Source organism: Hevea brasiliensis, chromosome 8 (assembly GCF_030052815.1).
Source record: "Hevea brasiliensis isolate MT/VB/25A 57/8 chromosome 8, ASM3005281v1, whole genome shotgun sequence".
Classification (NCBI taxonomy): domain Eukaryota; kingdom Viridiplantae; phylum Streptophyta; class Magnoliopsida; order Malpighiales; family Euphorbiaceae; genus Hevea; species Hevea brasiliensis.
Genome location: NC_079500.1, coordinates 4,683,688 through 4,827,866, shown reverse-complemented (window position 1 = coordinate 4,827,866; position 144,179 = coordinate 4,683,688). Strand labels below are relative to the sequence as shown.

Genomic DNA, 144,179 nt, shown 5'->3' with positions numbered 1-144,179 from the left:
ATATGAGTAAAGACTTTTATTATATGACCTATTTAAATATTTTAATATGAGTAAAGACTTTTATTTCTATTTGAATATAAGTCTCAATTTAATATCTATTTACTAGAAAATAAGAACGAATTACTTATTCTCTTGGTAGGTATTAAGAGCCTATTTATAAAGTGAGGAGCAGCAGATTAATGTGATCCTTAGAATTCTGCAAATTAGCTCTTGGGGTGAGTAAATTTTGGTCTGAACCAAAAAACTGAATCGAACTTAGTTAATTCGGTTCAATTGATTCAATTTTAAAATTTAATCGATTTAGTTTGGTTTAGTTTATAAATTTTGATAATTTCGATTAATCGGTTCGGTTTGGTTATTTTCATAAAAAATTAAAAAAAAAGGAATCGAACCAAAATTACTAATATATATATATATATATATATATAAAAGAAACCCTAAGATTTTTTATTTCTGATTTCTAAGTTTTTTTTTATGTTTTTGTTATTGAGATTTAATATTGAAAATATGAAATCTTACAAAATTCGGTTTGATCGGTTTAAAATCGAACCAAATCAATATTTATCTGTTTGGTTCCGTTCGATGTCTCTTAGTGATCGGTTTGGTTTGGTTTTCAAAATTTTTTATTTTTTATTTTTAGTTTTATCGGTTCTGTTCGATTTGGAACCAAATCGACTGTTTGCACACCCCTAATTAGTTCCTAGCTGTACATCTTCATATGTTACTGAAATGTATCTATCAATGATATTCCTAGCAGTAATCTCTCCTACTTTAACAGCTTTTGTCTAATTTCGGTGCTCCTAAACTCAATACCGTTTACCTGAATTCTATTCGAATTAGATCCTCAAAATGTCTATTCTAGCCTCCTTGTGTTTGGTCCTATAAACATGAGACTACCTTCAAACTATTTGATTGATAAATCTAAATTTTTCACGATCTGATCAGATCTGAAAGATCTGACCTTTTAAAGATTGGTTAAAATTTTGGGTATGCTATATATCAATATTATTCAAATCAATTCACATATTGAAACCCCTAGATGTAAACATTTTTTTAAAAAATTCAGTAGGTGCTGGTAGTTTTGAAACAAGAACAAAAGGACAAAACTTGCCTCAGCTTTCTAAGCATTCAATGGAGTGCAAGAAAGTATTTAAAACGTCCACTTGTTAATATATATATATATTCCATGCGCAAAGTCTTAGCTTAATTTAAATATAATCCCCACAATAACGTCACTTCTTTGTATCGTTTAATAAGTGAATCTCTGAACACAGTCAGTCATTAAAATTATTGAGTAAATTATCATGTAATATTTAAATATTAGTTTATTTATCATTTTATTATTAAATTAAATAATAATTTGCTCAGTAATTTCAATGAATGAACACGTTAATAAATTCACTTGTTAAATGGATACAAAGAAGAAAGCATAATGATAACCATTAAACGTTTAATATAAAATAATTTTTTATTGAATTATAAAAATTGAAAAAAATAAATAATAATTAGGATTATTTTCATTTATTATGAATTATTATTTAAATTTTCAAATATTTATAAATTTTTATCAAAATATAAGTGTTAAATCTATTAACTCCTACTTTAATATGTAATTTCTTTTGATTATAATGTATTTTTTTTTCTTTTATTTTGTATTCAAGAGTTTTTCTCTTTTGTTGAGATTTAGATTTCCTCTCTAGAGTTTTATTATTATTATTAAATAATTTATTTTAATGTATAAATATTATAATTTTAACAAAAAAATGTATATTATTAAGATTATATTTAAAACTAATAATTCTAATAACTTATACTTGATTTGTTAATAAATAAATTTATATTATATAATAATAATTAAAAATTAAAAAATAAAAAGGAAAAAAAAGAAAAAATTAATGCGGAAAACTCACCTTGCCTCACTTCCCGGAGAGAAAGTACCCGCCCCGAATTTGATCTCATGTGATGTGGGGCAAAGGAAAGAAAAGCGATTCCTATCCTAATCTGCTCCATTGCCTTTCTTATTTGAAGATAATTAATTATTGATGTAAAAAAATTGGTTTGGTAATCTTTTTTTTTTTTAAAGGAATTCTCTTTTAAATTTTTAGTGATAAATTATTATGGTCTTGATAATTTCTATTTTTTAAAATTTTATTAGTTTTTGTTTTATAGAATACATGCAATAAAAAAAATTATTAAAGCCAAATTCATAGATTATATGGATTATTAGGATATGGGTTTGCATGTGTTTTGTAATTTCAATATAAAATTGATAATATATATGTATATATTTTATATCCTTCATTAATTTAGAGGTATCTTATTTTTTATATAATATATTAATTCTTAAAAAAAATAAAGAACTAAATTCTCATAAATATGTAAAATTTGCATATAAAATAAATGAATTTCATACTCATAATTATGTAAACTTGATCTTGACTAGAAAATTATCCAACTTAATTTATAATTTCATATGCATTAGGTATATACTTAACCAGAAGATACCGATAGGTATGAAATCCGAAAAAACGAAAAGAAAAACCAGGTAAATGGAAGTAGGGCTGCAAACCAACAACCTAATCAAAATACTAGCTTTTAATATTTGAATAATTAATTCCAATTTAAACTATTTGTGAAATGAGAGAAGTAAGATTCAACTTAAATTATATATTTTAATATTTGATGCTATCCGTAGGTCTCCAGTTGGCAAAATGATATAATTAATGTTAAATAATCTCTGCGACTTAAGAAAAATATAAAGTTGGTGACCTAAAAATAGCTATTCTAACACTCAAGTTAAAGAGTGTTTTGACATAAGAGAATGATAAAATAGAGCAATAGCTAATAGAAAATAAAAATGAATTACTTATTATCGTGGTAGGTATTAGGAGCCTATTTATAAGGTGAAGAGCAGCGTATTAGTCTGATTCTCATAATTCTGCTGATTAGCTCCTAGCTATATATCTCCATATGTTATGGAAACGTACCCTATCAACGATATTCTCGGTGGTAATCTCTCCCACTTTGATGGCTTTTGTCCGATTTTCATGCTCTCAAACTCAATCCCATTCACTTGAATTCTATTCAAACCAGATCCTCAAAATGTCTATTCTAATCTCCTTGTACTTGGTCTTGTAAACATTAGACTGCCTTCGAACTATTTGATTAATAAATCTCAATTTTTTATGATTGGATCAGATCTGAAAGATCTGACCCTTTAAAGACCGGTTCAAATTTTGGGTATGCTATATCAATATTATTCAAATCAATTCATATATTGAAACCCCTAGATGTAAACATTTTTTTAAAAAAATTCAGAAGGTGCTGCTAGTTTTGAAACAAGAACAAAAGGGACAAAACCTGCTTCAGCTTTCTAAGTATTGAATGGGGTGCAAGAAAATATTTAAAACGTCCACTTGTTTTAAAAATAAAAAAAAAAAAATTCCATGCACAAAGTCCTAACTTAATTTAAATTTAATCCCTGCAAAAACGCCACCTTTTTGTATCCATTTAACCAGTGAATCTCTTAATATGGCCATTCATTAAAATTATTGAGTAAATAATTAACGCCACTTCTTGAATCTCTCAACGTGCTCTTTCATTAAAATTACTGAGCAAATTATTATCTAATTTATTAATGAATGACCACGTTGAGAGATTCACTTGTTAAATGGATACAAAGAAGTGGCATTTTTATAGGGATTAAATTTAAATTAAGCTAGGACTTTGCACGTGGATTTTTTTTTTTTTTTAACAAGTGGACGTTTTAAATACTTTCTTGCACTCCATTTACCTAGAAAAGTAAAGCAGGTTTTGGCCCTTTTGTTCTTGTTTCTAAACTGCCAGCACCTTCTGAATTTAAAAAAAAAAAATGTTTACATATGAATTGATTTGAATAATACTAAAATGGCAAAATGTCCAATAACTATAGGAATCTTTGAAAAGAATATATTCGTAGTTATAAAACAATTATCGAAAAGGACAAATTCTGGTTAGGTATACCTAACACATATGAAATTATGAATTAAGTTGCATAATTTGAAAAATTCTAGTCAAGATCAAGTTTACATAATTATGAGTATAAAATTCATTTATTTTATATGAAAATTCTACATATTTATTAGAATTTTTTTTTATTTTTTTAAGAATTAATATATTATATAAAAAAAATTAAGATACCTCTAAATATATAAAGGGTATAAAATATACACATATATATATTATCAATTTTGCATTGAGACTACAAAATATATACAAACTCATATCCTAATAATATATATAATCTATGAATCTAACTTTTTTTTTATGCCTATATTTTATATAATAAAAATCAATAAAAATTGAAATAGTAGAAATTATCAAGGTCATAATTTATCATTAAAAATTTGAAAAAAATAACTTTTTAAAAAATAAATTATCAAATCAATTTCTCTATATCGATAAAGCATTAGTTATTTTTAAATTAAATAATCTGTAATTCCAATGAATGAACATTTTAAGAGATTCATTGTTAAATGGATACAAAGTGGGGTTTTTGTAGGGATTAAGTTTAAAGTAAGCTAGGACTTTTGTGCATGGAATCTATTTATTGGACTTGATTTGGTGGACAAAAATCTGTGTATAAAAATGTTTAAATTAGGGTAACCGTAAATTTCAATGACTTTTTATATGTGCAATATCTATTTAGAACTTTATTAAATTTTCATATTTGAATTTCAAAATTTACAATCTCTCTCTCTTTTATTATTTGCTATCTAATTAAATATCACTAACTCTCTAACCTATTATTTTTTATCAATTATTCAACCAATTAGAGGTCATCCCACCCTCCATTAAATCTATCAGAGCGCACCATCCCTTTAACTTATCAGAGCCCGCCGTTACTCAAACCAATAATGACCCATCTCAATCTCTAACTCTATAACCCTTCTCAAGTAACAGACTCCATAACTCAACTCAAACATCTTCTTCATGTATCCATTCCCCCCTTTTTTTAAAATCAAATTCATATTTTCAATCTCATATGCCCTTCAAACTCTACAACAATGGGAGGCGATTCGATTTCCACAAGAGGGAAGAAAAAAAAATATTAAGTTGTTCCAAAATTGAATGAATAAGCTGAAGAATTCAAAAGTCAAAATTAAACCGAACCAAATTTCAATGAAAATTGAAGCAATTAAATCGATTCGATGGATTATTTTGGTCTGAACCTAATAACGCTCACCCTTATCTAATCGATTAATTAATTATGATACAATTGATCATAGTTACTTGATTTATGATCTAATTAATTATGATCTACTTGATTAATTAATAAAATATATGATAGTACTTGATTATAATGTAATTGATTATGATTACTTGATTTATGATCTAATTGACTAATTGATAAAATACTCGATAGTACTTGATTATGATGTAATTGACTATAGTTACTTGATTTATGATCTATTTGATTAATTAATAAAATACCCAATAGTACTTTATTACACTCATTTCATATATGCATTTTAGGATAGTTTTGCATCTATTTTGCTCTTATATTTTAATATATTTTATGTTTTAACTTTATTTTAGATTATTTGTTAACTTTAGTTACTTTATATTTGAATTTTATAATTTTGTTATTTTTAATTGATTTTTGTAGCAAATTGAAGATCAATGAATGCATTAGGAAGTGATTTGAAGAAATTTGGAGCCTCTTAAGTATAGAGGAAAGTTGAAGAAATCAAACCTTGAAAGATTAAGTTGGCCAAAATTTGCTTGAGATTTTTGCTTATGATGTTGCTCAGGGTATGTCATATTGCTTAACCTTAAGCCTGGGGTAAGCCGCAAGTCAAGCACAGCTTAAATCCAACATATTCAAGTTTTCATCCATAAACTTGCCGAGATTTGCTTAGGGTCCTGCTTGAAATCCTACTTAGGGTAAGCGGCAGTGCTTAAGGTGCAACTCAGGTCAAGCTAGAAGTCAAACATGAGCAGAAAAACTCATTTTATCCCAAACCTACCGAGATTTGCTGAGGGTCTACTTAATCTTAAGCAGACAGTGCATGCAGAGGCAAAAAATTAATGAAGATGTTGCTTAGGGTAAGCAATACTCTAAGCAGACTGCCCAGAATGTGAAAAGTTTTGCTGACCTGAATATTTTTGTACCTCATTTTCTATCCACTCATTGGCTCTTATCCATTTTTAGGGCAACTTTTGGGATCATATAAAAGCATTATTTTCTAGTTTTTGCCACAAAAAGTAACAACAAGAAAGAGAAGGAAAAAAATTACAAAAAGAAAAGGGAGGAGGACGTTATCAATTCTGAAGAAAAAGAGCTGCTGCAGCCATTTCTAGAAGCTCCAGGACTTAGAGTTTTGGATTCTTCTACCTAGATTTTTCTATTTTTAGTCCCCTTAACATATTTTTCTTTACTTTTCTTTCAATTTCTCTTGTAAACATCAATATGAGTGAGTAGAATCTTTGAATTTCATAGTTGGAAAACATGTTTTAGATTAATTTATGGATTTGGACTGGTTATTTTCATATTTTATATAAATATGAGTTTTGATTCTTTCCTTGTGTGCCCAATTTACTTGTCTAATATTGGTACCCATTAGGTATTGTGTTAATCTTTAATTGAATGACTGAAAGGTGACGATCATGGATAGATAATCAATGATTAGAACTTAAAATCATCTTGATTTAGAAATAAACTAGGTTTTTAAGAGGATTTAATGATTGGTTACAAAACTTAATGGATTTTAAGTTAATCAAATATCTTACGAAAGTAGGTTTGGTTATCTTAAAACATACTTTGATTTGCTTAAAAAAGATATCAAAGGAATTTAGAATCAATCACCTTCAAACTCTATTTTCCCTTAAAATTGGAATAACCAAGACAAATCCCAATTAATTTATGCATGAACCCCCAACTCTGGAATCATTTTTATCATAATTAAACTTTGATTTAAATTACCCGTTATTAATTTAATTCAATTGCATTTAGATTTAGAATTTATTTTCTTGCTCTTTACCCATTTTAGTTAAATTTATCAATTTTACTTTGCTCATTTATATTTACTATTTATTCATCAATCATTAGCCTAAATAATCGCTTCATTCATAGTTTGATAATCAAACGGCAAATCCTCATGGGAACGATATTTGACTTATTATTTTATTACTTGATACGACCCGTATATTGGTGGACTCATGCATTATACTTAATTATGATATAATTAATCATAATTACTTAATTTATGATCTAATTAATTATTATTTACTTGATTAACTGATAGAATACCTGATAGTAATTGATTTAATTTAATTAATCATACTTACTTGATTTAATATCTAGTTGATTAATAGTTACTTGATTAATTGATCTAATTGATTATAATGTAATTTATAGTTACTTGATTTATTATCTTATTGACTAATATTACTTGATTAATTAATCTAATTGTTAATAGTTACTTGGTTAATTGATCTAATTGATTATGAACTAATTTATCTTAGTTACATGATTTATGATCTAATTGATTAAGTGGTCTTATTTTCACAAGAGGGAGGAAAAAAGAAAAAATATTAAGTTATCTCCAAAACCAAACCAAATAAACCAAAAAAAATTCAAAACTAAACATTGAATTTCTAAATTAATTCGATTCGATCAGTCAGTTATTTCAATATGAACTAAATGATACTCATCCCTATTTAATTGATTAATTGATTAAGATGTAATTGATCATAATTACTTGATTTATGATGTAATTGATCATATCAGTCAGTTATTTCAATATGAACTAAATGATACTCATCCATATTTAATTTAATTGATTAAGATGTAATTGATCATAATTACTTGATTTATGATCTAATTGATTATGATCTACTTGATTAATTGATAAAATACCTAATAGTGCTTGATTATGATCTAATTGCTAATAGTTATTTGATTAATCCATCTAATTGATTGTGATGTATTTGATTAATTGAAAAAATACTCAATAGTAGTTAATTAAAATAGTTGATAGTATTTAATTATGATATAAGTAATCATAATTACTTGATTTATAATCTAATTAATTAATAGTTACTTGATTAATTGATCTAATTTAACATAGTTACTTGAATTATGATCTAATTGACTAATTATTACTTGATTAGTTTATCTGATTGCTAATAATTACTTGATTAGTTTATCTAATTGTTAATAATTACTTGAGTGATTGATCTAATTGATTATTAACTAAATAATCATAGTTATATGATTTATGATCAATTGATTAGGCGATTCAATTTTCACAAGAGGGAAGAAAAGACAAAAAAAATATTATGTTGTCTCCAAAATCAAACCAAATAAACTAAAAAATTCAAAAGTAAAAATTAAACCAAACTGAATTTCCACAGAAATTGAACTGAATTTTTGAATTAATTCAATTTGGTAAGTTACTTCGATCTAAAATGAATAATGCTCACCCCTATCTTGTTGATTATGATGTAATTGATAATAATTACTTAATTTATAACCTAACTGATTATTATCTACTTAATTAAATGATAATATAACCCGATTGTACTTGATTATGGTGTAATTAATCATTGTTACTCGATTACGATATAATTAATTATAGTTACTTGATTTATTATTTAATTAATTGTGATCTTTAATTGATAAAATGCTCAATAATATATGATTATGATCTAATTTATTATAGTTACTTGATTAATTGATCTAATTAATTATAATATACTCGATCATAGTTACTTGATTAATTAATCTAATTTTTATTATCTAATTGATCATATTTATTTGATTTATAATCTAATTGGTTCATCAGTTACTCGGTCAGTTTAGACGAGTCAACTATGGTTTGTTGAATAAAGGGTTTGAAGTTTGAATCGAACCAGCCAACTGAACCAATCATTGTTCTGGTTATCAATTAAACCGGTTTGATTAGTCTGGTCTGATTCGATTCTAATAATATTGTATAAAATTAATTGTGATTGGTTGGATTGTTGGTGCGGTTAGATATGATTGATTGAATTTTTGGTGGGCTATGATTGGATAAGAGATTAGTAAGATATATTAATTGGTTGGTGATTGGTGATATGTGATTAGTTAAGAGATTGATGAGAACTGATTGATTAGAGATTTGGTGATATGTAATTAGTTAAGAGATTTATTATAGCTTATTGGTAAAAAAAAGGAGGGTAATGATTACTTGAATTTTGGAGGGAAATAACTGGTTGGATTTTTGAGGGAAATGGTTTAGAGAGAAAACAAATCAATTTAAAATCTGAATGGTATGAAGACCAAGAAGACATTTCACCTATTTGTAAATTTTTTGTAAACATTTTTTTTTTTAACACAATCCTTTTTCCCTATTTATTGATTTTAACAAGAGGACTTTTTAAACATTTTCTTGCTCTCCATTCTATACTTAGAAAGTTGAAGCAGGTTTTGTCCCTTTTGTTCTTATTTCAAAACTACCAATACGTTCAGATTAAGATTTATAAAAAAAACAAAAACCTTACAGAACATTTTAAACTTTTAAAACGTCTCATAATACACTTCAACTTTTCTGAAGTGAAATTAAAATATCTTTAAGATTCTAAAATTAAAGAGTGTGAACTCCATCCACGTTGATATATGACGATATGCTGATTAGAATCTAAATGATATCTTGATTTCACCCTACAAGAGTTGAGATGTATCATAAAATGTCTCTAGGAGTTGAGATATGTCATGGAACGTTTAAAAAATTAAGAGTATCACAAAATATTTTTAATAAATTCGAGGATAAATTTATGTTGTTAAAAAAATAAATAATTAATGCAATATAATATTAAGTCTCAACTCACATGCTTCCACACTTAACCAACTCCACTCACATGATTCACTATCCAAACCTTTGCAGTGCTTCACAGTGAATATACACAGTAAAGAAAGAAATATATTTTCCATTTGAATGGAATTTCAAATGAAATTAGGATAGAAGAAATTAACGAAATAAATAGAAATATTATTTTACAGTATATTATTTACCTTTAACCTGGAGAAGGGGAATACAGTTCAAAAGGAATTGACTGTTATTCATTACATCCCACCATAATTTTAGCTAAAATGTCATTTGTTAATCCGCTTACAGGGAAGAGTTACTTTTTTTATATGGCATGTTTTTGTTGGCCACCTATATATATATATATATATATATATATGAATTAATAATAAAAATGAACTACTAGGTTCAAATAGTTTACTAAACACGTTGTCCAGTTTTGCAATATATACATAAAATATTTTATCTATACATAAAATATATGAAAAAGATACGTTGTCTATTATTGGTACGTTAAAAAATTTAAAAGAAAAGGCAAAATATTTAAAAATAAAAAATACGATTTTTTTAGAAATGTTAAATGGGAGAAATTAGGGATGAGCATTCGGTTCAAATTGAATTGAATCGAATCGAATTAAATTATAAAAATTAAATTATATATTTTAAAAATTGAACCGAATTTAAATGAATAAAAAATTGAATCGAATCAAATTGCTCTATTTCGGTTAGGTTTGATTCAAGTTTATCGGTTTTGACTTTTGATTATTTGTTAATCTAAACTTGATTTTCAAGTTATTTGGTCTAATTTTGATTTTGGTTTGAACTTAATAACCATTAATCAATGAAATTAAACAATTTATATATATAATTAAATATAATTCATAAATTCCCTATAAAAATGATTCAATTTAAAAATTGATTCGATTCGATTTGATTCAATTTGAATATATAAAATTACTATTTGATTTTGATTTAACCGATTTTTTTCTCTTCAAAACCGAATCTAACCGAAATAATCAAAATTTTTATAATATAAAATCGAATAGAACAAATTGAATTTTAAAATCAAACCGATTGAATTGAATTGATTCGATTCGGTTCAATTTTCGGTTTGAACCGAAATCTGCTCACCCTGGGAGAAACAGCTGAAGTCGGTGTAATTCTCTCTCAAATTTCAACTAGGAGCCTCGGAGGCACAAGAAGAACTAGCACAATCCACTTTTTCACTTGCCAAAATTTTCCTTAGTTAATCCTTCATTTGCGAAAAGATAGAGTCAAGACTCAAGACACCATGCCGCTCTTGGAAACGCTAGGAGGTGCAGCTTTTGGGGCTGTTCTTACAATACTATTAGAGAAGATGGCTTCTCAGAAGTTCCTGGACTTGTTCAAGAAGTGGAAATTCAATGCTGCTCTGCTTCCAAAGCTAAAGTTTGTGCTGCTGACAGTCAGGGTAGTGCTGAGTGATGCAGAGGAGAAGCAATTTACAAATCCTTTCGTGAAGGAGTGGTTAGATGAGCTCAAAGATTCTGTTTATGAAGCAGAGGATGTACTGGATGAGATTGCCACGGAGGCCTTGCAAGGCAATTCAGAAACCACTTCCTACAAGGAGAGCATAGAATTCAAGGTTGAAGAAATTATTAAGCGCCTGGAATCTATAGCTCAACAAAAGGACGTTCTTGGTTTGACAGAGCGTCTGGGAGGGAGACCACCATTACGGTCTCCATCCACTTCCTTGGTTGATGAATCTGAAATATTTGGGAGGGAGAATGATAAAAAAGCTATCCTTGATTTTTTACTGCCAACTTTTGGGAATGCAAATGACATGCCATCAAATCAAGTCCCAGCTAGGAACGGAGTTACTGTGGTCAATGCGAATGAAGCCCTGAAGTCACAAGAGACTAAAGTCAAAGGGAATGGAGCCCTGCGCCTGCCAGCAAATGAAAATGGAGTGCCTGCGAATGAGAATGGGATCGTGGCAAAAAAGAATGCAGCCCTACAGGCACAAGTGAATGATTTCATTGCAGCGAATCAAGATGGAGTTCCAACAGTGACCGAGGATGTAGTCTTCCCAGCAAATGAAAACAGAGTCCCAGTTATGAGGGACGAGAAAGTCAGTGAAAGGGATTTCGCAGCAGTTGGAGTTGAAATCCCTGTGGTTGCTGTTGTCGGTATGCCTGGTGTTGGCAAAACAACCCTCGCTCAGCTTTTGTTCAATGATAGTGGAGTCAAGAAAAGTTTCGACAAAAGAAGAGTATGGGTTCACGTTTCAGAGGAATTTGATATTCTGAAAATAACCAAAACAATTTATCAATGTGTCACGTCTTCTTTTGAATGTCCTGCAGACTTGAATTCACTTCAGGTCAAACTACAAGAAAACCTGGAGAAAAAGAACTTCCTATTCGTTCTGGATGACATCTGGAACGAGAATTTTGTTGACTGGGATGTCCTGCAGAGACCCTTCAAAGCTGCAGATAGTCAGAGCAGAATTATTGTTACAACTCGTAGTCGTAATGTTGCATTGATTATGCGTGCTGCTTACACATATCATCTGAAAACTTTATCTGATGACGATTGTTGGTCCTTGTTTGCTAAACATGCATTCGGGCCTGGAATACCCAAAAAACATGCAGAGAAGAAAGAAATCGGCGAAGAAATAGCGAAGAGGTGTAATGGCCTGCCTTTAGCTGCAAAAACACTTGGAGCACTCTTGTACGCTAAAGCAGAAATTGATGAATGGGTTGGCGTGCTGAATAGCGAAGTATGGGATCTTCCAAGTGACAAGAGCAACATACTTCCGGCTTTAAGATTGAGTTATTCTCATCTCCCTTCTCATCTTAAACGTTGCTTTGCTTATTGCTCCGTACTTCCAAAGAGCAAGCTATTTGAGAAGGCGCATTTGATTATGTTATGGAGGGCGGAAGGACTGTTGCCTAGAAGAAAGAAACGATTGGAAGATGTAGGCGATGAGTACTTTCGTGAGCTACTATCAAGGTCATTTTTTCACGACTGTGATAAAAAATATTTCAAAATGCACGATCTTTTCATTGATTTAGCTAAAACTGTAGCCGCCGGGGAATTTTTTTTCAAGTCTGAGGATGGCATTCTACATGAAGTGCCTGAAACGGTTCGCTATTTTTCATTCACAGCTGGCAAAGTCGACGATTCTGAACAGTTTGATGCCTTTCAGGGTGCCAATCACCTGCGAACTTTTCTGCTGCTAAAGCATCCTTCTTCCTTAGGGGCTCACCGGTTGAGTACTTCTGCTTTTGCAAATCTGATGCAAGCGCTAAAGTTCAGTCACTTGCGTGTGCTTTCCTTGCGCGATTATCATATCGGAAATTTGCATGATTCCATTGGCAACTTAAAATATCTACGTTATTTGGATATTTCTGGCACTGGAATTCAAGAATTAGGAGAAAGTGTTTGTTCTTTGTATAATTTGGAGACACTACTACTGTCGAGATGTACAGAGCTCAAAAAGCTGCCTAACAACATGCACAATCTTATTAATTTACAACATCTCGACGTCAGTAGAACTAAAGTCGAAGAATTACCAGAAACTGTTTGTTCTTTGTATAATTTGGAGACACTACTATTGTCGGGATGTACAATGTTGAGCAAGCTGCCTAACGACATGCAGAATCTTACTAATTTACAACATCTCGACATCAGTAGAACTACAGTAATGGAGATGCCACCACAATTCGGTAGATTGAAGAGACTGCATGTGTTAACGGCTTTCGTTGTGGGGGATGGACACTCAAGCATTAGTGAATTGAAAGAGCTTTCTAATCTTCGAACACTTTCTATATTGAGGCTGGAAAAAGTCCATGATGGAGATGCCATGGCAGCCAATTTGATGGAGAAAAAGTATCTCAGTGAATTGGTTCTTCAATGGACGCCGAGAACTACTGCCCAAGGAAATACCAATCCAATACTTAATCAGTTACAGCCTCATAAGAATTTGAAGAAGCTCACCATCGAAAACTTTGGTGGTACAACATTTCCAAATTGGTTGGGTAATGCTTCATTATCCAAATTGGTGTCTCTGCATATCATTGGTTGTGGAAACTGCTCATCAATCTTGCTTCCACTTGGACAACTATCCTCTCTCAAAGAACTCTGTCTTGCCAGAATGGAAAATTTAACAACAATGGATTTTGGATTCTGTAGCAGTTCCTCCTCTTCAATTGAGCCAACGGTGGATTCTGTTGCCAACTTGAAATTACTGTCGGTCTCAGAGTGCAATAATCTCCAATCGATGCCCCAGCAGATGCACAGGCTTACTTCCCTTCGGACATTAACAATTGCTGAATGCGCGGCTCTTGCATCATTTCCAGATGGTGGCCTTCCAGTCAATCTAGAATTACTTTCGGTCTCAAAATGCAATCGTCTCCGATCGATGCCAGAGCAGATGCAAAGCCTCACTTCCCTTAAAATATTAACAATTTCTGAATGCGCTGCTCTTTTATCATTTCCTGATGGTGGTCTTCCAGCCAATCTACAATCACTCTCGGTCTCAATTTGCAGTAGTCTCAGATCAATGCCAGAGCAGATGCAGAGCCTCACTTCCCTTCATGAATTAAAAATTTCTGAATGCCGGAATCTTGAATCATTTCCTGATGGTCTCCCATCCAATCTAAAATCACTTTCTATCGCCGAATGCAATAACCAGCTCATCCCCCAACGTGGATGGTGTTTACATAATATGGCTTCACTGACTTCTTTTGATATTCAAGGTGGATGTAGTGGGGTGGAGTCTTTCCCTGATGAGGGATTGTTGCCTGCCGCTCTTACTGTTGTCCATGTCAGTGGGTTTCAGGATCTCAAATCCCTTAACCTCAAGGGGTTTCGGAACCTCAACTTTCTTAAAACGTTGAATATCTGTGATTGCAACAACCTCAATTGCATGTCAGACGGGCAACTTCCTCTATCCCTTGATCTTTTGAATATTATTGGAAGTCCTTTGTTGAAAGAACGGTGCGAAGTAGGAGGCGAATATTGGAACAAGATTTCTCATATCTCCGAAATATTCATTGAATAAGAGCTGGAAAGGACCCTGATGCAACATAATAAGTGAGGTATACCTGTTCTGCAATCAGCTGATGCATCGATTACTTGTTAAATTTATTGTAGTTTCTTTAATTATTCACGCATCTCTCAGCTAATTTTGTGTTCTTGCAATTTTTATATGCAGTAAACTTCTTGCTGCAGCGGAACAGCTTCCCACGTCCCTATTCAAGTTCCTAGAAAGTGTTGGAATTGATGAGAGTTTACGAGAAGTGGTTTTATGTGTTTATTAAAAAGCAATGGTTATCATTGTTTCAAGGAACCCAATTTTGTTGTTGAAGCCCACATCTTTCTCTTTCAACAGCACTAATTCGGAAGGTCATATGTGTCTTATTTTTATTGCCCAAAATCATTAAAGGAGAGGAGAAAAATAGAACAAGAAGAGAGTGCAAGTAGTGCAGAATTTCTGCAGTTTTTCAAGTGAACAGCTTACTCTCTAAAGTTTTAGAGTTTGTTTATCATTGAATCGAGCTCAAATTTGGTTTGCAAGATCCTAGCACCTGATTCTTCATTGTGAACAGTGGAGATCTTGTTTGGAGCTTGATTTCTTTAAGTCTTTGGTTAGGTGACTTCCAGCGTAGACCAGTTTCATCATTGTCAGCAATTGAAAGACCATATGTAGTCCGATTGAGCTGATTTTTGGTGGACACAGTGGGGACATTGTTCTTTAATCTAAACGGTGGAAATCGTGTTTTGACAATCAGAAGGTGGTCAATTTGCGTGGATAACTGTTGCATTTTGGTGAATTCTCTCCATAATCTTGTTATCTCTTATTGATTTATTTGAATTGTTTTGAGTTTTTTGATTGAGAATTGTTTATGGTGGTTTGTAATTGCTATAAACTTTTGTTGTTATAGTGGAGCTATTTTATTTGGACCAAGAGAGGTCTCGTGATTTTATCCTTCACTTTGAAAGAGTTTTCCCCGTTAAAGTTGTCGGGTTCTTATGTGATTGAATTATGCACTTTTTGGTAGGAAGGATTTATTGATTTGAATTATTGTCCAATTTATCTCTCATCACTTGTATTTGTATTGCTTTTATTCATGTAAAGAAATTTGTGTTTTCTCTCCGTCTTCAATATCTACTTTATTTGTTATTGTTTGAAGCTTTTGCTTTGTCTTGTTGAAAACCATTTCCAGCCTCCCCATTCTGTTTTTCCAACAAAAAAGAGTAATCTTTTCTTTTTTTCCTCTCTGTTAGAGAATTTATATATTGGTCTTCAAACATTCTCTTCAGCTCATAGAATAAATAGCAAGAGTTTCCCTGCATGGCTAAACCTGCTTCCATAAATAATGTCAAATGCATTGCTGTGATTCTCAAGCTAAGTTAGCAATAGCACCTGTGGTTGGTATTCAAGCTTCATCGCTTGCTAACAAAGTTAAACCTATTCCCAGAAAAGAGGATTCTAGCTTTGGATTATATCATATAATGTTGAAATAATACACAATTAATAATTTCTTTTTATATATATTTAATTGGTTCTGATTAAAATTCATACTCCAAACCTTGTAACTTCGGAGACGGCAAAAATATGACTGAATTAAAACTCATTGGTATAATTAATAGAATATTAGTGCTTCATTTTAGAATTTAAAGTATTAGATATTCTTTTATAATAATTTTTCCTTTATAAAACTCACAAAATAAAATTGGTAGCAGGACGAGGATGATATTTATATATTTAAATTGTAAATTTCACTATTTATTTTGTATTTTTAATGAATAATAAATTAAGTTTAGATAAGAAAAATCTCTCGCCATCTCATGTATTGACGGTGACTTGATTAACTTAAACAAAAAGACCCATTAGTGCATGACCCATAAAATTATCATTGAAACAAGGTCGTGATAAAATTCTAGATTTGTAATCAAGTAATTGCAGGATTGTTGAACTTCCTAAATTTATAGATGAATTTCCTAGAAGCTCATGTTTGGTTGAATAGCTAAATTCAATAGATTTTAAAATTAAATTCTAAATTTACCCTTAATTTTCAAATTATAATGCACGTTGGTCCATTTATGCCACATAATGTTCTTTTAATGAAGTTTATTACTACTTTGAAATTAAAAAAAAAATTGATTATGATTGAAAATTAAATAATTTTAATGAAATGAAAATAATCTGATGAATAGTAAAATTAATGTTTCATAAAATAATAATTTACAATTAAATATTTAATAAATAAGGTTGTCCAAACATCTCCATTTTAAATATTTATATTTTTATTAATTATATGAATACTAATATATAGTATTTTATAATTTGTAATTAATTAAGGAAGAAGGCAATTTTGAAATATATAATTGAAAATTAAATAATTAAAAAGCATTTTTGAAATAAAATTTAATTTATTTTTTCAAAATTTTAAAATTTAAATATTAAACTAGATTATATTATATAGAAAAATGATATGATATTTTACGTTTAAAAACTAAATTTAGTTTAAAAATAATTAATTTTGTTTTACTTAAAAAGAAAAATAAATTGTAAAAGTATATTAAAAAATAATAATTAATGATTCATTGAGTTAATGATTAATGATGAGGTGATTTCGAAAGGGATTTCATATTTGAGATTAAGAACTGTAATTATACCATTTAATATGTAATTTTATAATTTATTATTAAATTTAATATAAGCTAAATGGATTTAATAATTATTAATTTTTTTTAAATATATATAAAATTAATTAAAAAATATATATAAAACGAAAATTTTAATTTAAGGATGATAAATGGCTGCAACCTAAAATGAAATTGACCAACAGAAAATAAACAGAAACCAACTTACAAAAGTGGAGAAAATGACAGAAACTCAACCAAGAAACTGAACGGAATTGCAAAGGGTAGCAAGCTGCAGCCTTTTTCTCCTTTTCTTTTTTATTCATCTGATATTCTCCTTAATTTCTTCAATGTTTTCTGAAATAAACCAAATATATACAAATTCTCTCTCAAATTATGAGGCTGCTCTCAAAGACGTTCCGATCCATAAAGCCTTTGAGCTCGAAAAAATCAAAATCCTCACCGTCCTCGTCTGACCCATCAACACCATCATCGTCACCCATATCGAGAATATCAAAAGCGAAAACGAGCTTAAATTCAAGATCAAGATCTTGGTGTGTGTATCTTATCCTTTCCACCAACGCCCCCATCAAAACATATGTTGGTGTCACCAACAATTTCTCTCGCCGGTGGGTTTTACTTCTTTGATTCAGTTCTCATTTCTTTAAATTCAATGAAAATGCTGAAATGGGTTATATTTCATATGATTTTATAGCTCTTATAAATGGTTTAATTGTCTTCATGCCTTGAATGTTGTGGAAATGATATTGTAGTCCTGTCTAGTATTGGAAATTTAAGAACTTGATGATATATTTATCTGTTTTTATGGATCAATGAATCCGCCAATAGAATGTGCATTACCCCTGTTCAATTTGTGTGATAGAAATGCAAATTTTCTGTATACTTTTGGGAGAATGGAAAGAGGACTGCTTGAATGACTTGTTTTGTTATTTGATTTTCTCTTGCCAATTTAGTGATCTAGAACAAACTCAGTTTATGGACACAAAATTAAGGATCATAAATTATATGGCTTGGATTAAAAAAAAAAAATCAGAAGTTAATGAAGAGGGGTCTAAAATGATCAGTGAAATTTTAAGTATGGCTATGATATTCTAACATTCTATGGATGTTGTGAAAGAGGAGAGGTTGCTTTGCCTAGTTACTTTGAATCTTTTTAGGGATTGGAGGCAATATTAACATGGTCATCATTAACAAAGGTCATGGGAGAATTCCTAGGCTGGCAACCAAGAGATTTAGGATTATGACTTTACTTGAGAGCAGTTCAATCATGTAAAAAGGGCAGTTAGAATTCCCAGCACCCAAATTTGATGGGATTATAACTAGGTAATGGCCCACGCACCATTTTTTAGTGGAATGGCTGGAGTCTTGGTTTGTTATCAACAGGTTACAAGGCCTAATAATTGTTGCTTCATGTGAAAAATACTGCCTCCAACTGCACAACACCATACTGATAGAATCAGGAAATAGAATTTATAGAAATGAGAAGAAACAAGAAGTGATAAGAAACCAGAGAGAGAAGAGAAAAAAAAAGAGAGAATTACAGAAGAAATGAGAAGGATAAATCTTATTCATCAATCATCAAGAATCTAGAATGAATTAAAATGCTGAGATTACAGCTATTGTAGTTCCTGAACTAACTATACATGCGTACAGTTCTGACTAGCTCGCTTTCTCTATTCCCATGCCTGCTATAACAAACTCCAACAGTTCAACGGTCTGGTCACAATAATTACTTCTTGGCATGCTTGACACACTCGAGATAACACGCACCACTTCATTTATTGATACTCTTGCCTTATTCATTCTTATGACATTGTATCGCATACTTCTGAAACTTTTTGATTACTAGGTTGTGGTTTTTATTCCTAGGTCAGGAGAACCTTGGTATCCTTCATAAGTCAGCTGGTAGCACAAATTATGGAAATAATTGTATTCTTATTGAAACTGGCACTTCTCTTGCAGTTTAAAACAACATAATGGCGAACTTAAAGGTGGTGCAAAAGCATCTCGTGCAGGAAGGCCATGGATTTGTGCATGTATAATTCGAGGTTTTAATGACCAAAGTGAAGGTAAACCTCAAAAAAAAAAAAAAAAAAAAAAAAAACAACTATTATTGGCTAAATCTATCGCATCCACTGTCTTGTGTATTATTTATGAAAGAATTTGACCACCATATTTTACATTTTTCTTTTTTTTTTTTTCATATTTGTCTGCATCTTACATCACCTCATTCATTAGGTTGAGCCAACTTTAGCAAGTATGCAATGTTGTTGTCCTCTATTATGCATTCAGATGATAACTTTTCATCTACATAAAATCATATTTTGTCTTTCTTGCTTTTCCATCCTTCCCAATGTTGGTGAAATCATTTTTAGAAATCATCCATTTTTCATTACGGTCTTGAGGCTTATATTATGAACAGCATGCCATCTAGAAAGTAAAAGAAGTCTTTGTTTCTGTTAATATTGTTCTTGGACTCCCATCACATATTGTAGCTGTAAGTCCCACGCATTTTAATTTGACCTCATCCATTTATCTTAGCATACAAGGGTGCATTGGAAGTTCCATTTGGATGTAACAGATGACTACAGATTTCACTTTCCATAAAATTCCTAGACAAGATGATCATGAAACTTGATCTAATGCTTCAGATTGACCAAGTTGCATGCTATATAAGTAATTGATGATATCTCAATTCTTCTCTGAATTTTACAATTTTGCTGTAAATGAACATTTTTAATGTCTTTATCATTTTGTAATTTTCTTACTCAGAATTGGGAAATTTTAGTATTCATGCCTTTGGCTTCATATTTTTGTTATGATATTTCAATGTTTTCCTGCCATGCCTTAATTGTAGCTTGTGAGTTCGAATCAAAATGGAAAAGTCTGTCAAGAAAAATGCCTCGGAAAGGAAAGAGCGATGACACTGTGAAGCAGAGTGTTGATGGGTCGCATGCACTATTGCAACACAGGCAGACAGCTCTAGGTAGAGTTAAAGGCTCATTTGATTGCAATCACTTAGAGATTGATTGGAAATTGAATCCTTTCTAGTTTGAAATGTATAATGGTGCTGGCCATATTTTTTCAAACTGTAGCTTATAGTCTATTCAATATTTATGGTAGCCAAAATATTGTGTAAGGTGTGAATAATGTGATTTTTCACTTATAACCAAATCAGAGATGATTGTTATATTAGTTAAAAAACAAAAACAGAAAAAAGAATTATTGTCCGCTTGCAAATTGTAGTGTTGGATAGCAAAGGGCTTATGCATATGTGAGGGCCGGTGAAATGTACTATTTCTGTTGTCTTAATGAATGAGAAGTGTGTATATTTGGAATGCATGATAACTCTTCCTTCGTTTGTGTTCACTTTCTCATTTGTTATTTTTTCATGTTCACTCTTAGCTTTAATATATATGAGAATTACATCAGTGATATGTTCTAGTAGATTGTAACAAGTTACAGTTAGCCAATGTCTAATGCTCTTCTTATCTGCAAATCAAGTATTTCCAGGGGTGGAAGTACAAAATTATAACACTCCAGTGTTTTGAACAGAAAGAACAGAAACATTACACTTTGCAAGAGCGTAGCTGAGGATGCATTACTGATCTTTTGAGATTAGAAGCTCATAATCAGCTCATGAAACACAGATAGGATCATTGGAACAAATTCGTTGCTTGATTTTCAAGATGGCTAGGCCTGAATCTATTTAAATCAACTCTTCAAATGTCCCCTTGATAATGCGATGGAAGTGCAAGTATTTTCCCTTTGTCATCATCTTCTTCAGTGAATCCCACCCAAATCTGCAGAAGTCTTGAGCTCACTTTCTACCATTTCTGTGATGACATACTGAAATCAGAAACAGAATTAGCACAGCATACTGGACAACCCATTAAATTCCCTTTTATTGCATTTCACTGAAAGAGCAAGCAAGTTGCAGTTTTCAAAACCTGAAAGAAGCTATATAAGAAATTATTATTCAGAAGGAAGGTAATGTGATTCTTCCAGAATTCCATTTGTTAAGCCAATTCCAAAATCAGAATCAGAATACTTTTCTGACAAGAAACAGGACATTGACTCGAGAATCATTCAAATGAGCCTGCAATACGAAATTTCAAAAGAAGTTGTATAATTTGCAATACAGATTTCTTTCTGTGAAGATTATTAGGTATCACAGAAATAATACCTGATTGTTAGAATGATGCAGATGTCTTATTTCAGGAGAGAAGGGAAATGATAGGCCAATAATCTCCTTTACCTCATCTGAGAAGGACTGGAATTCCAGGCACCACAATATGCAAGATTTGAAGAGAGCTGACGTTTTGGATACCCTGAATATGGATTTCAGATTCTTGAACTTGAATTCAGAGATGCAAACGTGGGATACAAATCTATGCCCAATTTCTAAGAATGTCAAGTTCCCACTCTGGCATTGGCTGTGTCAGATTCACTTACATACCAAATGAATGCTCACTTAGGTTTGGAGGTAAACAGCCTTCCGGAAATGACACCATTCCTCCACAATTTGATATCTCTGCTCTTTCTACTCTAGAGATAAAATGCGTGGAGATGAAAAGAGTTGATAATATTGCTGCTTCCTTCAAAGAATTTGAAGTTAACGATATTGGTGAACGCATACAACGTTCATCTTCTGGTTTATGCTTTAGTATTGAGATCAAGGATGCATATATTCCATCTTGGATTATTTGTCGTGTATGTGCGCTAATGGGATATGAAGAGAAGAGCTTTGAGGCAAGCTTTATAATAAAGCGAACCTCCATTGGCTTGAATATTGCTCGTGAGTCAATGTGTAAGAAAACTGATTCTGATATTGTGGCAAGCAAAGACTTGCAAGATAGCAATCACTCTATTAGCATTCCAAAAGCTACAATTTCACCTAGCATGGGTTCAAGCTATATAAATGGCCTGAAGTACAGCGATGGTTCTTATACAGTTTCTCTTTCTTCTATATGACATGTTGCCATTGTGATACCGGTAGAAATGCAACATTGAGATATTGTGTTGCTACTTAACACAACTTGATGATCTCTCTATGACATATTTTGCCTTTTTGTTCATTGGAATAGTGCAATGGTTCTTCAAAGCGAAACAAATTTGATATTTGTGTTTTTTGTTTTTAAGATTTCATTTTATATAAATAAAATATTACATGCAGTTTTAGTCTATATTTAACGTTATTTTCTATGTGGCTTTAATTTGTCAATACTTAACATAAAAATGCAAATAAAATTATTATATATCTATATTTATGAATTATAATTAAAAAAAAAACAACTTAAATTTGAAATCAATAAGTATAAATAGTTGAAAATACAATCAAATAATTAAGAGATTGTTCATAATTTTAATGCATCTTATTCTATATTTTTTTAGCTATATTTTTATCATTAATTGATAATAACTAATTAATATGTATATATTAAGTAAAATTTATTGGTTTTATTAGATTTAAGATCATATTATTATTACTAATCACTAATTAGTGACTTGTAGATTACCTAATTCTCAACATAACATCAATATCTATATAAATATTATACAATTGAGTTATGAAATAAGGCCACAAAATAAAATTGCCTCATCAAATAAAGCTCAATTATGGATAATAGAAAGATGAATAGGGTGATAACAAGTAAAACGAAAAAAATTAATGAATAAAATAGTGGCATATAAAAAGTCATAATCACAAATATATAATAATGAATGAATGCCAAGTAAAATTACTATTGAAAAAATAACTCTAGAACTTTAATGGACAAAGAAGCCTATATAAATCTAAAATCATTAAATGCATGCTTCTTGAAAATTATAATAAAAAATTATTCAGAGATGATGAACAAAATTTTTCAACAAATATCCACAATGTATATTCTCAAAATTTAACATTTTCTTTTACATTTTTAATTTTTTTTTCTAATTTTTACCTACTATATCTCATTATTTATTCTATTAATAATTTAAAAATTCAAAATATTTGCGCAACATGTAGCTAAATACCTAGCTTATATACTATCATAGTTTTTGAAGAAAAATGGGTATTTGCAATTGGCGGCTAATAAGCTCTAATGGTATCCTTCAAGTAAGTTTCCTTTATTTTTGTGAAGAGGAGTTGCAATAATGTAGCTCATTCTCTAGCCTCCAGAGTTTTACAAAGCTCATCCCTTATTAACAGTTTTATATGTTGAGCATTGAGCAAATTTTCTTTGTTTTCGCCCTTTTGCCAGTGTAGTATTGCACTCTTTATTGTTATATTTTATTTTTTTTTTTAAAGAAAAAACAGTAATTCGATAGAGATGGCAAATTTCCTTAGAAATAATGCAAAAAAGATATTTGTGACATTTGAAAATACAGTAGGTGGATTCCTTTTTTTTTTTTCAAGTGAATATAATTATTGGATGCTTTTAATGAGCTAAAATATAGTGTATTATATATGTCTGTGCGTGTATGAATCACCATTTGAATTGGGAGATTCTACGTTTGAGTGAATGAAATAGGATAATAATGAAAATATGAGTAATAATTTCCTACAAGTGGACAATTAGATTAGATTTCGACAAGCTGATAAATAAATTACAATTTTTTTTTTTTAAGAAAATTTTCAAGTTTATATATTAACTGAGGTTAGGAACAAATCATGAGGTTTTCTTAACATACTAGTTGTTGGATTATGGAGAATGAGAAAGCTTGATTTTAATTTTTCAAAACAAGCCAAAAGTTATAAGAAAAAATAGAGTAAAGAAAGTTTTAAAATGGAGAAAAAAAAATGTAAATGTTAATATATATTGATAGTCTTGAGATTCGAGGGTAGTTTATTGGATTCCACGTGCGAAAGAAGGTTTAGTATGTGGTTGTAAAATATGAGCTAAGCAACATACGAGCAATATAAGCTACTGGACGATTAGTCCGGACTCTTTAGTGGGCTTGGGTATCTGCAAAAGAAACAAGGTTAGAAGGCCTAGTGGGACTCTGCTACTTGGCATTATGATGGTTAGGTCAATAGTGATCTATGAGGAGTAGAGAGAAAGTGAGTGAATTGATGGGTTATTTGAATGAGGAATGTTCTATACTTTGTATTGAAGAGATTATGTACTCTGGAAAATCTGATGGGTCACCCCACATGAAGTGTCAATGCAAGTTGGACAATAATGTATGATGGTTTTTTTGTTGGATGTCATGTCATTTCTACTTGTTTAACTAAGTTAGATTGATTTGACTAAGTAACTATCTTGGGATAATCCATTTGACGTAGCTAGGTCAGAACGAGTTATTTATAGACCCATAGTATGGCCAGTTCATTTAATGAAACTAACAGAGTTTAATCAAACTCAAAAGGATGAGTACATCGGAATATGCATTTAATAGCCTTTAAAGCACTCATTAAATAGGCTTGCAGGTCATAGAAAAATTTAATAGGTTTGATAACATGCCAGAAGAGGGCTACAAGGTTTTACCTCTGCACGACTACCTTTTCTACCCTTGAGACCATAGTGACTTGGATTCCTTGTGGGACCTTTAATCCGAGCTTAGACAACAAGGGTGTCATATACATATGGAAAGTAGATATCAAAAGGGACATGTAATGTAGTCGATAGTGTTATTTTGTGTCACATATAATTAACAATTAAGCATAAAACAAATACGTTTTCTTTCCCTTTTTCTTTGTTCATTTTCTTGTCAACTTGTTCTCAACTATTCTCTTTTCACTTTCACTATTTTCTCTATGCACAAACGCAGAAGCAACTCTTCTTTTTTATATAGAGATAGATTGCTTTCTTTTGTTAACAAATGTCATAATTGCACCATGCTTAAATGTGATTTTTTTCCACTTTCACTCTTTCCTTTCAGCACAAACGCAGAAGCAACTCTTCCTTTTTATATAGAGATAGATTGCTTTTTTTTGTTAACAAATGTCATACTTGCACCATGCTTAAATGTGATTTTTTTCCTTATACAAATATATTATCACTCCCAAAATGTCGTCAACTCCAACACCAGTGAATTCAACCCAATGATGCAATTAAGCAGTTTCTTCTCTCAAAATGATTAGTTTGGCTCAATTAATATTTTCTTAGAAAATATTTTTCACATTTTCTAGCGTTTGGTGTATTCAGAAAATGTATTAATGGAAAATATTTTCCCAATCAAATGGTTAGGTTATTTTTACGAAAATTGACTTCTTTATTTAAAAAGAAAAGTTATTTTCAGAATTTTGATAATTTTATTAAAATATAAAAGCACTTATATATCATGGTATAAACACATACTATTAATCTGACATTGCAACTAAATAATGGAAAATAGTTTTATGGAGAACATTTTCTTGAAAAATAATTTTCATAAAAAATATTTTTTATGTATAAATTATTTTCCATGAAACAAATTGAGCTTTTATTTTGTTTCTTCAAGATTCTGGTAGGAGTGTACTTAATGTAAAATCAGGGAGGTGATGAACATCCTATTTGATTAATTATTCTTTTATGATGTGTGTCCAACACATATTATCTAAATCAGGGGCGGAGTCAAAAAATTAAGTTAGTGTAATAAAAATTTTTTTGTTTTGTTCAATTAAGAGAAAATGAAAGTATTTTATATAATAATAAATTATTTAAAAAAATAATAATGCATGTAAATTTTAATATATAGCAACAACTGGGTATAAAAATAATAAATTCTTGATATAATTTAACTTTACAATTGTGAGTTTTTCATTTTTGGAAATATTACTTGATCACTTTATTATTAATGCTATTAAAAATATCTTTCAATAAATATAATCAAAGAATCATTTAACAATTAATCTCTCATTCGATTTCGCAGGAAAAACACTTTCAATACTTAATAGTTGCAAAAGATAATATTAACGCCAATTTCACCAATAAACTAATTAATAGCTAAACTCAATTTTTCATATATTACATATGAATTGTCAAAATAATAACTACAATAATTATCAATCTAAATGTCAATTATTATACCATAGTTTTCAAATAAGTCCAAATTTATAAAATAAAATGTTGTGAAAAACCACACTTATACAAAATAAAGAACATAAAATTTAATAAGGTTTGGCATAAGCCTACTCCACCAACAAATTCACTATCAAGGAAAAAATAATTACAATCACTAATTATTTTTCTCACTCTCAAAATCGCTCAAACAAAAACTCATTGATTTCAATAAATCCCTCCACTATGTGAGCTCTTTATAATACATTCCATAAAATAGCTAACTAACTACACATATATATAGGTCACTAAAAAATTAATTATACTTTCTAATTCTAATTGGATTTGGATTCTAACATATAATAATATTTTAAAAATTTTAATGGAGTAAAAAACTGTTTTAATAAGGTTATATAAAAAAATTAGATATAATGTATATATGAAATTAAAAAAAAAAAATACCCCAGTTATCATAGGGTAGATCCGCCCTTGATGTAAATTTATTCCAAGGAAATGTAACTATCAGAAAAAGAAAATGACAAAAAAAAACCCACAAGGCACTAATGTTATTTTTCTATTTTTTCTTCTTTTTATTTATGATAATGAATTGATTGTCAGGATTTTCCTTTTTAAAGGCTATTGGATTTCATTTGAAATCTGCTAGTCATAGGCCATAGCAATTCTTGGTTGTATGATATCTTTCCATTTTAGATGGTTATTTATTAAATAATTTTTCTTTTTTTTTTCTTTTTAATAGACCAATTAGAAAAGACTCACCATTTTGTCAATTGTCACCTTCCAAAATATATACAAACTGCAATTGTTCTTTGGTGTCAACATTTCACCTTTACCAAAATAAAAACCTACTGCGTCTTCATCTTCTTCTTCACCACCAACAGATCCTTCAAAATCATGGACAATAATAACCGTGACATGTTCTTGACACTCGAAACCTCTCTTCTCGTGCTTATCGTTAGTTATTTGCCTTTCAAAGAAGCAGTAAGGACAAGCATCCTTTCTAAACAATGGCGCAATGTTTGGTGTGAGACGACAAACTTAGAGTTTCATGAGAAATTCTTTGTTAATCTTGAAAAAACTGATAAGAACCAGAGGATTCAAAGGAGTTCCTTCTTTGATTTTGTTAGGAAGTTCCTTGCATGCTACCCAGGCTATTCAAAATTTTGCAATGTCTTGCTCAAAACCAAATGGTTTCCTTATAGATGTGCAAAACTTTGTCATTTTTGCCATCTCAAGAAATGTGAGGGAGTTGGAACTTCTCTGATCCTACATGGAGAGAAGAAGATGATCCTGAGAAACATCCAGCAGTTGTTGAATTGCCTTTCCAGGTTTATCAACATGTGGGTCTTGAGTCATTGAAGTTGTTTTCATGCAATTTTGATGTGTCTAGGTTCAAAAATTTTACAGTCCTAAAGGGGGTTTCTTTAGGTTGGATAGAGATAAATTTGGCTTCTATCAAGACTTTGTTGTTGAGTTGTCCTTTGCTAAAGAGTTTGGGTTTAAAAAAGTGTTGGAACATCGATCACTTGGAGATTTGTTTGCCAAACTGGAGGCTGAAGAATCTATACATTGATAAGTGCAATTTCATTCAAGATTTCTTCTGGATTGAGGGACCAAACTTACAATTCTTGAAGTACTCAGGCAAAGTTGGCCGCTTTCACATGTATAATCAGCGTGAAATTGTGGAGGCTAATCTTAACTTTGGAATGGAGCCTGAATTTGGTGAAATTGGTTTACTTCTTTATGATTTCTTGCAAGAGTTTCTTGCTGTTAAAGTTTTAACTGTGTGTAGTGTTCTCCTTCAGGTATTTTTTTTTTCTCATGAAATAACTTGTGTGCATCTCTACTGCTCATGTTGAGACAGCTTAATTTATATATAATAATATTTTATTATTATTTGTCTTTCAATCCCTAATTGCTTCCTTCTCTTTATGTAGATCTTATTTACTCACACATCATATCGTTCATTCGTAGATTTAATAATGTAGATCAATCACTCACTTAAGATTGTTCATTACACGAGTATTATGATTATTTATTGTATATACATTTCGATTATAATTTATATTTGAAAAGCATTATATTCGAATCTTAGTTGTATTCATTCATGTATTATATCTATTATATCGTAAATTTAGAAAATAAAATGAATCTCCTTTTATTATCTAATACTTCATTTAATTGTATTTATATTTATCTAATTACAATTATATTAGCGCAGCCTCGATTACTTATTTATATTGAAAAATTGCAAAGCTCTGATTATTCTTTTCATAACTTTATTAAATATTGATAAGAAAATTTGAGATTTCAAAGTTTAATAGATTGGTATTTGTAGAAAGAGATGATTCTCATTGATTTCAATTAATCTGTACATGGGTATATATATACAATTGATTCCTATAATTGTGTTCTACTAATTAGGAAGAAATCCTAAATAAGAAATCCTAAATAGGAATACAGAATACAAAATATACAGAGAAATAATATAGTGATTGACTTTCCATAACACTCCCCCTCAAGTTGAAGCATAGATGTTAATCATGCCCAACTTGTTATAAATGTAGTCAATTCTAGCTCCATTCAGAGCTTTTGTGAAAATATCTCCTAACTGCTCTCCAGTTTTGATGTGTCCTGTTAAGATGATCTGTTGTTGAATCTTTTCACGAATAAAGTGACAATCAATCTCAATATATTTGGTCCGCTCATGAAACACTAGATTAGAAGCAATATGAAGAGCAGCTTGATTATCACACCACAATTTCGCAGGCAGGGAGGTCTTAAAACCTGTCTCATCTAGTAATTGAAGTATCCACATTACCTCACATACTGATTGTGCCATGGCTCTGTATTCGGATTCAGCACTAGATCGAGAAACTACACTCTGCTTCTTGCTTTTCCAAGACACCAAATTTCCTCTAATAAAAACACAATATCCAGTAGTTGACCTCCTGTCAACCTTAGATCCAGCCCAGTCGGCATCTGAAAAACATTCAACATTCAAATGCCCATAATTACCATATAGCAAACCTCTTCCTGGAGTGCCCTTCAGATAACACAAGATTTGTTCCAAGGCTTCCCAATGAGCAACAGTTGGGGAAGACATAAACTGACTTACCACACTAACAGCATAAGCAATGTCAGGACGAGTGACTGTAAGGTAGTTCAATTTTCCTACCAATCTCCTGTATCTCTCTGGATCTTCAAACAACTCACTATCCCCTGCTAACAATTGTAAAGTTGGAGTCATTGGTGCGCTACAAGGCTTAGCACCTAATTTTCCTGTCTCTGTCAATAGATCGAGGACATATTTTCTTTGAGACAAGAAAATACCCTTCTTACTTCTCATAACTTCGATACCCAAGAAATACTTTAACAATCCCAAGTCTTTGGTCTGAAATTGAGTTTGGAGGAAGGTTTTAAGAGATGAAATACCTGCAGAGTCACTCCCAGTGATGACAATGTCATCCACATAGACTACTAAGAGAATTAGACCAGCCTCAGATTGCCTATAAAATACTAAGTGATCACACTTACTCTTTTGCATACCAAATTCCTGTACTGCTTCACTGAATCTCCCAAACCATACCCTAGGACTTTGTTTCAAGCCATAAAGAGACTTTCGAAGCCTACAAACTTTACCCAACTCCCCCTAAGCAACCACCTGGGTTTGTTGCTCAGGAGAAAAAGTATCAGAGTAATCAACCCCATATGTCTGAGCATATCCTTTTGCTACAAGGCGTGCTTTTAACCTAGCCACAGAACCATCAGGATTTACCTTTACTGTATATACCCATTTGCAACCAATAGCTTTCTTACCAGTGGGCAAAGGCAATAGTTCCCATGTACCATTAGCATCTAAAGCCTCCATTTCCTCTTTCATAGCATCACACCAGCCAGGATGAGACAGTGCCTCATCAACAGTATTAGGGATAGGAACAGAGTCTAAAGAAGTAACAAAACACCGAGAACAAGAAGACAATTGATTATAAGAAACAAAAGAAGAGATAGGGTAAGTACATGAACGTTTACCTTTACGAAGAGCAATGGGTAAGTCTAGATCAGAATCATGATCAGTATGAGGTACAGGATCTCCCAACGAAGTAGCTGGTGGAGGATCTGAGTCAGGAATCTCCAATCTCCTGGAATAAACATGAACAACGGGAGGTCGAGTAGGTCTAGAGACAGAAGGAACAGGCTGTGGGAGAGGACTAGACATTGGTTGGACAGTATATATTAAGAGATCATCCTCCTCCCCCTGACTCTCATACACAGATGATGGAGGAAAAAATGGAGTGGACTCAAAAAATGTGACATCTGCAGAAACAAGATAACGATTAAGAGTAGGAGAGAAACAACGGTACCCTTTTTGGAGCCGGGAGTACCCAAGGAAGACACATTTGAGAGATTTTGGATCCAATTTAGTAACCTGTGGACGAACATCACGCACAAAATAGGTACAACCAAAAATACGGGGTTCAATAGGGAACAAAGATTTTGTAGGAAACAAAGTAGTATAAGGAATATCCCCATTAAGAACAGAAGACGGCATACGATTGATCAAAAAACATGCCGTAGAAACTGCATCCGCCCAAAAGTGTTTAGGTACTTTCATCTGAAAAAGAAGAGCATGAGTTACCTCAAGAAGATGACAATTTTTTCTTTCGGCCACGCCATTTTGGGATGGGGTATCCACACAGGAAGACTGATGAAGAATGCCATTTTGTGTCATATAAGGCTGAAATTGTGCTGAAAAGTATTCTTTGGCATTGTCACTTCTTAATATGCGCACAGAAATATTAAATTGAGTTTTGATTTCATTACAAAAAGCACAAAAGATAGAAAACAACTCAGAACGATTCTTCATTAAATATAACCAGGTAACACGAGAGTAATCATCAACAAAAGTAACAAAATAACGAAATCCAGTTTTAGATGTAATAGAACAAGGACCCCAAACATCATAATGAACTAACTCAAAAGGAGATGAAGCCTGTTTATTGACTCTAGACACGTAAGGCAAACGATGATGTTTTACAACCGACACGACTCACATTCTAAATCGATAAAGAAATTAAGGACACGGCTTCTTCATGTTATACAAATAAGTATGACCCAATATACAATTAGATTAAAAAGTTGTTAAGTTATTGTAGAAAACAAGCGACCGCGGTACATGATTTTCCAGAATGTAAAGACCACCTGACTCGCGTCCTCTACCAATAATCTGCTTCGTCGTAAGATCCTGAAACAAACACTGATCAGGAAAAAAGGAAACAGAACAATTTAAGGTACGAGTAAGTTTACTAACAGAAAGTAGATTAAAAGAGAATTTTGGTAGACACAAAACAGAAGACAAAGAAATTGACGAAGTCGGGTTCGCAGCCTGCAACCCATGACACAAGAAGTAGAACCATCTAAAGTAACATGAGAGGAAGTGAGATTAGAAGCGGATAGAAGACTAGAATTACTGTCATGTGATGCGTCGCACTGGAATCAATAACCCATTTGGATGAAGAAGACACAAGGAATGTAGTGGATTTACCTGACTCAGCGATCACAGTGACAGGGGAACTGGTAGGCTTTAGAGATGCCTGATACTGGGAAAATTGTGCAAAATCCTCTGCAGATACCAAAATAGTTTTCTCTGAGGAAGATATCGCAGAATTCTCACGCCATATTTGCCATCTGTGATCGCTGATTTTTTTCAAGTTGCGGACAATTATATTTTGTATGGCGCTCATGGCAATAATAACAAATGACTCCTCTTGAGTCTGATTAGAACTAGCCTCTCCATTACTGATTATACATTTGCTGTAATTCCTCCTCTACTTCCTCTTCTATTACTCGTTGTCCATTTGGATTACGCTAATAAGAGCACTCTTGGCGGTGTGAAGATTGAGTACTCTGCACGAAGGACCCGTGTGAACGTTTCATGCAAAGAGGAAATCTCGAATCGAGAGGATCTGAGATTTAGCAGTCTCATACTCTGAAGGAAGGCCTACAAGAAAACTCATAACAGCCAATTGCTCCCGTTGGGCCTGCTGAACTTTCACATCAGGACTAATAAGCAACAATACATTAAGTTCCTCATATACCGGTTTAAAATCTATAAAATAAGCCGTGAGAGACTTATCCTCTTTCTCAGCACGGTAGAATGCCTTACAAACATCATAAATACGGGAGATATTCCCTTTACCAGAATACAGAAAATCTAAGTAATCCATCAATTCCTTAACAAATTCACAGTGATTAATTAAACTAATTACCTCACTATGAATCGAGTTCCGAAGCTGCAAAAACAACCGAGCATCCTCCCTTAGTCAAGTTTGTCGTGTATCATCAGTGGGTGGATCTTTAGTAAGGTGATCATCCTTGTCAATGCTACGCAAATAGACCCTAACAGTCATCACCGGAATCACATCAGAAATAACATTCTTATTGTCTGCCATTTGTTGAGACAAAGAAAACTAACCGAAACGCTAATCCAAAGTGCTTATAGCAGCAAAATAATCCAAAATCACAAATCAAGCAAATATCAAAATAGGATCTGAGAACCAAACCTCAGAAGTCCTTTAATGGTTATACTGGATCAGGCAACAGCACACAGTGGTGGAATGAGGGGGTTGAGACAACGCCGGCGATGTTGATCGGGGTTGAAACGGCCGGTCGGCGGCCAAGGTCTCTCCTGAGCTGGGTAGTGAGAACAAATAGGCACCCTAGATTGATGACCTGCTCTGATACCATGTAGAAAGAGATTATTCTCATTGATTTCAATTAATCTATACATGGGTATATATATACAATTGATTCCTATAATTGTGTTCTACTAATTAGGAAGAAATCCTAAATAAAAAATCCTAAATAGGAATACAGAATACAAAATATACAGAGAAATAATATAGTGATTGACTTTCCATAACATAGTGATTGACTTTCCATAACAGTATTACAGTTTAGATTGAGAAAATGTTATCATACTAGAATCATAAAAAAAATTTTATTCATGTGTTATGTTCATTTTAAAATAAATTTAGAAGGTGAATTGTGTTATACCATCTAATAGTTCAGTTAATAATATTTGAACATTGCACACACCATTTGAATTGGAAATTGGAATTGTGTCATAGTTTTTGGAACTCAAAATTTTTTGCGGTGGTGCTGATGGTTCCCCTAGGAGAAGAACCATTTAATTTGCAAGCTTCACTTAATGTCCGTCATCTGATTCTTAAAACTGCAATGCACGCCTATGAATTTTATGGGATCAGGTTCATGTTCAGGAGTTGTCCAAAACTTGAGATCCTTACTTTTGACATAGGCCCTGCAAAAATTTTCCCTGTGAGTACTTACAAATTTGTCTTCTCTTGCAAAAGGTGATGATTGCTAGATAAATATATGCAGTTGGGTTGGGTTAGTTCTTGACCTTGATTAATGCCCAGCTTTGTTTGCCCCTTATATATTGTTAAGGTTAGCATCTCCTATCTATTATGGACATCAAGTGATGGTCTTTGAGAGCTTCTCATATAGAATTCGTATGTGTTCATTGGTCCTCTTAGAGATAGCGAGTATCATTTGAAAATTATCATGTAAAATGTGCTTATGTGATTGTTGAATATGCTATGAGTTAAGAGAGTCTATTTATTTGTTTTTTATTTAATGAAAATATAATGGGTTAAGTAATAATTAGAATACCATACAATAAGAGTTAATGTGCTTGTTCTCTTATAAATAATGAATAATATATAAAAATATAATTATCTATACAATAAGAGTTAAGAAATCTTGCTTGCTTGCATTTTTTTGTTTAATAGACTCAATGCATGAGTAACAACTAGTGTATCGTACAATGGGAGAGTCTGGAAGGTAACACTTTTCTCTTTCTCATTATAAAGATGATAAGAAACCTCATTCTGCACAAAAATATAAAGAGATATAGCAAAATGTAATAATTAATGCTAAATATTTAATATATTTAGAGTGTTGTATCATCTTGTGTTTTTGGTTTGTTGATTGCAGGATTATGAACCTCCCTTTGAATTAAATCCTCATGAATTTTGGTCAAGGAACGCAAAAATTGATCATTGTATCCATAGAAGCCTGAAGGTGGTGAACGTCAAGGGATTTAAAGGCACAATGAATGAACTGTATGTCCTGAGATACATAATCAACTGCGGTCGCAAACTAAGGAAACTGAATCTCTTTATCGCCAACAAAGAAGATGACAATGGACAAAACAGGAAGAGTTATATGGCAAAAGCTCGCCTTGTTAAGAAGTTTCAAAGCTCCTCAAGGAAACTGCAGCTATTGGTCTTCTAAATTAGTCTGTTTCTATATATGATGATTCTATTATGAGTTTGGTAAAAATTATTATGTGAAACTATTCAGCAGTGATGAACTATATATGTGTTAGAACTAAAAACCATTTCTCTCAAGTTAAGAGGGATTATCTCATCTACCCATCAGAGAATTTATCCTTCAGGTAACTATTCTCTACCGTTTCAGCTTTAGGTTTCAAGTAAATTGCTGTAGTGCATCATTGTTTGGTGTTTCCCTAATTGATTTGTATAATTCACCAATCTTCTAGTATTTGTGAACTTCGGAGACACTAGAGGTTTTGCATATGATTGGTTAGAGACCTCAGTCCTCCACAGCAGGAAATCTTTAAAGAGATAATAGTAGGGATCGGTGATGCGCGTTAGAGGAAAATTATGAAGAAAGGGGAGAAATGTAAAGAAGAAGAGCAACACAAAGAGAAGAAGAATAAGATCTAGAGGGAAGAAAGACAGTTATTCATTGCAACACAAGTATTACCCTTTGTTTGGATCTTAACTTGTCAGGATAAATGAAGAGAAATTAAAGAGAGGAAATGAAGAGAAAAGAAAAGAAAGTAAATTTAATTTACTCTATGTTATTTGGATAGGGTTTAAAATAAGGGAGAAATATAATTTCTACTATAGGAGAAATAACTATTATACTCTCATTTTTTTTTTCTTATGTTTATATTGTAGAATGATATTTACGTATTTTATCCATCATTTCTCTCTATTTCTCCCTATTTTCCATCAATTGGGGAGAAATATTTTGAGTTAAAATTTCTCTTCAATTCTCCTCCTTTCTCTTCCTTTCTCTTCAATTCTCCTTTCTATTGTTGTCCAAACAAAGGAATTTAAAGAAATCAAATTTCTTTCCTTTTCTCTTCTCTTCATTTCCGTCTTTGTATAGATTAGTTAACGTCAATTTCACAAATAAACAAATTAATTTATAAACTGAATTTTCATATATTACTTATGAATTGTCAAAATAATAATTACAATAATTATTAATCTAAATGCCAATTATTATATAATAAATACAATAGTTTTCAAATAACTCTAAATTTATAATGTATAATAATATTTAAAAATTTTAATGGAGTAAAAAAATCATTTTAATAAGGTTATATAAAAAAATTAAACATAATGTATATATGAAATTTAGAAAAAAAAAATTACCCCGCTTATCATGGGATAGAACTGCCTTTGATATATATTTTATTGCAAAGAATGGTAGTTTTCTTTTTTTTTTTCTTCTTATTATTTATGGCAAAGAATTTATTGTCAGGATTTTTCTTATTAAAGGCTATTGGATTTCATTTGTAATCCGCTAGCCATATGCCATAGCAATTTTTTGTTGTATGATATCTTTTCATTTTAGACAATTATTTATTAAATAATTTTTCTATTTTTTTTTCTTTTTCTTTTTAATAGACCAATTAGAAAAGACTCATGATTTTACCAATTGTCACCTTCCAAAATACTTACAAACTACAACTGTTCTCTGGCATCAACATTTCACATTTACAAAAATAAAAAACCTACAGCATCTCCATTTTCTTCTCGCCACCAAGAGAGACAACAATAACCGTGACATGTTCTCAATGCTCACAAGCTCTCTTCTCGTGCTTATAAGCAGTTATTTGCTTTTCAAAGAAGCAATAAAGACAAGCATCTTTTCTAAGCAATGGCGTAAAGTTTGATTTGAGACTACAAATTTAGAGTTTCATGAGACATTCTTTATTGATCTTGAAAAAACTGATGAAAATCAGAAGATTCAAAGGAGTTTCTTCTTTGATTTTGTCAGGAAGTTCCTTGCATGCTAACCACAAAGAGCTATTCAGAAATTTGCAATGTCTTGTTCAAAACTAGAGAATTTCCTTGCAGATGTACAAAACTTTGTTATTTCTGCCGTCTCAAGAAATTTAAGGGAGTTGTAACTTGACTTCTCTGATCCTACATGGAGAGAAGAAGATATCCTTAGAGACATCTAGCTATTGTTGAATTGCCTTTCCAAGTTTATCAACATGTGGGTCTTGAGTCATCGAAGTTGTTTTCATGCGGATCTTGGGTTTAAAAAAGTGCTGGAACATTGATAACTTGGAGATTTGTTTACCAAACTTGAGGCTAAAGAATCTGTCTATTGATAAGTGCAATTTCATTCAAGATTTATTCTGGATTGAGGGACCAAATTCGCATTTCTTGAAGTACTCAGGTAAAGCTGGCCATGTATAATCAGCGTGAGATGGTAGAGGCTGATCTTAACTTTGGAATGGAGCCTGAATTTGGGTTTCAAATGCCATTTCACTGAATATTTGGAATGAATGAGAAGTGTGTATATTTGGAATGCATGATAACTCTTCCTTCGTTTGTGTTCACTGAATGTGTTAATTTTTCATGTTCACTCAGAGTTTTAATAAACATAAGAATTACATCAGTAAAATGTTCTAGTAGAGATTAGAAGCTCACAATCAGCTCACGAAACACAGACAGGATCATTGGAAAAAGTTCGTGGCTTGATTTTCAAGATGGCTAGGCCTGAATCTCATTTAAAGCAACTCTTCAAATGTCCCTTTGATAATGTAATGAAAATGCAAGTATTTTGCTTTTATCATCATCTTCAGTGAATCCCACCCAAATCTGCAGAAGTCTTGAGCTCACTTTCTACCATTTCTGTGATGACATACTGAAATCAGAACCAGAATTAGCACAGCATACTAGACAACCCATTAAAATCCCTTTTATTGCATTTCACTGAAAGAGCAAGCAAGTTGCCGTTTTCCTATGTAGCACGGAAAAGAAAACGCGGACACGGAGAAACGCGGAAACGGACACTGGGAAACGGCATTTTCAAAAATATAGGAAACAGAAATGTGAGGGAAACGCGTAAATATAAAAAATATAGGGATATATTTATAAATAAATAACATATATATATATATAACAAATTTAAATATTAAAAAAAATAATGAAATTAATTATTTAATTAAATTATTTATATATTTATAATTATAAATAATTGAAACAATAAATATATAGAATAATAAAATTAATATTAAAATACTAAAAATAAAAGGTTGGATGTTTTAATATAGTGAAAATTGAAAAAAAAAATAATGATTAAAAAAAATTTCAAATAGGAGATTCGGGCAAGGAGCAGAGCCATGAAAAAGGTGCAGCGCCGTCGGGGAAGGGAGGCTGATTGGCAGAGCAGCATCGGATAGGGAAGGCAGAGACCAGTCACCTCCCATCGCCGGCACGCTGCCGCACAAGTACTCCTCCTCCTTCTCCTCTTCTTCTTCTTCTTCTTCTTTTTTCTTTGCTTTCTCCTTTCTTCCTAGAGGTGTGACTTTTTTTGTTTTTTTTTTTAAAGAAACGCGTGTCCGGCTGAGGAAACGCGTTTCCAATTTCAAGGAATTACGGAAATGGCCCGAAGACGTTTCCTCGCCGTGTCCGACTGTTTCCGGTGAGGAAACGTTTCCGGAGAGGAAACGTTTCCGGAACGGGGAAACGCTCCCGCCTCCAGTTTCCATGCATCGTAGCCGTTTTCAAAACCTGAAAGAAGCTATATAAGAAATTATGATTCAGAAGGAAGGGAATATGATTCTTTCAGAATTCCATTTGTTAAGCAAATACCAAAATCAGAACCAGAATACCATTCTGACAAGAAACAGGACATTGACTCGAGAATCATTCAAATGATCCTGCAATACCAAATTTCAAAATAAGTTACATGATTTGCGATACAGAATTCTTTCTGTGAAGACTATTAGGTATTACAGAAGTAATACCTGATTGTTAGAATGATGCAGATGTCTTATTACAGGAGATATGGGAAAATGATAGGCAAATAATCTCCTTTACCTCATCCAAGAACTGGAGTCCCAGGCGCCACAGTATGCAAGATTTGAAGAGAACTGACGCTTTGGATACCCTGAATATGGATTTCAGATTCTTGAACTTGAATTCAGAGATGCAAACGTGGGATACAAATCTATGCCCAATTTTCTAGACCGTCAAGTTCCCACTCTGGAATTGGCTGTGTCAGATTCACACATATGAATGCTCAGCTAGGTTTGGAGGTAAACAGCCTTCTGGAAATGACACTCTGCAATTTGATATCTCTAAATATCGAAGGGAAGTGAGATTTTGCATCTGACTGGGTAGAGACCTCAAATTTTCACAGAACATAATTTTCAAAGAGACAAGCTTGGGGTTGGGCAATCCCATTTCTGGAAACAACTCAAATTGATCACAGCAGCATATCTGTAAACTTTGGAGACACTGGAGGTCTTGCATATGATTGGTTAGAGATCTCAGTCTTCCACAGTAGGAAATCTTTAAAGAGATAAGAGTAGGGATGGGCAATTCCCTCTCTGGAAACGACTCTAGTTCAAGACAGTTGTCTATTCTTAGTTGTGTGAGATGAGAAAGCCCATAATAAAGGGAGTTTAATGATTGTGTCGTCCAGTAGTCAACTGCAAGAATCTTAAGGGAATCAGGAAGCCGACCATTTGGAGAGAACCTGAGAGAAGGGGGGCATCCGATGTAATACAATTCCTCAAGATGAGACATCTTTCCTCCGATAATTCCCTCAGGCAGGAATGCCAAAGAACGGCATATTTCGATATTGACAGTTATCAAACTGTCTGGCAAACCCCTTGCTGGGAAGGAGACTAAACTTGCACATGAGTGAATGCTCAAATATTGGAGAGATTTGAGGTTGCTCAGACCACTTGGCAACTCCTCCAAATAACGACACTGAGAAATATTCAAACTTTCAAGATTGCAAGGCAAAAGCCCTTCCTCTCCATTTACTAATGACACAAGCTGATTACATTGGTGAATTTTCAAATCCTTTAGACTAGTGAGATAGTCTGAATTGGTTTCATCAGCCCACAAGTATCTCAGTTCACCACAATTCCTAATCTCCAACACTTGAAGTGCCCCCAGTGTCTTTATTTTGGCTTCATCTAATCTCACGAGTCCTGACATACCTGCAATTTCCAAGGTAGTGAGAGAGGTGGCATAAGACACATTCCTGAGAACTGCCTCTTGACTTCCAATAATAGATAGTGTTATAAGAGACTGAAGCCCTTCTGGTAAATCAACTAACTGTGGACAATTCAGCACATGTAGTTCTTTCAAGGAAGGCAGCCCTTTTGGTAAATCAACTAACCGCGGGCAACCAAAAATACTAAGTTCTTCCAGGGAGGGAAGAGAGGTGGGCAATTTTCCAACCAACTTGGGACAATATCGTATTCGAAACTCACGTAGCTTAGGAAATTTTGCCACAGAATCTTCACCCAAACCATTAGACCAAGACCACAACTCCCAATGATCCATATAACTAATCTCTATAGTCTCCAAACAAGGAAAACATGAATCATCCACGTAAAACTCAACACCCACTTCTTTCACTGCAGTCAGACGTTCTATGGTCAGCCTTTTCAGTAAGTGCAGTCGTCCAAGCGGTGGCAATAATGTGATTTGAGGACAAGTGCTCAGCTCCACCTGCACCATGCTAGTGAATGAGGCATCTCCTAGCCACAATGGGAATTGCCTTCCCCCAAATGATCTAATTGAAAGGCTTGATAGACTTTGATGTGGCCGAAGTGAGTTGAGAACTTGCTCTTCATCACTCGAGTTTCTGAAAACAGAGGAAAATTCATTAGTCCATTGCAAGACTAATTCAGTGACACCAAGTTTATGCTTCAAATTGGCAGAATCTGCATCTCCAATATCTACCACATTCTCTAAACTTGTAATGTGAAGCTGCCCTTGTAGATTAGAAAGTTTCTTCAATTCTGTTATCCTTCTGTTGCATTTCCCCACGATAAACTTAGGCAACATACAGAGACCAGTCAAATTACCGATATGTGGTGGCATCTCTTGCAAACTTGATGTGCCAGTAATATCAAGATACCGCAAGTTGAGTAAATTACAGATGCCTCTAGGTAACTCAATAAGCTCAACACAATGACGCAACATCAATGTTTGTAAGTTGAAGAGTTTATCCACTGAGTTAGGCAATCTTTTGATTGGAGTATATGACAAGTCAAGGTATCGCAAATGCTTCAAAGCACCAATAGAATCCGGTAACACTTGAAAATCATAAGAAGTTAGGGACAGTGCCCTTAAGCATTGTAACTTTGGCACCAAATCATGCACCACCTTACTAGATAAGTAAGTGTAATTCAATGACAAAAATGTTCGCAAACTTTTCATTTCATAAAAGCTTTGCAAACTTTGGAAAGTATTTCTGTCATGAAGAATGAATGATAAATGTCGAATCTTTGTATATGATTTTGCACTCTCCAACTTATCAACCATATGCAAACATGTTTCTCTACTAACAAAGCGAGCTAAATCAATAATTAGATCATGCATTATATAGTATGATTTATTATCATTAGATTGTTGGAAAAACGATCTTGATAATAAATCATCAAAATATTGATGACCCAAACCTTCTGTCTCCTCCATTTTCTTTGGGTCATATAAGAAACCCTCAGCCATCCATAACAAAACTAACTCATTCCTATCAAACTCACGATCCTTTGGCAAAATTGCACAATAACCGAAGCAACGTTTCAAATGGGGAGGGAGATGAAGATAACTCAACCTTAAGGCTGGAAGAATATTGCTCTTTTCGTCAGGTAAATCCCATATCTCACTTTTCAACACTTCCTTCCACGCATTAGGATTTCGTTTACCTCTTAAGAGCCCTCCAAGAGCTTTTGCTGCCAAAGGTAATCCTCCACATCTTTTCACAATCTCTTCACCCATTTCTTTTAACTCGAAGTGCTCGTCAAAACTTCTTGTTCCCAAAGCATGTTGGGCAAACACATACAAGCACTCATTGTATGATAGCTCCTTGAGAGGATAAGCTGGAGTAGTGCCCATCATCAATGAAACCTCCTGACTCCGAGTTGTGACAATGATTCTGCTTTTAGGTGCCCCCGCTTCAAAAGGACCCCGAAACAGAGTCCATTCCTCATAGTTCTCGGTCCAGACGTCATCCAGGACAACTAAAAATTTTTGTCCAACCAGCCTCTGCTTTAATTTCAACTGGATTGAATTCAAATCCTTATCATCAGCACGATCATCCAATTGAAGAAAAATTGTTTTGGTGATCCTGAAGACATCGAAATCTTCGCCAATAGAAACCCAAAATTTCAAATCAAAATCCAAAGCGGGATCATTGTAGATGAGCTGAGCTAGAGTTGTCTTGCCAACGCCCCCCATCCCAGTTATGGGAATCACAGAGACCTCTGCATCACTTGCTTCAGCATCAAACAATTTTAGCATCGCCTTCTTATCTTCCTCCCTACCATAAATCTTTGCTTCATTCACCAAAGAGGTTGAAGGTGGTCTTTCTCTCACAAGGCTGACCCTCCTTCCCATGGACTCTCCTAAACGTAGGTCATCTTTTTGTTTTATGATCGCATCTAATCTGGCACTAGCTTTCCCTATCTTGGAGACCATCTTGGAATTGAACTTAACAGTATCCAGATTCAACCCATCACGTATAACAGAAAAGAATTTTTGCACCTTATTTGAACGAACAAGTTTGGGTTCTAACATGCATCGCTGAACCTTCGTGTCAAGTTCATCAACGATGTCCTCTAGATCATACGCCAAGTCTCTGAGGTCGCTTAACCACAACTCTACCAACCGATTTGCCATCTGCTTCTCCTCTGCATCATCAAGCACGGCGTGAATTCTCTTGAGCATATTCTCCCACCTGTTGAGTTGATTCAAGACATGCCCCTGGCCGACATATTTCCCGAAGTCAATGAAGTTCAACTTGTCGAGGATACTCTGGAAGCAAGCAGAGAGGATACTGCCTCCAACAGTAGTCGCGATTTCCATTTCAAAGAATCAGTTGTATGAGAGAAAAACTTATGAGATCAAAATTGGCGAGAAAGATTTTGCAGACACAGTGTGCATCAAAGCTCAGAAGTCAAGAAAAATACAACTTCTTGACTAATTGAGGTAGGACTACGGTATCTTCCATGCCCCTCATATACGCTAGAGCAATGAGATTATGCCAGCTTGTCCCCAGGCCGGCTGTGTCTACCTTTGAAGGAAAGAGAAAATTGCTATATTGAGTGTCTCTCCTTTCCTGCTCTTTACAAGAGCTCTGCAATCTTAACTCTGCAAGACTGGTATTGGCTAGTCATGACCTGAATGGAAATCAAATTGATTCAATTTAAAACTGTGATCAATCAAAATTAAATTGAATTAAACCGTTCCATTTGATTTAGAGGAAAATTAGTTACTTTTATTTTGTTTAAAAAAAATAATTTTATTTAAAATCTTAATTAATTTAAATCGGACAGAGATCAAATTAAAATTAATTTTTTCGACCTTATTTCGAGCTCAATATAGTGCAGAGAAAGCGACTCTTTCCACCCTGAATTTTTATAATTTGCTTTATATGATAATTTATTATATTTTTATTAAAAAATAATTTATTTTTAAATATTTATGCTTTTAAATTTTATAATTTAATAAAAAAATATAAATATATTATTAAAATTATATTTAAAATTTATATTTCTATTTTTTAATAAATAAATTTATATTACATAATATTAAATTAAAATTATAAAAAAAAAATTCATGCTAGAAAATTCACCTCACCTCACCTCACCTCACCTCACTTCCCAATGATGAGTCCTCACCCCGATCCCAACTCAACCCCGGCCTCAAGCTCCTGTAACGTAAGAACAGAATGAATATTTAAAAAAAAAAAAAAAAAAAACCTTCCCATGTTCTTTGATTTTGCTTGTAACTGTAATTTTTTTTTTAATCTGTAATTTAAAAATCAGTCTTATTTCTTTTTTTATTGTAATTTATAATTTTTTAATAGTATTTTTTTATTTTACATATAAAGAGACAAGGATATTATTATTCATAATTTATTTTTTGTGTTCTCACTCTCCCTTAAATTTGGATAGAGTAAGTTGCTTGTTTTAATTTGTTTATGTGAAGGTGAGGTTGCGATTCTCCATAGCAGATGTGAGAGCTGAGAGTAGGGGTCAGATTAGGAAAAATTAAATAATAAAATTAATATATGCATAATAATTTTATTATAATTATCTATTATAATAAATTTTATATATATCTCATCACAATTAATATTATTATTTAATTATTATATATATGATTATTTCACTAAATAAAATTTCAAATCAGGGGTATAGACTCAAAAGTTTTTTAAATTAAAATTTTATTTATAAATTTTAGCTTTGTTTTGTTAAAAAAAGAAATTAGTGTTAATCCCTTCAACATTTTTAAAATTAAAATTTTACATAAAGATTTTATTATATTTTTTAAGAATAAAACTATTGTTTACCCTTCAAATATTTATACTTTTTTTTTTTCAAATTTTACATATTTATGTAATTTTTATTCATATTTTTATATTATATAATTATAATATTTTATATTTTTATTTTAGTTCATATATTTTATCAAAATATCAATTAATTTTTTTTTTAATATTTACTTTTAACTCTTAAAAATAAATCTCTAATCTCACCAGAAGGCCCAGAAGTGGAGGCGAGCTAATGGTTTAATCGACTTTTAAAGCAAAATTTAAGGTTATTAGACTTCTAAAAAAAAAAAAAATTTGGACGTATTGCAGCTTTGCCTTCATATATCTCAAAAATTTCTGGGTTATAGATTTTTTTTTTTTAATTTTGAACTTTTTCTATTATAAATATAAATAAAATTTGATTCCAAGTTAAATATCTTACGTGCTGCTAGAGAAAATTTTGGAGACTATATTTTTTTATATATTTTCTTTATTATCAGCATGAAATTTCAAAGAATTACATGATTGTTTCTCCTTAATTAAAGCATGTAATTGATATTATATTAAATGGTAATATAACAAACTATATTATTTATAACTAACTATTTAGAATTTAGAATGTTAATTAACAAATCTTATTAAAATTAACAATGATATTTATTTATGACTTTTAAATATTGATGTACAACGAATTTCAGATAGAGTTGGATGTCGAAAAATGATTTACATAATATATCTTAATTAATTTAAAATTATATATAATCTAATCATCTTATTTGTCATTTATCAGGCAAAATATTGTTGGGGAGGAATTCTTTACAAACGCGTCTAGTGCTGCATACTTTTCAAGCGCTCTAACGTCTCCCTTATATTAATGAAGAAACTGTGGAAAAAAAAGCCATAGCCAGTCACCACCACAAAACCAACTACTAAAATCCCCAAGATTAGATTAGGCAACCGTCACCTGCCCTTAATTGCCTTCTTTAACACAATCTTAAGCGCCAAATAAAACTCATGAAAAATAAAGAACCATGTCACCTCTCACATGGGTTTTACGCTGTAATTTGTTTTGAGTTTTTAAATAATTATTTTATATGGAAATTGACTGAATTAGCAAGCCCAAGAAGAGCATTGTATGGTTGTTGTGTTGTGAGTCTGAGGTCTTTTGGATTGAAAAATGTTAGTTGAGTTATTTTACAGGTTGGGTAGATCTTAGGTACAGGAGAAACTCTGTCAGATTTTCGGCATAAACCTAGGGTGTATTAGACTCTTTAGTTTTTTGTTTTGAGTTAATATTGATAAATTTCTTGAATAATTATTTAGATTATCTGAGTCAACATTCTTCATCTTCTCAGCCACTCCAGTGATATTTGAATAATCGATGAGTAGATATTAATTTTATTTATAATTTCAATATTATTATTATATATTCAAAGCATGCTCATGTATTCACTTGTAAATTTATATATATATATGCAGTTAAATGCTAGGCACGCCCTTGTGTTGTATATTTTATTGATTAAATTATTGTGGATATCGTCTTAAGATAATTTGGAGCTGTGTGTGTGTTGGCGTGCGTGTGGTGTAGGTGTAGATATGGATATGGGTATGATGAGTAGTCACAACTAGAGTTTGACTTACTAGGACTCGATCCTTATATGTGAATAAGTCGGGGTGAGCACAACTTTGAGTTGATCTCGTTAACCACCACACTTAGATTATTAAGAGAAAGTCCGGTTTGAGTTGACCTCGCTGGCAGGCATTGGAATTAAGAAAGCTATATAGGGAATCAGCTCCTATATGTATATATGTTGATGTGGCATATGGTGTGTGAGTGCTTCAAATTATCTTTTATGCGAATATTGTTTGAATTGTTTGAAATTATGTATGTATATTGCATTTCATATATAGGACTGCATTAGGTTTAGATAGCTATAGAAATTATATTTAAAATCAATATCTTACTCTATAAGTCGAACGCTCACCCCTGTTTAATTATTTTTTCTCAAGGTGACAGGTAGATTTGTTGAAAATAACCTGCCTTCTTTCTCATAGGTTTACCAGAAAAGCTTGATTGTATTTTTATTATCCTTATTTCAAATTCTAGAGCTCCATATGTACTAGTAGTGTAATATTCTTATCTAAGGTTGTTATAACTAAATTTATTGAAGTTGTAAACTTATTTATGTGAATCTGCTTGGATGCGTGAGATAAGCATTTCTTTGGATGAGGGAGCTGAGCTCCCATTTGGTTATTTATTTGCTTTGAGGATTATGAGGGTGAGCTGAGCTCCTCATATTGTTATTTTATTGATTTACAGGTCGGGCGAGTTAAGATTCCCCATTGGGTAGTCTAATTTATGGCCAGATTTCATCCGTTTATTTTCTTAAAATTGGACTGCATTTATGGGCTTTATGTTTGGGCTAGAAATAGTTAAGCTTACTACAAACTTTGATAGCCTTATGCTGACTAAGTCCTAGTGCCAGTCTAACCCGAAATTCAGGTCATGACAAAGTTGGTTTTAGAATTATGATTCAAAATCCTAATGGGATTTGGAAAGAGATCTTTTCCTAATTTGAGTGGGAGAAATATTCCTCAATAAGATGGAGAAATATTTCCTATAATGAGTAGAACTCTTATTTTAGTGTTATTCCTAAATTAAGTGGGACTCCTAATCAGATAAGGATTGAGGAAATTAATACTATAAATAGGAGAATGATGGAAAAGGTTATTTGGCTTTTGCCCATTGAAGAGAGTGGCTTTTGCCCATTGAAGAGGAAGTCACCCATTGTAGCCCATAGAGTGAAGCTGTCACCCATTGTAGAGAGGAGCTTTGCCAATTACTGAGGATTTGGCTTTGCCCATTGATGAGGGGCACTTGCCCATTGTAGTGGAGAGAGACTTAGCCTAAAGTGGAGTAAGGACATAGAATTCAAGAGGAAGGGATTCTTGTCCATTGGTGAGAGGGCTCTCGCCCATATAGTTGAAGACACCCTTTGTGGTGTAGTGTTGTAATAGTATATATATTGGGTTATGTCTAAAGGAGACTGAAAGAGACTAACTAATATATTTACTATGAGCAGTTATGTAATGTGGGTCTCTTAGGTGTAATTGGGTTGATGGGTAGTATAGTTTGATCTTGTAATTGATGATTTATTGTTGATGATAGTGAATGATGACATGCCCGTGGATGTAGCCCTATGTTGAGAGGGTGAACCACATAAATATTGGTGTTTTATGTGTTTGTTTTATTTTTTTACAGTTTACACGCTTCCGCGATGCACAACAAATTGGTATCAGAGTATGAAGATGATCTCGGTGAGTTTGGTTGAAGGTGGAGCTGTTGCGACATGTAGAAGATCGCACATGCAATAATGGTAGTAGTGGAGAGTTGAAATTGAGGTGGAGCTCTTGATGCAAAATCAAGATAGTTGATGACGTGAAGATTTTTTGAAGAATAAAGCAAGTTACAACCAAGATGAAGATTGAAAAATTGATGATTTGAAGGGTTCAAGCTCAAGCATAGAGATTTGATGACACCCAAGAATTTAAGGTATGCAATGGTTGATGGATTTTGAGTCAAAGTAGAGATTGTTAGAATTATGATTCAAAATCCTAATGGGATTTGGAAGCCTTGAAAGGTTTAGAAAATTTGTTCTAGGATTGGTGAGACATCATTTGACTACCTTATAACCAATAACTCCCTCTAAACACTCAAATCTCTAAAGGACTAGTTGGGTGGCTTTTTGGCTAAGAAGATATAGGCAAGGGATAGACACTTCAAAACTTTGCACCTCTTAGGAAACTTTCAATCCACAAACCCAACTAAAGGTAAGTCAAATCACTCTCATAGGCAACTTTTCAATACTCAAGGGATTTGGCAAAAGATTTTAATGCATGATGCATGATTCCTAAAAATGAGCAATGCATTAACTAAATGGAGGAAATCTATTTGTGTGCAATGTGTACAATTTCTAAGTGATGTATAATGTGTGTGTAAATGTGTTATGTATATGTATGTATGGATGTATATGTAAAATATTTACAATATATGTAAATGGAATGGGATGAGATGTTCCTATACTCAATATGTGCAAAATGTAGCAAAAATCAAAATGCACACCCCCAAACTCAAAATTGGACATTATCCTCAATGTCTCAAGCAGGGCAGCATTAAAACTCAAAGCAAAGAAGAATATCCAGGAATTGTTAAATTTAAGAGCAAAAAGAAAGAGTTACCTGGTATAGAGCAGATGAGAATTCAAGAGATAATGGTAATGCATAAGAAGCTGCACAGGTTATGCAGATTTGGCTTTGCTCATTGATGAAGGGCATTTGCCCATTGTAGTGGAGAGAGGCTTCGGCCTAAAGTTGAGTAAGGATATAGAATTCAAGGGGAAGGGATTCTTGTCCATTGGTGAGAGGGCTCTTGCCCATATAGTTGAAGACACCCTTTGTGGTGTAATGTTATAATAGTAAATATACTGGGTTATGTCTAGAGGAGACTGAAAGAGACTAACTAATATATTTACTATGAGCAGTTATGTAATGTGAGTCTCTTGGGTGTAATTGGATTGATGAGTAGTATAGTTTGAGCTTGTAATTGATGATTCATTATTGATGGTAATGGATGATGGCTTGCCCGTGGATGTAATCCTATATTGAGAGGGTGAACCACGTAAATATTGGTGTTTTGTGTGTTTGTTTTATTTCTTTATAATTTACACGCTTCCGCGATGCACAACAGTTGGTATCAAAGCCTAGGCTCTAAATTCAAGAGAAAGTGTGTGCTTAGAGTTGTCACAAGCAGAGTATAGGATTTTGTTTTGTCTTCATCTATAATTCTTTATTTTTATATTCTACGTTTTTTCTTGGGTAGTGTAAGAGTACTCCAGTTTGGCGTTTTGGTTTTTGTAGAATACATGGTAATGTGAATTGAGCTAGCAGACGTGTTTAGGTATGCCATGGGGATACTTACTCCAAGAAATATTATGTTTCTGTCAGAATGGGGCTAAGAGGCGTGTCTATCCAATGTAAGGCATAAGTACTTAAAGGTGAGTTATGGCAGTATATCCGCCCTAAGTGGGGGTATGGGTACCACTGCTGGCAATTGTTAATGAACAGACCAGTCAGGTCAAGCTTATGTTACTAGTAGAGTGTTCTATCAGGACACGATTTTTCCACATAAGTTATATAAAAGTGAATGGGGGTAGAGATGATAGTCTGTTGGGACGTATCGCCGTAACCTACATAATACTCTTCTTATCTGTTCTGTAAACTGCAGATTATCGTACTATCATGGGATTATTATATAGAGTTGCGTGCATCTCCTGGTGTTCCATGATGAGGGTAGTTAAAGACAACCTTTATTTTGACACAGTTATGCTAGGACAGAGTTTTATCTCTGTTGAGGAGTTTAGAACTCCTAATAGGGGTTTAAACCCTTAAGCTAAAGTATCAAAGATCACATTTGGGTGGTAACTAAAGTCAAAGACTTGGTTCCCTAACATATGAAAATAGCTAAAAAAAGGCCTTTTATTGCATAATTTAGAGGAGATTTCTTAACTTTTCTGGATATTTTAGAAGATGGGTTTTGATTATTTTGTGGTTTTGGAGGTAGGTTTTCTTGAATCTTGATAGGTAAACAAGCAAAAGCAATAAAAAAAGGCAGTGAGATTGACGCATTTTGAGATGATAAAGGACCCTTGCCACAAGCAAAGAGCAAAAGCTTGAAATTGGCAAGCCAAGCTCTAAAAAATGCTGTCATCCCACCAAGATGGATAGTAGAGAGATGTAGAGGAAGGTACAGAAAGAGACACACAACTGGGAGTAATTAAAGAAATCTTGTTTTTCCTTTTGGGAATTTCTTGGCAATTGCATAGCAATAGAATAAAGATGCAAATACTATGAGCCATACCTTCAAGACCTTGCTAATCTCATCCTCCATTGATTCTTGCAACCAATAGCTATTTGGGCTTTATTGATTTTGTGTGTTCTTGATGTTGTTTGAGAGGTGGCTACCATTGATAATTATATAAATTTAAAGATTTAATGTGAAGCCGTGTTTTGATAATTGTTGATGTTTTACCTTTCAGTTTAATATCAGTTAAATGTTAAAAAAAAATTTTTTTTAATTTTCTTTTTAAGCTAATTAAGTTTAAATAAAAATTTTGAAATCAATTTAAATAAAAAACTAAAAATAAATTAAATAAATATATAAGTGAAATTAAACATAAATTAAGCCATTTATATCATTTTCAGGAAAAAGTTGTTATTCTCCTTGTTATGATCTTTGTGAGTTTCCAATGCCCTAGTTGTTTTGATGTAGTTTTTCTCCTTTTCTCTTTTTTATTTCTTTATTAAAAAAATGAATTTTATTATTAAAATATGAAATAACATATTTAAGTTGTATAATTTTTTAAATATAATAAATACAATAATTGAAAATATTAAATTATATGAAATTTTTATACAAAATATAATATTGATTAATGCCACTTGTAATTATGTCTCATCAATATAAAAATATAATTCTTCAATTCTTAAGTGAATTTAATTGACTCTACATGTTACTTTATTTATTCTGAAGTAATTATTAATATGATATGAAGGGTAATTGATCTTTAAAAACAATAATAATAATTGATATTTATTGCTCCTCTTATTTCCTTTTCAAATGTTTCATATAATAAGCTTGTGTTTATTTTATGAAAAAATATTTTTTAAAAAAATATTATTCATATTTTTTAGCACTTAAGATATTTAAAAAAATAAATAAAAAAATATTTTTTAATTAAAAAATTAATATTTTTAAAAGAGAAAATTATTTTTTATTTTTTTTAAATTTTGATAATAAAATATTTATATAATAGAAAATATTTTTATAAAAAAATTTTTTAAAAAATATATTTTATATATAAATTTTTTTTTTACGAAACAAGCGAAACATAAATTAATGAATTTTAATTACTAATATTAAAATCATAATAGCAACTGCTAGAGACGCCAAAAAAAAAAAAAAAAAAAGGTCCAATGCAGCGCAGTAGATTGCAATTGCCTGCGACAAGACCAAACGCAAGCAAATGTAGCTGAAATATATGTATAACCCATGCTATTTTAATAAATTAATTTAATTTTCATTTTTTTAAAATATATAAATTAAGTATTTATTTTAAAATAATCCTTTATTTTAATATGATATATTTACTTTATGGATATATATATTTTTTAATTTATTCATTTAAAGTAAAGTTTTTAAATTTGACTTGAATTAGCACAAATAATTAAAGATTTAAGGTTTAATCGAGTTTGAATTGAAGTTTAATCGATATATTATTAAATAAATATAAATATATATTATATAATTAATAATAATGCATTAATCTACTCTTGCAATTCTATAACTTTCATCAATTATTTCTTATAATTTAATTAGTATTTCAATAATAAAATATATTATAATTAACATATTATGCATATCTTAACTCTATATAATTAGTATATATATATATATATATAAAAGCTGTCCCAGGCAAGAAAGCTGAAGAGAGTTTTTATAGTTTTGTGCTTTTAAGATGAAAAAAAAAATATTTAGTTCATTTACTTTAATAAAATTAATTATTTTTATTTTTATTTTAAAAATATGTTAATTAATTTTTATATTATTATTTCATTTACTTTTTAGTTCTCTCTATCTAACTTAAATTAATTTTTCTATTAGTCAGCGTTGAGGTTCCAGAAGGGGCCTTCTAGGCATCTATTGGGTTACACTAGTATTGCTTGATTTTGTTGGCGAGATCTTCTCTGCACTTGCTTCCTAGGCTGCTGATGTTGCTCGGCATTGCGGGAGTGCCGGCGAGTCTGCTTCTCTTCTGTCCATGTTGCTTTCCACGGGTCAGATCCATCCTAGCTCTAGGACTTCATATGTTTAGGCTGCGGACCTAGTTGTATGAGCTAGTAGAGCTCTAGACGGTTTGGGAATATAGGAGCCCATCTTCGTTATTAGGCCTTGGGTCTTGGATTCGTATTGTTTTCCTCGAATGCAACCTGTCTTTGCTTTTAGGTAAAAAGAAAAAAATTCCCTGAGGATGATGCAAACAAGCAAACTCCAAATTTCCCATCGATCTAATATTGGATTGATTTGAGGGTTTGGAGGAGCATGACAGGTGTGCCTCTTTTATATTTTGCTTTGGAAAATTTGGGTGCCCGCAATTTATTATTGTTTGAACAGTAGGATATATAGATCTGCTGTGGATGTCTGTTGTACTGCTAGGGTACTATTTGACGAGTTGAGGAATAATGCCACTTCAAGTTCTGTTGCTTTTCCTAGACCTGGGCAGCAGTAGGTTGCACCTCCTACTGGTTTTTTCAAACTGAACTTGGATGCATTAGTTGTCAAAGAGGTTGGTAAGTGTGGCCTTGTAGCCGTTCTTCGTGATTCATCTGGCGCGATTCTAATTGCTGTTGGTCTAAGTCTTTCTTCTGTATTTGAAGTTCAAATGGCTGAGAATCTTGCTGTGTTAATGGGTGTTTCAGCTGCAGCAGAGCAGGGCTTTATGGTACTTGAGGTGGAGATAGATTCCCAGCTTTTGGCCTCGTGGTTGTAGGCGGATGAGCAGCTTGATACTCTTGGCTTGGTAGCTTTATTGCGTTTCCAGCATGTTTCAGTTCGCTAGCTCCCCGTATAGTTGCAACAAAGATAGCTCAAGCTATGGCTGCTCATTCTCTTTCTTTTCAGTCTGTTGTTTTGTTTGAAGAGGCTTTTCCTTTGTCTGTTGTTGAACTTGGTTTTGCTGATTTTTAACATCTAATGAATTCCATTTCCAATAAAAAAAAATCTATTATAAATATAAATAAAATTTAATTCCAAATTAAATCTCTTACAAGCTGCCAGAGAAACTTTTCAAATTATATTTACTTATATATTTTCTTTATTGTCAATAAGAAATTTCAAAGAACATGATTAATTGTTTCTGCTTAATTAGAGCATCTAATTGTAACTAACAATTTTAATTTACAAATTTCACTAAAACTGACAATAATCTTTTTCTAGCCCAAGAACAAAAGAGAGGGCTCCTAAGAGAGAGAGAGGCATCAAACATGAAATATATAAAATATTTTATAATTTTTAAATATTAATATAGAATTAGTCTCTTAATTAATTGAATGTCTTAAAAAATATCTGCTTAATAGATCCAATTAATTTAAAATTAAAATCTTTTGGAAATTAAAACTCAATTTTTTATTATACTCTAATATATATATATATATATATATATATACCTGATAAGTGGTTTAGATATAGTATTTAGTTTAACTAATTTTGTTAGGTTTTAACAATTTTGAGTCCCTTTTATGCTTAATTTTTATCTTCCTTAGTAATCTTGCTAAACTTCTTGTTCTTAGGCTAATTTTGGCTTTTTTTTATATATTTTAGCAATTCTTTTTGTTTTTAATACTTTTTTTTCAATAGATATATAAAATTTCATGGCAGGAATAAGGGCCTATACCTAGTGCAGAGCAAGGATCTACTAAAGATCTTGAAAATACAACATAAGATTAGAAGCTGGACCCAAGGCTCACAAAAGTTTAAACAACTTTAACTAAAAAGACTCAATTGGCCAGCTCAAATAAAATTGGGAAAAACAAGGCCAAGGGCCCAAAACCAAGAACCCTAGGTTTTGGACAACTCCGACCCACCACCGTTGAGAAGGAAATAAGTAGGGAAGATAAAATAGAGAAGAATCACCGTCTTCCACTACCCATCACTCTAGCAGCCTTAACGAGAGAGAATACAAGTAATCCATGCAGTTTCAGAGGGATCTAAACGGTTATCGCCTATTGACTAAGATCCCTTACCAAAAAGAAACTCTCCATAAAGTTGAGCAAACCAAAAAAGCCTAGTAACAAAAACCAATCGATCTCCAAGCTGAGTTGATGAACCGACAAATGAAACCTAGGAGGACCAATGGACGGCGGGTAGAGCTCTTTTAAGCTATTGAAGGACTGGGTGCTTATAGATGGCACCGGTAGCGTCCCCAGGAGGTACGTCGCTCCTAAAAACATCAATCTATTAGTCTTAAGAGGCTCAATCGAAAAACAACCGAATAACCCTCACTCCTTAACCTAGGGATCCGGAACTTGCATGCAAAGGAAACTCAATAAACAATAACACCAAACACAACAAACTCATATCCCATGAAAGGACTCTCTCCAATAAAGCTCCGATCCGCCACAGTACCATTCAACAAAACATTAATTACACCCACCCAGCTGTGGGGAGGGTCGACTCATCACCGGCCAGAGAGACTAACTCCCTCTGCCCAGTAAGGGCAAGAGAAGCCGTAAGATCGGCACTGAAAAATGCCTAGAGCGCAAAGAAAGGAAAAAGGGTGTTAGGGATAATACTTCAATGATTTTTGATTCATGATTTTGCTGGAAAGCATGTTGTGAATCTTATTAAAATAATCATTAATATAGATTTTTAGTTAAGAGTGGAAACAAAGGCTATATGCTATGGGATATTTTTGATAACTTGGATTTTTAATATTTTGGTTAACTAAATAACTCTTGTTGAGAAATTTGGATTATTTTTATTAATTGAAAGGTATAATAATGGCGGGGAATGATTATTAAACATATTTACATTATTGCTATTGTTAGGATAGTTAAAATAATTTTGTTACAAAATTATTTAAAGTTGCTTAATGGGTAAAGTGAAATCAAAATTTCTAGTCTTACTTTAATCGGTTTATTTTAATTGGTTTAAACTCTATTTACATTGTATTGCTTTCTACTTTTCTAAATAAAGTTAATTTTTTCAGTCGAATTGAATCTTATTTCAAATTTAAATTTCTTTTACTTAAACTAATTTGAAGTCTATATATTAATAAAATTAACACAAATTATAGTATTTAAAAGCAATTCTCGTAAAAACGATACTCAAATTTTTAGAGTATTACTTATGTGATTCTATGCATTTGTGGACGAATATCAAATTTTTGAATACCTTGTTCCCATGGAAAGGAAAACCGCGCACATATATAAATTCAAATTTAAATTATTTTTTTAAAAAAAATTAATTTTAATTTTAATTTTAATTACTTTTAAATTATTTAATTATTATTATTTTTATTTAAATAATATTATTTATAATGAAGTGTAATTTACTGTTCGAACATCAGTGCTGTACATATTATCCCGTTGCAGTTCCTTATGACAGTACTAAAAATAAGACTTTTTTTTTTTAATTTTATATGATGTAACTTGAATCTTTTAATATGTTATTTCACTTTTTTTAATTATTTAATTTTTTTTTAATTAGAAACAACACTTGAGTGCCCTTTAAATTTTTATTTAGGTGCTTCATTTTATTAATTAAAATTTTAAAGCTGGAGGAGAAAGAAAAAATTTTTTTTTTATAAAAATCAGCTTGGCACCATCGAAAAAAGGTGTGAAAAATTTTATGTAGAGCTAAATTAAAATTAAAAAACTTTTATTATATAAATTGAAGTTTAAAAATATTATTAAAACAACGATCAAAATTTAAAAATGATAGGTGAAATTTAGCCATTAATATAAAAAACAGTATTAAAGCTTTTTTTAATGAGTTAATTAATTTATTTTTTCAATCATCATCATTTATAATTAGATTTTATGATTAAATATTTTATTATCAAATTATATTTTAATTAATATATTATAATAAGTAAATAATAAATATTATTTGTAAATAATAAATATTATTTTTTAATAATAATTACTTTTAAATTAAATTATATACACATCACTGACTAATATGTAATATAGTGCATTATTAAAATTTATTTCAATTAAATAATTGATTAAATAATTTTAATAATTATTAAGATGTAAGTATTATAAAACAGACTTGAATTTATAATTATTTATCATATTTACATAATAAATATAAGAAATATAAGAAAAAATAATACTAAGAGCATCGCGTTCAGGACATAAAGCCTAGTATGAGAATATGACAATGATCTAATCAACCCACTTGGCACTCTTGGGCCAAAAAAATGTCCGAAAGGAATTCTTTACAAACGCGCCTAGTGCTGCGATTTCTTCAAGCGCTCTAACATCCGCCTTGCATTGATGGAGGAATTGCGGAAAGAAAAGCCAATAGCCAGTCACCACTATAAAACCAACCACTAAAATCCCCGAGATTAGATCAGGCAACTGCCACCTGCCTTTAATTGCCTTCTTTAATACAATTTCAATCACCAAACAAAACCCATGAAAAATAAAAAACCATGTCACCTGCCACGTGGGTCTCACGCCCCCAATATAATAAAATATGAGTTCGTGCATGATGGCTGAGACAAAAAAAGTGGCCAAAATAGCTGGGATTGGGGCCCACTCTCTACCCATGACATGTGTACTGATGTTGAGTGTAGGCTCATACACAGTTGGGCGTAAGATGCCATTGGTAATTCGATTCCATCTTCTACCCCAGAAGTCTTGTAATGAAGAAGAGAGATATGGATCATTGAAGGGTGGCTCGAGCTGAAATCCTAAAATGGTTCGAACCAGGTATGCAAGCATGGCTAGGACAATCTCAAGAAAGAAGTACATGTGGAGACCATAGAGAAATAATATGATATTTGGATGGATATGATCGCTGTAATCATAGACACGTACGAAAATAGCTAAAAGAATGCCTTTTATTGCATAATTTAGAGGAGATTTCTCAGCCTTTCTAGACATTTTAGAAGATGGATTTTGATTATTTTGTTTTTTGGGAGGTGGGTTTTCTTGAATTTTGATGGGTAAACAAGCAAAAGTAAGAAAACTAGGTAGCGAGATTGATGCATTTTGAGATGATAAAGGACCCTTACCAAAAGCAAAGAGCAAGAGCTTAAAATTGGCAAGCCAAGCTATGAAAAATGCTGTCATCCCACCAAGATGGATAGTGGAGAGATGTAGAGGAAGGTACAGAAAGAGACACACAATTGGGAGTAATAAAAGAAATCTTGTTTTTCCTTGTGGGAATTGCTTGCCAATTGCATAGCAATAGAATAAAGATGCAAATACTGTGAGCCATACCTTCAAGAACTTGCTAATCTCATCCTCCATTGATTCTTACAACCAATAGCTATTTGGGCTTTGTTGATTTTATGTGTTCTTGATGTTGTTTGAGAGGCAGGTACCATTGATAATTATATAAATTTAAAGATTGAATGTGTATTATTATAAAGGTAGAGATGGTGTAGTTTGACGATGGTTGATGTTTTATCTTTCAATTTAGTATTAGTTAAATGTTTAATCTTATTCTTGTATTTATTTGAAATATTTAATTTATTTTATTTTTAATTTTTTATCTAAATTAAATAAAAAATTTCAATTTAAATTCAATTTAATCTAAAAATTAAAATTTTTAACTAAATTTCTTAATTTTCTTAATGTAAAAGTACTGATTTTTAAATTAAAATTTCTATTTAGCCTAAAATAAAAAAAAAATAAATTTTCTTATTTTTACACTAATTAAGCTTAAATTGAAAATTTAAAATTATTTAAATAAAAAATTAAAAATAAATTAAATTTAACATTTTCAATAAATACATAGTAAAATTAAGCATTAATTAAATGGTTTATATCATCTTCAGAAACAAGTTGTTTTAATATAGTTTTTCTTCTTTTCTTATTTTTCTTTCTTTATTCCAAAAAAATAGTTTTGTTATTAAAATATGAAATAACATATTTACGTTGTATAATCTTTTAAATATTTTAAAGACAATATTTGAAAATATTAAATAATATGATTTTTTTTATAAAAAATATAATATTGATTGATGTCACTTGTAATTATGTATCATCAATTTAAAAATATAATTCTCTAATTTTTATGTCAATTTAATTGACTCTACATGTTACGTTATTTATTATGAATTAATTATTAATATGATATGAAGAGGAATTCATATTGATTTTTTTTCTCTTATTTCCTTTTCAAAAGCTTTATCTAATAAATTAATATTATTAATTAATTTATTAATTTACTAGATGAAACTTTTGAAAAGGAAATACGAGGAAAATTCAATACCTATTATCCTTCACAGCATATCAATAATTAATTCATAAATTCAGGGCCCATTGATAATTAATTAATATAGATCAATAATTTATTTTGATGGACACACTGATAGATCCATATGGGGTAAAGGACTCTTTTTAAAAGCAAAATTAAGAGTTTGAAATTAAGGATAGTAACAACTTGAATTTTTTTTAGTATTTAATTCGATTAAATTTTAATAGGATATGTTTAAATTGTATATGTAATATCTCAAATTTTATTATTTTATGTATAAATTATGATATTTTAATGCATGAAATATTATGATATTTAATTTGAATTTTCTAGGTTTTCAAAATTCAATTTTTATTTTTCGAAATAATTAATTTTAATAATTTTTAAAAATTAATTTAAAGATCACGTGGTAAGTTTAAAAATATATTTGGACTCCATAAAATTTTTTGAGTTTTTTGTAATTTTTTAAAAATTTTCGAGCCTCATTTTAGGTTTTAAGGCAGAGCAAAAATAAAATTTTGAGTGTATTAAAAAGTCGAATCGAATCGAACCAGATTGGACCAGTCGAATTAGACCCACCCATTTCTTTTTCTCCTCCCCTCTCCTTCGCACAACCCACCTTCTCCCCTTCTCTCTTCTTTTTCTCTCTCTCCTCTATCCCCCATCGTTAGCCGACCCTCCCCTCTCTTTCCTCCCTCGTCAATGCCCCTCTAGCCAACCTCCCCTGCAGTCGCTACCCCTCCAGTTGGCCAGAAAACATGCCCAAAGACCTCTCTCCCTTCAACGCACCGATTCAACTTCCTTTACCGATTCCGGTAAATTTGGCCACTAATTGGACCAGATTCAATCCCTATTTTGTTCTACTATTCGAGAGCTTTCCATAGATATCAATTTTATCAATTTTCATCAGCGGTTTGTGTGAATCGAGCTCGAAAAGTTTTAGCTCATTTCAATTTTTAGGCTAGATTTTCTCCCAAATCGTGAACCCTACTGAAATTCTTAGACTACCAGCGCGTTTCGCTTGTTGAGAGCTTCGCAACGACACCAATTTAGAATTTTTCTGATATCGAAAATCCAATGGATCCCACGACCTTGCTAGTAATTTTTTGACTCTTAAATGAGTGTTTTTAATTAAATAAGAATTATATTCTACTCTTAGTGTCGTGGGCTTCGCGTAGGTATTCTTGTTTCAAGGAAATTTCACTAGGGATTAGGATTGCATTTTTGAGCCAGACAAGTGGGCTGCCGGACCCACTCTGGAAGTGAGTCAATATTACAGTGTTTCCCACCATTTTCAAATGCCCTGAACGTGTTCCATGTGTCAAAATTTATGTAGGTAAACCCGAACTCCAATTTGTTCTTTTTACCTAATGTTAGATTTAGAATAAAATTTATAAAATATTTGTGGGTAGCAAAAAAATTGTAATTCCTTTTGCAATAGTAAAATAGCATTGCTAAAGACTGCGAGACATGATTATAGAATTTTTGGGATTAGTTTAGATAGTTTTTGTAAAATATTAATTTTAAACTTAATAGCTGAATTGTATAGTTATGTGAGTTTTGACTGATTTGGCAGGCTCAGGAGAGGTAGTATGTTGTTGTGTTATGGGCTTGAGGCCATTGGATTAAAAAGTGTTATTTGAATTGCCTTACAGGTTAGGTAAGTCCTAGGTACAGGGAAAACTCTATCAGATTTCCGATTTCCGTCATAAATTTGTAATATCTTTAACTCTTTTATTTTAATATTGATAAATTCATAAATATAATTGTTTAGGTGATTCGAGTCAACCTTCCTCCTCTTCCCAGCCACCTTAATGATCTTCAGTTGATCTGTGAGTAGATATTGATTTTATTTATAATTTCAATATTAATAATTTATATACAAGGCATGCTCATGCATTCACATATATGTATGTATATATTTAGTTATATGTTAGGCATGCTCTTTTATTGCTTGTCCTATTGAACTTGTTTGTGGATGTCGCCTTAAGGTAATTTGGAGTTGTATGCGTGTGTTGGCGTGTGTATGGTGTGGATGTGAACTTGGATAGAATGGGTAGTCGCGGCAAGTGTTTGACTCGCTATAACCCAATCCTTATATATATGGAGAAGTCGGGGTGAGTATGGCTTTGAGTTGATCTTGTTGACCCCCGCACTTTGATTATTAAGAGAAAATCTGGCTTGAGTTGACCTCGCTGACAGGTATTGAAATTAAGAGAACTGTATAGGGGATTAGCTCCCATATATATATATATATATATATATATATATATATATATATATATATATATATATATATATATATTAATGTGATACACGAATATGTGAGTGCTCCAAATTATTTTTTATGCGAATATTATTTGAATTGTTTAAAACTATGTGTGTATATTGCATTTTATATGCAGGAATGTATTAAGTTTAGATAATTATAAAAATTGTATTTAAAATCAATATCTTACTCTATGAGTCGAATGCTCATCCCTATTCAGTAATTTTTTCTCAGGTGACAGGTAGACTTATTGAGAATAACCTACTTTCTTTTCTCACAGATTTAATCAGAAAAGTTTAATTATACTTTATTATATTTGTTTCAATTCTAGAACTCCGCGTATACTAGTAGCGTATTATTTTTATTTGGGGATTGTAACAACTTAATTTTATGACATTATAAACTTAGTTATGTGAGATTGTTTGGATACTTGAGATTTTGTTATTGTTGTACAGGGGATTAGCTCCCATATTTATATTGATGTGATACACGAGTGTGTAAGTGCTCCAAATCATCTTTTGTGCAATATTGTTTGAATTGTTTAAAACTATGTGTGTATATTGCATTTTATATACAGGAATGCATTAAGTTTAGATAGTTATAAAAATTGTATTTAAAATCAATATTTTACTCTATGATTTGAATGCTCATCCATATTCAGCAATTTTTTCTCAGGTGACAGGTAGACTTATTGAGAATAACCTACTTTCTTTTCTCGCAAGTTTAATTAGAAAAGTTTAATTGTACTTTATTATATTTGTTTCAATTCTAGAACTCCGCGTATACTAGTAGCGTATTATTTTTATTTGGGGATTGTAACAACTTAATTTTATGAAATTATAAACTTAGTTATGTGAGATTGTTTGGATGCTTGAGATTTTGTTATTGTGGATGGAGGGATCTGAGCTCCCAAATGTTTATTTATCTATTTTGAGGATTGTGAAGGAAAGTTGAGCTCCCTATAATATTGTTTTATATGTTTGCAGGTTGGGTGAGTTAATACTCTGCATTGGATAGTCCATTTTATTGATAGACTCTGTCCGTTTGTTTTCTTAAATTTGGACTACATTCATGGACTTTATAATTGGGCTAGAAATAGTTAGGTTTATTACAGACTTCGGGAGTTTTATGCTAACCTAAATCCTAGCGCTGGTCCGGCCTAGAAATCGGGTCATGACAGTATATAATTGGGTTTGAGATAAGTTTGGATTTGAAAAATAGTACCTATTATAGATTCAAGTTGAGTTCAGGTTTTATATGTTAGGTATTTATTATCTGAACCTATTTATATAAATACTTAATTAAATTTAAAATATATTTTTATAATAATTTTTATATTTTTTTATTTTAAATAAAAATATAATTTAAATATTTTATGAAATTTTTAATTTTTAAAATAAAAATTATTAATAAAAAAATTTTATTTATATTATTAATTAAAATATATAAAATTAAACGAATTCGAATATTTTCGATAATAATAATTAGATTTGGGATGGATTCAAGTAATTAAAAATAAATTTTAATCGAATTTAGAATGAATTCGAATTTGAGTATAGTGATTTTTATTAATATTCTGCTCGTTGCCGTCCCTAGTTGAAATTTGCAAGCAAAGTAATGAAAAATGTTGTGAAGCCAAATAAGACATCATAAAGATTGGAGAGATCAATATGACCTTACGGGATCGACTTCTTTTTTTTTTTTTTAATAGCAATTTCATTGCATGAACAGGCTAAATGTCGATAGAGAACAAAGATCAAACGTCAAATGTATCCTATAAATCATCATTTTAAAGAGCAAAAATATTGCAAACCATATCAACTAAATTTAATATTTGATTTTTAAGAAAAAGCAATATTCTAACTTTTTAGGGTCTGTTTGATATTGCTGTTGAAATTCCTGTTGAGAAAATCACTTTTTTAAATATACTAGGTAGAGAGTGTTAAAAAATAATTAAAAATTAAATTTAATCAGTTTTAGTCATAAGAATACTAAAATAACAAAACAGTTTTTTTCAAACTGTTTTTCTCAATAGTATCTAAAAGAATATTTTTATTCAGAAAAATAATTTCAGACTCTGAAACTTAATACCAAACAGAGCTTTACTATTCCCATTAGTTGCAGAAGTGTGGAGGATATGAGAATCTGGCACTATTCTAAGAATGGGTGTTATTCTGTGAAGACTGGGTATAGGGTGGCAGCAAATTAATCAACTCCAAAGGTTTTATACAATATTTTGGAAATATCATGACTTTAGTAATTTATTCTTTTTTATCTTATTAAATTTATTTTTTGTTTGGCCTCGAAATTTTAAGGTCAAAACTACTTTTCAGAGAAAAAAACTCAATTTTAAATATTGTTAAAGAAAACAGTTTATAAAAAATTATTTTATTATTTTAATGTTTTAATAATTAAAATTTATCAAATTTAATTTTAAATATTTTTTTAATCTTCTCTAACTAATATTTTTAAAAACAACATATTTTTATCGACAGTAATTTCAATAAATCTTAATCTACTGAAATAATTTATAATTTTTTCATTATTTTTTTTATATTACTTGATACATTAACTTATAAGAAATAATAAAATTTAAAAAATAATAAATTATATGCAACTACAAATTGTAAATCATGACAATTTCTAACATTTTGAAAAAAAAATATTAATTAGAAATCCCAACATGAGTTTTAAGAAATTAAAGATTCAAACCTAAAAGCAAATTTCAGCATATTGCAATGAATGCAGTATCAATATGTTTGTTGGGCAGCTGGATCCATTGGCTGTGGGATCAAACTATGTGTCAAAATTGCTACTGGATATTGGAGAAGATAACTTCATTGCCTTGAAGAGAGGAAAGAAACAGCAAGAAGCTAGAAAATTTGTTTAAAGAGGACAAAATAAATGATATAATAAATTATATAATGATTTATACTTGTCTTGAACAGCTCCAATTATTTATTTAGATGGATATTTGAGAGCTCACTTTGAATAATGATATTCAAATTAATAATTATTATATTTTAATTTTTAAACTTTATTTAATTCTAGTTAAATTTTAAAAAGAATCCAGTTTATTTGTTTAAAATTTAATTTCTAGATATTAATATAACAAAAAACTTTGCATTATTTTTTTAATAGTATTTAATAAAATAAATTTAAAAAAAAATTCCTGACCTGAATGCTAAACAAGCTCTAAAATCTGTATTGCTGCCGAACATATGGATAATTAAATTTTCTTCTCAACAAGGTTACAATATTTGCATTTTAAAACTCAATGCACATATGATGAAAAAAAAATATTATATGCAGAGAAATAAAAAAATTTTTAAATCCTATAAATGTATATTATATAAATGATATGTTTATATTTTATATAAGTCTCTTATGAGTTCTCTAATTCTGCTTATTCTCATGTCTAATTTTCCTTTTCTGATGATTTTGGTTGTTGATTTGAATATCAATAAATAATTTTCTTTATCCTACAATTAGAGATGTAGCTCTTCAATTTCAACTATGGTTTTAATTTAGTTTGATGATATTTGTTTTTAATTAAATTCTAGTGCAGCTATCGTTTGCATTATGTTTGGATCCCATAATTGCATGATTTTAAATATTAAATGAATGATCGAAAGATGAAGTTTGATGTTGGAACTCTTGTAATTGAAATTAATAATTTAAGACATAAAGATAGGCTTAAATTCTTTGAGAGTAGATTGAATATCGAATAGCCTAACAGGTTTCAATTAACTTTATAAAATATCTATGACTTTATAACATATGTATGATTCTAATTCTAACATACCTTTTATGCCTTAAGAAAGGATATCAGATATTTTAAGATAATTCGTCTTTAAAGTAATGTCATCTATTATTTAGAGAGTTAAGTCTTGGATTAATGAGTTAATGTTAGGGCTGAGCAGAATTCGGTTCAAACCGAAAAATCGAACCGAACCGAGTTAATTCGGTTCAATTGGTTTGATTTTAAAATTTAATCAGTTCGGTTTTAATTTATAAAAATTTCGATTATTTCGGTTCGGTTCGGTTTTGAAGAGAAAAAAATTGATTAAATCGAACCGAACCGAATAGTGATTTATATAGTCAAATCGAACCGAATCGATTTTTGAATTAATTTATTTTTACGGAAAATTTATGAATTATATTTAATCTTATATATATTAATTGTTTAATTTCATTGATTAATAGTTATTAGGTTCAAACCAAAGCTAAAATTAGATCAAATAACTTGAAAATCAAGTCTAAATTAAAAAATCAATCAAAAATCAAACCGATCAGTTTAAATCGAACCGGACCGAAATAAAGCGGTTCGGTTCGATTCGGTTTTTTACTAATTTCGATTCAGTTCGATTTCTAAAATTGACGGTTCAATTTTTATAATTTAATTTGATTCGGTTTGATTCGATTCAGTTTGAACCGATTGCTCACCCCTAGTTGATGTAGTTAAATCCTAGTCTTATAAATTTTTTATCTATTAGCCGTTAGCTTTTTTGATTCTTTTTAGTTGATAAATTAGGTTTTGATAATCATTTTTTAAATTTAATATTCACTCGAATTCTATTATCTAAATAATTAAAATTATTGTAGCTTGTTACTAGACGCAATTCTCACTTGATACAATCTTTACACTTGTGAGATTTGACACAATAATCAAACAAATAATGATAATATATATCAATATAATATTCACGAAATCAACAAATTTATAATTATAAAAAAAATTAAAAAACCTAATGAAAATTGAGTTGTGGAAAGCAGGAAACACGCACTGAATATATTAATAATTGATCAATAGGAAGAAAATATGAAATATTAGGAAAGACTTCAACAAAAGTGGACAACGTTGGGATATATACATCATATTTTGTGAAAAAAAAAAATCATTATAATATTTTAAATGTTATTTATTAATTTTAAAGTGGTTGAATAAAAATAATTAAAAATTATTACAAAAAGTTTTTCATGAAGTTTGAGGGGACTAGCGTAACCCTTAGCCCTACTCCCTCTGCCACGGGAAAGAAAAGAAAGAAATTTCCTCTCAAAACAAATATTTCCATAACAAAAATCCCACCCAAGGATGACTTATTTGCATTAGACTTCAAATTTTATTCTTTTATTTAAATCTGTCATTGTCGAGATCCCCTAATTTCTAGAAGGTCTTCTCTAAAATCTTCCACCATATGCACAAGTCAAAAAAGAGCAGACTCTGAAATCACTGACATATCATTATTCATCGTCATCATCGTATACTTCTGTTGAAAATTAAATTATTTAATTGGTTTGGTTTTTTTGGATCCAAAAGTCGTCCACTTTTGCTCTTTATAACACTAAAGAAACAGAGCCAAGATCGAGAACAAGAGAATAGAATAAAAGAAAAGAAAATGGAGGGTGCTGAAATGCAAGACTTCATCGAGGTTTGGCTTGAAGTCATCATTTCTCTGTGTTATTGCTATGCAATTAGAAACATTATTCCTACAGGGTTCAAAAGGCTACTCTTTGTTCTCCCAGTTGTTTGCTTCTTTTTCTACCTTCCTCTTAATCTCTTCTCTCCTCATCTTGGTGGTACTACTGCTTTTTTCATTTCTTGGCTTGCCAATTTCAAGCTCCTTCTCTTTGCTTTTGGTAAAGGTCCTCTTTCTGCAGATCCATCAATTTCTCTCCCTCTTTTTGTGGCTGTTTCTTGCTTACCCATCAAGATCCGAAAAAATCCACCACCAAACAAGCCCTTAAATCATCAAAATAAAGAAAACCCACCTCTAAAATCACACCAAAATGGCCAAATCAAGGAAAACCCATCAAGAAAACCAAGAGAAGGTCCTCTAAACTATGCAATAAAGGGCATAGCTGTGGCCATGTTGGTTCGTGTATATGATTACAGTGAATATATCCATCCAAAATTCATCCTGGTTCTCTATGCCTTCCATATTTATTTCTTCTTGGAACTCACTCTAGCCGTAAGTGCAGCCCTGGCTCGAGCCATGCTAGGCATAGAGCTCGAACCACAGTTCAATGAGCCCTACCTCTCTACATCGCTTCAAGATTTCTGGGGCAAGAGATGGAACCTCATGGTCACTCGTATCCTACACCCCACCGTTTATGAACCCACACGCAACTTCTTCGCACGTGTCATTGGCCGGGAGTTGGCCACACTCCCGGCTGTTTTCGGAACATTTGTGGTGTCGGCAGTAATGCACGAGCTCATGTTCTATTACCTGGGGCGAGTGAGGCCCACGTGGGATATCTCTGCGTTCTTTCTTCTGCATGGGTTCTGTTTAACGGCTGAGATTGCTCTTAAGAAGGCGCTGAACCAGAAGTGGCAACTGCCAAGGTTATTGTCTGGATTCTTGACCGTTGGGTTTGTTATGACGACAGCGTTTTGGCTGTTTTTGCCAAAGTTCATACAGTGTCGGATTGATGTTAGAGCGTTTGAAGAATACGCGGCACTAGGAGCGTATGTGAGGAATGCAAGTGAAAGCGTGTTGCGAGTTTGGCCAGGTCATTGACGGTCATGATTTAGTCTGCCACTTAGGAACATTTCGTTGTGGTAAAAATGAACGGTGTTGATTTGCTAGAGATGAATGTTGTTCACTTTGATCCCATCAACGATTTCGTTAAGATCCACAGTAATGTCATTTAATAATATATTGTTGTTATTTTTATTATTGTTTCACTAATAATTTATCATTTATAAATTTATTTTTATTAATAATTTATAAATTAATATCAAATTATTTTAAAAATTAAAAATTTCAACTAATTCAATTACAATAAATAATTGAACTGAAATTATGTTAAAATATTTTAAAATATCAAAAAATTCTCTTAATTCAATATCTAAAAAAAATTGAATATTATATATATTTTATTCTCTAATTTAGACTTATTCAGTTGATACATGTTTTAGTAATAATAATATTAAAATAATAAAATAATTTTTAAATTATTAATTATTTATAAATTTGAATATATTAAGCTCCGTGTAAGTAGTTTGTGTTTAATCTGTCTCAAGCCCGAATAAAAGAGGAGGGTTGTAGTAGGTGATAATCAGCGTAAAAATTTCATCACACCTCACGATATGGATTCAAATAATATAAACGTTTGAGCGTCCTCTACTTACGACGCACTAAATCGAAATTTGGGTGTAGTGAAAAATATGCAACGGTGTAGGACGTTCACCGAAAGCGACTTATCAATCCCAAATTCTTGAGATAAAGGTTGAGTTGGGTTGAGTTTAGTATCAATTTGAATATATTAACATAATTTTTGTTAATTTATGAATGAAAAATTACTCTTAATAAAATAAAGAATTTAAAAGCAAAACTAAAATCAAGGGAGGTGTTGGGACTTGGGCATGGTTCCCCCCTCTAATCCCAAGTCTCAACTTAGCTTTTCTGGTATGGTACTACAAGACTTGACTTGCGATTCCTTCAAATGGTTGCAAGCCACTTACTTGGAAAGAAGAAATTGTAATCGGGCAAGAATTCAATTTAATTAAATTTTATTTTATTATTTTTTATATTTAAAATTAAAATTTTAATTTTTTTATTTAAAAATGTAATTTATTTTTACAAAAATAAAAGTTTTTATGTAATTAAATGATTTTTTTTTATTTTTTTATAAATAATTTATTCCAAAACAACTTTTCATAATTCAAAAGCTGGAATAAGTGTAGCAAAATTGACTATGACTATTTACTAGTTATGAATATTCTTTCAAAGTTTGAAACCATCTTTCCACTGACTTGGAATATTTTAAAATGGGTTTAGTTATAGTTTGATATCCTTTTTTCATAATAAAAATGAATAATTTTGAAATAAATAAATAGAGAGGCTCGAATTAAAAATTTTTATTATTTTTACCTTAGAAGTAGGGAATCAAACGATAATTTAATTGACATATATAACAGTGGAGGCAGAAACTTAAGTTAGTGGGTCATTTTTTTTAAATCATTTTAATTTAAAGAATATTTTATAGAATGATAAACTATCTATTGAGAGAAAATAATAATAATAATAATTCATGAAAATTTTTTACATATAATAACAATAGAGTAAAAGTTAAAGGAAAATAATTTCATAAAAATAATAAATTTTCACCACAAATTTAAATTTCTAATTATTATTTATTATTTTTTATTTTTTATAACCATTGCATGATCTCTTCATTATCAATTCTATCAAAAATAATTTTCTTAATAATCACTAAATAATTTAATTGACGTCAATTCGATTCAGCAATCAATTTTTCGTAATTTTCATTGTAAAAAAAAATATTTTTTCAATATTTGGAGTTGCCATAAATAATATCAAGGCCAATTTTACAAAACAATTATATTGCATTTCTCAGAAAAAAAAAAAAAGAAAGAAAGACAAAATCAATGAATATAAAATAAAAAATAAAAAAAATGAAAGAGGGAAAAGTTGTAACTTTTATGTATATGACAAAGAGATTAAAAATAGCATTGAAGTAATATTAAGAATTTTTTTAAAATTTTAATTGACTTACTAAAATTTCACATAAACATATAAAAAAAATTTAATTTGTCTTTATTTTATTTTATAATACTTCAACTTTATATAATTATTTAAAAAAAATGAATGAATATTTTTATTATTAATTTCAAAGTGGGTCACTTGTAACTTTTGATTGAAATTTGTTCATATTCATTTTTTTTATGAAACTATTATGCATGTAAATACGCCTTGCATGCATATGCTTTTTGTTATACACGTAGTGTAGATATAAATAATTCTCTTTTTATTCACAATTATGCCGTTAGAATTAAAAATCTCACATTAAAAAAAATATAGAAGAAATTAGGATTTTAATATAATATTTAAAATTTACCATTCATTAAATTAAATTTTTATACTGCTTGTTTTAGGTGATGGAATAAGAAGCTTAATTAGGGTTTGTGTCGGTCACCTTAAGTGGTCCTTCAACGTATAGACTACGTTTGCTCCACCACCCATAAAAGGACGACTAATCATCTTCAACTTCCCGCAAGAAAATTTTACTTAAAGGCTTCTTTATCAACTTCCACGATAAGAACATACTTTTCTCCATATAAGTGTGGAAAATATCAAACTCTCTGCTAGCAATGATTTCATTTTATGTATTGGGTATTCTCGCAAATTCATTGTTTGTTTGGTGGAAAATATTTTTAATTTTTTTTAAATATTTTTTAATATTTAAAATTAAAAAAAATAATTTAATAAAAAAAACTTTTAATTAAAAAAATTACTTTATTTTTTTAAAGAAAAATTTATTTTTATTTTTTTAAATTTTAATAATCTTATTAAAATATAAATACATTTATAAATATATATCATTCATTTAATATTATAATAAAAAATAAAAAATACTTTTTCATAAAAAATATTTTTTATATATAAATTATTTTCTACCAATTAGACAAAGGGAGCCTAAAAATAAAATTAAAATTAAAAATTTTTAATAAAAAAAAAATAAAATTGAGAAAACAAAATTTTAAACGTGCAAGCCACGTAAACTAAATTGTGACGTGTGATTTAAAATTATTAAAAAAATGATTTAATATTAATACGTGATAGTTGACTTGGGATTATAAATTTAATTATAAATATATAAAATGTATTAAGTCGATACTATTTATTATACAATAGAAGAAAAATTGTTGTCAATTATTTTTAATTTTCCCTTCAATCTCACGTAGTTTTTTTTTTAATTAATTTCAAGCACATGTTTTCCACATATACCATTAATTAACACTCTTTTCTCTCTGTATGATTAAGGCTTTGTTTGGTAAGAACTTAAAGCATTTAGTATTTTAATCCTTATTAAAACAATAATCTCTTTTATTTATATTATGTGGTGAGATAATATTTATATTAGTATTTAAATTAAATGAGTAGTTTATGAAAAGTTATCCATTGAAAGAGCTTTTTAATTAGAGTCAACAAGATCACTGCACTATTTTTATATTCAATAGCTAATTTAACAGTTTTTTTTCAAAACACTTCTACTTTAAATTATTATATAAATAGTTAACTGCTAATAGCTAATGACTCTGTTCGATAATATTAACTATTATAATAGCTATTAGCTGTTTTAGTAACTGTCAACTATTTTATTAACTGTTAGAAAATAATTATTTGTTGTTAGTAATTCATATAGTGATTTTAAATAGAAATTTTAGTAAAAATAATTATTGGATTAGCTGTTAAATTTAAAAATAGTTATATTATCTTATTAACCTGATCAAAATACTTTCTCAATCTCTAAAAACTAAGAATGATGGATTTTTATAAACTACTCCATCTATCTGTAAACGTTATCATAACACTGTCTTAGCGAACAGTATAAATAAGATATGTATTAATTTAATTATGATCAAAACACTAAATATTATCTTAAAAATTATTATCAAATCAGGTTAATGTCTAATTTTTAATAACTAATTAAATAATTAATAAATACTATATCAATTAATATTATCCAACAGGACCTAAATCTTAAGGGTGCAAAGTTCTCAAAGTTTAATTAATTCCAAATACTAGTGCAATTCAATTATTAATTAACTCCTATAAATTCGTATAACAAAAGCCATAATTACATTTAAAGAATCACATGTGAAACAGCTGGAATGCTAATGCCAATAGCAAGAGGGATATTTAATTAAATTAATTAAGAAAAGTACGTATCTGCAGATTCTATCGATTAGAAAATGATTTTATTATTTGGAGAGTTATAAAATCGAATGTCAAACAAAAAAAGGGCTTGCTTAACTATTGCAAAATTAATAAATTTTAATTATATATATATATATATATATTTATTAAAGCTCCCAATTTTTTTCTTCTCAATATTTTCAAATAAAAAAATTATCATTATAAATATTAAATAATTTAAAAATTAAAAAATAAAAAGATTATATAACTATATTTTTTAAATTATAAAAATAAATAAAATTTAAATTAATTTCTAAAATAATCAGGATAATTATCGAGTAAACATAATAAAAATTAATCAATATATTAATTTAAAATAAAAAATTAATTATATTAAAATAAATATATTAAATAACAATTTTTCCTAAGACGAAAATGAAAGCTACTTAGTAGCATCCTGTGCATGTCATGTCAAATGATTACTGCTTTGTTTTAATTATTATATCAACTTATCGTAAAAATATTAATATTATTATAATAATTTATTTTTTGAAAAAAAATATTTTTTTAATAGATTTTATGAGTAAAATATATAAAATTTAAAATATATTTTTCCGATAAAAGTTAAAATCAAACAGATATAATTACTCTCAAACAGATATATTTTGAAAATCTGTGGCCACATTTAGAGTAAAATATGGTTTTCATGAGCATATTATTACTAGAAAAAATGGGTCTCACTTATTATGAGATATAAATCGATGATACCATGATTAAGAACATAAAACTTGCAACATGTAGAACAATCAAGAAACTTGTTCTGATCATTTTGGAAGCTGTTGGGTGCTATAATTTTATTGACAGTGATGGCTTAACATGGACCTTAGATGGATAATCAATTATTACACCAATAAATCATGATTAGGGTATGATTCTTATTGCCAATTCCAATCAGAATTTTGGATTCCCATGTGCTGTTTTCAAGAGAAATGTAATTCTTCTTTAGGGGTATTTTTCAGTTTGTTTGGTTAGATGCAGCCATGGGCAGGTTCAGAATTGAAACTGATTGAGTTCATATTTGACTTAAATCAAATTAAATCAAAATTGAAAGGGAATTGTTTGATTAATTTTGAGCTGAAAAAATTAGACCGTTAAATTTAAATTGAATTGAATCAAACTAAAATTAGGACCGAGATTGAAATCAAAACTTTAAAAAGGATTATCGATTCTAGTTCAAAATTAACCCTTTTGGATGAATTAAAACTGACAATTTAAGCCGATTCAAACCAAAATCAAACCGGTGGCCAGGTCTAGGTTTGGTGACCCTAAGATTAGGCAATAGGCACAGTTGGGTCCTAAATGAAGTCATATGTGGGAAGAGAGAGGGTTGGTGAAATGGGTTTTTCATTTGGGCCATTGCCCTTGGGTTAGTTTTTGTTAGGAAAGGGACAGTGACCTTAAACCAAATAAAGCAAGCTGTAAATTTGTGGAGAAAAACAAGGCCTACCAAAATATTTCATAGTTGTGCATCCAGCTTGTTCTTCTTCTTCTTCTTTCATTTTGCACTTCTTTTGTTGTAATCTTGCATTTGTTGAGAAGCAATTTCTTCTTTAAACATTTTTAATTTTTAAATAATAAAATTTATAATGAAACTTTTTTTTTTTTACAAAATAAAAGAAATGTAGATTTTACAAAATAATTTTGCATTTTTTAAATAAAAAATTTTGTGAGAAATTGAAGATTATTGTTATAGTAAGTACGTAAACTTAATATAATCACAGAGTATAAAAAAGAATAACATTTATTCAATAGTAAAGTTTACATCACAGACAAAATGAGAAAAAAAAATCTATTATAGTAAAAAAAAAAAAATCCTAATATTTTTTGAATATCTCATAAACTTAAAGGGCATAATATTACAATATTTATATTGCTTCATTTATTAGCTTATGCCCTGCTATCACCATGTACCTTATTTTTTATTCAAATTAGATTGTAACATACAATTTTTAAATTGAATCACGATTTAAATCCATAAAAATATATTCAAAATTTAAGCTACACAATAAATATAATTTAAAATTACTATTTTTTATTTTTTTAATCTAAGATTAATATAATAAATGGTTATAACTTTCATGGGAAGAAAATTCCAAACACATACAAGAAAAAGCCACAAGTAGTTGATACTAATGTATCTTGACAATTCAATTCTTTATAAAATAAAGAAAACATAAATACCATATTATCCAAAATGTTAATTCAATAGCAATTAAGAGTTACACTTGTAAGTATACTATTGAGCTGTGCATCAACTGAGAATTTGAAAATGAAGTTGGGAAAAAGAAGTAAAGGAAAATAAGGCAAAAATACAGAGCAGTAATGGTGGAAAATGACAGGATGATGGACTGGTATTGGTAATTTGGTATAGAGCTGGCCATATTTTATGGCATGAAAATGGCCTTGGGATTCCAATTTTGTGGGTCCCTTCTCGCTACCCAACAATATCCTCCTTCCAGTCATCTCCCACGGAAAGCCACAGTGCCATTTCATGTCAACCCAATGACTTTATCTCTATTAACCTAGCTTCCTTTGAACCATCCTCTTCCTCTTCTCTTCATGTAGCAGAAATCTTGAATTTCTAGATTTTTTGGTGCATTTCTTGTCTCAAAACCCATTTCACCAAATTGCCTTAAATGGGTTACCTTACTTGTAAAGCAGAATCAGCTGTTGCCATCGCCACCCCAACTTCTCAAACTACTTCTTCCAAAACCAACCAAAATAAACAAGAAAAACCCATCAAGATCCAACAGTTTCATTACAATGATCTTGTGGCGGCTACCAATGGGTTTTCTGATCAGAAACTCCTAGGCAAAGGCAGCCATGGCTGTGTCTACAAAGCCGTTATCCGTGGGCGCCACGTTGCTATCAAGAAACCCTCAAAAAGTCTTGAAATTGGCCAGGAAGTGGATAATGAGATCGAGATCTTGTCCAAGATTCACAGCCCAAGATTGGTAAACTTATTAGGCTTTGCAAATGATACTAAAGATAGATTGCTTGTTGTTGAATTCATGAGCAATGGCACTCTATATGATATTCTTCACTCAAATTCAAGACCACCCAATTGGGGTCGAAGAATTCGAATGGCTTTGCAAATTGCCAAGGCCATTGACACTTTACACTCACAAAACCCTCCAATAATCCATAGAGATATAAAGTCTGCAAACGTTTTGATTGATAGGAATTTTAATGCAAGATTGGGTGATTTTGGTTTAGCACTAAGGTGTGGAATTGATGATGATTATAGACTTAAATCTACTCCACCTGCTGGTACTATTGGTTATCTTGATCCATGTTATGTTACTCCAGATAATTTGAGTACTAAAACTGATGTCTTTAGTTTTGGGATTTTGTTGTTGGAGATCATTAGTGGAAGGAAGGCCATTGATGTGGGGCATTCACCACCTTCTATTGTGGATTGGGCAATTCCACTTATAAAGAAGGGGAAGCTTGGTGCTATTTATGATCCAAGAATTGCCCCTCCTAAGGATCCTGTGACAAGGAAGCAGTTGGCTTTGATTGCTGCTAAATGTGTGAGGTCTTGTAGAGAGAGGAGGCCAGCAATGAAGGAGGTGATTGATTGGTTAACTGCTTTAAGTAAATTGGTTCCTCTTCATTCATGGAATGGATTCAACAATCCCTGTATGATGGTGGAGACGATGGGACGTCCAATTGAATTGAGAAATAACCAGTTTGGTGTAAGACCAGAGGGTGTTGGAGAAGAGAATTTGGATGGTGCAGAGGGTAAACTTGGTTCACAATCAGTGAAGGATTCACGGAGAGTGTATTCAGATTTGGGGTTTCGGAGCAATTTGATGGAACTTATGGGTGGAACAGAGGGTGAGTCTGGATTTTTGGGAGAGATTGATGGGATTGAATCTTCTCTCAAGTCTGCAAATCGGGTTTTTAGCTCTAGATTTGGTAGTGCAAGATATGGTATCAAAGGAAGAGCTCAATCCAAGGCTCATGGTAATGAAAAAAGTCTCTTCCGAATTAGAAGACACCAGTCTGCTGGGGATGGTTCAGAAATATTTTCAAAGCACAATGACACAATTGCTCGTTCAAGTTTTAGTACTCAAGGATGTCATGACATCTAGCACACCTTAAAAATATGATTGAAGCAACTTGAGGGCAGAGCGAAGCTCCGGCTTCTAAGCTTCTATTGATCGTGAATTTCACTGATGTAGATTTGTTAGTAGTTCATTGATTTGTGAGTTTCCAATTAATCAGCAGTGCTTACTGAAATGTTAATGTGTTGTTTGATTTGAAATATGTGTAGATCAAGGCACATTGCTGATGTCCCTATTATAGGCTTTTTATGTTTTTTATTTATTACATCTTTGGTATGCAAAGCTGATGTATTATGCAGAATCGCTGTTGAATAAATGCATCAATGTGATTCACAATTCTTCTTCTGTGTATCTTCTTCTTCTTCTTCTTCTTCTTCAGATGTCTTTTGAATATGCCAATTCTGGTCCAGTGGTCCACCATATCTGTAGTTTAATGTCAAATTTCTCTTTTGAAATGGAAACAGATAAGTTATGGCAAGAATTTAGAACTTCTGGCAAAATTCAATTAGCTAAAGTCTGGTCCAATGGTCCCCCACCTCTGTAGTTTAATATCAATGGTGTCTTTTGAACTGGAAACAGATAAGTTATGACAAGAATTTGGAATTTAAGAGATGATGAATGTTTGTCAATATTGAGGTTGCTGGCCCACAATATATAACCTTAGAATTTGTCAAGCTGTTAGTATAATCAGTTTGAACAAAGTTCATTTTGTCAGAGCCAGTTTAATTCTCCATATCTTCCTGCAGTAAAGGAATTCTCTCTTGGTTGTCTAAAATTATCCCAAAGTGCTTTGTTCCATGAAAAGTGCTTTGTTCCATGAAAATACTTTCTTTTAATTCTTCTACAGAGATTTGAGTTCACATAAGTATAAACTGGAACAGGTTGTTACTGGAGTTCAATCTGAAAATTGTTGATAATGTCCAAATCATGTCTGCAGTTCCATGAAAGAATGAACCTTTCATTCTGCCGCTCTGCATAAGGTGTGTTTGGATTAAAAAAAGATTGAATTTACACAAACCACCAATGTGATATTCCTAAATTATAGAGACCACCCTCCTATTTTGAATAATCATAAAACCACCCCAAATTGTAATAATTTGAAACTATTGTTTAACTGTTTTGGAATGATAAAAATATATTGTGAACTAATTTCATAGAAAATATCATTATTATATATAGTTAGCTTATCTCATACTTGATCATATTACAGGTGAACAACATGGACAGACCAATTCTTTCATTTCTCATCAAGGAAACTTCATAGCATTAACACTCTATTGGCTGTTGGTTGTCAAATTTGGCAGAGCTGTATCTGCTTTATCTTAAACAACTCTCTTTTAAAAAAATCTTTTCACATCTAGCATTGTTGATGGTGTTGTCTAGTGGGGGGCATCAAGTTAGGCACGGCCATGGTCCAGTTCCAGTCCGTGCTAAGTTTTGAACTGAACCGTATGGGTCGGGACAGTTTCAATTCCAATGGTTTCTATCCGGTCCTAATCCGATTGAGACAATTCAATGGTTGATTTTTTTTTAACTAAAAAAAAAAAGATGAACAGGAGAGAATGCTGATTCCGGCCCTTACAGGCCGGTTTGAAACTATGAACCGGTTAATGGTTCAAGGCATGAATTTGATTAGTTCGATTTCAGCCTAAATAGATCCATGACTGAGTGTACATTAAAGGGTTTTTTTTAATAGGATATTAGGAGAGAGGGATTCGAACTGATTTTGCCAAGTGAGTAATATACTTTTAGCTACTGAATCAAATTAAATAATGCGATGTCAAGTTACAAATCTTACTGAATGATATACTGAATGATAAATTATATATATATATATATATATATATATGCTTTGGTGGGTAACTAGTTGCTTATCTAGAACTTTGCATTATAAAAATTGTGCATCACTCAAACATGATTTCTTGATATAGCAATAAAAATGGTGATTATTGTTTCCATAATTAGCTAACCCTTTTCTTTAATTATTTTTTTTTAAGAATATATTTGGTCAACCAGGGACTCTTCTCTAATCTGGATTAATCCACCTAACTTAGATCAAGAATTTAAATTCCTCCATGTAGGCCAACTGTATTCTTCTTTCTTCTTATATTTGTAATCATGATTATCCCTTTATTTTCTCTTTCCTTTTCTTTTCCTTTGAAATATTTGGTGATTTGCTTTCACTTTCACTTGAAAGAAAGTTTCACTTTCCCTTTATTGTTGGGTGCCATGAATGCCCCCATGGATGTGATGATGGCTTTCAGAGTTTCTTGGTCAAAAAACTCAAAAGATATGGCTATTTAAGAATATCACTCATATCTTGTCTTTCCATTTACTAATCATCTTTTGCTTTTAGACCAGTCTTTAAGGTAACAGCATATAGGAATATCCATTTAAGGTTCTTTCATGTTCTTAGTTGTCCCTTTGTAGTAGAAACCCTCTCGAACCTAACTTTGCCAGGTCGAGCATTGTACCTTTAGTCACTGAATCAAACTAGATTAAGCATTTCGGTAGCCATTTAAATGCCCTAATTTGATATATAACTCATTTTTTACAGATAAACTCCTATCTCCTGCCTAAAAGGAGGAGAAAAAATTGGGGTAATTTAAATTGTAATAAACAAGATAGGTAGTCATTCCATTATTTAATTATTAATTCAATGACTTGATGGAAGAAGGGCAAGGCATATTAAATTTACTGTAAAGAAAAACACTTGCTTAAATATGCTAATTAGAGAATATTAAAAATTAATTGAAATTAAATTTAACATATTTTAATTATAAAAATTTAAATTAACTCCACTGCTTTTTAACTGCATTTAAAATGATATTGGTAAAAAATCATTTTTTTACATGTCCACCTCAATCCAAAGAGAAACCTAAATAGATATGAAACAAGTGTATCAAAATGCTGAATTACTAATTAAATAAATCAGTATATATGCAGATAGGCAATCTGGAATTAATCTCATATAAAGTTACAAAATTAGGATTTTAAGATAAGTGCCAATGGTGAAGTATAAAACAAGAAAATTTTCATTTCCAAGAAATCCAAGGACACTCTTTTTGCAGAATGCTAAATCATGGAGAAATAGTATTGTTTCTTGACATTTATCTTTATATTCTTGTATAGGAACATCTCAACACATTTTCAACTATATGAAATGCCTTGCCCAAGAAAAGGACTACACAAGCGCTAAGTTCATTGACATAATAATTTTTTTTCAGAGGAGACAAAACGCTCTTTGGTACAAGCAATTTGAATACCCAATGATCTAGACAAGAAGATAATGGCTCAGATATTGACTAAAACTCCAATAACTGGAAGATAGAAACAAATAGTGTCTGTAGCTATTAGCAGCATATAGGAACATTTTTATTCCTACCCATTTACCAAGGCTTTACAGCTCACATACACTTCTAATGGCATGTGTTGTGCCTCTCCTTTTCATAAACAGTAAGTGCCATGCATAAACTCTTGAGATGAAAGTTAAAAACCCAGATTCTTGAATCCTCTTTATTGGATCAATGTGATTATTTAATTTATTTTTTTTACTTGGGAAGCAATAGTTATTGTTCTGAAAAATATTTAGTTCATGGGAAGAAGTGCTGAGCTTTGTAAGGATAAGGGAGGTGTCATAATATAAAAGAAACTATGATGTTTGTACCAAGCTAGGGAAAATGTTCAAGGCACTCATTTCATTGAGTGCCTGTTCTTTTGTCCCTTTGTTATTGGCTCTGCTGGAAAGATTAGTTCCCTTCTCTTTCATTCTACTGGGAATTAGTCCTCTAATTCTCGTGAGCCTGCCTGACTTATTGAAAGGATGAATGGTGCGTAGAAGGAGGGAGAATTTGACTTGAGAAATCTCCAGAAGCATGACGATTAAAATTAAGAGGCCAACTGGTTTTCTTGACTATTGCATTAATCATTCTTTTGGCATTCTCAAGTACTTTATTCCAGTGCTATTAAACCTGGCTGCCCAAAGGTTGATCCGGTGAAGGGACCACGTGAACAGGTTAATGGTTCAATCAGATGGGGGGAATGTTGGTCTGAAACACTTGAAGATCAATAATGTTATTAGAACTTTTATCTGAATGTTCATATTAATGACAAAAATCTCACGGGCAATCAAGGTGACAGAAGTAGATTTGTAATGATTCGCACCAAAAATGAATCTGTAAAAACACTGGCGGGCTAAAAACAAACTCTATTCCTGAATGCTACAAATGCCTAAGTGAAAAAGGAACCATCGGCAACTAGTTCAGTAAATGTCGTGAAAACTATCCTTCACTAATTGCTTCCAGAATGTGCATTCCTGTTGCTGAAATTTTTGCAGGCGAGATCGAGGACTATGATCCAAAACCCTGTAGTTGCAATCTAGAAATTTGTTCTTGTGTACACTGAAGAAAGAAATAACCAGCCCCCAAGAAGCGTTACCACACCTATGAAATGGAAATGATGATTTTGTGTTTTTAACTTGATCTCACACCCTGCCTTGTCTTTATCATTCTTTTGAGCGTTGCAAGCCAGAAATTACACTCATCCCACTCGCTTGTCGTAAGAAGTACCTGTTAAATGGACAAAAAATAGAATTAGCAGCAGTTAGAGCCTATGATCTATTACAGGTTTACATATAAATATTGTCAGCATAAATGGCTTTCAGAATTTCATTACACATACCTGGATTTGCAGGGCTGTGCTAAAATCATTCTTATCTAATGCCTGACAGAGCTGAATAAGCTTGTCAGAAGCATTTTTTGATATATCACCGCTGTTGAGCTTCGCAAACAAGGCGCCAATTTTCCTTGAATTGTCTTCTATTTCGCGTTTTCGGGCTGGATTTGCACGTGAACCTCCCAAAGCCTCTGATGTCTCATTAAAAAGTCTTGTCAACGTTGTAATGACAGGTTTCTGATGAGCTGTAGCAGATTATGCCAAAACAAGTTAACTTATCAGAAAGCATCGCATTAAAAAACAAAGCTGCTATTACTACAAACATTACTAAAAAGGAAGTTTGGCCTCCCAAATTATTCATCTAGCATAACTAAATATTACAGTTTTGAATTCTTCAACAGCCAGTCATTCACAGCTGCAGACATATTGACAAATTCTTGACAAGCCTCAATGCATTTTATTTTGTATGTCTGAGCACCACTCAAAAAATGTAAATAACATACCCACAATGCTTTTATTTATTTATTTGTGTTAATAATTGCATCTTCCACATAACACTACAGTACTCATAGAGCAATCAATCACTAGAAGCATCAGACAGGCTCCAGTCTCTGAATGCCACTCATAACAAGCATCAAACTTCAGACTTGACTTAAATACTATCAGAATACAGCTCTGTACTACAAGTAAAACTTTTTCTAAAACTAGAAGTAGAATCAAAGATACTAAAGACAAAAAAAATGCACGGTGAATAAATTACTAATGACAACACATTTTAATCAACAAGAGAATTTTTTCAATACCAGGTACATTTGAAGTATCAACTGTCTGTACTGTAGGTGGTGGAGCAGCTGGTGCCGCTGCTGCTTGTACTGATGCTGACTGAGTAGGACTAGGAGGTTGCATTGAGCTCATTCCAGGTCTTTGAACAACCCCAGAATTTGTTACAGGCCTAAATCCCATGGGTGTTGCAGTGGGGGCCACAACCTGTGGTATTTTATGGCCAGGCACAGGGCCCACTTGAGATGTAATAGGACCTTGTGAACCAGCTGGAGGCTGTACAGGGTGATGAGCAGCATTAGCAGTCCCCTGAAACAAGCACACAGAATTCAGCAAATGAACTAAAAAAAAAAAGAAAAACTTGCTTGCAAAACTGAATTTGAAATTTTCCCTAGATGTGCATACAGGATATAACTGAGAGCCCAATGTGGGTTGCTGGTATTGCTCTGGATTTTTCAGAACAGGGACATTATTTGATGGAACAAAAGACCTCACACTCACAGCTTGTTGAGTGGCAGCAGAAGGTGGAGCAAAATTTGCCTACATGCAAAAACAGGGTGAAAAGTAATGTCATCTAATCATATTATTAAACAATATTTTCAACAACCGCATGATCTACAATACTGAGTGATACGCTAATGAACCCAATCAACATTCAAACTAGATCTTCATATGCAAAAAAATTGGATTTGGTCCTCTAAGATGATAATACTTTACCACATAATTTGTGAAGCAAAGACAGTACACTAAGCATTAAAAAAACTAAAAATATTTCAAACTGAGAAATAGAAAACCAAAATTGCACCTCTTATATAAGAGTACGCTTCCAATTAGCTATATTTTACATCAAGATGAACATAATAATAAAAAAAATACCTGAGGAACCTCAGGCACCTGAGATGGAATGAACATTCCCGGCTGTGGTGCAGGCTGATATGTGGCAGCCTGTGGTGCAGGCTGATATGTGGCAGCCTGTGGTGCAGGCTGATATGGAGTAGAAGCACCATATCCTCTTCCATATGAAGGACCAAGAGTTTGTTGATAATTTTCACTGTATGGACTGCTAGGAACGCTTTGAAGAACTTGTGATGGTGCCGTTTCCTAAGCAATAAAGCATCAAATTAAAGCAACGACTGTCATTCACACTGAGCATCATCATAATCCCACCGTAAGAAGAAATAAAATGTAATGTGTAGGAAAGCAGTAAAGTGTCGGAGAACCCACCGGATAATAGTGCTGGGAGGCGTCAGACACACCAAAACTAGATTGTTCAGGGTATAGTAACCCACCTTGCTGTTGAGAATTTTCAAAAGCCGTAGTCTTGGCATCTTTATCTGCATCATACATCAATCAAATTATAATTGATATTTATTTTGAATGCAAACTAAGGTTGGCCATAACATTGCTTCTACTATTAATGCCAGATTCATGTACAAAATACATCACATGCTTCAACATCTACCAAAAAATCAAACATTGTAGTACTTAGTCAGAATATGTTCACACCACATAAAGAAGGGAACCAAACCAAATGAAGAAGGAAACATCCTGAATTGCTTGACATTTAATATAACATAAAATATTCACCCATAAAATTGTTAACTACTGATTACTAAAAACATAAAAGAAGTGTTGGTATGGAGTACACACACACACACACACACACACACACACACAGAGAGAGAGAGAGAGAGAGAGAGAGAACAAATACACACAGAGCAAACCATTGATGATTGCAAAGTTTAATCATAATATGAAAATATTCACCAAAGAACATACCAGGTTCTGTGGAGAGGGCAATACGATCTCGTAAGATTATAAGTTCAGGGGACAATTCCTCAGACCCTAAAAGTTTGAGGTATTCCATTGCTGTTGTTAAAAGCCCCTGACTGGCTAAAATCTCAGCATATTTCTCAACAAGCTTGCACAAAGATGCACTGAATCGCTTCTGACCACTTGCCAAAGCAAGGACAATAGTCTTCTCCATTAAATCCTAAGAGGAAGGAAGATTTGCCGAGCTTCAATACAGAATCAAAATTACCTGAAGCAGACAACATGTCCAACTAATTGCTTAAACTTACCTGAAGAAGTTCAACATATGTTTTCCCTTCGCACTCAGTTGTCAAGTTCCTTGACCAAATTTCAACAGTTTTGTCTATATTTCCCGCACATATAAAACACAGAGTTGCAGCCAAAGTATTGCCAACAGTCATCAGCTTAGAAGCTAGTGAATTACATAGCAGACTCCATTCCTCATTCTGTGCGAACTGATCATCCATTATGATGAAAACATCACATACACTGTGCAAATGATATCTAGCAAATTTATTTTGTTTTAAAAAAAGCCTTTTCATTTTCCCATTTTTCCCCTTTATGTAAGGCACATGAGATCCATACCAATAACAACTGCAGCAAAAGGCTAAAATCATCTTGTGCCTACTACTTGCAAGAAAAAGATCTCTTAACATATCCTGACTATTGCTCACAAGTCAAAGTGCTAATGTTTCCAGACAATTATTTTCCAGAAAAGGATATCCGCAAGAAACAAAAATAGTTTTAGTTAAAAAAGTGCTGAAAATATCTCTAATAATTCCTGCAACCAAATGCATATACAGCCTATTTCGCATGCACTCATTTTTTTCTACCATTCAACTATCAGTTTATGATATTAACTAAAAAGGTATACAAGGAAGAAAATGGAATAAGAAGAAAGAACAAATCAACAATAGGTCAGTAATTACGCTAAAGGATATCATACGAGTCCAAAAACTTACTGTACATAGAAGAGCAAGTGTTTCTTTCCAGTATTTCAGGGACCTGGTGTTTACAAGACTCATGAGATCATTGTTCACCATTGCAGATACAATCTGAAAGTGGAAACAGTAAACTTAAAGTCGAATCCTTGAGTGAATCATGAAATGATATGATACTGATAACCATATGCATAAATGCATTTACATAAAATGAATAGCTTGGCTCCTTTAAAACATTTCCAAATAAAGAAGAAAAAAAATAATAAAACATAAGAAGTTTTAAAGATTAAGCCACCTTCAAGTAAGGTGAACGGCTCATCTTAAGGTATTGATCACGAGTATTCTCCCACAGGGAAGTACCACCAACATGAGCAATAACTAAAGCATCAGCGATTTTATTTGCAGTTATGCACTGTGCAACAGCACCCTTGTAGTCCCCAACAACCAAAGCACACTGAATACTATCATCAAATGACGGATCAGCACTCTCCTCCAGCACATCTGGTTCTTGTTTTATTTCTTCTGCATACGGAGCAGAATTCCCAGCTCCAATGTTATTGGTAGAAGTAAATTTAGGTGTATCAGCGGGGCTTGGGAGATTGTTAAAGAAATCTTCCCCATCATCTGCAGAGAAAACAGTGGCCTCTTTAACACTCTCATATCCCACTTTATCTGTAGTTGTATCATCAAGTCGAATGGAATCTATTTGTTGAGAGATATCATTCTGTACATCTTCTTTCCCTTCAACAGGTACACTGAAACCAAGGTGGGTAAGCATCTTCACCCTTGCTGTCCCATCTTCTTCAAACATAACCTTTAAGAAGCCCCAAGTTTCACGGTCATCCTCAGATCTGTTAATATAATTGACCAGACAGGTTGTGCAATAAGTCAATTTGCGACAAGAAGAAGAAAACAATTTCACTTGATCAAAAAGAGGGGAAAATCCATTTCTCAGAAAAGAAGCCATACTCAGACTGTTGAGACTTTTTCTCACATAATGCTTTTAGTGATGACTTCTCCCCATTTTGCATGGCGGCTTCAAATTCAGATGAACGGCTCACCAAACTGTGCTCTGTAACTAAGTCATGCAAAAGGACCTAGGATAAAATAGAAGAGGATATAATCAATCAAAGGAAAAAATTCGAAAATCAAGGAAAAAAAGTATACTCAAAAACTAAACACACCTCAGAAGCACTTGCAGCAGATGACCCAGGGTGAAATGATACAAGCTTTCCTCCAAAGCCAAAAGACACCCCAGCTGGACGTTTATACCATTTTGGAGCTCTTAGTGTGACTGCATAAAAAGAAAATCATATGAGAAAATATGTCCAAAAGTTAAAATTTCAAAATAGATGATATATACCAGAAAGCATTACAAAAATAACAATAAAAAGTATTTTAAAAATAAAAGGACAAGACATAAGACAATCTGCCAATGCATGTTAGAGAAGGAATAGGAAAAGTAATTTCACTATATTTCTGACTAGGACAGGACCTATTACAAAAATATTTTTTGGTGGGGCAACAACCCTGAAAATACAGATTTCCCATCCTTTCTTTCAATTCTAGCAAAATACAGTTGGGACGGGTTAATTCAAAACCCTCAAGTAAAATAAGAAGAGCCTTTCCATTATGCACTATCAAATACTAATCTGTTAGTCGTTTATTTGACAGTCACTAGAAAATTTTTTACACTTTCCAAGAGGAATCTATCATCAAGGTAGTTGGGAACTAAGGTTCCATTTGCTCAGGAGAAAATAACTCCAGTGAATAAAATATTTTCTGTAGAAAAAGCATTTTCCTTCCAAGAAGATTACCATATAAATTTTGGACAAAAAAAAATTATATGTTTTTAAATTTGGTTAATTTGCTTAAACAAATGAGAACAATACACCATAAAGATAAATTGAAGCGGTTGCCAATGACCTCCAACAGTGGAGGGTGGCTAGCTAGTAGCTACAACTGGTGGCTAGTAGACTCCTGAATGTGCCAATGTGGTTCTCTCAGGGTCTCCTATCCATTTTGCAATTTGTAGATTGGAAAAATAACTTAATTCCCTTTGACCAGAAAAAGGTTTTCCATTGACAAAATTTTCCCAGCTTATCAAACATTACTATGGACATCATCTTCCATGAAACAAAGAAAGCCAAAATAATTTTTTCCTCTAAGAATAAAACTATGACAATTAGCCAAAAAAAAAAAAAAGAGAAGAAAAGCTACCAGTTTCTATTAGTCCTAGATTGGTCAAAGTTTTGACCTAATCTTAGCAGCTCAACTCAACTTAACTCAACTAAACCTTTATCCCAAAAATTTGGGGTCGGCTATATGGATTTTCTTTCTTCACTCTAAACAATTTTATGTTAAGTCCTCGAAAATGTGTAATGCTTCTGAGTCATGTTGTACTACTCTCATCAAAGTCAGGTCTACCCCTACTTTTCTTTCTATCCTCTAACTTAATGTGCTCTACTTGTCTAACTGGAGCCACTATATGTCTACGCTTCATATGACTAAACCACCTCAATCTCCCTTTTCTCAACTTATCCTCAATTGACACCACTCCTACCTTTTCTCTAATACTCAGTATGACCACTCATCCACCTTAACATTCTCATCTCCGCAACTCTTATCTTAGATACATACGGATCCTTTAGTGCCCAATACTCACTACCATATAACATGGCAGGTTAAATGGCTGTACGGTAAAATTTTCCTTTCAACTTACTGGAAATTTTACGATCACATAAAACTCCTGTGACATGTCTCCACTTCAACCATCTGGCTTTAATCCTATGACTAACATCATCCTCACATCCCCCATCTACTTGAAGGATTGAGCCGAGATATTTAAAGTGATTACTTTAGGGCAGTACTACTCATTCTCTATCACCAGTTCGGCCTTCATAAAACTTGTAATGCATATATTCTGTCTTCGTTCTACTTAACTTAAAGCCCTTTAACTCTAAAGTGATTCTCCAAAGCTCTAGCTTTCTATTGACTTATTCTCGTGTCTCAACTATCAGAACTATATCATTCGCAAACATCAAGCACCAAGGGATACTCTCTTGTATATGTTTCGTCAATTTATTTAAAACTAATGTAAAAAAGTAAGGGCTTACAGCTGAACCTTGGTGTAATGCAACTGACCAATTACAAGCCGATGTCTTAAGCAACTTATAATAAAAGGTAAATAAACCCACAATGCTTCCAGACTAGACAACATTACCTGCTCCATAATCACTCTCCCCAGCACTGCAACCCTGAACAGTAAGATCCGCAATGGTATTAGTAAAATATTTGGAAAATCAGATTAGAATCATTATCAAGGTAGAAAAATCAACAGTAGAACCGTAAGCAAGTTATATTCACTCTCAAAATGCTTTCTGATTCTTCTTTAAATAAAAGGTATTCCAACAGACTTTATTTCATTACCATGCCAATTCTGTTCATCCCACTATAAAAACAGTTTCAGCCACTCACATATGATTGGTTTGGTTGCGGTTATAAGTTTGCTGCTGATTGAAAAGGAAGACAACTAAAACAAATTTATACCTCAATGTTGTAAATGCCTATCTTTCCATCAAAAGAAGATGCTGAGATAACTCCTGGTATCTTTGGATACCAGTGTACATCAAAGTTCCAGTTGGCACCAGCAGGCAATTCACGGACAATCTACACCAATTTTTGAAAAGAAAGTGTCAACAAAATGCAAGTACCATATACAACAAACACTCACAATAATAAAAGAAAGTAAAAAGTAAAAAAGTCTAGATAAAGTTCATAAAAAATCTCAGGACATCCAAAGAAAAGCAAATATCAATTAACTTCCCTACCTCTCCAGTTATAGTGTTCCAGCAAATAGTTCGATTATCTTTAGCACAGGTAAGCAAATAGGAACTGTCACTTGGACACCATGACATTGCAATTACACCTGTTTCAAGAAATAAGTAAAAAATATGAAACCAACAATCATAAGCATTCAATAAATTCTTATTATGATAAATGGTTTTCAAATCAAAGTACAAAAGCATTAAACATCCCATAAACACTATCGCAAAGAATTAAGAACAAATGGACAAAATGAGAGAGATATGAAGCCTGAAATCAAGAATATTTTATATAGACATCCCAAAAGACATATAAATCCAAGTCCTTAAACAAATACATACATAATAATCTAGAAACAGTGGATTACTATTGCCCTATTAATCCAGTGAGTGTATGCCATAGTTAAATGCATTGTGAAAATTATGGGCAAGCTGAAACTTCAATATATAAAAACATAAATAACATCTAGAAATTAGAGATAATGGATCATACAGCAACATACCTTTAGTGTGCCCCACAAACTCTTTCACAGGGGTCATTGTGTTTCGCATATCCCAAAGCTGCTTGCAAAGAGTTTTATGAATTAGAATATCTTTAAATAAATTAATTCCAACAAATATACAAAGTCATTACCCGCAAAGCTGGAGAGCTGTCATCATCAGACGCAATAATAAGCTGAGTGGCAACGTCAGGATGCCACTGTAAGACAGAACACCTCCTTCTAACTGAATCTTCAACACTATTAAATTACAGATACAGCATCAACTTGCATTGGAGCATAAACAAATTATATTATTGGAGTGTCATGCAGAGATGCCTAGACAATCAGTGAAATGTAGTAGGAAGCAACTTACGATATCACTGGTTTCTGCTTCTTTAAGTCCCACACAACTGCAAAATGCAAAAATATTCGGTGCTCCAATCTATATAATATAATGAAAAAATAAAATAAAATAAAATGTAAGCCCACTTTGCTTCCTCACCAGTTATTCCATTGAGGGATGTGGATGCCAATATATGTTGAACTTTGCTATTCCAAGAAACATAAGAAATTTCACCTTGTGCAGCAGCACCACTACCCTGCAAAAGATTCACCAGGTTTGGCATATAAAATAACAAAAATGATCATCTAGCAAAACCTCCAGGGTCCAAGAACAAAAGAAGAGGCTCTTGCAGATTGAACAAAAGGAAAAAAAAGAACAGAGAAAGAGGAAACAGGGGAAGGAAAGAAAGAAAGAAAGAAACAAGAACTAGGTCCAGTATAAAGAAAGAAAGAAACAAGAACTAGGTCCAGTATAAAGAAGCCTCTCAAAGCAAGTTAAGCAATACAACAAGCCACATGCAAAAGCAGTATGGTAATAAGATTTGTACAAAGTAAAATTGCAACAACACCTCGTATCACATCTCCACTACAATAACACAAACCCTTCTACCCAATCTCCACCACATCAAGAATAAGTCTCAGGCTCAACTAGGTGTTACACATCCATTTTAGACATGGAAAACAACATCCACTACTCCTATAGCAATTGTGCAATGCATAAAGGATAATTTAAAGATTCAATGTTGAGATTAAATATGCAACAGTCACACAAATTTTAACACCACCACATCCATCAAAAAGGATATGTGTAAGCATAAAAAAATATAGTCAACCAACATTCCAAGAAAATTTCTTCACTATGCCAAGCATTTTCTTCAAGATATCTCTTATATCACAAGCTTTCATCAAGCAGTCACGACAGGAACTTATTTGCAAATTGCAATCATGCTCCAATACATGCAAGTTCAAGATATAAAAGTAGTTGACATTTGCAAAAGCAATGTGGGTCCCACCAATAGCTCCAGTCACAATTTGTTGGATTTCAAAAATTATTATTTGTGTGACACAGCTGTTTACTTCTCCAAATTTGAGTGCCTAATCAACAAGATTTCTTCACTTCAAAATAACTGGCCATCATAAAAGCTACTACATTTCAACAAAAGAAAGATTACTAAGAAGCTTTGATAAGACTCTTGAGTTCTCCTTCCAAATCAAAACTGCAATGAGACCATATTCCCTACTTTTCCTTCCAAATTAAAACAGCAATATAAGCATATTCTATCTGCATCAAACCTCAAAAAATACTATAACTGAAGAGGCACAAAACAATAAAACCTTGTCCAACTCATTGGCACCCAACATAATTGGCTCCTGCTAATTTCAAAGATACCTTTCAATTGCATTGGCTAAGCCTCAAGTTAATCTTCTATTAGTGAAAAGTTTTTCCTGCTACTCTGTCCCCTCTAGTGATCCAAAAACCAGAAAATAGCCCTTTTCTGTTTTATTTCTAAAGCTTCCAGCAAGCAAATCCTTTGATTTCATACCAAAACCAACCCAAATCCTTCTCAGCTAATTTAACAGTGCTTTCCACAGTTCACAAAGTAAGGACTGAACAATCAACACCCCTCCCCCCAACATAAACTCAACTCAACTCAACTAAGCATTTATCCCAAAAATTTGGGGTCGGCTATATGGATTCGCTTTTTCCACTCTGAACGATTTTGGGTTAAATCCTCAGAAATGTATAATGCTTCTAAGTCATGCTGTACTACTCTCCTCCAAGTCAATTTAGGTCTACCCCTTTTTTTCTTTCTATCCTCTAGCCTAATGTGCTCTACTTGTCTAACTGGAGCCTCCGTATGTCTACGCTTCACATGACCAAACCACCTCAATCTCCCTTCTCTCAACTTATCTTCAATTGGCACCACTCCTACCTTTTCTCTAATACTTTCATTACGGACTTTATCTAGTCTAGTATGACCACTCATCCACCTTAACATTCTCATCTCTACAACTCTTATCTTAGATGCATACGACTCTTTCAGTGCCCAACACTCACTACCATATAGCATAGCCGGTCGTATGGCTGTACGGTAAAATTTTCCTTTTAATTTATTGGGAATCTTACGATCACATAAAACTCCCGTGGCACGTCTCCACTTCAACCATCCGGCTTTAATCCTATGACTAACATCCTCCTCACATCCCCCATCTACTTGAAGGACTGAGCCTAGATATTGAAAGTGATTACTTTGGGACAGTGCCACTCCATTCAAACTAACTCCTACCCTATCACCAGTTTGGCCTTCACTGAACTTGCAATGCATGTATTCTGTCTTCGTTCTACTTAACTTAAAACCCTTTGACTCTAGAGTACTTCTCTAAAGTTCTAACTTCCTATTGACTCCTTCTCGTGTCTCATCTATCAGAACAATATCATCCGCAAACATCATGCACCAAGGAATACTCTCTTGTATATGTTTCGTCAGTTTATCTAAAACTAATGTAAAAAGGTAAGGGCTTATGGCTGATCCTTGGTGTAATCCAATTGAGATCGGAAAATCTCTTGTGTCCCCTCCTTTGTCGCACAATAGTAGTTGCTCCTTCATACATATCTTTCAATACTTGTATGTACCTAATAGATACCCTCTTTTGTTCTAACGCATTCCATAAGACCTCTCTTGGAACACTATCATAAGCCTTCTCCAAATCAATAAAAACCATGTGTAGATCTTTCTTCCCATCTCTATATTTCTCCATCAAGCTTCTAATGAGAAAGATCGCTTCCATAGTTGAACGAGCAGGCATGAAACCAAATTGATTGAGAGAGATAGAAGTATCATGACGTAGTCGATGCTCCACAACTCTCTCCCACAACTTCATAGTATGGCTCATGAGTTTAATTCCCCTATAGTTTGAGCAACTCAGTATGTCTCCCTTATTTTTAAAAATAGGTACTAAAATACTCTTCCTCCATTCATCAGGCATTTTCTTTGAGTTTAGAATCTTATTAAATAATTTAGTTAACCATGCCACTCCCATATCTCCCAAATACTTCCACACTTCAATTGGTATTTCATCGGGTCCACAGGCTTTACCTACTTTCATTCTCTTAAGTGCTTCCTTTACTTCTAAAGATCTAATCCTTCTAGTATAATTTACATTCTTTTCTATTGTTCTATAATCTATATTCACGTTATTTCCATTTTGACTATTATTAAAGAGATCATTAAAATAATTTCTCCATCTTTCTTTAATGTCCTCATCTTTCACCAACACTTTTCCTTCTTTATCCTTAATGCACCTAACTTGATTGAGATCTTGACATTTCCTTTCTCTACTCCTTGCTAATCTATAAATATCTTTCTCCCCTTCTTTAGTTCCAAGTTTCTCATATAACTTTTCAAAGGCCTGTGCTCTTGCTTGGCTAACTGCCTTTTTTGCCTCTATCTTTGCTATCTTGTACTGTTCATATGCCTCATTATTATCACATTTAGGTAATTTCTTATACCATTCCCTTTTTCTCTTCACTGCCTTTTGTACTTCCTCATTCCACCACCATCTCTCTTTTGAAGGTGGTCCATGTCCTTTAGACTCCCCAAGTACTTTTCTAGCTACTTCTCTAATCTTTGATGCCATCTGTATCCACATATCATTGGCCTCCATATCTAGCTTCCATACTTGGACTCAAGAAGCTCATTTTTGAACTTCACTTGCTTTACTCCTTTGAACTCCCACCACTTTGTTCGAGCTACACTATTTCTTCTGACCTTACTTGAATTGTTCCTAAACTTGACATCCAAGACCACCAACCTATGTTGACTTGTTAAAGCCTCTCCTGGAATGACCTTGCAATCCTTGCATAGAGCTCTATTTGTCTTCCTGGTTAAGAGGAAGTCGATTTGGCTTCTATGTTGCCCACTTTTGAAAGTCACTAAATGTGACTCTCTTTTTATAAAGTAGGTATTTGCTAGTATTAGGTCGTATGCCATAGCAAAATCCAGGATGCTTTTTCCCTCCTCATTTCGACTGCCAAAACCAAAACCTCCATGAACATTCTCATAACCTTGCCTATCACTTCCTACATGTCCATTCAAATCTCCACCAATGAAAACATTCTCTTCATTCGGTATGCTTTGCATTAAATCATCCATATCTTCCCAAAACCTTTGTTTACTCTCACTGTCTAGTCCTATTTGTGGGGCATAAGCACTAACTATATTTATTGTTTCTCCGTCTAGTACTAGCTTTACTAGTATAATTCTATCTCCTACTCTTTTCACAGCTACTACTGCGTCTTTCAATGTCCTGTCTATGATTATACCCACTCCGTTCTTATTTCTCTCCTTTCCGGTAAACCACAATTCCTCCCCCCAACATACAGGAAAAAAAAAAAAAGGAGAGAAAACAGCCTTAAGCCATCCACATTGATTCCAATAGCAGTAACCAAAGAGTTATTTTGCCCCTCATGTAGTCAACATTGAAGACATGCCACTGGAATTCTCAAATGGATTGGTCTCAGGTACTTGCGCAGAAACACCTTATGTTTATGTAGCTATGAAGTTTACATCACAAAGTGTTTCTTTTCAATGGTAAGACTTGGATTCAAGAAATATCTCAATTTCGGAAAATATATTTATGCTCAAATAAAAGTTTTAAGCAATTAAAAGCTTCAAACTCAGAGTACCTTTAGAGGAGGGAAATGAGAAGGCTCTGAAGGTGCAGCCAAATCCCAGATGCAAATTTCACCATCATCAGCACCAGATGCAAGTAGGTTAGGGGTAAAGGTATTAAATTCAAGACCACGAACCTGAAATAGAGAGACAAGGCGCAAGCAAGCCAAGCAACCATCATATGCCAAAGATATGATTGAGCCAATCACTAATAATGAAGTTTATTACAAAAGAAGGAACTTACAGGCCCTTTATGATTTGATAGATGTCCAACAAGAGCGCTTTCACTAGTCTCCGAACTGGGAAAAAAAATTACAAATTGACAAGAATAAGATTTCGTTTACCAAAGGGAAGAACTTACATCCATATCTTCTGTTCTGAAAAAAGACAACTAAACAATGCAGAGGATATTAAGTCTTTATATTTTTCAATGGCTTTAAAGAAACAAAGAACTTTTTAAGCCAAATAAATGAACAGACAGGTGAAATGAAGGCATCATTGCCAATGTCCTATAGTACCAAGCTTAGTTCAACAAACACACAAAAATGCCAAGAAAATAGCAACTACCACCAAAGAAAATTAAAAAAACACACAAGATAATAAAGCACAAAATTATATTTTATAAGCAGTGTGATTATCAAAAAAAAAAAAAGTAACCTTTATATCATGAATTAAAAAAGACCATCCTCATCTCCTCCTTGTGCAACTTATTGGATTTAAGATTATCAATTTCTCATTCCTCTTCATTTGCCACCTCTAACTTAGTCACTTCTTCATCCATAATTTCTAACAGAGTGCCCAATTTACTTGCATATGATGCTTCTCAAGACAGTCAAGTTTATTGGGAAGAAGAGAGGCAACTTTCATTAGTATTACAGTACCAAATAAAATTGGAATGTTCACAATTTAAGAGTTTATAGTATATAATTGTACTTTATTAATGCAGGTGGTGGTATCATTCAAAGCTCAAAAGCAAATCATAGAGGCATACAACAAAAAATCCAATGATAGATCAAAACCAACAAATAAAGAGAGAACTACAGAGAATCCCCTGGGCTTCTAATGCACATGCCAAGGATCCCCTAAAAGGCCTCGGGGATGGGGCCCAACCTTAGCATTAGAAAGGTACATGACCTAGGGCTTGAATATGCTTGGAATATTTGACAACTATTATCCAAGTCACATAAAGATAATGGCCTCCTTTAGAACAAATCATTTGTAAGAAAAGAATTCAATTGAATTCTCAAAAAACCATGCTTGATTTCTACTTCTTTTAAAAGGTAAACTTTGTAAGTTAAAAAATAATGAAATTTTTTCATTCCAAACATGAGAATTGACTAAAAAGAAATCAATTGAATTAAATTCTTATAAAATTCTCCATTACAAACAAAGGGAATAGAAAATATTTTGCCTAGAGAAGACCCCCAATCCAATTAAATCATAATTTCCAATGTCCAACCACCACCTGTCTAGCAACCCATTAACCATCTAAATTCCAAAATCTTCTCATTCCTCTATCCCCCAATTCCCTCAAAACAGCAAACACAATCAAACACAACTAAGAGTAAAATCATTTCAAAGAGAGACAATAAAGGATAGAAAGATGAAAGTTTAAGAAGTTCATCAACAATTTGAATCGAATCTGACAAAAAACTTCACTAATCACCATGCAAATGGCTAGGCATGGACCACATAAAATTCTACTCTTTGTCCACATTTAACAAACTATCTAAACCTCATTCAATTTTTCCCATCGACCATCCAGATATTTTTTTTCCAATTAATTGTTAGATTCTGATACAGCACCAAATAAACTCAACTCAAATTTATGAGAACAAAATGAATGCTTATCCAAATTGAACCGCACCATAGTTCAATTCCATGTGGTTGGCATTTATCCAGCCATGCATCGACCATTAAATAAGATTAGGGTGCAACTCCATACTTTTTTCTCCTTCCCCGCAATTCAAAACAAATAAACAGAAAAACTCAACTCAAACTTCAGAAGCAACTAAATTTATAATTACATAAAATGGGGGAAAAAGGATTGGAGACAATAGCCTTTCATAGACCATAAAACGCCTGAATTATTTCCATTTTCAATTCCACATGCTTGATATTCAAATTTGACAACCTACTAGTTGAATTGAAATGAAATGAAATCATTCCAATTTATAGAGTCTTGAGGCGTCAATACTCAGACTTTAAATTCAGACAGTAACGAAAAGATGTCACCATCAACGCGTTCAATTTCAATTCAGTTAAAAGCGACAGAAACCTAATGCTAACTTGGTGATTTAGCCTGGACCAGATCTCAAAGTAATCCCTAAACAACTATCCAACACCCCAAAATTCTCTCATGTACAGGCAATTTCAAGGCCAATTCAACTCAAACGGCAATTCAGTAGTAATCACATTCAAATCACGAAAATGAAACACATGTCCTAAGTAAAGGTTAGCTTCGAATTACCGAATCAGCTTCAGAGGATTCCAAATATCGATACTACCGTCAACAAGCCCACCCGCAATGAGTCCAAGAGAATACTGGTCAGACCCGGATCCATTTCTACCCCAAGCGAGACGGTTAAATCTCTCGGAGCTTTGAAACTCGCCAACCAAAGGAAGATCACGATCATCCGATTGGAAATCAAGCTTGAAGATCTCGAGACTAGCGGACGAGCTGAAGGATAGATCCACAGCTCCTGCCATTGTCCCTGCTGCCATATACGGTGCATCCGGCGCCAGCGCCACGGACGCCGATCTATTCACCGATTTTATACACGCCATAGTAATAAAACCGAAAAAACAAAACAAGGGAAAAAAATCAAAATCTACCTCCCTATCAAACCTATGTATAAAAGGAGGAAATGCCAATTCAAGTATAAAAATTGAGAGAGAAAGTGGATCTGAGATTGAGAAGTTTGAGAATTGAATAAATGAGAGATAAAACTAGGGCTTGATCTGATGAGAGACTTTGACACTATGCTCTCTCTATCTCTCTCTCTCTCTCGGTCTGGCTCTGGTTCTGCGTGAGAGATGATAATAAAGCGAAATTTTTCTTTTTTTATTTTTGCATTTCGTGGGGTTTTTAGTTTCAGAGTCTCAGCTTTAACTCGGACTATGTGGATTATTGGCTATGATTGTCTACGGCAAACAAGTTGATGCTCTCGCTTTTAACTTGCGCGTAAGAGGTTTAAGGGTCATAGTGTCGGTTTTGTACTTGTTATGATGGCGTGTGGAGAGGGGAATTACGTAGTTGTAGTCCCAGAGGATCAAGTTACGTGAGAAACAATTCGTTGCTCGTCATGTTTCCAATAGGATATTGACAAGTTTCAGTCAAAATTTTCAATTTTTTCTCTATAAATTTTATAATTTAAAAAATTTAATTACTAAAATTTATATTAGAAAAGACTGTTTTATTTATAAAATTTAAATTAAAAAATTATTTTATTTATAATATAAAAATTTTGAATTAAATTATTTTAATTAAAAATATATAATTAAAGACATTTTAATAATTTTTATTATAATTAACAATTAATTACGCGAAAAACTTGAAAGAAAACTTAAATTATAAAAAATTAAATTATTTTAATTTAAAAATATAAAAATCAAATTATAAATTTTCTAAAAACTCAAAAAATAAGTGGTAATTTATCATTTTTAAAACATGGTCACAGTTTCGTTTGTGGGTGAGCATTCGATTCAAATCGAATCAAACTGAATTAAATTATTAAAATTAAATTACTATATTTTAAAATCGAACAGAAATAAATAAAAAGTCGAATTGAATCAAATCACTTTATTTCGATTCGATTCGGTTCAAATCAAATAGTTTTAAATTTTACTTATTTTTTTAATTTAAACTTAATTTTTAAATTACTTTAATTAATTTTAACCTTAGTTTGAACCTAATGACCATTAATCAATGAAATTAATCAGTTTATATATATATATAATTACATATAATTCATAAATTCCTCATAAAAATAAATTAATTTAAAAATAAAAAATATTATTCGATTCTATTCAGATCAAATTATTTTTTTTTTCTTTAAAATTGAATCGAGTCAAAATAATTAAAATTTTTAAAATTTAAAATAAAATCAAATTAAATTATATTAAAAATCAAATTAAATTATCAAATTAAGACAATTCTAATCATTTTTTTAATTAAAACTAAATAGTGCTCACCCACTACCCTTTATTGAGCTTTAGTTCAATGCATGATGAAATGGGCTTGATGGAAGCCTGAACTCTTTTTCAAGCCCAAATGTATGAATGGGCCACATATCGATAGTACATATAGGTCAAATACGCCCACAATTAAGCGCCTATTTAATAGTGTACTTGGAGATTGAAATTTTTTTCAATAAAAATATTATTTTAAATATTATTAAAAAAAAATAATTTTATTATTTTTATAATTAAAATTTATTAAATTTAATTTAAAATTATTTTTAATATATTTTAATTAATATATTTTAAAAAGTAATTTTTTTAATAATAATTTTAAGAAAAATATTAAATAACCCTAAACACATGATTAAATTGATTATCAATAGTTAAACATTTATTTAATAAAGGAAAAATTATATATAATAGTCAAATACCTAAATTTTAATTTATAATATAAAATTTTTAATTTTTAATTAAATTAAATAATATAAATTTTTTTATGACCATATTAAAATTTATATTTTCTTTTTATTAATTAAAACTTATAAAAAATTAATTCTATTTCTTATTTATCAGTTCTAACAATAGCATAAATTAATATTTAAATAATTTAAAATTTATTTATTTAAAATTATTAATTTGTAAAAATATAATTTTTTTAAATTTAATAACTATTTACCAAAAGTAAATATTAAAATTTAGACACTTGTTACAAATATCATTTACATAATTTACCTATTTAATATGTTAAAAAGAATTTATTTAATAATTAAATATTTATTTTATAATAATAATTTCTCTGAAATTTCATATAAAATCTTAATTAACTAAAATGGCAAACCAATCATGTAGAAGACTTTGGTTTTGGGAGTTGATCAACAGGGGGATTATGCTTGTCTACGGGAGCCTTTATTGTACCGAGAGAAGCAGCAGGAACAAGCTTGAGATTCTCAACAGCTGCAAATCTCGATCATGAACCCATCTGGATCATTGAAAAATACTTGATCTATTTTTGTTCCGCTTTCGTCTTCTACTGTTTTCTTCACGTACTTCACATTCATCTCCTTCAATCTTCTCTTCATTGCTTCCATGTCTTCACGCTATACAACATAACAACATATAATTATATATCCATCATCAACATATCAAATTGAACATGATATATCAAACCTGGAAAGAGATATGGTTGTCCATGGGATCCAAGTTGTGGTGAGCATCAGGCAACCTATCTTCATCTTTGGCTTGGATGGTGTGTGTAACATCCCGAATTTTTAAATAATTATATATATATATATATATATTATTCTAATACTGATATTGTAGACTTCGCGTATGTATTTTCATTTTGTGAAAATTCGATCGTCGCTCGGATCTGTAATTTCGAGTCGAGTAGATAAGTTGCTGAAACTATTTCAGAACCGGATCAAAATTATAGGTTATCCCACCGTTTTCAGATGTTCTGGACGTGTTCCAGTTATCATATTTGATATAGGTAAACTCGAACTCTACATTACTCAATTTTTGCCTTGTACTAGGTTAGAATAAAATTTATAAAATATTTGTAGATGATAAGAAAATTATGATTCCTATTGCAATAGCCTTATAATATTGTTAAGGACCGTGGGCCAGGTTTATGGAATTTTTAAAGTTAGTTTGGATAGTTTTTTAAAAATATTAGTTTTAAAGTCTTATAATTGAGTTGTCTGATGTTGTGATTGTTACTTGGTTTGGAGGGCCCAGGAGGGACCATATAATGATGATGAGATATAGGTTGAGTTTAGAAATGTTATTTGAACCATTTTGCAGGTTGGGTAGGTCATAGGTATAAGGGAGACTCTGCCGGATTTTCAGCACAACTTAAGATGTCTTTGGTGTTTTCTAAACTTGTATTGAGTCAAGTATATTAAATAATTACAATGAAATTGTCAGGTAAGCCGGGACAGCCTTCCTCCTCCGCCCAGCCGTCCCAGTGACCTCGATTCAAGTTTGTGAGTAAAATATTAAATTTTAATTATAATTTCGATATTATTATATGTTCAAGCATACCCATGCATCACTTATAAATATGTATCTATGTAGTTAAACACTAGACACGTTTTATATTGCATTCATAATTGTTAAAGTGCCATGGATGTTATTTGTGGTAATTTGAAGCAGTGTGTGTGCGTGGCGTGCGTGTGGTATGGTATTGGATATGGACAGGACAGGTAGAGATGGCTTGAGAGACACTCACTGGGACCCGGTCCTTCGAGGTAGACACTGCTTGAGAGACACTCGCTGGCAGAGGTTGGATTAAGAGGGCTGTATAGGGGATCAACTCCCATGTATGTATTGCTTGACAGTGTTGGTTGGGTGTGTGAGTGCTCCAAATTGCCTTTTTACTGTTATGATGTAAAAATTATGACGATGTTACATTTCACTCTAAAGGGTGCATTAACTTTAGATAGTTATAGAGATTATAATTAAAATTGATATTTTACTTTCTGAGTTGAACGCTCACTCCTGTTCATCTATTTTTCTAAGCTACAGGAGAATTATTTGTTGTGGCTAACTTACTCTTCTTCTTCACGTGTCCATTAATAGTATTTAATATATTTTGTATAATTGAGTTAAATTTTAGACTCCGCATGTGTTAGAAGCACTTATTTTTATTTTGGGCCTGTATTATAAAAGTTATGTTAGACCTGTAAAATTATTAACTGTATGCATGATGAGATTGGATGAGAGAGCTGAGCTCCTATCTGAGTTATGACATTTTGATTATGTGGAGGATGAGCTGAGCTCCACAATTTATTATATATTGTGTTTACAGGTCGGGCGAGTCAAAAACTCCCCGTTGAATGATTCATTTTATGGTCGGACTCTATCCAGTTGAATTCTTGAAATTAGGCCCAAATGGGCCTTAGAGTTGGGTTGAGGAATAGTTAAGCTTACTATGGGCCTCGAGGGCTTTAGGCTGGCCTAGGTCCTAGTGCCGGTTCGATCCATAGGTTAGGTCGTGACAAAAGTGGTATCAGAGCTTAGGCATTAGATTCATGGGAAAGTGTGCACCTAGAGTTGTCACATGCAGAGTATAGGATTCTGTTTCGTCTTTTTCTGTAATTCTTCGTTTCTAGATTTTGCGTTATTCCTCAGTTAATATAAGAGTGCTTCAGTTTAGCACCTTAGTTTTGTGAAGTAAATAGAAGTGTGAAATAGAGTTAGCAGACATGTTGAGGTCTACCATGGAAATACGTTCTCCAAGAAACACTATATTCTATCAGTATGGGTTTAAGTGTTGTGCCTATCTGGTGCTAGGCATGAGTACATAAATGTGAGTTTTGATAGTATAATTGCACTAGATAAGGGTGAGGATACCACTGCTGGCAATCATTAGTAGATAACCCAGTCAGAGTAAGTTTATGATAATAAGTAGATTCAAGAGAGATAAGAGATTAGAAGACCTAGTCTGTTAGGACGTATCGTAGTAACTATACAATATTCTCGATGTATGTTCTGTAAGCTGCAGATTACAGTACTGACATGAGATTATTGTGTAGAGCTGCGTGCATCCCCGTGGTGCTCCATAATGAGGGTGTTTGCGGATGGCCTCTGTTTTGGTACAATTATGCCAAAACAGAGTTCTATATGTGCAGAGGAGTTGGGAACTCCTGGTTAGGGATATAGAGCTAGAATATCGAAAGGTCACAGTTGGGTGGTAACTAGAGTCAGTAACTCGGTTACCCTAGCATGAGCTCGAGTTACATCAAGAGTTGCCATCAGACCAGAGGTTGTGGATTAGTTACAAAGTAAAGGTGACATCTATAGAGTGAGACCATCTGATCTTTGGTATGGAATTTTGGATGGTTTTTGCAGTATGACAGACGTTTTGCTTAGAGCTTAGTGAGAATAGTATTCCTTATGTGTATTAGCAAGGTGTAAAGTACAACCCTACTACCTAGGGAAGGTCGAAACTATGAATTGATGATTTACAGAGCCATGATATGATAAGAGAGTCATTAATTTGACATGATTTTGGTAAGGTGGTAAATGTAGTACCTTTGTTGCAATAAGTTAGGGTATAGTCCTATCTTTTCAGAAAGGATCGAAGGTTATTATTGATAATGATGACTTATGGAGTAGTGTCCCAGATGGGATTGTAGCGTGAGATAGAGAGTTATTAGCTCATGTGTTCTGGAGAGAGTACAAGTTCCATGTAGGAATTATAAGATGTAAGATCAAGATGTATGTAAGCCTTTAAATTGAATGACGGGTTTGGGTACCTAGTATTTTAAGTTTCAGCTAATTAAATGGATATGAAAAATTAGAGTTACTACAGATCCTCTCCCTAAGATAGTAGGGGGTAGTATGTAGTCCAAAAGGGTAAGAATAGAGATCACACAGGAAAAGTATAACTGCTATTCCCTAAGTTCATCCTTAGCTTCTTAATGCTTAAGACTAAAGTATACTCTAAATAAAGTAAAAGAAAAAGGACAAAAGTTAGCATCAATAAATCATAGAATATGTATATATATATAGATGGAGTACGGTTCAAATGCAGTAGGAGAGATAGCCTGAATGCCAGTAGAAGTTTAGCTAGGGTAGTTAGAGGATCAATTCTGAGTAACGTTGAGGTATAGATGACGTGGTAGGGATAGTGGAAAGGTATAAGTTTCTGATATGATAATCAGGTTCAAAAAGAAAATAGAGCTAAAGGATGGAAGAGTGAAAGTTCGGATTTGGGTAAGATAAAAAGAGTTGGCTAAAGAATAAACTGGAAAAACATATTAGGATAAGATTAGGAAGAATAGAGTCAAAATACCGAGGAGGTGAATGTGGTTCTAGGAAGGGTAAACGAGATAAAAAAAAAAAAGGATAGAGAGCATAGAAAAAGATAGCATTTGGAAGAACATTGTTAAGTTATGGAACCCAAAAGTATAGGACTTAGAGCAGGTCATAATTGATGTAGTGTTAGGAGCCTGAGCCTAGAGCTTAGAGTTGCAGGATCTGGATTAGACCTTATCTGTTTTCTACCCCCAAGGTAGGATAATGGGGCAATGACATAAGAACCCTTTTGGTTGTTGACGGTATAATGGAAATTAGGTGAGGTGTGAGACCAAAGTAGGTGGTAACTGTTGAGCGTGCTGTGGTAACTTGAATTGTATTGTCAGATAAAGAAGCAAGATCAGTAGGAGTAAGTTGGATAAAAGTCAACATAAGGGATATAAATATGCAAGATGAGGGATAATGTCACAGAGGCTTGATATTAAAATTTAGAGTGGTGAGACCTATAGTCAAAAATTGGAGTTAGACATATATTTTCATTGTGATCGATAAAATAATTATGTAAAAAAAAAAGAGTAATAATAAATAAATAAATAAATAATAGTATGATAATATGTAGCGAAACGCTAATAACAGTCAGAATAGGACAAGATAGGTATAGGTGTAATTATAAGATTTTGAGAAGTACATGGATTAGAAGAGTGACTGTTGGTAAGATTGGAGAAGATCTGAAAGAATATGTGAATGTTTTTATCTTCTAGAATATAACTAAGTATAAGGAGCATTGGACAAATAATTATAAGTATGGAAGATAAATGGAGAGTAAAAAGGAAATAGTAAATTCTAAGATGATATGTCAGGCAGGACAACAGTATAACAAATAGTAGATATAACTGATATCTTGTAATAACGCACAATAATTACAAAGAAATAATAAAACTAAAAAGGGAGACTAAGGGGTATGAGCTAAATCTTATTTATCAAACAATGGTATACCATAAATGGTGGGAGAACATTTCTCCTTCTTTTCAAATTGGCTCGTGTTTCGATTATAGGAGATTATGTTAAGAAGAGAGGTCGTGTCAAAGTGACCCAATTAATTGAAAATCTGATGGGCGTTAGTACATATCCAATCTTTTGAGGCAAAAATGACGATAATGGTGTACCTAATGTTAAGTATAAAAGAACGATCAGAGAGGTGATAAGAGTTCAATCGAGCAAGTTACTAGGGCTTACAACCCTTTTGAACTATAAGCTGGAGGAAGTGCTATTTGCTATTGAGTTACAGCGAATGAAATTGTTGCTAATGGGAAAAGTTAAGGTTGAAGTCTTTTTATGGGCAGTATATGTGATTATATTAAAGAAAATGAACACATGAAGTAACTTATTCAGAATTAAGGCACGGCACATATTTTCCACAGCCGTGTTAGTTCAAATGGAACTTATAATTTCTTGGGCTCCTATCCATCCAGGATGAGCAATTTCCTACTAAGACTGGTAGGGAATGATAATGTTCTGATAGGTAAGTTGGGAAAGGGGATACAAAAAGAATTTTCTATGGTTAATTACAAGTGTTACGTTATGTGAAGAATGTGCTGGTAGGAGTAAATCGTAAAGTTATAATTCTCAAAATAATGGAACTAGTAATCAAGATAAGACTAAGAAATAAAAAAAAAAAAAAAGAAGTTAAAGTGGATGATGGGATGGACATCCTTGAAGAAAAAGGTGTAAGGGTGAGATAGGACTAAGATTAAGGAATAAGTATAGCATGTTGAAAAGATATCAACGATAGCAGAAATAGGAAAAGAAAGTGGATAAGATCCAAAGGACAGGAAGAAAGCTCGATAGAGCTAGTTATAATGATGAGGATAAGAAGGAATAGGTATGCTAGGAACACACTAAGAGATGTTTGAAACAAGTTATTATGAGATGATAGATTAAAGGAGTAGTAGAGCCTCGATCTAAGTGCCAATGTATCAGATGTAGGCCACATACTAAGAAGCTTTAGGAAGAAGTCTAGATATTTCCATTCTAGAGAATGAGTGGAAAACGATAAAGTTGCATTAACTGGGTTGTCAGGGAATACAAATACATTTGTCCTATAAGAGAAGAGACCCAGTTCACTTTCCAATATTGATAAATGGTGTAGGGTACGCTTGACACTTGGATGGAGCTCTACATAAATAGTTACATAAGATGGACAGGAGCTGGTCTAAGGACCTTAGTAATGACACAAAAGAGATTGAAATTTTGAAGTATCATGGGAGTGAGAAGATTTATAGGTATTGACCATTGAGGTCATAGGACAAGTAAAGGTTTCGAACGAGATGTATATGATAAGTGCTACAGGAAAGCATTTCATAGGATACTATAAGGTAAGGAACATAAGTCATGTTTTTGGGGAACAGAGATTATTTAAACAAAGGAATGAGGACTGAAGTCACCAAGAGATACGTTAGGGCGTAATAAAAGTGAGGTAAGAACCAAAGTTGATTAAAGTTATCAGATATCAAGTCGAGAGTAGTGGAGTTATAATGAGTACTAGAGATGACCAAAAAAAAAAAAAAAGAGTGGTAAACGAGTAGTCAAATGTGATGGTTTAGACTAAGAAAGGGGATGGTAGCTAGCATACTATGACATGGACAAATAAACATAAAAATTTTTAACCATCCATGCAGATCCAAGGTGGAAAGATGTAAATTTTGCAATGGGTGACCGTATTCTTGAAGGTTTCTCCTATGAAAAGGGTTATGAGATTTGAAAAGAAAAGGCAAATTGGCACTCCGTTATATAGGATCTTTTAAGATCATGGACAGAGTGGGAGCAGTTGCCTATCAGTTAGAGTTGCCACCAAACCTTTCTCATGTCCACCTAGTATTCCATATTTTCATGCTTAGAAAGTATGTTCTCGATCCTTCTCATGTGCTGCGAGCAGACACAGTGGAGTTAAATGAGAATTTGATATTTGAGGAGCAACTAGTAGCCATAGTAGACTATCAGAAGAAACAACTTTGGTCAAGGCAAATCCCTATGGTTAGTCCCGTGGAGGAGTTAATCTATGGAGGAATGCACTTGGAAGTTAGAGCGGGATATGCGCAGCAAGTACTCATAAGTTTGATATACAACTATGTATCATTGTTCTGCCGTGTGTAAAATTCGAGGACGAATTTTCTATAAGGGGGAAGAATGTAACATTCTTAATTTTTAAATAATTATTATTATTATATATATATATATTTTATTCTAACCCTGGTATTGTGAATTTCGCGTATGTACTTTCATTTCATGAAAATTCGATCATCGCCCGGATCTGTAATTTCGGGCCAAGCAGATAAGCTGCTGGAACCATTTTAGAACCGGGTCAAGATTATAGGCTACCCCACCGTTTTCATACTTTTTGGATGCGTTATAGTTGTCAGATTTGATATAGGTAAACTCGAACTCTATATTACTCAATTTTTACCTTGTATTGGGTTAGAATAAAATTTATAAAATATTCGTGGATGATAAGAAAATTATGATTCCTATTGCAATAGCCTTATAATATTGTTAAGGACCGCGGGGCAGGTTTATAGAATTTTTAAAGTTAGTTTGGATAGTTTTTAAAAAATATTAGTTTTAAAGTCTTATAATTGAGTTGTCTGATGTTGTAATTGTTGCTTGGTTTGGAGGGCCCAGGAGGGGCCATATAACGATGATAAGATATGGGTTGAGTTTAGAAGTGTTATTTGAACCATTTTGCAGGTTGGGCAGGTCATAGGTATAGGGAAGACTCTGCTAGATTTTCAGCACAACTTAAGATGTCTTTAGTGTTTTCTAAACTTGTATTGAGTCAAATATATTAAATAATTGCAATGAAATTGTCAGGTGAGCCAGGACAGCCTTCCTCCTCCGCCCAGCCGCCCCAGTGACCTCGGTTCAAGTTTGTAAGTAAAATATTAATTTTAATTGTAATTTCGATAATATTATATGTTTAAGCATGCCCATGCATCACTTATAAATATGTATCTATGTAGTTAAACACTAGGCACGTTTTATATTGTATTCATAATTGTTGAAGTGCCATGGATGTTATTTGTGGTAATTTGAAGCAGTGTGTGTGTGTGGCGTGCGTGTGGTATGGTATTGGATATGGACAGGACGGGTAGACACGGCTTGAGAGACCCTCGCTGGGAGCCGGTCCTTCGAGGTAGACACTGCTTGAGAGACACTCGCTGAGATCCTGCATTTGATTTATTAAGCGAAAGTTCGGCTTGAGAGACACTCGATGGCAGAGGTTGGATTAAGAGTGTTGTATAGGGGATCAGCTCCCATATATGTATTGCTTGACAGTATTGGGTGTGTGAGTACTCCAAATTGCCTTTTTGCTGTTATGATGTAAAAATTATGACGATGTTGCATTTCACTACACAGGGTGCATTAACTTTAGATAGTTATAGAGATTATGATTAAAATTGGTATTTTACTCTCTCAGTTGAACGCTCACTCTTGTTCATATATTTTTTCAGGCTATAGGAGGATTATTTGTTGTGGCTAACTTGTTCTTTTTCTTCACATGTTCATTAATAGTATTTAATGTATTTTATACAATTGAGTTAAATTTTAGACTCCGTATGTGTTAGAAGCACTTATTTTTATTTTGGGCCTGTATTATAAAAGTTATGTTAGACCTGTAAAATTATTAACTGTATGCATGATGGAATTGGATGAGAGAGCTAAGCTCCTATTTGAGTTATGACATTTCAATTATATGGAGGGTGAGTTGAGCTCCCCAATTTATTATATATTGTGTTTACAAGTCGGGCGAGTCAAAAACTCCCCGTTGAATGGTCCATTTTATGATCCAACTTTGTCTGTTTAAATTCTAGAAATTGGGCATAAATAGGCCTTAGAATTGGGTTGAGGAATAGTTAGGTTTACTACGGACCTAGGGAGCTTTAGGCTGACCCAGGTCCTAGTGCCGGTCCAGCTCACGTTTGGGTCGTGACAATGTGAATCCCAACACCATATAGTTGAACAACCAAGCGCCATCAAAATCAAAAGCTAGTGGCCTCTCAGTAAGCACCATCCCAAGAACCTTTGTGTAGAAATCTATGGACTCTTTCACGTTCCTGCAAAGTCTCGACACATGATTCAATGCAATTAAAGGAGGCTCCTGCTGCTGCTGTGGGTGGTGGCTGTACTCTTTCCCTTCTTCATTCTTCTCATTGCTCTTCTTCTTCACTTGCTCTTTTCCATCCTCCCTCTTCTCTTGTTTGTTTTCCATTATGGGCTATGGGCTAGAAGGGTGGAATGGAAGGAGAGTTTGTGCTTTAAAGGCTTGTACAGCTGTGGATGCCGACACGTGTGGGAGAGTTTATGCGTGGGTTTCTACTGACGAGACGTCTGCATTTTGAGCCGATTCGCAATTTTTTTTTTATTTCGTTTTTTAGAATTTACCGTCTGATATTTTTGAATTAATTTTTATATATTAAAATTAAAAATTTTAAATAATAATAATAAAATATTTTTATATTATCTAATATATTTGAAATAAATATAATTTTAAAATATATTTCAATAAAATTATTTAGAAAAAAGCCCTATCCTTTTATTAAGTTTTATTTTATTTTTAATTAAAATGTATTTTGTAAAATAATTTGAGATAAATAAAAAAGAAAAATAAGTTAATTTATATATATATAGTTAAAAAAATTTAATCAAAAAAATATTATTATATTAATTTTATGAAATTAATTTTAAATTTCATTTAATAAAAATTAATTTTAGTTGTAATTAATTATATAAAATTAAATACTTAAAATTAAAATTTATTTTTTTTAAATTAAATGAACAAAAACATGAAATTAAATTGAATTTCAGAGCCCTTTATTACTATCTCCGTAATTGGGAGACCACTTCAACACTGCCCCACCAGCCAGGGCCACCACAATCCGCACGCCCACACAAGTACATATCATTCTTCTCTCTCTCTTCCTCACAACTCAGGGCTCAACCAACCCAAGAGCGAGTGCCCCCACTTCTAAAACGACCCTTCCACCGACTGAACTACCTCCACCACCACTACTACCACCACCATCATATTAACAACAACCACACGAAAACTCTCTTCAACCTATAACCCAAACTCAGCTTGCTAGATAGATAGAGAGAGAGAGAGAGAGAGAGAGAGAGAGAGAGAGAGAGAGGTGAAGCCAAGATGTACAGGGATGTTTCAAGCTGCAACACGTATAACTATGGCGATGCTTTGTATTGGGATGCGCGCTATGTGCAGGAGGCCTGTAGCTTCGATTGGTACCAGCGTTACTCTTCTCTTCGCCCCTTTGTTCGTCGCTATATTCCCACTTCCTCTCGCGTTCTCATGGTTGGCTGTGGCAATGCTCGTAATTATCTCTTAACTCTCTGCCTGCTTTTGCTCGTTATTATTTATGCTGTTTTTTCTTTTTTCGTATTTGAATTTGACCCTGTGGTGTTCAATTTGAATGGATTGGGTGAATGATATGCTCTTAGTTGAGCTCCGTATGGCTGTCGGGTTAGCTAGGGTTTTGTCTTCTGTTTCTGGGTACCTTAATCTTGAAGCTTTAAGCTTCTGGATCCGCCTGTTAAAATTTTGGGCTTGTTTTTGAGGTGGGGATAGAAAGATAATCCTCATAGGAAGAATCGCTTACTTCTGACTGTTTATCTGGAAGAAAGGCCGCTACTTTTGCTTAGAAATGTGATTGGCATGCATTTTTATGTGAAGTAGTGATCTTTAGGTTTGAAAAGGTAGAAATGGGTACCCGTACCCGTATAATTGAAGTGCGAATGTTGTTTTGTTATGTTATTGATACAAGTGACCCACTTCAGTACTTGTTGATGGAACTACAGTGTAGTGAAATTATTATAAATAATTGGATGGTGTTTGAAATAGTTTTTGCGATCCTAATTGTAAGTTCTACATGTGATGGCATATTTAGGAAGGTCGTTGCAGTAAAATTTATGACATACACCAAAGCAATCAGATCTATGTCGATTTTGCAATTTTCAGATTTACTAACAGTATCATACCCTTGTGAAAATGATGCATTTCCTATTTGAAGCTTGCTTGACCCACCCAATTGCGATGGGGTTTTTCTATAAATTCTATGTGCATTTGAAGACTGACTAATGGAGATTTCTTTTCTACGTTGTAGTTATGTCAGAGGACATGGTCAAGGATGGATATGAAGATATAATGAATGTTGACATTTCATCAGTGGCCATTGAAATGATGAAAGGAAAATATGAATATATCCCTCAGCTCAAATGTATCCTGTTAAAAGAACTGTTTCAATTTCTGATTTGAAACTTAAACTTGTGTTTTCTAAAGTAATCTTATCTCTATCTTTGTAAGTTTCCTATATGATTAATTTTAGACATGCAAATGGATGTTAGAGACATGAGCTTCTTCCCAGATGAGTCTTTTGATAGTGTCATCGACAAGGGTATGGTCTTCCCTTTTTCATTAGATGCTATTTATGATGTAGCTGACTTTCAATTAAGTTGGTGCGTTATATGTTGACTTTGTTCTTGCTGCTGAATTTCACCCCCATGGACTTGTGGCTTACTGATCCATTATCCATGATCCAGGAACTCTTGATTCCTTGATGGTATGATGTGTTTTCAAATGTTATCATAATTCCTTGTTTCATCTTTGGCCTTTCCTAATTATTAATACTCTTATTGCTAATATTATTTATTATAATCATGTATTTAGTGTGGAAATGATGCTCCAATTAGTGCTGCTCAGATGTTGGGGGAAGTGAGCAGGTTGTGCTAGGAAAAACCTTTGCTAGTGATATTTCTGATAATGTTTGCATTCAAGATTTGATACTTTATTCTTCTTATTCTACAATTTGATTATGCATGCGTGTGCCTACGTGTATTTACAAAATCATTGCAGTATTCCTCATTAATCCTTTTTCCCTCTTGGCTTGCAGGCTTCTTAAACCTAGAGGAATTTATATGTTGGTAACCATATACCCAAAGACAGGCTTTATAATTTTCATATTCATCCTTTGCTTATGAAAGTTCTTAAACTGTAGTGTGATCCTTTTTTTTTTTCCTCAATTCAGATAACCTATGGTGATCCTACAGTAAGGATGCTTCATTTAAGCCGGCCTGTGTACAATTGGAAAATAATATTGTACATAATACGTAAGTTTCCTCATCTTTTGAGTTTTGCACAATATTCTCTTCTTCTGCTTCCTAATTTCATAGTTCACGATTTTTTCTTGGGGTTATTTACTTATAGTCATTATTGATATTGTCGTTTATATGCATAGTGATACTAGTCTCTTATACTATTCGGGCTTGAGTTCTAAGTTCACAATCATTTTTATGATTTTTTGTTTGTAACGGAATGAGTAGTGATGCATCTACTTTTCCTTTTCGCTTGTTTTTGTGCTTGATAGGGTTCAGTAAGGTCATATTTTGGTGGTTAAAATTAATAATGGCAAAAATTTGGGGTGCATTTGACTAGGCCATCATAAAATTGGCAATGCCTCAAATAACTTTAACGGGAAAGTACGAAAAAGCATCATGTGAGCTCATACATTTATTAGTTGGGGCTTGAGGTTTTTTTTTTTTTGACACTTTAGTGCTCTGTGTTAATGCGCCGTTAGCACTTAGGTGACCAATAGAATAGCGCCATTTAGAAAGCAGATGTGGCATTTAAAAAAATTTTCTCCAACATGTCAGTAGGTGGTTCCCACTCAATAAAAATTGAAAATTTAATATAAATCTTTCCCTAATTGGAATCCCTAGAATCTTGAATCCCCAAACCCCAAAATTCAATACATTTCCTAAATAAAAAATACAAATCTACCATAAATCACAAGCAATAAATTCCCATTGAAACAAAATCCATAATGACAAATTAATCAATAAATCACAGATAACAAAAACCCAATTGAAACAAAACCCACAATGACAAATCCATCAGTAAATCACAACTAACATACACCTAATTGAAGCAAGGAAGGTTGTTGAAGACCAACTTAATTCACTGTATACGGTAAGAGCAAATGGCTAATTCATGACAACATCAAATGGGGAGGTGACAGCTTGTCACGACAGCAGCAAAGGGGCAGCAACTGGCTTGTGACAGTAGCTGAAAGGTAGAGCTCATTACCAGCAAGGAGACAATGAAGGGGGTTACTGACACATGAGAAAAAAAAAATTTTTATATGCCACATCAGCTTTCCAAATGACATTACTCCATTTGTCTCCTAAGTGCTAGTGGTTTATTAACACAGGTATCAAAGTGTCGCACCAAAAAAAAAAAAAAAAAAAAAAACCCTTCAAGCCTCAACTAATAAAAGTGTGAAACCAAATTGTACTTTTTTGTACTTCTCCTAGCTTTGAATGGGGTAGGGTTTATCTGTTTCCATTGACCAAAGAATTCTTTTCTTGTCTTCATCACGATCTGCGCCCTGAATAACTAAATTTACTGAGCATGCATCTGGTAATAATTGGTCGTCCTTGTATCCAGGGGAGAAATGCCTCACAAAAGCATATGTTAGAGATAGTATTCATGAGGCTTATCTCACTTGGTTATAATAAACTTATCTTTTGGCTATTTTAGATCAATGACCTTTATCTCTTCCCAAAAGAAAAATTGATGTACCATCTACTTAGGCATACATAATACTTCTTTTCTTGGTGGGACAAGCAGAGACGAACAATATTGACTCATTGTGACCTGAGGCTTTTGACACTGAAGTCATAATTTGGCTCCGACTTCACCAACTACACCTTACTTTGTCCTCCTATGAATAATATACTATTATCAAATCGAACTGAAGAACCATACGGAACTGATAGGAATCGTACCAAATCGGAACCGAAACGAGATCTAAATTTATACATATGTTTTTCTTTTTTTTTAGATGTATTATATACTTTCAATATAATTATATATATTTATATATGTATATATAATTATGAATTAAATACAACATAATATTATATTTTATTTTTCTATATTTTTTTAATAATTTTAGTCATAAATATATTAAACTATCTTATAATTCTTAATTATAAATATACTATTATCTTATATAATATATTTAATCCTAAATTATATATGTACCTTATAGTTAAAGATTATATAATTTAGAAATAGCTAAAAAATACATTATATGATATATTATGATTAATAGTTCAATTCAAAATTTAAATGCTAATTCAAGTATGATTGTTTATGGAGAATAATTACATAAAATTGTTTTGAGAATTGAAAACCGAACTAGAACCATATCGAACCAAAATCGAAGAATCGAGAATCGTACTGAACCGAAACCGAAACAATGAAGAATCAACAATTTGCTTGGTTGAAATTGTACTAAAATTTCGGTTCAGTTCCGGTTCTTAGGCAAATCCTGAACCATATCGGAACCGAACACCCCTAGCGAAGTTAATAATTTGCTTGGTTGCATTCTTCATCTTCCTTTCTGAATGTTGACATTTATTCATCCTATCAGCTAAAGGGAGAATCAACAAGCAAGCAAGTTTAGGTGCTTATTTACTTATGTTGTTTCCACAGCTATGATGAATGAATATCCTATTTTAAGTTTGTAGTTCTGAAACTTTTCTGCTTGGTCCTTTTAGAGTGATGCATTACAGCATCATTCTAATGCTGCATATGCAGAAAAGGGATGTGAGGATTTCAATTTTTGGTATCGAGGCTTATGTGTCCACTGTTTAATAGATTCATGATTGATGCATGTTCTCTGTCATCCTTCGATCTGTCTAGAGTTTAAGTTCTGAATGCTTATTTTTCATCGATGTTTATGTCTTTGCCTTGTTGTTATTGGCATGTTTGCCTTTTTAGGGATTAACATTCTGAAATCAACTTTCAAGGGAGGCTAAATTTCTTGTTCTTTTAGTTAATCCTTTTCCATACTCTTGCAGCTAGACCAGGATTTGAAAGGCCTGCAGGTAGTTCATCACCACGCTCATTTTTGGAACCTGTTCCTATCACTGAGAAGGGCTTGATTCCAGCAGATTTTGTATTGGAAGATCCAGATTCTCACTTTATTTATGTGTGTAAAAAGATGGATGAAACAACAGAGCTCCATAGCATACCTGACCACCCATTGATGGCTAATGTTTTGTAGGATTAAGGCACTAAGGTAGTATTTACTATAGATGATTTTTGCTGCTTGTACCATAAGGACTAGTCATTGGTGAGCTTTGAGTATTTGTTACAAAAGAGGGATTGTATATTGTTATTTCTGACATATCAGATTTGGATCTGGACATGAAGAAGTAAACGAATAGGAAGAATTAACCATATCAGAGATGAGTAGTAAAATAAGTACTGCAGTTCATCGCTGCTTCTGTACCAGTGGCGTCACTTGCATTTTCTGGTTTAACATTTTGTTTGACTTTAGACATGCTTAATTTCATTGTAGAACTTGTTTCATTGAAGGAACTTCATTTCTTGGTTCCCTTTAATTTGATATGATGATTGTTGATTTATGTTATGCTTTTTTTGTCCAGAAGTATGGTTCATTATTGAACTCAATTCCATAATCTTCTTTCTTTGCTCAGTTCTTACCAGTAGCAACTTCCTATCTCTTGATTGATAGCTGGCTTCCAGTAAGCGGCTTTCGAAAGAGATCGAACTTTTTCCGAGGATGAAACAAGTCAGTGGCGGACCTGAGGATAAGCCTGTGCTCTTTATGTGAGTAGCTTCAAGTAATTTGAGCAGTTCTTTTGAGGTGGCACAAAGTTAATTTCAGATTTAGATATTAACTCTGGTGATGATCACTGAAGTTGAAGCTTTTCCGAATTGATTCCATACAATTTGATTTAAGACTTAGGAAATTACAACTCGAAATCATCGATTTCAATTCCAAATGTACAAAATCAAACCGTGTCTGGTCTAGCATAAGAAAGGTAGACTCGCTGGTAATGACTGTTTTCACTGGAGTTTTAGTATCTCTTTACTATAACTAACCGAAGTTACTAAATCTGGTAATCAATTAGAATCCAATAAATCCAAGTCAAGCGGAAATCCCACTTATGCAAGCATCAGTTAGAATGGTCCTCCAACCATTCTGCCAAAATAAGAAGAAAGGTAGAAAATTACAACAATGCCACTACCCTACTCTACATATGGCAGTGACATTACTAAATATAGCAATACACGAATGTAGAAAGGGTTCATCGTCTATTAAATATATGTCTATTAAATATACGCATCTTATATATTTACATTTTAAATTAATAATAAACTGAATTTAAGTAAGAATTTATATATATATATTAAAAAAAATACTTATTGACCCCATCATGTGGGTCCACAAAGACCTGTAGCAGCTGAAGAACTTGAAATAGCAAAAGTAAATGATATAGGAAATAAATTTTCTTCTCTATATTTGATAATAGCTTTGCTAAATGTGGTAAATTATAAATAATAGAGTAAAACTTTGGCAAAGAAAGGCAGCAAGCAAGAGGCAGAGAAAACCATTTTGCATTTAAAGTCCTCTAAAATTGGCATTGGCTTTTCCTAATTGTAGCACTTCAAGAACAGTAAAAAAAAAAAAACAAAAAAACAGAAATAGTCATTAAACATCTCTAAAATTGGCTGAGACATAAACAAGTGAAACAAATTTCTTTTGTTAAAAAAAAAAAAAAAAAAAAAAGCTAAATTGGACAAATTATGGAAAGAAATATAGATTTTAGACCTAAAATGCACTAGAAAACAAAAGAAATGGGTTTCTACAAAGGCCCATTAGACCAAAAACAAAGACCATGACCTTCCTTCCACTCTTCCATCTTCTTTCTTTCTCCTCTCAAAACAGCAAAATAATGTACGCAAAATGCTAAAATAGGATGCTAAATTTAGCAAAGAAATAAATCACATTTTGAAACCTCTAAAGAAGGGCCCACTCATAGCCTCACTAAGGAACAAAGAGTATTTGTGGGTCCTACAAAAATAGACCTTTCCTTAGCACCTAGCCTCTCCAAATGTAGCAAAAGAATCATGCAAGCACCCCCTAATTAGTATACAGAGCCATGCAAACTTGCCGTTTCCAGCCCCTCTATCTCTCGCCATTTGTGTCCAAAAGAAAAAAAAAAACGCTCACTTTCTCTCTCTTTCTTCCTAACCCCTTTTATCTTCTCCTCTCTCTATATTAAGCAACCCCAAATAAAGGGCTTTCTTCTTTTCTCTCTGTCTATCTAGATAAACGAAGAAAGAAAGCTTTTTGCTTTGTTTTTAAAGATTGAAAATTGAATTTTGAGAGGATCATATATGTTTTCCCTTTTTGTTGGTTTTTGTGGGTTTTGATCAGTTGGGACTTTGTTTTTTGGGGAGGAAAAATGGGTAGAGGGAAGATTGAGATCAAGAGGATTGAGAATGCAAATAGCAGGCAAGTCACATTCTCTAAAAGAAGAGCTGGGTTGCTTAAAAAGGCTCAAGAACTTGCCATTCTCTGTGATGCTGAAGTTGCTGTTATTATCTTCTCCAACACTGGCAAGCTCTTTGAGTTCTCCAGCTCTGGGTATGAATAATATTTTTTTAACCATTCCTTTCTAAGATAATAATCAAGGGGAAAAAATCGTTTTAGGGTATATTTTTTATTTTTTTTAAAAGATTTTTTTCTAGTTGATTGCATGTTCTAAATTTAATGAGTGCTCTGGTTTTCCGGTAAATGATCATGTTTGGAAGGACTCTTCTGTTATTTTGTTCTCAACTTCACCAATTTGTCAAGGAGTTTTGAATTTTTCTTTTTAAAGTTTTATTTTTTAAGTCTTTGGAGTCTGGATCATTGCATTTGATTTTTTTAATTATTATGTTTTGATTATATCTGACTGAGCTGTTTTTAGTTGTTTATTCAGTTGTCACTCAATGAATAATTGCTAAATTTATATTATAACTTTCTTCCCCTTAATTACTGTTTGCAATTTTTTTATTGGATATATTCAAGGGTATTTTATATTTTGTTTGCGAGCTTTTCAAAATTCCTTTCAGTAATATTCCGTATTGGATAAATGTTCCCATTCAGGGATATTCTTTTCAACTTGACTAGGATCATGGTGTTTTGCTGGGGTTTGTTGTTAATTTACTTCTCTGCATGTGGCTGTCGTTTATATGATAAAAATCTATGTGGGGGTTTTACCTCTTTTGATTGGTGATTTTATATTGATTTATGTGCATTTCTTATTCTATATACTTTTCCCTAGAAGATATTTTTGAATTTCACTGGATTTTCCAAACTTAATTTTAACTGTGTTTATAACAGGCTCTGTTGTATGATGTTTCTTTTTTTCATTCATGCATGTGTTGGATTGTACTCATCTTTATTCTTCTGAGATGATACTCATCGATTCGTGTTGTTTGATTGACAAATGTTATAGATACTATGTTCTTTAGATTGTTTTTTTCTTTTAATGTTTTCAGCGCTAGAGTAGTCCGATAAGGGACCATAATCTTGTTCTTCTGACGTTTGGTGATCGAATGGAAATACAATCCTGTTGGACTCAAGTAACAAAACGCACTCTTTATTAGTTCTTATGATTCCCTCTTCTTCTTCCTTTTCTATTTGTTAGGCTGGTTTTTTATTGTAGCTATTGACTGCTGCTCTGTTTACTTGGGGAAGTTTTGAGGAAAGGGGATTGAAAGAAATGAATGTGTAGGTTATGGATTAAAGAATGAAAAAAAAAAAGACTATATATTCTGAAGATCTATGTATTGTTTCAAAATAGCAAAAAGAGAAGATAAGATATGGGTTAAAGGGTACTGAGTATTCTTAATTTCTTGTGAGGAAGTGAGGAATCACTGGAACAAGAGAGAATAGAAACCAGTTAAGAGATATTAGAGTAGACTATATAGGCAATGCTGAGCATTGAGTAATTCTTGACATAGTTATAGAAATGATCTTTTAACTTTCATCCGTCTTTACTTTAAAATTTTTCACAAGAATATGACAGGAAAATGGGGGAGACCAAAACTTTGCCTTTTTTAAAGAAACTAAACTGTGCTTATTTGCTCCTATTTCTTTTTCACAGCATGAAGAGAACACTTTCAAGGTACAACAAGTGTCTCGATTCACCAGAGCCTACTAGAGTAGAATGCGAGGCAGAGGTAGCCCTTGATTTATGTTTGCACTAGCAAAATCTTTTCTTTTGTGAGCTTGTGCATGCAAGCGTCCTGCATTTGTCTTTTACTTTATTTTAAGGTCTCTTCTGACACATTGTTTCCACTCTCCCTCTCTTTATTGTTGTTTGATGTTATCTACTTTTTAAGTATTTCTACAAAAGGAATTTGTAATAATGTTGTGTCCTTCAACATCAATGGTACTTCTGTTTTAATATTGATTCTGATACATTGTTCCCTTTCTCCCTTTCTGGGTTTGATGTTGTCCACTAAATTGTTAAGGATTTCTGCAAAAGAAAATTTGGAAGATTACTATGCCCCTAGAAACATAAATTGTAGTTTTGTTTTGGCTACAAACTTTCATGTTACACTATGATAATACCTAAATAATAATGTGTAGCTTTTTAGGCGTAGGCACTGAATTTCTTCCATGTGCTTTTTGCTTGCATTGTTTTCCCACTTACATTTTCTCTTCAGAATGTAAAAAAAAAATATCTACGTTTGTAAAAACACCATAGAGAAAACAGATAACCCTTGCTCCCCTTTTTTGTTTCCCACCCGTGCATTTTGGGATGCCCTAAATTATTTTGCTCACTTTGATAAACATTGGTTTGAACTTTTTTTTTTGGGGGGGGGGGGGGGGGGGGGGGGGGGTTGGGGGTTTGGGGGGAAGGGGATGTGGAGAGATGGCTGTGGGAAGCAGGGTGGGCTTGTTTCTTTAAAATAGATATGCTGACCTTTGGGGTGTTGGGAACACAGAGAAAAGAAAGCTAGAGCATCTCCATAAGGATCTTTGCTGTCTTAATCATGTGTACTCCTTGGCTTCGTGGACAGTGATGGGGGAGAGTAATAAAAGAATTCCAAATTTTTGTTGATGTTTTGAGGATTTCTTTTCTTTCCAAACTAAAGATGTTAACATGGAGGATTTAGTAGGAACCATTTTCAAATTGCAAAGCCATAAATTCATATAGTTCAGTCAAATGTCCAAATAAGGAGAACTGGGGGAGAAAATTTATAAAATTATGTGTAGCTTGCTTGGTCCTTTTTAACCCCTAGCTTTTTTGAGAAATATCCATCATATATATTACATGGTTTGTTGAAATTTACTCATGACAACCAGTCTCAAAATTCAAGTATGAATTGATGTTTCAACTGTATGTTTCCTCTTCAGAAACAAGATTCAAGGGAGGTGGATGTTCTTAAAGAGGAAATTGCTAAGCTACAAGCAAAAGAGCTGTATGTGTTCTCTGCATTATTTTGTTGCACTTTAACAATAATAGTGGGATAATGTTAGATCTCATCTGTATGTGTATCCATGATTTTGTTTTCTACAGGCGGCTCTTGGGCCAGGACCTGACTGGCTTGAGTTTGAAAGAGTTGCAACATCTAGAGCAGAAATTAAATGAAGGGTTATTGTGCGTGAAAGAGAAAAAGGTTCTGCCCAATGTTTTTGTTAATTTTTCTTTTTTCTTGTCCAAGTTCCATCATTAGAAGCAAAAGCAGCATATTAAATTAGTATGTGGTTAAGTAGTTTCACATTTCAAGAACGTCAATATAACTTATAAGTCCTATCCTTTCAGGAACATTTACTGATGGAACAACTAGAGCAATCCAGAGTACAGGTAATTCAAGCCCTAACTGTTATGTGTATTTTATGTGAATCTATTCTCTTGGGCAATGAACGTCACAATAAACCTTATTTTAAATATTGGAAACCTTTTTGTGAGATAATTGAGAATAATAGTTGAATTGTGTTGATTTTGGTTGTGAAAATTTGAAGTTATCTTGTGGTCAATACATGGCCTAGTTGGTAATTACAACTCTCCCTTACCTCCTGTTTGGAATATAGAATTTTATAAGAATTCAATTCAACTGATTTCTTTTTAGTCAATTCTTATGTTTGGAACGAAAGGATTGAATTCTTTTCAACGTAAAAAAAAATTCATTTTAAAAGAAACAGAAATCAAGATGATTGTGTGAGAATTTAATTGAATTCTTTTCTTGCAAATAATTTATTCCAAAGGAAGCCTCAAGGAAAAGGTTTTTATTTCAAATCTTCTCTCCTCATGCCATCCAAATAATAATAGCAAAAGTTGTTATATTTGTGTAGCAAATATTTGAAGTTATGTTTTAGCTAAGATTAAGGTCCATCTTCATATGACTGTATTGATAAAGTTGATCAGTTTTTGCTTACAGAAAATAAATTAGAACATTTCTTTGACCAGTTATTCAATTTATTGTTATCAGGAACAACGGGCTATGCTGGAGAATGAAACTTTGCGCAGACAGGTAAGCTATACTATTCTGATGCAGAAATTGACTCTCTTATATTTTCTCTGAGCAGTGTCTTATGTATAATGCAGTGCAAATTTCTGCTTCTTGTATGTTAAAGGTTGAGGAGCTTCGAGGTTTCTTCCCGTCAACAGATCACTCAGTCCCAACTTATCTGGAATACTATTCTATGGACAGGAAGCATTCTTTTGTAAACAATGGTTCTGCAAGTACCGACGCAGCCTGCAATTGCTCGATGGAGAAAGGAGATTCGGATACTACCTTGCATTTGGGGTATGATATTGTTCTTATATTACTCACTCTTCAGCCGATTTATAAATCTACAGTCTATTGTTTATCACTTTATTGTACTTTTGGGAGATTGAATTTTGGAAATACTTCATTGGAGTATTTATGCCAGTAATGCCTAACTAGTCTTTCCAAGTAAAAGTTCAGTTTTCATGGTTGCAAAATTTTCCCCTAGACTACCAATTTGTCCCATTGCTACCTCTGTTTCCTCAACCTCTAGACTTAATGTTGAAGTTTCATTTCAAGCTTATATGAAATCCTTTTTTATTCTTTCTTTTGCTAGAATGTGAAATCATTTGAAACTGTTTTCCCTTATCAAACCAATTTCTCTTACTTCTCACTCTCACCTATAGCCTCTCTGACCCAGGTTGCCGACTGATGCATACCGAAAGAGGAAGGCACCCGAAGGAGAAAGCCATTCCAATGATTCAGGGAGCCAATTAGTCTTGCTGTGAACTGTTAATAGAAACAGGTACAGTTGTTTATAGCAGTTTCCGGAGGCTTTGATTTAGCCAAACAAAAGACGATCCTTCAAAGTTGTAGTTAGTGTTCCTTCAGTAAACAGTGTTTCTGTTGTAGGAGAAAAACTGATGGTTCAGGAGACAGATGGAAACAAGTAGTAGTAATTAGTGTTATCCATTTTGATTAATGGGTTACAGATCTTTTTATTTTTTTCTTCTCACCTGTATCAGAATAGTCTATGCTGCCTAGTTTTTGGCTCTGACGATAGCAGTAACTAGGATGCACTTGAGACAAAAATCTGGTTCTTTTGAAGCATCTTCAACTTGTTCTAGGTTGAACTTTGTGAATGAGATATTATGCAGGCAAATTTTCACAGATTCAATCAAATATTTATATTTTCAATATGAGCTTTTCAGAAGAACAAATTATCCTATAATGAAAAAATTATACAATTTAAATATACAATCTATATACAGAGCTTAAAAACAAATCAAAAGTAGAAACCCATGATCTTGTTTCTATGGTTTCTGAAGTCTAATACAATCAAGCAATTCATTTCTCCCAGCCAACAACTCAAAGAAGAGACGATCCACCTCCTTGCCTAAGCCATCCAGCAGCTTCTCAAACTCTTCCAATTTTCTCCGCATCTCCTCTGCTGCTGCGTCACTGCTGCTTTCGCCAGCGATGGCCTCTACAAGGCAATCAGCTGAATCTTTCAACTCTCTGACCTCCTTCAGCACACATCCTTCCCCCATTATAACTCCACAGACACTTGAATCCAAATTGATCAAAGTAGGGTTAGATAATGCCCCAGATGATTTTCTCATCGCCAAGTACGCTCTATCATCTCCACACAAACCAGCCAACACAATACTGCATACCCAGAATCCTGTACTCCTTAATTCCATCAAAGCTTGAAGAATAACCCATTCCTTGTCTGACCAAGATCTTTCTTTCGACTCATCTATCTTGTTTTCTTGATCTTTGAACTCCTTTGTAAAACTCATGAACTCAATCGTCTTCAGACGCTCCACCGCCGATGAAGGTGAACTCTCAACAAGACTCAGAGCATGAGATAAAGAAAGACGAGCTTGACCCAGATGAGAAAGAGCAGAACTAAAGGAGTTGAGAAGATCGAGCAAGTCTAAACTATACTTGAGATATTCTTCCATTGTCTTGGCCTTCCATTTCCTGACATGGTAGTCAATCTCCACAACTAGCTTTGCAAAAGCTTTATTGATCATGGGTAGGATCTGAAAACATTTCTGAATCCATTCCAGGGACAGGGTTTCCAAGCCAGGATCCGAATTTAACAACTGGGTTATAAAACTCGAAACATCAGATCGAAAAGCCTGTAAAGAAGCTGATAATGCTTCAGGCTGAGGGTGGTTGTGGTGATTCTCCAGCTTGGAGTATAATTTGCTAAGCCTTTCTACCAAGAGTACCATTGACAACTCAATACAAAAGAGAGGTTTGAAGGTTAGGTTGATGAAGTTTTTTGGTTGATGTAATGAATGCAAGATTGGGCTTTATGTGCAAGTATGACAATCAAAATCGAAACCAGCTGCTTTGCAGTGGGCCTTTGAATATTGAAATCAAAGGGAGCCGCAGGAGGCAAATAGTAGCAGAAACAGTCAAATGTGCTTATCCTTATCGTGTATTGTTGCTCTATCATTTAAACACGTTATGTTAGTGAAGTGTTCAAGATGCAAGGGTCACTAGAAGGCTAAAGCCACACGTTTTGGGACAGCCATGTCCACTGGTTACTTTCCTTTGCAAGCAAGATAAGAAAGGGAAGTCATGAGGAAAGAGGATCTTTCATTTAATGTTGGAAAAATTATTATTTAATCTAAATATTTTAATAAAATTAATTATTTTATTTTATATAATTTAATTTTTTATTTTTAATTTATCAAATTAGTTAAAAAAGAAATTTTCTAATTTTTTATTAAATTAGAATTCGAATTTAAGACTTTATAAATTTAAAAGTAATTTTAATATTGTTGTATTAAAAGTTATTGATAATAAAGCACACTTTAATTGCTGTATGCAAATAATATTTAATTGAAAATTAAATGAATTGACTAAATATATAATTAAGCACAAATAATTGCTCACTAATTACGTAAAGCTCAACTAAAGTAAATTTTTATTTTTTATTTTTCTTGTTTACGTAGGAATTTCTTCTCTTTATATTTGTATTACTCGCTATATTTATTTTTATTTATTATATTTGAATTTTATGTGATAATTAAAAAAAAAAAGATGATCTCATTTTTATAAAAATATATTAATAATTTATTAAATTACTTTTTATTTTATCTAGAAAATTTTATAAATATTTATTATAATATTAATAAAAGTTAAAATTAAAAAAAAAAGTTAATAATCCTTATTTTTTAAATTTAAATATGATAAGTAAGTTAAATAAAGGAAAAATCAATAAAAATGGATAGAAAAAAATATTATTTTTTATTTCTTTGAAAGTCAAATATTATTTAATAGGGGAAAATGAAGGACTTGGGGGTTTGGGACATAACAAGGAGCTTCAAATTGAGGGCTGAGAACACAATATAACTGCTCATCATCAACTTTTATGCTGGTGAGTATGCTTTGTCCTTTATGCCCACTGACTTTTGGCCAACAGTTTGCATCCTCTGGATGATTGCTCCATGCAAATGGAGTGGAAGCAACTATTTTATGTATAATTAGGGATTTAATGTAATTGAAATTTCTATATAAAATTTTCCAAATTCCCAATTTTCTTTCTAGGTCCTCAGTCATACTTGTGTGACCTCAATTAATTTAAAATTATTATCCTGACTACTAAAAATTTATGATAATTAAAAATAAAAACAAATATTATCTTAATGTAATAAATTTTTTATTTTTTATAATTAATTTTGATTAGAATTTAAATTCTATAACTATTATGAATATGTAAGTATAAAATTTTTAATCGAAAAAAGATAAAATGAGCTAGAGATATTAAATAAAAAAGACTCAAAAATTCAATATAAGCGAATATTTTTTTTTAATAAGATTCATCAAGTAAAATTCTTTGAAGGTTAAGTTTAGTCAACATTTCAATGATGAAACCAGCTCACATCCTTAGGATCCTTAGAATAATGAGGTTTGATGATCAAGTTTCTTCATCATAATGAAAAATATCATGCTTGTGGTCATTTTTTTTAATTTTTTTTTTTTTAAATTCATTGACTAATAGCCAGATAAATGGAAAGAAAATTAAAGGTTTGTTTATCTTTGAATTTTTTTAAAAAAACTTTAATTTTTATTTATTAAAAGTAAAGAAAATATGAAAATATGTTAAATTATGAATAATAGAAAATACATTTCTAATTTAAAATTAAAAAATTATTCATATCTTTTCTACTAAAGATATTATAAAATATATTTAAAATTTATTTTACTTTTAATTTTTTAAAGTTTATTATCTATTTTATAACAATATGATTAATTTATTATTATTAAATATTAAATAATTGTAAATTTTAATTATTTAAAATTATAATATAATTTTAATTCCTTTGATTGAGTAAAATTACCACATTAATCCCTATATTATTAAAAACACCTTATTTTACACGTGCATGGCTTAATTTGCTTGAACATGTCGGCCATGGAAAGCAGCTTTCTCTAATAAACAAAAGGAAAAATTACGTCATTTCCATAACTGAATGCAAAAAGTAATTAAGATTATTATTTTCTCAATTAAAGTAAATGAACTAAAAATTAATGCTTAATTTAATAATTAAAACAATAATTTGACAGCTGAGGAGCTTTAATAAGAAATATATATTTTTTTTTAAGCCTATGGTTAACAGCTTATTTAACAATTAAAATAATTTATTTATATAGAATACATTATCACTTTACTACTAAAGATATTTAAAAAATAATTAATTAAAATTTTTAATATAAAATTATACTAAATATAAATTATATAAAATTTAATTAAATCTTCACCTAATTTCTCTCTTAGCCCACCGACTATAAAGATTTTGAAAGAAAAATTTTATCTAAATCTGATCTATTATAAATTTAAAATATAAATATATAAAATCTATATATTTAATTGATAAGTCCCACTATATATTTTATATTTTGAATTCATGTTAAATCGGATTTAAGATAAGAAAAAATTGATTTTCGAAGTGTTGAGTCAACACTAATTTAAAAAAAAAAAATAAAAATTCATTGATTAAAAATAATAAAATAAATATATTATAATTTTTTAAAAAATATAAATATAGATAATTAAAATCTTATATTCAAAACTGATGTGTAAAAGAGAATAATCATTACACTTTCATCTTCTTTTTATCTAAATCTCATTTATTATAAATTTAAAATATAAATATATAAAATTTATATATTTAATTGATAAGTCACACTATATATTTTATGTTTTGAATTCATTTTAAATTGGATTTGAGATGAGAAAAAATCGATTTTCGAAGTGTTGAGTCAACACTAAATTTTTTTTAAAAAAAATAACAATTCATTAATTAAAAATAATAAAATAAATATATTATAATTTTTTAAAAAATATAAATATAAATAATTAAAATCTTATATTCAAAACTGATACGTGTAAAGGAGAATAATCATTGCATTTTCATCTTCTATGTAGTCATTGGAAGAGTGTTAAACTAAAATTTGATTCAATTTATGAAGTAAATAATGCACCAAAGTATGTGAATACACACAAAAGTCCAACTAAGTAGCATAAGCAATTTGATTCCTTGAAAATGTTTTTAAAGATTTGAATAAGGATATAGAAACAAAAATTAGTCAGAAATTTTTAATTCATGTATAACTAAAAAAATTATAAAATATATTTGATACACATAAAAATAATAATATATTATTATTTAATTTTTATATTTTAATAAAATTAATTATTTGATCATTTTATTTTAAAAAATATATTAATTAGTCCCTTTATATTTTATGTAACACCCCAAAAATTTTAAATTTTATTATTTTATAAGTAATATTGATATTTTAATTTTATTTAAATTTTAAGAAATTATTTGAGATTTTTCAGATTTTAAAAATCGGGTTCGATTTTTTGAAAATATAAACTTTGATGATTTTTAAAAATTAATTTAAAGACCACGTGACAAAACTAAAAATATATTTAGAGTCTAGGAATTTTTTTGAGTTTTTTGAAATTTTTTCGAAATTTTTGGACCTCGTTTTCGATCCCGAGGCAGAGTAAAAATTTAAAATTTTGTATTCTGAATTGAACCGGCTGAATCGAACCAGACCGGATCGAACCGGTCGAATCAGACCGGCCTTCTTCTTCCTTTTTCTTCCTCTCCCGCGCGCGTTTCTCCTCCTCCCTTTCTCTCTCTTTTTCTCTCTCCTCCCTCCTCCCCTTGCCGCGCTGCCAACTCCCCTGCCACCCCAGCTCGCCGGTGCGCCGCCTCACCCCTCCCCCACGGCCGGCCGCCGCCTGGAACGCCAGAAAACGGCTCCTGAAGCAACGCGCACGCGCGCGCGACCGTTCATCTCCCCGGCCAAAATCCGGCCGATCCGGCCACCAATCGGACCGAGTCTTGTGTCTAAACTCATCTACTCGTCGAAAGCTTTCCATAGACACCAAGAACACCGAAATCCATCGAGCGGTTTGTCCAATTTTTGCCCGGAAAATTTTAGCCCATTTTGACTTTTGGGCTAAATTTCTCGCAAACCGTGAACCCCACGAGAAAACCGAGAGTACCAGAGCGCTCCACTCGTCGAGAGCTTCGCGGGAATATAAATTTCAAAATTTTTCGACACCGTTTTTCAGTGGGTCCCGCAGAACTTCGCAGTGTTTTTTCGAGCATTAAATGAGCTTAGAAAATTCCATAAAAATTTTATACTAACCCCCGTGTTGTGGGCTTCGTGTAAGTATCCTCAATTCGCAGAAATTTGACAGTTATCCAGGTCTGTGAATTTTCGGCCAGACAGACCCGCCACCGGAAAAGTCTCCGAATTGGATCGAGGTTTTGGCTACCCCACCATTGTCAGACATCCCGAGCGCGTTCCCGAAGTCGGAATCGGTAAAGGTAAACCCGAACCTTACTTTTTCGTAATTTTCTAGTGCTTAAATATGATTAAAAATTCATAAAATATTCGTGGTAGCTCAGAAAATTATGATTCTTTTTCAATAGCCTAGTAATATTGCTAAGGACCGCGGGGCAAAGTTTTAGAATTTTTAGAGTTTGTTTGGATAGTTTTTGCAAAAATGATCAATTATAAAGACTAAATTAAAATTTTACATATTGTGATGGATGACTGATTTGATTGGCCCAGGAGGGGCTGTGTGATGTGATTGAGTTGTGGATATATGGATTGCGAATATAAAAGTGTGTTTTGAGCCCTTTTGTAGGTTGGGTAGGTCCTAGGTATAGGGGAGACACTGCCGGATTTTCGGCACGACTTAAGACGTGTTTGGTCTTTTCTTGATTTGTATTGAGTCAATTGTATTAAATAGTTGTAATATAATTGTCAGGTGAGACGGGACAACCTTCTTCCTCCGCCCAGCCGCCACAGTGATTGCTGTCAAGTCTGTGAGTAAAATATTAATTTTAATTGTAATTTCGATATTATTATATGTTCAAGCATGCCCATGCATCACTTATATGCATATATTTATGTAGCTAAACTCTAGGCACGATTTATGTTGCATTCATAACTGTTAAAGTGTCATGGATGTTGTTGTGGTAATTTGGAGCAGTGTGCGTTCGTTGGCGTGCGTGTGATGTGGTGTGGACTATAGATAGGACGGGTAGTCACGGCTTGAGTTCTTAGCTGGGACTCGATCCTTCGGGGGTAGTCATGGCTTGAGTTCTTCGCTGGGACCCCGATTTGGTTTATTAAGCGAAAGTCCAGCTTGAGTTCTTCGCTGGCACCAGGTTGGATTTAAGAGAGCTGTATAGGGGATCAGCTCCCATATATTATGATTGATATTACAGGGTGTGTGAGTGCTCCAAATTACCTTTTTGCTGTTATGATGTGAAAATATTGTTGCTGTCGCATTTCACTCCACAGGTTGCATTAGTTCTAGATAGTTATAGAGATTATGGTTAAAATTGATATTTTACTCTCTGAGTCGAACGCTCACTCCTGTTCAATATTTTTCCAGGCCACAGGAGGATATTTTTTGAGGTTAACCTGCTTTTCTCCCTCGCAGGTCATGTATTAATGTCTGATAAGCCTGTTAACTCTAGAATTTCCGCATGTGTTAGAAGTATTTATTGAATTGGGTCTGTAATATAAATTTCTTTCTTTGGACCTGTAAACTTATTATTGTATGCATGTTTGATGGACTGGATGAGGGAGCTGAGCTCCCATTTATTTTTATGATGATTTGTGTATGTGGAGGGTGAGCTGAGCTCCCCAATTGATATATATTGTGTATACAGGTCGGGTGAGTCAAAAACTCCCCGTTGGAAGGTCCATTTTATGGTCGCACTCTGTCCGGAAATTGGGCCCCAAATGGGCCTTGGAGTTGGATTAAAGAATAGTTAGGCTTACTACAAGCCTCGGGGGCTTTAGGCAGGCCCAGGTCCTAGTGCCGGTCCGGCCCATAGGTTGAGTCGTGACATTTTAATACTGTTTATGTATTTTTTTTCTAATTTAATTATTTTATCTCTATAATTTAAATAATAAAATTATTTAGTTTCGTAATTTTATATTTACCAACTATTCAGTCCCTTAATACAACTATTTTCTTTTCCTTGACTAGCTTGACTAATTATAAAAGTTAACAGGAAACTAAATAATTCATAAATTAAAATTAAATAATTAAATAATATATTTTTTAAAATAGAGATTAAACATTTAATTTTATTAAAATATAAAGACTAAATAATAATATTTTTTCTTATAGATAAATAAATTCTCATTAAATATAAATAATCGATCTACATGACATTGAAAGCACTAAATAATTTTTTGAACTCAGATGCATTACCTTTTACATATTGTTGAAAAGGTACGAAAAAGAGTTCAAAGAAAATTATTAATTGGATTGGACTTTGTGGATAGTGTATGCTTACAGTAAACTTGAGCTTATATAAAAATAAATTTTATTAATCAGTAAATAAATATTTATATCTATATTCGTATATTTTATATAAATATTTTAATTAATTTTACATATATTTCACTATAAATATTTAATTTATTAATTAATAAATTTATTTTAATATAAGCTCAAACTCACCAAAGTACAATGAATTGTCATGTCTTGCCCTGCTCCATCTTGCCCACCGTACACACAAATGGAATCCTGAAAAGTATAAGATTATTTAGCCAGGAAAGGAAAATTATCAGAAGAAAACCATAGTTTAAAGTAATTTTCGGGAAACAGCAGTGAAACCAATTAAATACAATAATATCAATATCAACCATGTACAAATCAAACGAATTTGCATTTGTTGATGTTTAGCCAATGTTTCAACCCTGGGAATCCCTAATCAAGACTTGACAAATACCAGGTTTACTTCCTTGACCCAGTCCTGCTCCTTTTCTTGTCATTATACTCGTTCCATTCTATTGGGTGAAGAACTATTAATATCAGACATTTACAACAGAAAGAAACCACAATTTCAATTTCACTCAGTCCCAAGGTTTTAAGAGTCACGGGTCAGAAATTGACTGTGGGCTTGATTTCCACTAACGGCACTAACCGACATTACTCCAAGTTGTTCTCCAATAGATCCTCGAAGCACAAGAAAACTCTCATGGTCAGAATGGGAGTCAGAAATGGTTTGGCAAGCCCACTACAATGCATGAGCTAACTCTAAGATGTTATTTTAACAGAATTACACTACAATGCTAGATCAAGATGCCACTTGAAACTTAACAGAGCTCTCTTTGATTGGGATGGGTTAATACTTCTTCCAATAGATATAGGTGAGTTAGCACTACATTCTCATGTGATAGATTGTGTGTCGTGTGTTCTGGTTAGTTCTTTGGATCTGTTGGAACACCTGGCTGACCTAGCAAGATATGTAGTTAAACAAAGAAGGTCCAGGAGGTTTGGACCTTCATTTATGATGCCAGTCCATCCTAGGCTTTACTGTCCATAAGCACACTAGTAGCAGATTTAACAAGATCACTCCAATACCAAAAATTGAAGCCAGCTTCATCCACTATTCTCCTTCATCACTATCCATATTCTGAATCACCATCTTATAGGTTTGGAACCATAGCAGACACGTTCATTTACTCAGCATGCTAGACGTCTCCATGAGCTTCCATACCTGAATCACAACATTTATGCCACAAACCAAAACTCATCAGGACAAATTTGATCGCATAAAAATAGGTATAGTGACTTTTCTGACCTAACACAGATTAATGACATAAATGGAGGCAGTTTGCTGCTCCCCATCACCGTCAGATCCACTAGAATGCAGAAAAAGTAATTACCGTAGATAACATATTTTCTTCAAAAAAACTTGAAATATATGAGCCAGAGCTTTTGAGAATCGTCCATTCTATGTATTTGCCTGTCAGTTATCAGACAATATGTCAATTCATGGCTTTTCAAATAGAGACTTGAGCAATGAGAATTAAGAAGGTTAATTACACTTGCAATAATATAGTAGTCTTAACTATGGCTCCACCTGTGGTTAAAGAATATTCATTGTGAATGACATCCATCTGCACATGGAGACTGTTCTGTAGGACCAATATTGTCGTTTCTCACACAACCCAAAATGCACTCCTACAAAGCAAGACATGGAAACTTTCTCTCTGCTGGGACCACAGCACAATGTGGTACAAGATTCATGGCTCCTCTATATTTTGGTGACTATCAGTGACACTGTCAAGCTGTAACTTTGACAAATACAAATTTAATAATGTTGTTTGAAAGCCCTGTCCACTTTCCACCCTGGTGCAAGGTGCTCCCCATTCTCTCCATAAATCCTATCAGAAGAAGGGGAAAATTGAAAAAGAGAGTAACAACAAGAATTGATATATAAACACAAGACAAACTTGAATCAAGAATACTGTTGACGGCATTGAAGATGAAGCACCCTACTTGTGTGAAAATCATGCGCTAAAGAAATAAATAAACCATATGAAAGCCCCTAAGTAGTGTGCTTGGTTTAGCTTATAAGTCAATTAAATTTACTTATAAGTAAAAAATTGTAAGTAGATTAATGTTTAATTTGACTTATAAGTTACAAATTACTTAAAATAAGTCACAAGTCATAAGTAAGATACCATTTACTTATAACTAATCTATTTATTTTAAAACTACTATTTGACCAAGTAAAACACTTAATTATCCTAATAATTTTTAAAAATATCAGCACTATCCTCATTTTAACAACCGCAACACTCAATTACATATCATTTCTGATCATTTTAACAGATTAAGTTATTTTTAAGCACTTTTTAACAAAATATTTAAACTATTTAAAAGTTAATTTTAATTAGTTTTACCAAACAATTAAATACTTATTTTTAAATTGACATATAAATTTAAAATACATTTTAAATCAAAATTTAAAATAAGTAATTAAACCAAACACTTTCTAACCTTCATACTTTTATGTTGACCTATTAAGTCACTTGACTTTTACTTTCAATCCTGTTCAAACATGTCAGCACGCGTGCTTGACATGTACACTAACTAATGCATCATAAAAAATTAGCTGGAACAATTTGCTGATGTGGCATTATTTCTCTCTCTAGCCAAAGGGTAAATATTCTTCTTGATAAGCTCAAGTTGACTGCAGGTCAACCCAGCTGGATAATATGGGTTCTGTGACTGTTGTAGAAATCCTGATAAAAGAACATTCTCTCTTCAATCCATTTCAAACCAACACATTATCAATAAAAAAGTAATCGTTCTCTTTTAAACCAATGAACCAAACACCTAAAACTGAATCAAATCATATGCCAGAGGGTTTGATTGCCTTATACACCTGGATTTCTATCTGCTTGTGCCCGCCCCCATCCTTTCTTCTCCTCCTTTTGTCCTCAGGCCTCAACAACAGAAGAAGAAGAAGACATAAGAAAGTAACCAGAAAGAAAGAGGATATGGAATCCTATTGTGGTAGTAATTGCGGTTGCGGGAGGCCAACATCCTCATCTGGTGTGCTTTCCCTTGCTAACTGTAAGGTAAGATGCATGTTACTTCATTGTTCAGTAAGACAGTCAACAATGGATTTAAACAACAGCTAACTAATGGCTGTTAAATATCGAATTTTGGGGTTACCACTACTGCCAATATGCAATGGATTTTTTTTTTTGGATAACAAATAGTAAGCCTTTATGGCTGCTGTTACCATATAAATTGCAAGCAATAGGCAGCAGCAGCAGCAGTAGCGGCTATCCTAAGCTTCCAGTCAACTCTCCAATCCAAAAAACCTACTTTCAGCCTCCTTATGTCTCAATACTTCAAGTTAACTCTTCATTTTACTTACAATCAGACTATCAGTAAAGAGAAGAAAAAAAAAAAAAAAAAAAAAAACTACTGTCTTCACATTTTACTTTGAAAGACAAGCTAACTTTTTTTTCTTAAAAAAAAAAAATGTTTTCTTTTTTGCTTATTTGCATTTGCAAATTTATTGATGAAAGATGTAATATATGCTGTAGTTATGATAGATCTACAAACTTCACTCATTAATTTGCTAGATCTATAATTCTTTCAAAAAATTTTCAGATATTTAGAGGATTTCTTTCAATAAATTACATATAATCATATATAATCAAAATTTAACCATAAGTTGGAAGTTCAGCTTGATTCATATTCAAAATGTATAAATCTACAAATTAAAAAATGCATCAGTAAGTTAAAATGTAACAAAAATAGTTGAAGTGTAGTGGATTTACGCTCACTAGTCAGTTGAATTTCTTAATTTTAATTATTCTGTTAATATTTATTAATTTACTTCATTTTGCAAATTTCGTTTAAACAATTTTCGCATTGTTACCTGCGACAACCCCATTTCCATTACACATGATCATGACCATTATTGCAGCCACAACAGCAATTTCAATCCATATAGTCAACTCTAAAACTTTTTGCCTTCTTACTTTTGAGGGAGAGTTGATTAAGATGGTTTGGTCACGTTCAACGTAGAGCATAGAATGCCCTAATACGGAAATGTGATAGGTCAGTAGTAGAAAAAGTTAGAAGGAAGAGGGTGACACAAAAATGATGTGGAATAGTATCAAAAGATTTACAATTTTTAATATCGACACAAAATTGGTCTCAAATAAAGTTGAATGGCGAAAAAGAATCCATATGGTCGACCCTAACTAGTTTAGATTAAGACTTATTTGTTATTGTTGTTACTTTTGAAGAGGCATTGAGATATAGGTAAAGGATGATATTTTATGGTGAAGGTTTTTTTTTTTTTTTTTTTTTTTTAATTTCATTGATGACACCACTGACTTTCTTTAATTATTTGTCCATATATTTTTTTCTTTTTTTGAATAATGACTTTTTTTAATAGCACTGATTTTTCTTTTATTTTCTTTATAGATAACAAAAACATGAAGTGGAAGATAGGGAATATGGTAACGATTAAGCATATCACTTTTTTTTTTTTTGGAAATCTGGATTTTAATTACTTCAGATTCATTCTCTTCAATTTGAATTTTTTTTTTTATTTTTTCTTTTATTCATAACACATTTCTACTTTTGTAGTTTTTTTTTTCTCCCCTTTTAATAGAGCTGAATTGCGAAAAAAGAATCCACATAGCTAATCCCAATTAGTTTGGGATTAAAGCTTATTTGTTGTTGTTCTTTAATATTTAATGGAGTCTAGCAATAATAAGGTGAGGATAGGACGGGTACTATCCCAATCCTATCATTTTTTTTTTGAATCATGCTTTTGAAACATTGCATGTATTTTGACGTGCATTGTTGACATGTCCAAAATGGACTTGATCAATAGAAGTTAAGGGACTCAATAGGTTGATATAAAAGCAGAGAGATCAATCGGTTTTTCTTCATGAAGTTCAAGGGCTTCCATATAGATTATTCCATAAACAGAATACAAAGGGTACACTAGTTCAAAAGAAAAATACTTCCACTGAACCAGTTAAAATGAATCTAAAGTATATACACAGCATAAAGAAAATGCTCTTTCAAAACTATCCATAGCAAGCTTACTAACTACCATGGTATTGGTATCTTTTTCCTTTCCCACAAAATGAGAATAACAACTGACAGAACATACTCACATTAGTTGTTGCACTAATGGCTGCAATACTTCAGATTTTTCCCATTTCTTGTTTTCTTCAATCCTATATTACACCAGGAAATTTCAAAGAATGAGAAAAATATTAGAAGAAAAAATATTCAATTAATGAGAATAGTTCTGCATCAATATTGCGTATACCTGAATTAAAAGATAGAATCTCAACTTGCACTTATCCCAAAAAAAGCATAAAATGATTTGCTAAAATCAGTTCAATCATATGTCTTCGCCATCCATCTCCATGCATGGGATGTGTACTATCAGGGGCCAGCACATGCCTTTCTTTGGGAAGCACTGTTGTTTTAGAAGTGGACAGTCCCTAATGCTGAATCTTCCAAGTGTGGGAGGCATGCCTTCACTTGGTAAAGACTGAAGCTTAGGACAATCAACAATCTCTAGCTCTTCTATAGATGTGAGACTTTGCAGCTGCACGGATAGGGATTCCAAATTTGGGAGCCCTCCAATATAAATAGACATTAAAGATGGAGGAAGCAGAAACTTCTCATTAGGAAAGGAAACTGTATTTTTAAAGCATCCACCAGCAATGCTTAAATCTCTAAGATGGGTTAGACTTTGGAAGTTCCACTCTGACATTGACAGTTCAATATTTCCACAATCCCAAATTTCAAGGGACGTTAGATTTGGAAGCAAATCCCCTTGCGGAAAGGACACAAGACTTGGACAGTTGCATACTGCTAGCTCTTGAAGAGACATTAGGCTTCTCATCTCACCAGGAAGAGTTTTCAGATTGAAGCAATCATAGATATTCAATGTTCTGAGGTTGGGGAGGGACAGGCCCACTTCAGGAAACGACCTTAGACCAGAGCAATAATTTATAGATAATTCAGTGAGACAGGAGAGGCTGTTAAGGCACTCAGGCAAGCTTTTCAGAATGGTACAGCTCCAAATATTATTGTATTCAATTGATGTATTGTCGTGCAGCATCCTTTTTGGAAGTGGCTCCAGTTGTGAGCAGTCTGAGATCTTAAGTGTTTTAAGTTGAAAAGGTAATTTTCCTGATGGGGAGGATGTTAAAGATGGACAACTAATGATCTCCAAGTGTTCCAGATGAGACATGTTATTCCTGCTTATTAATCCCTCAGGCAGAGACTGGAGTTTTGTACAGCATCGGATTTTCAACACTTTCAGCGTCATGGGTAACTCGCCTTCTGGAAAGCACTCAAGCGAAGGACACTCTTCAATCTCCAATTCTTCAAGAAGACACATATTAGTTCTGCAACTGAACCTCATCATACCATCAGGCAGGGACATCAGAGCTTCACAATTCTTTAACACAAGACATCTTAGTGAGGACAAGACTCCTGCTTCTGGAAAAGATGCAAGTTTTGGGCAAGATTCAACATGCAGATCCTTGAGAGACTGAAGGCCATGCATCCCACATGGCAGTTGCTCCTCCTTATTGCAGACTGATAATTCCATATGTGCACAACCATAAAACATATCATTGGCATTCTCTGTTAATGACACAAGTTGAGGACAGTCCTTAATTATAATGCGTTCAAGACCGAACACTTTTTCTAATCCAGTTATCCGATTCCACAGAAATGTTAGCTTTGTGCAATTAGAAATAACCAGAACTTTAAGTGCTACCAGTGACTGCACAAAAATGTCCTGCAAACAAGAAATATCTGCCATGCTCCTGATCGTCAGTGTTGTCAAGGAAGTGTTGTCAACCATGTGTTTTAGTACCACCTGACTGCACTCTTCTAACTTCAGCTCATGAAGGGATGGAAGGCTTATAAGTGAATTTTCCAATATTGGGCAGTTGCATATTGTGAGCTTTGCAAGTGAACAAAGGCGTTTAGGTAATTTCCCAGTTAACTTGGGACAATTCAATAATGTAAGTTCTGAGAGACGAGGAAATATATTGTCGGGTTCTTCATTGTCTCCATTAGAAGACAACCACAATTCCCATACCAACATATCTTCAAATTTCAGTGTCTCTAAAGATGGAAAAGGCACAGCCAAAGGAGAACCTTCTCCATAAAAGTCAAAATCAACAGTCTTTACTGCATCCATACCTTCTATACAGAGACTCCTAAGTAAAGGTAGTTTACCAAGAGAAGGTAATGAAGTACAATGTCTACAACAAGAGAGTTTTAGTTGCGATAATTTAGCAAATGAGGGATCCCCTATCCACAATGGGAATTTTGCACCTCCATAGAATGAAATGCTGAGAGCTCTAAGACTCGTGCAAGGTTTTAGCAAATTAAGAACTCGCATTTCACATTCCTTTTTTCGAAGATCATGAAAGTTGCAGCTCCATTCCAACCCTAACTCAACAAGATTGTGCTTTTTTCTTATATTAGCATCAAATGCATGTCGACCATCTGCCACATTATCCAATCCCATAATGGAAAGTTTCCCCTGAAGATGCTTCAAATCTTTTAGTTCACTAATCCTGTACCCACAACCTTCTCCCAAGATAAACTTAGACAATGTCTGAAGACTAGTCAAATTACCTATCTGCAAAGGCATCTCATGCAAATTGTGAGTATTGGTAATATCTAGATGACAAAGGTTAATCAAATTCCCAATGCCTTGCGGCAACTTAGTAAGCTCTGTGCAGCCATATAATAACAGTGTTTCTAAGTATAAGAGAGTGCTTAAGGATTCAGGTAACCATTTAATTTTGGTGCAAGACATATTGAGATACCGTAAATGCTTCAAACTAGAGATTGAATCTGGCAGCTCGTTAATTTGATAACCACTGAATGATAGAACTCTTAAGCATCTTAATTTTGGCAGCATGTCATGTAAGACTTTCTTGCTTAAGTAGCAACATGCCCAAGGCAATGTACGAATTGGTAAGGCAACGAAAGTTCTTAAATGGTTCATTGTACCTAAGACCTCAAATCTGTTCCACACTTCATATGGACGACGAATGAACGAAAAGTGGCGAGCATTTTCAACAATTTGACGGAGCTTGTTATCTTCAAAATTATCATTTAAATTCATGCATATTTCTCCAGCAACTGTTTGAGCCAGATCATTGATAAGATCATGCATCACAAACTGCGATTTCTCAATGCTTGATCTTTGAAAAAGTGACCTTGATAATAGTTGATTAAAATAAGAGTCTAGCTCTTCCATCGGCTTCTTTCCTTCTAGTTCTGGCAGAAAACCCTCAGCCATCCATAACAATACCAATTCATCTTGATAGAACTCGTAGTTCTTTGGAAATATTGAGCAAAAAGCAAATAATGGCTTCAAATAAGAAGGAAGATAATAGTAACTCAATCTCAAGGCTGGAAGAATGCCACTCTTGTCTTCTGGCAAATGCCAAATCTTGCTATTCAATACATTTTCCCATTCATCCTGATCAGTATTCATGTGCAACAAACTCCCAAGTGTTTTTACAGCCAACGGCAGTCCTCCACATTTCCGAACTATCTTCTCACCAATCTCCTTTAGATTCAAGTGACCATCAAAGTTTCTTCTTCCTAATGCATGCATTGCAAACAAAGACAGACAATTGTCAACTGATAGCTCCTTCAAAAAGTGACCTTCAACGGTACCCATAATTGCTGCAACACCATGATTACGTGTAGTGACAATAATTTTACTGCATGGAGATCCCACTTGGAAAGGCTGACGAAGCACAATCCAATCCTCATACTTCTCACTCCAAACATCGTCTAAAACAATCAAATACCTCTTCCCCCTCAATTGTTCCCTCAATGCCACTTGAAGCAAATTTAAATCCTTTACATTGAAATCCCTCATAGTTATGGCCTCAAGAATCGTTTTTGTCACCCTAACAACATCAAAGTCCTCAGAAACACAACACCAAACTTTTAAATCAAACCATTCCACTACTCTGCTGTCATTGTAGACAATCTGCGAAAGAGTGGTTTTGCCCACTCCGCCCATGCCAACTATAGGAATCACACAAACCCTATCATCACAACCTTGTCCGCTCAGCAGCAACTGAATAATCTTCTCTTTCTCCTGTGCCCTGCCACACACTACACGTTCATCTACCAAAGAACTAGTGGGTAATCTTTTCAACGATTTACGACTCCCATCATCGGCACCATTCTCTCTCAGCTCTAAACTATTCTTTTTCTCAATAAGTTCTTGAAATTTAGCGTTAATAGTCTCAATCTCAGACTTCATTTTCATATTAAAAAGGACACGATGAGGATTCAAATGATCCAAAAATCTAAGCATAACACTCCACACCTTACTCGAGCTCCCTTCTCCTCGTCGCTGCTCAACTTGTTGTTTCCGTCGCAAAACCTCGAAACAAAACTCGTCGAGGATGTCTTCCGCATCGTAAGCCAAGTCTCGAAGCTCTCTCAGCCAAATCTTAACGAGACGGTTACTAATCTGCTTATCTTCAGCATCTGCCAGCACCGCCTTTACTGTGGAAAGCGTTTTCTCCATTTTCTCAAGTTCCACTTGGAACTGGGCTCCACCGGCGGACTCTAGGATGTCCGAAGAGGTCAATTTGTTGATCACGCAATCGATTGCAGCGGAAACGATCATATCTGCCATTAACAAGCAGCTCCCTTGCTTCCAGATAGGGTGAAAAAAGAGAAAGGCTTGGGTCGCTTCGACGTTACTTTCCTTTTCGGGAAATGGAAGAATGGAACGATTAAGAAAACGCTGTGATGCGAAAGACTGCAAAAGCTGGTAGCGGAGATTTTACTTATTTTTAAATATAATATTTAAAAAATAATTAAAAATTAAATTTAATAAATTAAATTATAAAAATATTAAAATAATAAAATTATTTTTTTAAAATTATTTTTTTAATAATATTTAAAATAATATTTTTATTCAAAAACGTAATTTCAAATTTTGAAAGGGCTAACCAAATCTCAGAACTATCATTAGACCCACCAGATCATAGTTACGTTACGTACATAAGTTGTTTAAAAAACCTGCTTTGAGTAGACGTAAAGTTAGATCGTTTCAAATAAATTACTTTTTAATTAAATAAGTTATTTTTTTAATTTTTTTTATAATTTAAAATTTATTTTTATATTAATTATAAATTAAAAATAATTTTTTATTAAAGAATAATTGAAATAAAAGGATAACGTCGAAGTGATTATTATTGTTATTATTGATCACTTTTAATGACGATAATTATTTATTCAAAAATTTTTTTTTAGTCTGATAATTATTTAATTTTTTTCATATTTTTTATTTAATAAATTTTAATATCAATTAAATTATTATTTAATTTTATTTTAATAAAAATAATTAAATAGTTTTTATATTTTTAAAATTATTATTATTTAATTTTTTTATTTTAATAAAATTAATTAATTTTATATTTTAAAAAATATAATTCTAGATAAAAAATAAAAATTTTATTAAATAAAGACTATCAAACTAAATCTGAATTTATATGTCACGACCCAACCTATGGGCCGGACCGGTACTAGGACCTGGGCCAGCGTAAAGCCCCCGAGGTCCGTAGTAAGCGCAACTATTCCTTAACCCAACTCTAAGGCCCATTTGGGCCCAATTTCAAGAAAACAACCGGATAGAGTCCGGCCATAAAATGGACATTCCAACGGGGAGTTTTTGACTCACCCGACCTGTAAACAAAATAAATACTCAATTGGGGAGCTCAGCTCACCCTCTACATACTCATATCAGCATAAAAATAAATGGGAGCTCAGCTCCCTCATCCAATCCATCAAACATGCATAGAATATTAAGTTTACAGGTCCAAAATAACAATTTAGTTTACAGACCCAATTCAAATAATATTCCTATCACATGCGGAAATTCTAGAAGTTTATAGAATTACACAAACATAAATAGATGACCTGCGAGGGAGAAAAGCAGGTTAACCTCAAAAAAATATCCTCCTGTGGCCTGGAAAAATATTGAACAGGAGTGAGCGTTCGACTCAGAGAGTAAAATATCAATTTTAACCATAATCTCTATAACTATCTAAAACTAATGCAACTTGTGGAATGAGATGCAACATCAATAATATTTTCACATCATAACAGCAAAAAGGTAATTTGGAGCACTCACGCACCCTGTAACATCAATCATACTATATGGGAGCTGATCCCCTATACAGCTCTCTTAAATCTAACTTGGTGCCAGCGAAGAACTCAAGTTGGACTTTCGCTTAATAAACCAAATCGGGGCTCCCAGCAAAGAACTCAAGTCGTGACTACCCCGAAGGATCGGGTCCCAGCGAAGAACTCAAGCCGTGACTACCCGTCCTATCCATAGTCCACACCATATCACACGCACGCCAACGCACGCGCACTGCTCCAAATTACCACAACAACATCCATGGCACGTTAACAGTTATGAATGCAACATAAATCGTGCCTAGAGTTTAACTACATAAATATATGCATATAAGTGATGCATGGGCATGTTTGAACATATAATAATATCGAAATTACAATTAAAATTAATATTTTACTCACAGACTTGACAGTGGTCACTGAGGCGGCTGGGCGGAGGAAGAAGGCTGTCCCGGCTCACCTGACAATTTTATTACAATCATTTAATAAATTTGACTCAATACAAACAAAGAAAAAGACCAAATACGTCTTAAGACGTGCCGAAAATCCGGCAGAGTCTCCCCTATACCTAGGACCTACCCAACCTGCAAAAGGGCTCAAAACACACTTCTATATTCGCAACCCATATATCCACAACTCAATCACATCATACAGCCCCTCCTGGGCCCATCAAATCAGTCATCCATCACAATATGTAAAATTTCAATTTAGTCCTTATAATTGATTATTTTTGCAAAAACTGCCTAAATAAGCTCTAAAAATTCTTAAACTTTGCCCCGCGGTCTTTAGCAATATTACTAAACTATTGCAAAAAGAATCATAATTTTCTAAGCTACCACGAATATCTTATGGATTTTTAATCCTATTTAAGCACTAGAAAATTACGAAAAAGCAAGGTTCGGGTTTACCTTTGCCGATTCCGACTTCGGGGACGCGCTTGGGACATCTGACAATGGGGGGGGGTAGCCAAAACCTCGATCCAATTCGGAGACTTTTCCGGTGGCGGGTTTGTCTGGTCGAAAATTTACAGACCCGGACAACTGTCGAATTTCTGTGAATTGAGGATACCTACACGAAGCCCATAACACGGGGATTAGTACATAAATTTTTCAGAATTTTTTAAGCTCATTAAATGCTCGGAAAAATACTGCGAAGTTCCGTGGGACCCACCGAAAAACGGTGTCGGAAAAATTTGAAATTTATGTCACTGCGAAGCTCTCGACGAGTAGAGCGCGCTGGTACTCTCGGTTTTCTCGTGAGGTTCACGGTTTGTGAGAAATCTAGCCCAAAAGTCAAAATGGGCTAAAACTTCCCTGGCAAAAATTGGACAAACCGCTTGATGGATTTCGGTGTTCTTGGTGTCTATGGAAAGCTCTCGACGAGTAAATGAGTTTAGACACAAGACCCGGTCCGATTGGTGGCCGGATCGGCCGGATTTTGGCCGGGAAGTTGAAGAGTCGCGCGCGCGTCGCTCTCGAGGCTTTTCGGCGTTCAGGCGCGCCGGCCGTGAGGAGGGAGGGGTGAGGCGCCGCCGAGGCGGGAGGTGGCGGCAAGGGGAGGAGGGAGGAGAGAGAAAAAGAGAGAAGAAGGGAGAGGGGTCGGACGCGCGCGGGGAGGAGGAAGAAAAAGAAGAAGACCGGTCCGATTCGACTGGTTCGTTTCGGTCGGTTCGATTCAGAATGCAAAATTTTGAATTTTTACTCTGCCTCGGGACCAAAAACGAGGTCCAAAAATTCCGAAAAAATTTCAAAAAACTCAGAAAAAATTCGTAGACTCTAAATATATTTTTAGTTTTGCCACGTGGTCTTTAAATTAATTTTTAAAAATCATCAAAGTTTATATTTTCGAAAAATCGAACCCGATTTTTTTAAAATCCGAAAAATCTCAAATAATTTCTTAAAATTTAAATAAAATTAAAATATCAAAAATGCTCATAAAATAATAAAATTTAAAATTTTGGGGTGTTACATTCTTCCCCCCTTACAAAAAATTCGTCCTCGAATTTTACACAAGGCAGAATAAAGCACATGATTATACATTGAACAGATAAGGGTACTTGCTACGCATGTCCCGTTCTGACTCCCAGGTGCACTCTTCCACTGACTGACTCCTCCACAAAACCTTAACCATAGGGATCTGTTTTGATCTTAGTTGTCTCACTTGGTAGTCCACTATGGCTACAGGTTACTCCTCAAATGTCAGATTCTCTTTTAGTTCTATTACATCCAGCTGTAGTACATGAGAAGGATCGGGAATGTATTTCCTGAGCATGGAGATGTGAAACACGGGATGAACGTGAGAAAGGTTGGGTGGTAGTTCCAACCGGTAGGCAACTGCTCCAACTCTGTCAGTAACCTCAAAAGGTCCAATATACCAAGGTGCTAACTTGCCCTTCTTTCCAAATCTCATGACTCCCTTCATTGGAGAAACCTTCAGGAATACATAGTTGCCCACTGCAAACTCCACATCCATCCGTCTGGGGTCTGCATAACTCTTCTGCCTACTGAAAGCTGTTTTCAATCGTTCCCTGATTAAAGGAACCATCTCTGAAGTGTACTGCACTAGGTCTACATCATGCACCTTCGCTTCCCCCATTTCTGTCCAAAACAGAGGAGAACTACACTTTCTTCCATATAGTGCCTCATAGGGTGCCATCCCTATGCTGGAATGGTAACTGTTGTTGTAGGCAAACTCCACCAAAGCTAGCTGATCATCCCATTGACCTCCAAAATCCAAAACACTCATGCGAAGCATGTCTTCCAGTGTTTGGATTGTCCTTCAATTTGTCCGTGCATGCGAGGGTAGAAAGCCGTACTGAAGTTCAACTGTGTGCCAAGTGCCTCCTGCAACTTTCTCCAAAACTGAGAAGTGAACTGGGGCCCTCTGTCAGATATTATGGAAGCCGGAACTCCATGCAATCTGACTATTTCTCAAATGTAGAGCTGAGCGTACTGTGTCACAGAATATGTAGTCTTCACAGGCAAGAAGTGAGCTGATTTGGTTAGACGGTCTACAATTGCCCATATCGAATCATATCCTCGCATGGTACGAGGCAACCCAGTCACAAAATCCATAGTAATCATTTCTCACTTCCATTCTGGGATAGGGAGCTCTTGCAGCTTCCCTGACGGTCTCTGATGTTCAAACTTCACCTTCTGACAAGTCAAGCACTTGGACACAAAATCTGCTATGTCTCTCTTCATGCCATTCCACCAATAGCTATCTTTCACATCATGGTACATCTTGGTGGAGCCTGGGTGGACATTGTACAGTGTATAGTGTGCCTCCCGCATGATTTCATCTCTGAGATTGTCCACATCGGGCACACATATCCTAGAACCTTGCACTAGGGCGCCATCATTGGCAAATCCAAACTCACCACCTTCACCTTGCTGTACTCTTTCTACGATCTTCATCAATTGTTGGTCTCTGTGCTGGGAAACTCTAACTCTGTCTCTCAAGTCTGGCCTCAATGAAAAATGAGCCAACAATACCCCCTCATCTGACAGATCTAGGATTAAACTTTGATCCATCAACTCATGTACTTCCTGAATCAACGGTCTCTTCTCTCTTTGAAATGTGCCAAAGCGCGAGAAGATTTTTTGCTCAAAGCATCTGCTACTACATTGGCCTTCCCAGGGTGGTACTGGATGGTGCAATCATAGTCTTTCAGAAGCTCCATCCATCTTCTCTGTCTCAAGTTTAAATCCCTCTGTTGGAAAATGTACTTCAAACTTTTATGGTCGGTGTATATCTCGCACACTTCACCATACAGGTAGTGTCTCCAGATTTTTAGTGCAAAGACTACAGCCGCCATTTCCAAATCATGGGTGGGGTAGTTCTGTTCATGCCTCTTCAGCTGCCTTGAAGCATAAGCCACTACTTTTCCATTCTGCATCAAAACACACCCTAGGCCAACTCTGGAAGCGTCACAGTACACGGTGTATCCTTCACCACTCATAGGTAGTGTCAACACAGGGGCAGTGGTTAGGACTCCTTAAGCTTCTGGAAACTCTCCTCACAGTCATCTGTCCAAATGAATGGAACATTCTTCCTAGTCAACTTAGTTAGGGGAGCCGCTATCCTAGAGAAATCTTGCACAAAACGCCTATAGTAGCCAGCTAGACCCAGAAAACTTCACACTTCAGTGACTGTTGTAGGCCTAAGCCAATCGATTCTGACTTCAATTTTCTTGGGATCCACTTGAATACCTTCACTAGAAACCACGTGTCCCAAGAATGAGATGCTTTCTAGCCAAAATTCACATTTTGAAAATTTGGCATATAGCTGGTGCTCCCTCAAAGTCTGCAACACCATCCTCAAGTGCCACACGTGCTCTTCCTCGGTCCGAGAGTATACCAAAATGTCATCTATGAATACGATGACAAAACGGTCCAAAAATGGCTTGAACACCCTGTTCATCAAGTCCATGAAGGTCTTTGGTGCATTAGTGAGTCCAAAAGACATCACCAAGAACTCATAATGACCATATCTTGTCCTGAATGCCGTTTTGGACACGTCCTCATTCCTGATTCTCAACTGATGGTAGCCTGATCGCAGGTCTATCTTGGAAAAGAATCTAGCCCCTTGGAGCTGATCAAACAAATCGTCGATCCGAGGAAGTGGATACTTGTTCTTCACAGTCACTTTGTTCAGCTGTCTGTAGTCAATACACAACCTCAATGACCCATCCTTCTTCCTTACAAATAGCACAGGAGCGCCCCAGGGTGAAGTGCTCAGACGTATAAAACCCTTGTCCAAAAGCTCCTGTAGTTGTTCCTTCAGCTCTTTCAATTCTGCTGGTGCCATCCTGTAAGGCAGCATTGAAATGGGGTTTGTACCCGGCACAACATCAATGCAAAACTCTATTTCCCTTCCTGGTGGCAACCCTGGAAGCTCCTCTGGGAAGACATCCATAAATTCTCTGACAATAGGAACATTTTCCATGCTGACACCTTCTACAGATGTATCTCTCACCAATGCCAAATACCCTTGACATCCACGCCTCAACATTTTTCTAGCACTAATTGCTGACAAATGGAG

The 144,179-nt window shown here is 32.8% G+C and overlaps 12 protein-coding genes and 1 pseudogene across 31 annotated transcripts; 7 read left to right on the top strand and 6 right to left on the bottom strand.

Annotated features, from left to right (window-relative positions):
• The first annotated feature begins 10,991 nt into the window (after window positions 1–10,991).
• LOC110667987 (putative disease resistance RPP13-like protein 1) lies at window positions 10,992–15,901 on the top strand. Its single transcript, XM_058151019.1, has 2 exons — window positions 10,992–14,911; window positions 15,028–15,901. The coding sequence occupies exon 1, from the start codon at window positions 11,122–11,124 to the stop codon at window positions 14,872–14,874; it is 3,753 nt and encodes a 1,250-aa protein (XP_058007002.1). The 5' UTR covers window positions 10,992–11,121; the 3' UTR covers window positions 14,875–14,911; window positions 15,028–15,901.
• Window positions 15,902–17,647: 1,746 nt separating this feature from the next.
• On the top strand, window positions 17,648–20,825 carry LOC110667988 (structure-specific endonuclease subunit slx1). The gene is made up of 3 exons (XM_021829012.2): window positions 17,648–18,091; window positions 19,446–19,552; window positions 20,341–20,825. The coding sequence occupies exons 1-3, from the start codon at window positions 17,859–17,861 to the stop codon at window positions 20,532–20,534; spliced, it is 534 nt and encodes a 177-aa protein (XP_021684704.2). The 5' UTR covers window positions 17,648–17,858; the 3' UTR covers window positions 20,535–20,825.
• A 6,536-nt stretch (window positions 20,826–27,361) lies between these two features.
• On the top strand, window positions 27,362–34,783 carry LOC110668013 (putative F-box protein At3g29830). Its single transcript, XM_058150602.1, has 3 exons — window positions 27,362–27,795; window positions 27,858–28,272; window positions 34,484–34,783. The coding sequence occupies exons 1-3, from the start codon at window positions 27,362–27,364 to the stop codon at window positions 34,781–34,783; spliced, it is 1,149 nt and encodes a 382-aa protein (XP_058006585.1).
• A 2,334-nt stretch (window positions 34,784–37,117) lies between these two features.
• Window positions 37,118–42,955, bottom strand: LOC110667986 (putative disease resistance RPP13-like protein 1). Of its 11 annotated transcripts, none has more exons than XM_058151016.1 (3): window positions 38,571–42,955; window positions 38,335–38,483; window positions 37,118–37,465 (listed from the first exon to the last, which is right to left on the bottom strand). In XM_058151016.1, exon 1 carries the CDS (start codon window positions 42,652–42,654, stop codon window positions 38,830–38,832), a length of 3,825 nt encoding a protein of 1,274 aa, XP_058006999.1. In that variant the 5' UTR covers window positions 42,655–42,955; the 3' UTR covers window positions 37,118–37,465; window positions 38,335–38,483; window positions 38,571–38,829. The 11 variants fall into 11 exon arrangements, with proteins under 11 accessions (XP_058006999.1, XP_021684695.2, XP_021684696.2 ...); XM_021829003.2 differs by having other exon boundaries at window positions 37,118–38,334; window positions 38,416–38,483; XM_021829004.2 differs by having other exon boundaries at window positions 37,118–38,344; window positions 38,436–38,483.
• Window positions 42,956–56,045: 13,090 nt separating this feature from the next.
• Window positions 56,046–57,353, bottom strand: LOC110667963 (acyl-CoA--sterol O-acyltransferase 1). The gene has a single exon (XM_058151015.1). It carries the CDS (start codon window positions 57,200–57,202, stop codon window positions 56,111–56,113), a length of 1,092 nt encoding a protein of 363 aa, XP_058006998.1. The 5' UTR covers window positions 57,203–57,353; the 3' UTR covers window positions 56,046–56,110.
• An 8,384-nt stretch (window positions 57,354–65,737) lies between these two features.
• Window positions 65,738–67,100, top strand: LOC110667964 (acyl-CoA--sterol O-acyltransferase 1-like). Its single transcript, XM_021828975.2, has one exon. It carries the CDS (start codon window positions 65,823–65,825, stop codon window positions 66,942–66,944), a length of 1,122 nt encoding a protein of 373 aa, XP_021684667.2. The 5' UTR covers window positions 65,738–65,822; the 3' UTR covers window positions 66,945–67,100.
• Window positions 67,101–73,486: 6,386 nt separating this feature from the next.
• On the top strand, window positions 73,487–75,556 carry LOC110667985 (serine/threonine-protein kinase-like protein At3g51990). The gene has a single exon (XM_021829000.2). The coding sequence runs from the start codon at window positions 73,787–73,789 to the stop codon at window positions 75,245–75,247; it is 1,461 nt and encodes a 486-aa protein (XP_021684692.2). The 5' UTR covers window positions 73,487–73,786; the 3' UTR covers window positions 75,248–75,556.
• Window positions 75,557–79,264: 3,708 nt separating this feature from the next.
• Window positions 79,265–95,885, bottom strand: LOC110667984 (protein transport protein SEC31 homolog B). Its single transcript, XM_021828999.2, has 22 exons — window positions 95,219–95,885; window positions 92,993–93,047; window positions 92,763–92,885; window positions 88,236–88,332; window positions 88,107–88,143; window positions 87,886–87,991; window positions 87,755–87,812; window positions 87,258–87,355; window positions 86,977–87,096; window positions 86,651–86,684; window positions 84,612–84,721; window positions 84,397–84,524; window positions 83,723–84,278; window positions 83,449–83,541; window positions 82,756–82,941; window positions 82,454–82,667; window positions 81,899–82,008; window positions 81,551–81,775; window positions 81,080–81,214; window positions 80,698–80,983; window positions 79,901–80,139; window positions 79,265–79,788 (listed from the first exon to the last, which is right to left on the bottom strand). The coding sequence occupies exons 1-22, from the start codon at window positions 95,533–95,535 to the stop codon at window positions 79,693–79,695; spliced, it is 3,423 nt and encodes a 1,140-aa protein (XP_021684691.2). The 5' UTR covers window positions 95,536–95,885; the 3' UTR covers window positions 79,265–79,692.
• Window positions 95,886–97,771: 1,886 nt separating this feature from the next.
• On the bottom strand, window positions 97,772–106,957 carry LOC110668011 (glyoxylase I 4-like; annotated as a pseudogene).
• A 653-nt stretch (window positions 106,958–107,610) lies between these two features.
• LOC110667983 (uncharacterized) lies at window positions 107,611–113,198 on the top strand. Of its 2 annotated transcripts, none has more exons than XM_021828995.2 (8): window positions 107,611–108,074; window positions 108,864–108,977; window positions 109,086–109,154; window positions 109,300–109,319; window positions 109,427–109,479; window positions 109,650–109,680; window positions 109,785–109,866; window positions 112,624–113,198. In XM_021828995.2, the coding sequence occupies exons 1-8, from the start codon at window positions 107,891–107,893 to the stop codon at window positions 112,827–112,829; spliced, it is 759 nt and encodes a 252-aa protein (XP_021684687.1). In that variant the 5' UTR covers window positions 107,611–107,890; the 3' UTR covers window positions 112,830–113,198. The 2 variants fall into 2 exon arrangements, with proteins under 2 accessions (XP_021684687.1, XP_058006996.1); XM_058151013.1 differs by lacking the exon at window positions 107,611–108,074 and adding an exon at window positions 108,243–108,456.
• Window positions 113,199–114,758: 1,560 nt separating this feature from the next.
• LOC110667992 (agamous-like MADS-box protein AGL15) lies at window positions 114,759–120,175 on the top strand. Of its 2 annotated transcripts, XM_021829020.2 has the most exons (8): window positions 114,762–115,223; window positions 116,731–116,806; window positions 117,990–118,054; window positions 118,153–118,252; window positions 118,399–118,440; window positions 119,066–119,107; window positions 119,211–119,383; window positions 119,766–120,175. In XM_021829020.2, the coding sequence occupies exons 1-8, from the start codon at window positions 115,042–115,044 to the stop codon at window positions 119,851–119,853; spliced, it is 768 nt and encodes a 255-aa protein (XP_021684712.2). In that variant the 5' UTR covers window positions 114,762–115,041; the 3' UTR covers window positions 119,854–120,175. The 2 variants fall into 2 exon arrangements, with proteins under 2 accessions (XP_021684713.1, XP_021684712.2); XM_021829021.2 differs by lacking the exon at window positions 119,766–120,175 and having other exon boundaries at window positions 114,759–115,223; window positions 119,182–119,299.
• Window positions 120,176–120,269: 94 nt separating this feature from the next.
• On the bottom strand, window positions 120,270–121,516 carry LOC110667991 (uncharacterized). The gene has a single exon (XM_021829019.2). It carries the CDS (start codon window positions 121,306–121,308, stop codon window positions 120,379–120,381), a length of 930 nt encoding a protein of 309 aa, XP_021684711.2. The 5' UTR covers window positions 121,309–121,516; the 3' UTR covers window positions 120,270–120,378.
• Window positions 121,517–128,100: 6,584 nt separating this feature from the next.
• LOC110667982 (putative disease resistance RPP13-like protein 1) lies at window positions 128,101–137,771 on the bottom strand. 8 transcript variants are annotated; one of them, XM_058151009.1, is made up of 8 exons: window positions 133,246–137,771; window positions 133,088–133,150; window positions 130,819–131,007; window positions 129,508–129,811; window positions 129,311–129,390; window positions 128,924–129,141; window positions 128,566–128,597; window positions 128,137–128,165 (listed from the first exon to the last, which is right to left on the bottom strand). In XM_058151009.1, the coding sequence occupies exon 1, from the start codon at window positions 137,623–137,625 to the stop codon at window positions 133,321–133,323; it is 4,305 nt and encodes a 1,434-aa protein (XP_058006992.1). In that variant the 5' UTR covers window positions 137,626–137,771; the 3' UTR covers window positions 128,137–128,165; window positions 128,566–128,597; window positions 128,924–129,141; window positions 129,311–129,390; window positions 129,508–129,811; window positions 130,819–131,007; window positions 133,088–133,150; window positions 133,246–133,320. The 8 variants fall into 8 exon arrangements, with proteins under 8 accessions (XP_058006993.1, XP_058006995.1, XP_058006992.1 ...); XM_058151010.1 differs by lacking the exon at window positions 128,566–128,597 and having other exon boundaries at window positions 128,101–128,165; XM_058151012.1 differs by lacking the exon at window positions 128,566–128,597 and having other exon boundaries at window positions 128,101–128,165; window positions 129,006–129,141.
• Between the last annotated feature and the right edge of the window lie 6,408 nt (window positions 137,772–144,179).

Excerpts from the sequence above, each read along its gene's own strand:
- LOC110667987 (XM_058151019.1), top strand. The coding sequence starts at position 11,122 with ATGCCGCTCTTGGAAACGCTAGGAGGTGCAGCTTTTGGGGCTGTTCTT.
- LOC110667988 (XM_021829012.2), top strand. The coding sequence starts at position 17,859 with ATGAGGCTGCTCTCAAAGACGTTCCGATCCATAAAGCCTTTGAGCTCG. Across the intron at positions 18,092-19,445 it reads ACCAACAATTTCTCTCGCCG|TTTAAAACAACATAATGGCG; the intron begins GTGGGTTTTACT and ends CTTCTCTTGCAG. Across the intron at positions 19,553-20,340 it reads TTTTAATGACCAAAGTGAAG|CTTGTGAGTTCGAATCAAAA; the intron begins GTAAACCTCAAA and ends CCTTAATTGTAG.
- LOC110668013 (XM_058150602.1), top strand. The coding sequence starts at position 27,362 with ATGGACAATAATAACCGTGACATGTTCTTGACACTCGAAACCTCTCTT. Across the intron at positions 27,796-27,857 it reads TTGTTGAATTGCCTTTCCAG|GTTCAAAAATTTTACAGTCC; the intron begins GTTTATCAACAT and ends TGATGTGTCTAG. Across the intron at positions 28,273-34,483 it reads TGTGTAGTGTTCTCCTTCAG|GATTATGAACCTCCCTTTGA; the intron begins GTATTTTTTTTT and ends TGTTGATTGCAG.
- LOC110667986 (XM_021829001.2), bottom strand. The coding sequence starts at position 42,654 with ATGGAAATCGCGACTACTGTTGGAGGCAGTATCCTCTCTGCTTGCTTC.
- LOC110667963 (XM_058151015.1), bottom strand. The coding sequence starts at position 57,202 with ATGGAGGATGAGATTAGCAAGTTCTTGAAGGTATGGCTCACAGTATTT.
- LOC110667964 (XM_021828975.2), top strand. The coding sequence starts at position 65,823 with ATGGAGGGTGCTGAAATGCAAGACTTCATCGAGGTTTGGCTTGAAGTC.
- LOC110667985 (XM_021829000.2), top strand. The coding sequence starts at position 73,787 with ATGGGTTACCTTACTTGTAAAGCAGAATCAGCTGTTGCCATCGCCACC.
- LOC110667984 (XM_021828999.2), bottom strand. The coding sequence starts at position 95,535 with ATGGCGTGTATAAAATCGGTGAATAGATCGGCGTCCGTGGCGCTGGCG. Across the intron at positions 92,886-92,992 it reads TATCAAATCATAAAGGGCCT|GTTCGTGGTCTTGAATTTAA; the intron begins GTAAGTTCCTTC and ends TCTCTATTTCAG. Across the intron at positions 82,668-82,755 it reads CATATGTTGAACTTCTTCAG|GATTTAATGGAGAAGACTAT; the intron begins GTAAGTTTAAGC and ends CCTTCCTCTTAG.
- LOC110667983 (XM_021828995.2), top strand. The coding sequence starts at position 107,891 with ATGTACAGGGATGTTTCAAGCTGCAACACGTATAACTATGGCGATGCT. Across the intron at positions 109,155-109,299 it reads TGATAGTGTCATCGACAAGG|GAACTCTTGATTCCTTGATG; the intron begins GTATGGTCTTCC and ends TCCATGATCCAG. Across the intron at positions 109,320-109,426 it reads GAACTCTTGATTCCTTGATG|TGTGGAAATGATGCTCCAAT; the intron begins GTATGATGTGTT and ends TCATGTATTTAG.
- LOC110667992 (XM_021829020.2), top strand. The coding sequence starts at position 115,042 with ATGGGTAGAGGGAAGATTGAGATCAAGAGGATTGAGAATGCAAATAGC. Across the intron at positions 118,253-118,398 it reads TGTGCGTGAAAGAGAAAAAG|GAACATTTACTGATGGAACA; the intron begins GTTCTGCCCAAT and ends CTATCCTTTCAG. Across the intron at positions 119,384-119,765 it reads GATACTACCTTGCATTTGGG|GTTGCCGACTGATGCATACC; the intron begins GTATGATATTGT and ends TCTCTGACCCAG.
- LOC110667991 (XM_021829019.2), bottom strand. The coding sequence starts at position 121,308 with ATGGTACTCTTGGTAGAAAGGCTTAGCAAATTATACTCCAAGCTGGAG.
- LOC110667982 (XM_058151010.1), bottom strand. The coding sequence starts at position 137,625 with ATGGCAGATATGATCGTTTCCGCTGCAATCGATTGCGTGATCAACAAA.